Source organism: Hyla sarda, chromosome 2 (genome assembly GCF_029499605.1).
Source record: "Hyla sarda isolate aHylSar1 chromosome 2, aHylSar1.hap1, whole genome shotgun sequence".
NCBI lineage: Eukaryota > Metazoa > Chordata > Amphibia > Anura > Hylidae > Hyla > Hyla sarda.
The window spans coordinates 173,361,527-173,505,705 of NC_079190.1; the positions used below are offsets into that span (position 1 = coordinate 173,361,527).

The following is a 144,179-nucleotide window of genomic DNA, read 5'->3' on the forward strand; positions in this document are numbered from 1 at the left end:
CCTCCACGCTGTGTCCTTCAGGCCCTATATGGCCTCCACATGCTGCCGCCACCTCCATTCTGGGTCATTCAGCCACTATAAGGTCTCCTCATGCTGCCGCCAACTCCAGGTTGTGTCATTCAGCCACTATATGGTCTCCTAATGCTGCCGCCAACTCCAAACTGGGTCATTCAGCCACTTTATGGTCTCCTCATGCTGCCGCCAACTCCAGGCTATGTCATTCAGCCACTATATGGTCTCCTCATCCTGCCACCAACTCCAGGTTGTGTCATTCAGCCACTATATGGTCTCCTCATGCTGCCGCCACCTCCACGCTGTGTCAGCCACTATATGGTCTTCTCATGCTGCCGCCACCTCCATGCTGTGTCATTCAGCCACTATATGGTCTCCTCATGGTGCCGCCACCTCAAGGCTGTGTCATTCAGCCACTATATGGTCTCCTCATGCTGCCGCCACCTCCAGGCTGTGTCATTCAGCCTCTTTATGGTCTCCTCATGCTGCCGCCAACTCCACGCTGTGTCATTCAGCCACTATATGGTCTCCTCATGCTGCCGCCAACTCCAGGCTTTGTCATTCAGCCACTATATGGTCTCCTCATGCTGCTGCCATCTCCAGGCTGTGTCATTCATCCTCTATATGGTCTCCTTATGCTGCCGCCACCTCCACGCTGTGTCATTCAGCCACTATATGGTCTCCTCATGCTGCCGCCACCTCCACGCTGTGTCATTCAGCCACTATATGGTCTCCTTATGCTGCCGCCAACTCCAGGCTGTGTCATTCAGCCACTATATGGTCTCCTCATGCTGCCACCACCTCCACGCTGTGTCATTCAGCCACTATATGGTCTCATGCTGCCGCCACCTCTACGCTGGGCCATTCAGCCACTATATGGTCTCCTCATGCTGCCGCCAACTCCAGGATATGTCATTCAGCCACTATATGGTCTCCTCATGCTGCCACCACCTCCACGCTGTGTCATTCAGCCACTATATGGTCTCATGCTGCCGCCACCTCCATGCTGTGTTATTCAGCCACTATATCGTCTCCTCATGCTGCCACCACCTCCACGCTAGGTCATTCAGTCACTATATGGTCTCCTCATGCTGCTGCCAACTCCAGGATGTGTCATTCAGCCACTATATGGTCTCCTCATGCTGCCGCCACCTCCATGCTGGGTCTTTCAGCCACTATATGGTCTCCTCATGCTACTGCCACCTCCATGCTGTATCCTTCAGGCACTATATTGTCTCCTCATGCTGCTGCTACCTCCACGCTGGGTCATTCAGCCCCTACATGGTCTCCTCGTGCTGCCGCCAACTCCAGGCTGTGTCATACAGCCACTACATGGTCTCCTCATGCTGCCGCCACCTCCACGCTGTGTCATTCAGCCACTATGTATTCTACTCATGCGGCCGCCACCTCCATGCTGTGTCATTCAGCCATTATATGGTCTCCTCATGCTGCCGCCACCTCCAAGTTGTGTCATTTAGCCACTATATTGTCTCTTCATGCTGCCGCCACCTTCACACTGGGTCATTCAACCACTATATGGTCTCCTCATGCTGCTGCCAAATCCAGGCTGTGTCATTCAGCCACTATATGGTCTCCTCATGCTGCCGCCAACTCCAGGCTGTGTCATTCAGCCACTATATGGTCTCCTCATGCTGCCGCCAACTCCAGGCTGTGTCATTCAGCCACTATATGGTCTCCTCATGCTGCCGCCACCTCCACGCTGTGTCCTTCAGGCACTATATGGTCTGCTCATGCTGCTGCCACCTCCACTATGGGTCATTCAGCCACTATATGGTCTCCTCATGCTGCCGCCAACTCCAGGCTGTGTCATTCAGCAACTATTTGGTCTCCTCATGCTGCCGCCAACTCCAGGCTGTGTCATTCAGCCACTATATGGTCTCCTCATGCTACTGCCACCTCCATGCTGTGTCATTCAGGCACTATATTGTCTCCTCATGCTGCCATTACCTCTACTCTGGGCCATTCAGCTACTACATGGTCTCCTTTTGCTGCCGCCAACTCCAGGCTGTGTCATTCAGCCACTATATGGTCTCCTCATGCTGCTGCCACATCCACGCTGTGTCATTCAGGCACTATATTGTCTCCTCATGCTGCCATTACCTCTAAGCTGGGCCATTCAGCCACTATATGGTCTCCTCATGCTGCCATAGGCTGTGTCATTCAGCCACTGTATGGTCTCCTCATGCTGCTGCCACCACTACACTGTGTCATTCAGCCACTATGTGGTCTCCTCATGCTGCCTCCACCTCCACGATGTGTCCTTCAGCCACTATACGGTCTCCTCATGCTGCCACCACCTCCACGCTGTGTCATTTAGCCACTATATGGTCTCGTCATAACGATACCACTTACAGGCTCTGTTATTGTGCTGCTCTGTGACAGTGATTTTAATAGTGACGCCTCTGATCTGCATGTCATACTGAATAACAGTATTATTTCACTGTAACGTTTACCCTTTTTTGCCAGACACGATGGCCGTGAGTGCTCTCTTGTCATGTCCACACTGCAGGCAGGCCCTGGGATTTTCATTGCGGGACAGGCCCACATGCGATTCCCAGCCCATCACTCACCTCCTTGATCTTTCTGTTCCCGAGCCATGGCGAGAGCCAGAGCTCTTACATTTAATGGGCCAGTACTAATTTAATTAAGTGTCTACACCTGCACCTTGTCTTTAACCCCTTAAGGACTGAGCCCTTTTTCACCTTAAGGACTCGGCCATTTTTTGCAATTCTGACCACTGTCACTTTAAACATTAATAACTCTGGAATGCTTTTAGTTATCATTCTGATTCCGAGATTGTTTTTTCGTGACATATTCTACTTTAACTTAGTGGTAAAATTTTGTGGTAACTTGCATCCTTTCTTGGTGAAAAATCCCAAAATTTGATGAAAAATTTGAAAATTTTGCATTTTTCTAACTTTGAAGCTCTCTGCTTGTAAGGAAAATGAATATTCAAAATAAATTTTTTTTTATTCACATATACAATATGTCTACTTTATGTTTGCATCATAAAATTGATGAGTTTTTACTTTTGGAAGACACCAGAGGGCTTCAAAGTTCTGCAGCAATTTTCCAATTTTTCACAAAATTTTGAAACTCGCTTTTTTTCAGGGACCAGTTCAGGTTTGAAGTGGATTTGAAGGGTCTTCATATTAGAAATACCCCACAAATGACCCCATTATAAAAACTGCACCCCCCAAAGTATTCAAAATGACATTCAGTAAGCGTTTTAACCCTTTAGGTGTTTCACAGGAATAGCAGCAAAGTGAAGGAGAAAATACACAATCTTCATTTTTTACACTCGCTTGTTCTTGTAGACCCAATTTTTGAATTTTTGCAAGGGGTAAAAAGGAGAAAATTTTTACTTGTATTTGAAACCCAATTTCTCTCGAGTAAGCACATACCTCATATGTCTATGTTAATTGTTCAGCGGGCGCAGTAGAGGGCTCAGAAGGGAAGGAGCGTCAAATGGTTTTTGGGGGGCATGTCACCTTTAGGAAGCCCCTATGGTGCCAGAACTGCAAAAAACCCCACATGGCATACCATTTTGGAAACTAGACCCCTTGGGGAACGTAACAAGGGGTAATGTGAACCTTAATACCCCACAGGTGATTCACGACTTTTGCATATGTAAAAAAAAAAAAAAAATTTTTACCTAAAATGCTTGGTTTCCCTAAAGTTTTACATTTTTAAAAAGGGTAATAGCAGAAAATACACCCCAAAATTTGAAGCCCAATTTCTCCCGATTCAGAAAACACCCCATATGGGGGTGAAAAGTGCTCTGCTGGCGCACTACAGGTCTCAGAAGAGTAGGAGTCACATTTGGCTTTTTTGAAGGAAATTTTGCTCTGGGGGCATGCCGCATTCAGGAAGCCCCTATGGTGCCAGGACAGCAAAAAAAAAAACACATGGCATACCATTTTGGAAACTAGACCCCTCGGGGAACGTAACAAGGGGTAAAGTGAACCTTAATACCCTACAGGTGTTTCACGACTTTTGCATATGTAAAAAAAAATAAAAAAATTTACCTAAAATGCTTGGTTTCCCAAAAAATTTACATTTATACAAAGGGTTAAAGCAGAAAATACCCCCCAAAATTTGAAGCCCAATTTCTCCCGATTCAGAAAACACCCCATATGGGGGTGAAAAGTGCTCTGCTGGCGCACTACAGGTCTCAGAAGAGAAGGAGTCACATTTGGCTCTTTGAAAGCAAATTTTGCTCTGGGGGCATGTCGCATTTAGGAAGCCCCTATGGTGCCAGGACAGCAAAAAATACCCACATGGCATACTATTTTGGAAACTAGACCCCTCGGGGAACGTAACAAGGCGTTAAGTGAACCTTAATACCCCACAGGCGTTTCACGACTATTGCATATGTAAAAAAAATAAAAAAATTTTTACCTAAAATGCTTCTTTTTCCAAAAACTTTACATTTTTAAAAAGGGTAAAAGCAGAAAATACCCCCCAAAATTTGAAGCCCAATTTCTCCCGAGTACGGCGATACCCCATATGTGACCCTTAACTGTTGCCTTGAAATACGACAGGGCTCCAAAGTGAGAGCGCCATGCGCATTTGAGGCCTAAATTAGGGATTGCATAGGGGTGGACATAGGGGTATTCTACGCCAGTGATTCCCAAACAGGGGGCCTCCAGCTGTTGCAAAACTCCCAGCATGCCTGGACAGTCAACGGCTGTCCGACAATACTGGGAGTTGTTGTTTTGCAACAGCTGGAGGCTCCGTTTTGGAAACCATGGCGTACCAGATGTTTTTCATTTTTATTGGGGAGGGGAGGGGGGTTGTATAGGGGTATGTGTATATGTAGTGTTTTTTACTTTTTATTTTATTTTTTGTGTTAGTGTAGTGTAGTGTTTTTAGGGTACAGTCGCACGGGCGGGGGTTCACAGTAGTTTCTCGCTGGCAGTTTGAGCTGTTGCAGAAAATTTGCTGCAGCTCAAACTTGCAGCCCGATACCTACTGTAAGCCTCCGCCCATGTGAGTGTACCCTGTACATTCACATTGGGGGGGACCTCCAGCTGTTGCAAAACTAAAACTCCCAGCATGCACTGACAGACTGTACATGCTGAGAGTTTTAGTTTTGCAACAGCTGTAGGCACACTGGTTATGTATCACGGAGTTTGTGACCTTACTCAGTGTTTCAAAACCAGTGTGCCTCCAGCTGTTGCAAAACTGCAACTCCCAGCATGTCCGGTGCATGGTGTAAGGTGACTGCTGGGAGTTGTAGTTTGCAACTGCTGGAGGCACACCGGTCGTGAAACACTGAGTTAGGTAACAAAAAAAAAACTCTAAGTTTCACAACCAGTGTGCCTTCAGCTGTTGCAAAACTACAACTCTCAGCAGTCACCGACAGCAAACGGGCATGCTGGGAGTTGTAGTTATGCAACCAGCAGATGCACCACTACAACTCCCAGCATGCACTTTAGCTGTTTGTGCAAGCTGGGAGTTGTAGTTATACAACAGCTGAAGGTACACTTTTCCATAGAAATAATGTGCCTCCAGCTGTTGCAAAACCATAAGTCCCAGCATGCCCATAAGGGAATGCTGGGAGTTGTGGTGGTCTGCCTCCTGCTGTTGCATAACTACAGCTCCCAGCATGCCCTTTTTGCATGCTGGGAGCTGTTGCTAAGCAACAGCAGGAGGCTGTAACTCACCTCCTGCTGCTGCTCCATCGCAGGCTGTCCCTCGCCGCCGCCGTCGCTCCTGGGGCCCTGATCCCAACATGGACGCCGGGGATCGGGGTCCCCAGCACCCGGGGTCGTCTTCCCGCACCCGCTCACGCCCTCCGGAAGAGGGGCGGAGCGGGTGCGGGAGTGACGCCCGCAGCAGGCGCCCTGATTGGTCGGCCGGTAATCCGGCCGACGAATCAGGGCGATCGTGAGGTGGCACCAGTGCCACCTCACCCCTGCAGGTTCTGGCTGTTCGGGGCCGTCAGAGACGGCCCCGAACAGCCAGTAATTCCGGGTCATCGGGTCACTGGAGACCCGATTGACCCGGAATCGCCGCAGATCGCTGGACTGAATTGTCCAGCGATCTGCGGCGATCGCCGACATGGGGGGGCATAATGACCCCCCTGGGCGATATGCCGGGATGCCTGCTGAACGATTTCAGCAGGCATCCGGCTCCGGTCCCCAACCGGCTAGCGGTGGGGGCCGGAATTCCCACGGGCGTATGGATACGCCCTGCGTCCTTAAGGACTCGGGGTGCAGGGCGTATCCATACGCCCTGCGTCCTTAAGAGGTTAAGTATCAGCTCCTCCCTTTGTTCCTGGACAGATCTTTGTTGTCTTTTACCCTAGTGATAGCATACTGTGTTCCTGTTTTCCTGATATCTGTGTTCCTGATCCTTGTTCAGTTATCCGACCCTGCACCTGTGCTGCCTGCTCTGACCTACTGCTACCTTGACCTCATCTTGCCAGTTTCCTTTTGTGCCACACCACATTCCAGCAACCTGTGTGGACGAGTCATGCCAGGGGTAGCGACCTGGGTGCACCTTAGACTCCGCTCCCTGGCACGGCTCACGTAATCATTCACACGGGCCCAGAGGATCCACCACCTGTCGTGACCCTAACAGTAAGATTCAGTCATGGATCCCGCTGGGGTGCCTTTGCTTGATGTCTCAGATCTTTCCACCGTCATGGCTCAACAGTTGCAGCAGTTAGCTCATCAGGCGCAACACCTGAATCAACTCTCAGCCATGGTGCAACAGCTTCTTGCCGTTCAGCAGCAACAACAGCAACAACAGCAGCCACCTGTTCCTGGGCCTCCTCCTGTGTCTGAAGCTTCTCTTGGGACCAAGTTTCGTTTGTCCTTGCCATCTAAGCAGATCCCAAGCTGTGTAGAGGCTTTGTGACACAGTGTTCTCGCTGCACGGGATTCTCTGACTAACCTGAGCAAACTTATCCATTTAGCCACTCAAATTGATGTGCTTTTTGCCAAGAGGCAGGAGGAACTTCCTTTGGGAAAAGAACCTGCCTGAACATGGCGATTTCCTCGTCTGGCACCCGTGTTCCATCATCCACCCCTACTGTCTTCTTTGCCTCCTGCAGTAGAGGCTAAGGTGGTGGACTGTTTTCGCTTAACGCAGCAGGAAAGATCCCATCGACGAAATTAGAATTTGTGGCCTATATTGTGCCAGTCCGGAGCACTTTCTCAAAGACTGTTCTATAAGTCCTCCGCATATGGGAGAATGCTCTCATGTTGGACAAATAGGAGTGGCATCCCTAGATGTGAATATTACCTCTCCTCGCTTGAGCACACCGATTCAATTTTTTTCCTCTGCCAAGACATCTTTCATCATTTCTCCTTTTTCGCATTCAGGTTCCGCTGGCAACTTCATTTGTGCCTCCCAGGTCCATAAACACTGTCTTCCAGTTACGCATATTGTCAAGCCTTTCTACATTTCTTCTGTTAATGGACAAAATCTGAACTGTAAGGTGCAGTTCTGCACTGAACCTCTCGTCATGCAAGTAGGGGATTTGCTTAAGAAAAATTTTTGTTTTATATGCTACCACATTGTAATTTAGAGCTTCTTCTTGCTCTTCCTTGTCTTCAACGTCATTCTCCACAACTTCACTGGAAATCTGGTGAAATCACATGCTGGGGACAATATTGCCAAGATCACTGTCTTGTCTCTTAGGCCTGCTAATACAGTAACCCCCCGACATGCGATGGCCCCGACATATGATAAAATCGACATACGATGGCCTCTCAGAGGCCATCGCATGTCGATGTCAGCATCGACATACGATGCTTTTATATGTCGGGGCCATCGCATTAACTGCTATCCGACAGCGCAAAATAAAGCTGCTGTCGTATAGCAGTTTAAGCATGCCTGGTAGGTTCGCTTACCTATTCCCGCTGCTCCGGTGTCTTGCGCATCTTCTCCTTGGTCCGGGCCTCGCTTTCCGGCGTCATTATTACGTCACTACGCACGCTGCGCCGGCGCAGCAGCGTAATTACGTCACCAGAAAGCGAGGCCCGGACCCTGCAGAAGATGCGGAAGAAGCCGGAGGATCGCGAAGAAGACACCAGAGCAGCGGGACAGCATTGGAAGGAGTGAGGACCTGGTCCGGAGCGGCGTGGACAGGGGAGTACAGCTTCCTATACTTTACATTGCACGGATGCCTCAACATACGATGGATTCTACAAACGATGGGTCGTTTGGAACGAATTACCATCGTATGTTGAGGGACCACTGTAAAAGCTTCAGAGCCGACGCTCGTTCCAGATCCTCCGATGTCGCAGGATTGGACTCCATGCCAAGGCATAATGTTCCTCCTGTGATATCTTCGGTGCCTGTTAAACTCGGAAGTAAAGTCTTGAATTGGGGACATTCTTCTTTGCCAGATGGTCACCTTAGAAGACGGAAGACTCCACAACAGAAACCTGCAAGTCCCTTACAGCCTTTGCCCATTCCAGAAACCCCTTGGTCTCATGTAGTGGGGAACTTTCTGAGTTCCAAAGAAGAGGGGGAGACCAAGGGGGGGGGGGGGGTACTGTAACATCTGCGCTCCGGGCAGTCACGCTGGCCGTGAGCGCTCTCTTGTCATGTCCCTGCTGCCGGCGGGGCTGGGATTCGCATCACTGGACACGCCCGCAAGCAAATCCCAGCCGGTCACTCACCTCCCTGGTCTTTCTGTTCCTTTTGCCCTGGCGTGTGTGCCCCTGCCTCCTAGGGCATGCAAGCGCCAGAACTCTTACATTTAATGGGCCAGTACTTATGTAATTAAGTGTCTCCACCTGCATCTTGTCTTTAAGTATCAGCTCCTCCCTTTGTTCCCGGCCAGATCTTTATTGCCTTGTGCCCTAGTGATAGCACACTGTGTTCCTGATTACCGTGTTCCTGATCCTTGTTCCGTTACCTGACCCTGCACCTGTGCTGCCTGCTCTGACCTACTGCTATCTTAACCTCATCTTGCCAGTTCCTTTTGTGCCACACCACATCCCAGCAACTTGTGTGGACGAGTCGTGCAAGGGGTAGCGACCTGGGTGCTGCCTGCTGCAGCAAAACCATTGCAGCAGGCTCTGGTGAAAACCAGAGGCACCCTAGACTCTGCTCCCTGGCACGGCTCACGTCATCATCCACACAGTCCCAGAGGATTCACCACCTGCTGTGACTCTAACATTCATTAACCCAGCACACACCCTATGCGTGTTACAGCAAGGCAAAGTGTTCTACACCCCTATTGCTGCTCTCTGTAGGCCAGAAATAGACGTTTTTAATAGCAATTCACCGTGAATAAATTTGAACCGAAACTAATTTTGGGGGAAAATTCGGCAAATCGTCCGAATCGAATTTTTCAAAAATTCGCTCATCTATAGATGTGAGCATCCATGACTCCTCCATACAGAAATGTCACAGTATCTACGTCCAATCGTTAATTTAACTGATCACACTTATTAACAGAACTTGAGACTGCTTCTTTCCTCACCCTTCTAGGCAGTATATACCACAGAAGATCCCTAACACATCCCACAGCATGACTTCCAGAGGAGACAGATGAAGTATTTTTTGGTGAGGGACCTTTTGTGCATTGCAAGTGACTTTGTGGCTGTAGACTGTTTCAAGGGTTTTTATGTATGTCAAAAGCATATTAATCCAGCATTTGATGTGGGCTAAAAACAAAAGTTTATTTATAGTTGACTAACAGCATAAAAATAGATTAAAACAGCAGTGAGCTCTGCTATGAATGGTGGTAGATCCAGTGTTATCTCTCTACTGGTGTCACCTTTCACTGTACTCCTCTGTGCTCTAAGAAAGGCATTACTGGAAAATGATCTGTTCAGAAAAGGAAGTCTCAGCTTTGTTTTAGACTTCCAGGTATTATAATATATAGATAGCAAAATGGAAATTACATTATATATAGGCAAGATATATATATATATATATATATATATATATATATAGATATATATATAGATATATATATATATATATATATTATGTTTTTTTTAACAGGGTTAACATAAAAACCTGATTTCACAGAGGAAGTTGAGTAGTTAATTTCAGTCTGACCACAGTGTTCTCTGCTGACACCTCTGTCCATGTCAGGAACTGTCCAGAGCAGGAGAGGTTTGCTATGGGCATTTGCTTCTCCTCTTGACAGTTCCTGATATGGACAGAGGTGTCAGCAGTGAGCGCTGTGGTCAGACAGAAAAGAACAACTCAACTTCCTCTGTATTAAGTACTGGAAGGATTAAGATTTTTCATCAGAAGTAATTTACAAATCTGTTTTCCACCGGTGTACCTCTTTAACCCCTTAACGACCCGTTATGTGAAGCCCGGCATGTCCTGTTTGCTATCAACAGCCAGGACCCGCTGCTAATACCAGAAATCGCCGATCGGGCTGATGTCTGGTATTAAACCTTTAGACGCTGCAATCAAAGTTGACTGTGGTGTCTAAAACGCGAGAAAATCGTTGCTGGTTAGCTCAGTGGGCGGTTCGGGACCACCACGGGAGGGAGGCTTCTTACCTTATCTCCCGCCGTCCGATCGTCACTCTGCTGCTCCGTGCCTGAGATCCAGGCTGGAGCAGCAGAGAACCAATAACACTGATCAATGCAATGCTATGGCTTTGCATAGATCAGTGTCTGCAATCAAGGTATTGCATATTATAGTCCCCTAAAAGTGTAAAAAAATTGTTAATAAATTTTACCTTTTCCCTAATAAGAGTTTGAATCACCCCCCTTTTCCCATTTAAAAAAAATGTAAATAAAAACAAACATATGTGGTATGGCCGCGTGGGTAAATGTTAAAACTATGAAAATATAATGTTAATTAAACTGCGCGGTTAATGGTGTACACGTAAAAAAATTCCAAGGTCCAAAATTGCGTATTTTTGGTCGCTTTGTATACCAAATTTTTTCTATAAAAGGCAATCAAAAAGTCCCATCAAAACAAAAATGATACCAATAAAAACTTCAGATCATGTTGCAAAAAATTAGCCCTCATACGGCCCCGTATGTGGAAAAATATAAAAGTTATAGGGGTCAGAATATGACAATTAGTTAGACAATGTAGTTAGAATTTTTTTAAAGTAGTAAAATAAAATAAAACCTATATAAAGTACCGTATGTATCCTTGTAACCGTATGGACATACAGAATAAAGATATGGTGTCATTTTTACCAAAAAGTATACTGAATAGAAATCGGAAGCCCCCAAAATTTATGGCGTTTTTTATTTTATTTTGCCCCATAAATATTTTTTTTCTGGTTTTGCCGTAAAATTTTGGGTGAAATGATTGATGTCATTATAAAGTACATTGGTGGCGCAAAAAATTAACCCTCATATGGGTCTGTAGGTGCAAAATTGAAAGTGTTATGATTTTTAGAAGGTGATGAGGAAAAAACAAAAATGCAAAAATGAAAAATCCTGCATCCTTAAGGGGTTAATGCACTGTGAAGGAAAAAAGGACATGGCCCGCCTGTAGTGCGAATTAGACTGCTGGGTTTGACAGGTGAGTATCTGGTGTTTATTTTTGTTTTGTTTTTAACCTTGGGGGTTGAGTGGTAGGTGGGGTCTACCTAAGTACCTAACTACCTAGATAGCTACCTGCCACCTAACTACCTACCTACAAACCTAACTACCTAGCTAGCTAACTGGCTACCAAACTACCTACCACCATACCTTGCTATCTAGGTAGCTACCAACATACTTGGCTACTTAGCTAGCTAACTAACTACCTACATGCCTGGCTACCTAACTACCTGCCATTTTACTGTGCTGGACTCCAAAGTGGGTACTATAACAGTTTGGGGCCTAGAAATGGAAAGATTGTGTAAAGGGGGGGGGGGGGGTCTACCATGTTTGTCCTGCAGATGCTGAAGAAAAGAGTTTTGTATTGAAAAAGTAGATGTTATGCTCTGCGCTCCAGACGCAAGTTACGGCCGTGATCGCAGTGTCACGGTGTCTCCGTCTGCCGGAGGGGCTGGGAGCTCCGGGACGCGCCCGCATGCAAATCCCAGCCCATCACTCGCTCCGCTGCCTCTGTGTCTCAGCTCTGGCGCGTGCCGGAGCTCTGAAATTTAAAGGGCCAGTGTGCCCGTAATTAGTGTTTGGACCTGACGCCACATTATAAGTCCCTGCACCTCCCACACTTCCCTGCCAGATCTTCAGTGCCCCTAGCCTGAGATTAAGCGACCCTTATAGCCTGTTAGCCTTACCCGTGTTTCCAGACCTTACGCTACTTTATTAGACTCCGCACCTTTGCTGCCTGCCTTGACCTTCTGCTACATTTGACTACGCTACTACCTGTGTGGTCGAACCGTGTTGGGGGTAGCGACCTTGGTGTCGCCTGCTGCAGCAAGCCCATCCTGCCTTACTGCGGGCTCTGGTGAAGACCAGCGGCACCTTAGACTCCGCTCCCCCATACGCCGATACGGTCCGAGTCATCAGCCACACAGGTTAGAGGATCCACATCCAGCTTCGTTACAGTAGACATGGTGGTCTGATCCAGACAGAGAAGAAAAGGAAAGAGGACAATGCTGATCAGAAAATATGTCAATTGTGAGTCCCTGGATGTAACTGTTATCACTTATATGGTATACAGATCCTATACACAGCTGGTATCTACTGCTATATGGTCCTGTATATATTCACTTATATGGTATACAGATCTAGGCACAGCTGGTGATCTATCTCTATATGGTCTGTTATATAATCACTTATATGGAATACAGATCATGTGTACAGCTGTTATGTACGTCTATATGGTCCTTTCTATAATAACTTATCTGGTATACAGATCCTGTGCACAGCTGTTATCTACCTCTATATAATTATTGTAAGTTGGAACATTGGTCCATTGTATAGTGGATTTTATTCAGTAACAATATTAGTCAGTGTTAATAGTAGTGGTGGTCATGGTGTGATGGTGGTATTAGTCAGTGATAATGGTAGTGGTGATTATGGTGTGGTGGTATTATTTGTCCCTTACTGGTAACACACAATACTAGCCGTGTGTACCCATGAACATATATTATTTTATTTGGAGGTGATTACCATTTAGTGTTTTTTTATGTATGTATGGTAATAGTATATGCGCTGTATCCGCTCACCCCCGCTGCCAATCTCCAGCACACCTGTGCTGCGGACTCGCCCTCGGCTGCTCAAGATAAATAAGAAAAGATGTGTCCGGCACTTCAGGTATGCAGATAAAACAAGGCTTGCTTTATTATAGTCTTGAGACACATAGTCACATACAGCGAAGCATTTAGTCTCAGTATACAGAATTTGGTCAGTATGATGGTAACTTATAAAGTGATAATATTTCCTCCTTGTATACTGGTATTGTTGATAATATTGGTCAGTATAGGGGATTAGGTCAGTAAAAGTCTGACATTTATATGTTTAGTGATAATATTTCTCCTTGCACCCTAGTATTATTGGTAATATTGGTCAGTATACAGGATTTGGTCAGTAACAGTATAATGATGATATGTATGGTGATAATATTTCCTCCTATACTGGTATTCTTGCTCATTTTGGTATCAATATACAGGATTTGGTCAGTAACAGTATGATGGTAATATTATATGGTGATAATATTCTTGTATAATGTGTTATTTTGTAACTGTAGGAGTATCTTTTAGGGTGCTATGTGAACATTGCATATCTTTCCTTACTTTCTTTTTACTTAGCATGTAAGAATTTTTTTTTTCTATCTATGTAAAGACTATTTGTAGTATGTACAGATTGTGGAAGGTGATAATGTTGTTGCAGCGATAACACTACTATTGCTCTCAGGCAGTGTAAATGCCAATATCTGAGGGTAATAGGAGTGTGATTGCTTAAACCTCTTTGTTTGTACCCCATAATTGTAAGCGCTGCGGAATCTGTAGGCGCTATATAAATAAAATAAAAATAAACCACACAGTACAGTTGCCCCCTGGTAATAGTGAGTATATTGAAGCAGGAGGCTGTGTATGACTGGGTACTAATGAGATTTTGGTTAGGGGCGTGACTGAAGAGTGGATAAGGGCGTGGCTTGGGCTACGGGCTCTAGCCCCTGGTCTTTTGAAAACCTAGCAACGCCCCTGCTTGTATCACATTTATTATGTGTTTGAGATGCTTTTTATCACCAAAAAACAGCTGCCACTGGAAACAAGATACACTCCACTAATTTTACAACAATATCTTTATTAGTACAAAAACACGGATCAAGTTAACAGACATATTAAAACCATTTAAAAGGCTCCTGAAGAGCCACAACTCAGCCTCAGAGCAGGGCCATGACCCCCTGCTCCGGGTAAATAACCCCGTCCTACTGAAGATATAATATGATAAATAGTGTCCACCCAATGTGGCTACTTAAGACAAATAAGGGCACAGTAAAACCACAATAATGTAGCATAAAGAATGTTTCTAACTAGAATACAATGGTAACCTATAATACTGCCCTATTGCCAATATACAATACCACACGTAAATGTACTCCACATGGGCCAACGACACAGATGCTGTGACAGAGCGCAAAGCGACTTCCTCAGGGGTGTTGTCGCTTTCTCCTGGGATGCTTTTTAGACACACTTGCTACATTTAACAAGGAGCGTCACTTCATAGGTAGGGCTAAAAGACTAAAAAAGTTACACCTATCTGCATTGCGTGATGTTTAACAATATGGTGTTGGTAGAGGTGGCCACTTCTCCTCATTCCTTTTTAGAGAGTGGTCTAAAGATTGTGCTTTAATGGGTGCCAGTGGGTCTTTCAAATGTTTCAACAGTAACTTTTTATCAGCTAGTAAGAACCCCTTTTGAATGGTTAAGCTGGGTTCACACTACAGAATTTCTGCACTGGAAGCTGCACCAGATTCCTGTGCCGGTGTAATGAAGAAAAATGGCTTGGTTAAGGTACTGTACCCTTTCCACCCCACTGTTACCCCTTCTTAACCCCCCCCCCTCCTGTCACCCATGTCCACCCCCCCACCTCTCACCCATGTCATCCATGTTCACTCCTGTCATCCATGTCCATCTTGTCCACCCCCTGTCCATCCCTGTCACCCATATTCACGCCCTCCAGTCTACCCCCTGTGACACATTTCTACCCCCCAGTCTACCCCGTCACCCATGTCCACCCCCCTATTCCCCCCACTGTCCCTTTGTCACCCCTGTCACCCCTCTTTAATCCCGCTTGTCATCCTTGTCCACCCTCCTGTCATCCTTGTTCACCCCCATATCTCCCGTGTCCACCCTCCTGTCATCCATGTCCACCTTGGCCACCCCTCTGTCACCCCTGCCCATTCCCCTGTAACACATGTTCACCCCCCCTCTGACCATCCCCCAGTCTACACCTGTCACCCATGTCCACCCCCCCCTATTCACCCCTCTGTCCCTTTGTCACTCCTGTCCACCCTTCTTTTAAGCGCTTGTCCACCGTCCTGTCATCCATGTCCACCTTGGCCATCCCCCTATCCACCCCTCTGTCACCCATGTTCACCCCCATTGTCCACCCCTCTGACCACATCCTTGTCACCCATGTTCACCCCTCTGTCCCTTTGTCACCCATTACCACCTTGTCACTCCTGTCCACCCGTCACCCCCGATGCCCCCCTGTAACCCATGTACACTCTTCTACACCCCTCTGTCACCCATGTACACCCCCCTATGCCCCCTGTCACTCATGTACACTCCTCTACACCCGTCACCCATGAACACCCCTCTGCCACCCATGTACACTCCTCTACACCCTTCTGCCACCCATGTAAACTCCTTTAGACCCCTCTGTCTCCCATGTACACCCCTCTGTCTCTCATGTACACCCCTGTAACCCATGATCACCCCTCTACACCACTCTGCCACAGGGCCGGATCATCACTGGCGCTCATGGAGTGCCTGCTCAGGGCCCCGTGCACTGATTAAATAGAAGGGGCTGCCCACCCCAGTGGCGGATCCGGGGGGGCCCCGAGATTGTTGCCGCTCCCGTACTATAGTCTATAGCAGGGGTACTCAACAATTTTTAGTGAGGGTCCGCTCATCCAGGTCTGTCACTGGTAAAGGTCCGAGCTAAGCGCTAAAGCCTGGTTTAAACCTAGTGGCCGTAGGGCCGTGAAGGATATAGGTAAAATGACTGAACTCTGGAAGATGTAAATGTACTGTTTCCTGTATTTTTTGAATACTGATACATACTGTACCCCTAAAAATAATACCGCTGCCTACTGTACCCCTGAAAATACTGCTGTATACTGTACCCTTGAAAATACTGCTGAACACTGTACCCCTTTAACCCCTTAAGGACCAAGGACGTACCGGTACGTCCTTGGTCCTGCTCTCCTGATATAACGCAGGGTTACACAGTAACCCCGCGTCATATCATGGCGGGCCCGGCGTCATAGTGAAGCCGGGACCCGCCTCTAATAGTGCGCAGCGCCGATCACTATTAACCCTTTAGCCGCGCGCTCAGAGCTGAGCCGCACGGCTAAAAGCGAAAGTGAAAGTTGCCGGCTAGCTCAGTCGGGCTGTTCAGGATAGCCGCGGCTAATCGCGGCATCCCGAACAGCTTACAGGACAGCGGGAGGACCCCTACCTGCCTCCTCGCTGTCCGATTGCCGAATGACTGCTCAGTGCCTGAGATCCAGGCATGAGCAGTCATTCGGCAGAATCGTCGATCACTGGTTTCCTATGAGAAACCAGTGATCAATGATGAAGATCAGTGTGTGCAGTGTTATAGGTCCCTATGGGACCTATAATACTGCAAAAAAATGTGAAAAAAAAAAGTGAATAAAGATCATTTAACTCCTCCCCTATTAAAAGTTTGAATCGGCCCCCTTTTCCAATAAAAAAAACACAGTGTAAATAAAAATAAACATATGTGATATCGCCGCGTGCGGAAATGTCCAAATTATAAAAATATATCGTTAATTAAACTGCACGGTCAATGGTGTACGCGCAAAAAAAATCCAAAGTCCAAAATAGTGCATTTTTGGTCACTTTTTATATAATGAAAAAATGAATAAAAAGCGATCAATAAGTCCTATCAATGCAAAATTGGTACCGATAAAAACTTCAGATCACGGTGCAAAAAAATTATACGGAATACACGGAAAAATAAAAAAGTTATAGGGGTCAGAAGATGACAATTTTAAACGTATTAATTTTCCTGCATGTAGTTATGATTTTTTCCAGAAGTGCGACAAAATCAAACCTATATAAGTAGGGTATCATTTTAATCGTATGGACCTACAGAATAAAGATAAGGTGTCATTTTTACCGAAAAATGCACTACGTAGAAACGGAAGCCCCCAAAATTTACAAAACAGCGTTTTTTTAAATTCAATTTTGTCTCACAATGATTTTTTTTTCCGTTTCGCCGTATATTTTTGGGCAAAATGACTGACGTCATTACAAAGTAGAATTGGTGGCGCAAAAAATAAGCCATCATATGGATTTCTAGGTGCAAAATTGAAAGAGTTATGATTTTTTAAAGGCAAGGAGGAAAAAATGAAAATGCAAAAACGGAAAAACCCTCGGTCCTTAACCCTTTAAGGACCCAGCCATTTTACACCTCAGGACCCGGCCATTTTTTGCAATTCTGACCACTGTCACTTTAAACATTAATAACTCTGGAATGCTTTTAGTTATCATTCTGATTCCGAGATTGTTTTTTCGTGACATATTCTACTTTAACATAGTGGTAAAATTTTGTGGTATCTTGCATCCTTTCTTGGTGAAAAATCCCAACATTTTATGAAAAATTTGAAAATTTTGCATTTTTTTTACTTTGAAGCTCTCTGCTTGTAAGGAAAATGGATATTCCAAATAATTTTTTTTTTATTCACATATACAATATGTCTATTTTATGTTTGCATCATAAAATTTACGTGTTTTTACTTTTGGAAGTCACCAGAGGGCTTCAAAGTTCAGCAGCAATTTTCCAATTTTTCACAAAATTTCCAAACTCACAATTTTTCATGGACCAGTTCAGGTTTGAAGTGGATTTGAAGGGTCTTCATATTAGAAATACCCCACAAATGACCCCATTATAAAAACTGCACCCCCCAGAGTATTCAAAATGACATTCAGTCCGCGTTTTAACCCTTTAGGTGTTTCACAGGAATAACAGCAAAGTGAAGGAGAAAATTCACAATCTCCATTTTTTACACTCGCATGTTCTTGTAGACCCAATTTTTGAATTTTTACAAGGGGAAAAAGGAAAAAATGTATACTTATATTTGTAGCCCAATATGTAAAGTGTTCGGTGGGCGCAGTAGAGGGCTCAGAAGCGAAGGAGCGACAAGGGGATTTTGGAGAGTACGTTTTTTTTAAATGGTTTTTGGGAGGCATGTTGCATTTAGGAAGCCCCTATGGTGCCAGAACAGCAAAAATCCCCCACATGGCATACCATTTTGGAAACTAGACCCCTTGAGGTACGTAACAAGGAATAAAGTGAGCCTTAATACCCCACAGGGGTTTCACGACTTTTGCATATGTAAAAAAATAAAAATAAAATTTCACTAAAATGTGTGTTTCCCCCCAAATTTCACATTTTTGCAAGGGTTAATAGCAGAAAATACCCCCCAAACATTGTAACCCCATCTCTTCTGAGTATGAAGGTACCCCATAAGTTGACCTGAGGTGTACTATGGGTGAACTACAATGCTCAGAAGAGAAGGAGTCATATTTGGCTTTTTGAGAGCAAATTTTGCTCGGGGGCATGTCGCATTTAGGAAGCCCCTATGGTGCCAGGACAGCAAAAAAAAAACCACATGGCATACCATTTTGGAAACTAGACCCCTTGTGGAACGTAACAAGAAATAAAGTGAGCCTTAATACCCCACAGGGGTTTCACGACTTTTGCATATGTAAAAAATAAATAAAAAAAAATCACTAAAATGTGTGTTTCCCCCCAAATTTCACATTTTTGTAAGGGTTAATAGCAGAAAATACCCCCCAAAATTTGAAACCCCATCTCTTCTGAGTATGGAGGTACCCCATAAGTTGACCTGAAGTGCACTACGGGCGAACTACAATGCTCAGAAGAGAAGGAGTCATATTTGGCTTTTTGAGAGCAAATTTTGCTCGGGGGGCATATCGCATTTAGGAAGCCCCTATGGTGCCAGGACAGCAAAATAACCCCCACATGGCATACCATTTTGGAAACTAGACCCCTTGAGGAACGTAACAAGGCATAAAATGAGCATTTACCCCCCACTGGTGTCTGTCATATCTGTGGAACAGTGGGCTGTACAACATTTTTAATTTGCACAGCCCACTGTTCCAAAGATCTGTCAGACACCTGTGGGGTGTAAATTCTCACTGCACCCCTCATTACATTCCGTGAGGGGTGTAGTTTCCGAAATGGGGTCACATGTGGGGTTTTGTTTTTTTTGCGTTTGTCAAAACCGCTGTAACAATCAGCCACCCCTGTGCAAATCACCTCAAATGTACATGGTGCACTCTCCCTTCTGGGCCTTGTTGTGCGCCCCCAGAGAACTTTACGCCTACATATGGGGTATCTCCGTACTCGGGAGAAATTGTGTTACAAATTTTGTGGGGCTTTTTTCCCTTTTACCTCTTGTCAAAATGAAAAGTATAGGGCAACACCAGCATGTTAGTGTAAAAAGTTTATTTTTTTACACTAACATGCTGGTGTAGACCCCAACTTCACCTTTTCATAAGGGGTGAAAAGAGAAAAAGACCCCCAAGATTTGTTAGTCAATTTCTCCCGAGTACGGCGATACCCCATATGTGGCCCTAAACTGTTGCCTTGAAACACGACAGGGCTCCGAAGTGAGAGAACGCCATGCGCATTTGAGGCCTGAATTAGGGACTTGCATAGGGGTGGACATAGGGGTATTCTACGCCAGCGATTCCCAAACAGGGTGCCTCCAGCTGTTGCAAAACTCCCAGCATGCCTGGACAGTCAACGGCTGTCTGGCAATACTGGGAGTTGTTGTTTTGCAACAGCTGGAGGCTCCATTTTGGAAACCGTGGCTTACCAGGCGTTTTTCATTTTTATTGGGGAGGGAGGGGGGCTGTGTAGGGGTATGTGTATATGTAGTGTTTTTTACTTTTTATTTTATTTTGTGTTAGTGTAGTGTAGTGTTTTTAGGGTACAGTCACACGGGCGGGGGATTACAGCGAGTTTGAGCTGCCGCGCAAAATTTGCTGCATCGCAAACTTGCAGCCTGATACTCACTGTAAGCCCCCTGCCCATGTGAGTGTACCCTGTACATTCACAGGGGGGGGGGGGGGGGGGGGGGCCTCCAGCTGTTGCAAAACTACTACTCCCAGCATGCCTGAGAATGTTTGGGAGTTGTGGTTTTGCAACAGCTGGAGGCACACGGGTTGGGAAACACTGAGTTAGGAAACAATGTTTCCCAACCAGTGTGCCTCCAGCTGTTGCAAAACCACAACTCCCAAACATTCTCAGGCATGCTGGGAGTAGTAGTTCGGCAACATCTTTAGAGCCAGATGTTGCCGAACTACAACTCCCAGCATGCTTGGAGTTGTAGTTTTGCAACATCTGGAGGACTACAGTTTGCAGACCACTGATACAGTGGTTCCCAATCTGTGCCCTTCCAGATGTTGCAAAACTACAACTCCCAGTATGCCAAAACTGTCCAGGCATGCTGGGAGTTGTAGTTCTGCAACATCTGAAGGGCCAGATGTTACAGAACTACAACTCCCAGCATGCCTGGACAGTAAGGGCATGCTGAGGATGTGTAGTTTTGCAACATCTGGAAGGGCACAGTGGTCTCCAAACTGTGGACCTCCAGATGTTGCAAAACTGCAACTCCCAGCATGCCCAGACGCCAAGGGCTGTCTGGGCATGCTGGGAGTTGTAGTTTACAGGGTCCTATTACAGCAATGCATGTCGCTTTACGGCGACGTGCATTGCTGTAAAGGGCCCGACCGCGGCTGAAGATCTACTCACCTGTCGCCGCTGCCGCCGTCTTCATCGTCTGGATCCTGGTCTTCAGGGACGAGGTAAGTACCGGGGCCGGTCCCCAGCACTCCCCCGTCCCCCGCCGCATCCTCTGGTCTTCCTCCCGTCCTCTCCGGACTTTTAGGGGCCGGGCAGGACGGGAGGAAGTAACCGCCCCCCCTCCTGCGATTGGTCGGTTAACTAACCGACAGATCGCAGGGGATCGGAGGAGGTGGCCGGCTTGCCACCTCGCTCCGATACTCCAGCATGGTCCTGGCTGTCTGTGACAGCCGGGATCATGCGAAATTACCGGGCGGTCGGGTCCCAGAGACCCGATCAGCCCGGTATCGCCGCAGATCGCAAGGGCGATTTCCCTTGCGATTTGCGGCGATCGCCGACATGGGGGGCCTACATGGCCCCCCTCGGCGTTTGCCCTGGATGCCTGCTGAAGGATTTCAGCAGGCATCCAGTTCCGATCTCTGCCCGGCGAGCGGCAGAGACCGGAAAACGCCATGACGTATGCATACGTCATGGGTCCTTAAGACCCAGGGTGTGAAGACGTATGCATACGTCATGGGTCCTGAACAGGTTAAGGGGTTAAACAGATCTTTACAATATTAAATGCAGCTTTAGAGTACAATTCACAATGTAATTCAGGATCAGAGTAAGATGTTAGCATGATTTGTGTATTAAATTATGTTTTACATAAATAGAGAGAAAGCATCTTATACTTTTCACTTTGCAGGATGTCATCATGCAAAGGAGGTATGAAAGTGGAGCTGTAAAAAGGCGCAAACAAAAGGAAAAACAAGAGAAACTGAGCGAATTTTTAGGAAAGGTCCCTAAACTTTCTGAAATGTTTTCTATGTCATATTCAAAATGTGACTCTGACTCTCTCCACCCCGAGGGCTCTGGCCTACTCCACCCCGAGGGCTCTGGCCTACTCCACCCTGAGGGCTCTGACCCTATGACACCACAATGGTCAACAGATCCAGCATTGTGGCCACCAAACAGAAAAGAAGTACAAAATTACTGGACTAGCAAAGGCATTGCTCCAGATCAAAATATATCCAATTGTGATTTCTGTTACGCCGAGCGCTCCGGGTCCCCGCTCCTCCCCAGAGCGCTCGCAGCGTTTTCCTGTTCGCAGCGCCCCGGTCAGACCCGCTGACCGGGAGCGCTGCGATAATGTCCCTAGCCGGGATGGGATCCGCGATGCGGGACGCGCTTGCTCGCGATTCGCATCCCGGTCCGCTTACCAGACTCGCTCCCCATCTGTTCTGTCCCGGCACACGCGGCCCCGCTTCCTAGAGCGCGCACGCGCTGGCTCTCTGCGATTTAAAGGGCCGGTGCGCCACTGATTGGTGCCTGGTTCTAATTAGTGTGTTCACCTGTGCACTTCCCTATATAACCTCACTTCCCCTTCCCTTCCTTGCCGGATCTTGTTGCCATTGTGCCAGTGAAAGCGTTCCTTGTGTGTCCCAAGCCAGTGTTCCAGACCTCTTGCTGTTGCCCCTGACTACGATCCTTGCTGCCTGCCCTGACCTTCTGCTACGTCCGACCTTGCTCTTGCCTAATCCCTTGTACCGCGCCTATCTCGGCAGTCAGAGGTTGAGCCGTTGCCGGTGGATACGACCTGGTTGCTACCGTTGCTGCAAGACCATCCCGCTTTGCGGCGGGCTCTGGTGAATACCAGTAGCAACTTAGAACCGGTCCGCCGGCACAGTCCACGCCAATCCCTCTCTGACACAGAGAATCCACCTCCAGCCTGCCGAATCCTGACAGTAGATCCGGCCATGGATCCCGCTGAGGTCCCACTGCCAGTTGTCGCTGACCTTACCACGGTGGTCGCCCAGCAGTAGCAACAGATAGCGCAACAAGGTCATCAGCTGTCTCAACTGGCTGTTATGCTACAGCAGCTTCTACCACAGCTTCAGCAACCATCTCCTCCGCCAGCTCCTGCACCTCCTCCGCAGCGAGTGGCCGCATCCAGCCTCCGTTTATCTTTACCGGACAAGTTCGATGGGGACTCTGCCGTGGTTTTCTCTCGCAATGTTCCCTGCATGTGGAGATGATGTCGAACCAATTTCCAACTGAACGGTCGAAGGTGGCTTTCTTGGTTAGTCTCCTGTCTGGGAAGGCCCTGTCATGGGCCACACCACTCTGGGACCGTAATGATACTGTCACTGCCTCCATACAGTCCTTCTTCGCTGAGATTCGAAGTGTCTTCGAGGAACCAGCCCGAGCTTCTTCTGCCGAGACTGCCCTGCTGAACCTGGTCCAGGGTAATTCTTCAGTAGGCGAGTACGCCATCCAATTTCGTACCCTCGCCTCCGAATTATCTTGGAATAACGAGGCCCTCTACGCGACCTTCAAAAAAGGCCTATCCAGTAACATCAAAGATGTGCTGGCCGCACGAGAAATTCCTGCCAACCTGCATAAACTTATTCATTTGGCCACCCGCATTGACATGCGCTTTTCCGAAAGACGCCAGGAGCTCTGTCAGGATATGGACTTTGTTCGCACTAGGCGGTTTCTCTCCCCGGCTCCTCTCTGGTCCGCTGCAATCTGTTCCTGTGCCTTCCGCCGTGGAGGCTATGCAAGTAGACCGGTCTCGCCTGACACCTCAAGAAAGGACACGCCACCGCAATGAGAACCTATGCCTGTACTGTGCCAGTACCGAACACTTCTTGAAGGATTGTCCTATCCAACCTCCACGTCAGGAAAGACGCACTCCGATTCCGCACAAAGGTGAGACAGCTCTAGCTGTGAACTCTGCTTCTCCACGTCTTACTGTGCCTGTGCGGATTTCTTCCTCTAACTTCTCCTTCTCAGCTGTGGCCTTCTTGGATTCCGGATCTGCAGGAAATTTTATTTTGGCCTCTTTCGTTAACAGGTTCAACATCCCAGTGACCAGTCTCGCCAGACCCCTCTACATCGCCTCTGTTAATGGTGAAAGATTGGACTGTACTGTGCGTTACCGCACAGAACCCCTCTTAATGTGCATTGGACCCCATCACGAAAAGATTGAATTTCTGGTACTTTCTAACTGCACCTCTGAAATTCTTCTTGGACTACCTTGGCTGCAACGCCATTCCCCTACCCTTGACTGGACCACCGGGGAAATCAAGAACTGGGGTACTTCTTGCCACAAAAAATGCCTTATGTCTGCTCCCAGTCCTGCCAGTCAAAACCCTATGGCTCCTCCGATACCAGGTCTCCCCAAGGCCTATCTGGACTATGCTGATGTTTTTTGCAAAAAACAAGCAGAGACTTTGCCTCCTCACAGGCCTTATGACTGTCCTATTGATCTCCTCCCTGGTACTACTCCACCCCGGGGCAGAATCTATCCTCTGTCTGCTCCGGAAACACAAGCCATGACGGAGTACATCCAAGAAAATTTAAAAAGGGGATTTATCCGCAAGTCTTCCTTCCCTGCCGGAGCAGGGTTCTTCTTTGTCTCCAAAAAAGACGGTTCCTTACGACCATGCATTGATTACCGCAGTCTTAATAAAATCACTATAAAAAAACGCTATCCCCTGCCTCTTATCTCGGAACTCTTTGACCGCCTACGTGGCGCCAACATCTTTACCAAATTGGATTTAAGAGGTGCATATAATCTCATCCGCATCAGGGAAGGGGACGAGTGGAAGACCGCGTTTAACACCAGAGATGGACACTTTGAATATCTGGTTATGCCCTTTGGGCTTTGCAACGCCCCTGCCGTCTTCCAGGACTTTGTAAATGAAATTTTTCGTGATTTATTATATACCTGTGTTGTGGTCTACCTGGACGATATTTTGATTTTTTCTTCTAACCTAGAAGAACACCGCCGGCATGTCCGCATGGTTCTTCAGAGTGTTACGCCGAGCGTTCCGGGTCCCTGCTCCTCCCCGGAGCGCTCGCGGCATTCCTCTCTCTGCAGCGCCCCGGTCAGACCCGCTGACCGGGAGCGCTGCACTGACACTGCCGGCGGGGATGGGATTCGCTTAGCGGGACGCGCCCGCTCGCGAGTTGCATCCCAAGTCACTCACCTGTCCCGGCCCCCGGCTGTCATGTCCTTGCACGCGCGGCTCCGCTCCTTAGGGCGCGCGCGCGCCAGCTCTCTAAGATTTAATTGGTCAGTGCACCAATGATTGGTGCCTGGCCCAATCAGCCTAATTAGCTTCCACCTGCTCCCTGTGTATATTACCTCACTTCCCCTGCACTTCCTTGCCGGATCTTGTTGCCTTGTGCCAGTGAAAGCGTTTAGTGTTGTCCAAAGCCTGTGTTCCAGATCTTCTGCTATCCACATTGACTACGAACCTTACCGGCTGCCCCGACCTTCTGCTACGTCTGACCTTGCCTCTATCTAGTCCTTCTGTCCCACGTCTTCTCAGCAGTCAGCGAGGTTGAGCCGTTGCCGGTGGATACGACCTGGTTGCTACCGCCGCAGCAAGACCAAGGGATGCTCTGGCAAAAACCAGTAGCATCCCTAGAACCGGTCCACCGACACGGTCCACGCCAATCCCTCGCTTACACAGTGGATCCACATCCAGCTAGCCGAATCATAACACAGAGACTCGGGGACAATCAGTTATATGCCAAGATGGAGAAATGTCTCTTTGAATGCCAATCTCTTCCCTACCTAGGATATTTAGTCTCTGGCCAGGGACTCCAAATGGACCTGGACAAACTGTCAGCCGTGTTAGATTGGCCACGCCCCTCCGGACTCCAAGCTATCCAACGTTTCTTGGGGTTTGCCAATTATTACAGACAATTTATTCCACATTTTTCCACCATTGTGGCCCCAATTGTGGCCCTAACCAAGAAAAACGCCAACCCTAAGTCCTGGCCTCCTCAAGCGGAAGAGGCGTTCAACCGTCTCAAAACTGCCTTTTCTTCTGCTCCCGTACTCTCCAGACCTGATCCATCTAAACCCTTCTCACTGGAGGTAGACGCCTCCTCGGTGGGAGCTGGAGCTGTACTCCTACAGAAAAATTATTCCGGACATGGTGTTACTTGTGGTTTCTTTTCTAGGACCTTCTCTCCGGCGGAGAAAAACTACTCCATTGGTGATCGAGAACTACTGGCCATAAAACTGGCCCTCGAGGAATGGAGGCACCTGCTGGAGGGGTCCAAATACCCAGTTATTATATACACTGATCACAAGAATCTCTCTTATCTTCAGTCTGCCCAACGGCTGAACCCTCGCCAGGCTAGGTGGTCGTTGTTCTCTGCCCATTTTAACTTTGAGATACATTTTCGCCCCGCTGACAAGAACATTAGGGCTGACGCCCTCTCTCGTTCCTCGGATGCCTCTGAAATGGAAGCCTCCCTGCAACACATTATTCCTCCTGAGTGTCTGATCTCCGCTTCCCCAGCTTACATCAGACAAACTCCTCCTGGAAAGACCTCCGTTCCTTCACGCCAGCGCCTCAGGATTCTCAGGTGGGGACACTCCTCACACCTCGCCGGCCATGCTGGCGTCAGAAAATCCGTCCAGCTCATCTCTGGTTTTTATTGGTGGCCTACCCTGGAAGCAGATGTTGCTGATTTTGTTCGGGCTTGTACAGTCTGTGCCCGGGACAAGACTCCTCGCCAGAAGCCTGCCGGTCTCCTTCATCCTCTGCCTGTTCCTGAGCTACCATGGTCTCAGATTGCTATGGACTTTATTACAGACTTACCTTTATCCCATGGCAACACAGTTATTTGGGTGGTCGTTGATTGTTTCTCCCACATTTTATTCCTCTTCCAGGTCTTCCTTCTGCGCCACAGTTGGCGAAACAATTTTTTGTGCACATTTTTCGCCTTCACGGGCTTCCTACGCATATCGTCTCGGATAGAGGCGTTCAATTTGTGTCGAAATTCTGGAGGGCCCTCTGTAATCAGCTTAAAATCAAATTAAACTTCTCGTCTTCCTATTATCCCCAATCCAATGGGCAAGTGGAAAGAGTTAATCAGGTTCTTGGTGACTATTTGCGACATTTTGTTTCCTCCCGCCAGGATGATTGGGCCGATCTCCTACCATGGGCCGAATTCTCGTACAATTTAAAAGTCTCTGAGTCCTCCGCTAAATCCCCATTATTTGTGGTGTATGGCCGTCACCCTCTCCCCCCCTCCCTCCCCACTCCCACGCCTTCTGGTTTGCCAGCTGTTGATGAGGTGACTCGGGACTTCTCCACCATTTGGAAAGAGACTCAAAAATCTCTCATACAGGCTTCATCCCGGATGAAGAAACATGCCGACAAAAAAAGAAGAACTCCTCCTGTCTTTTCTCCTGGAGACAAAGTGTGGCTCTCCGCCAAGTATATCCGCTTCCGTGTCCCCAGTTATATACTGGGACCATGTTATCTTGGACCTTTTAAAATCAAATGCCAAATCAACCCTGTCTCCTACAAACTCCTTCTTCCTCCTTCTCTCCGTATTCCCAATGCTTTTCATGTCTCTCTTCTTAACCCACTTATCCTTAACTGCTTCTCTCCTAAGGTTGTTGCTCCTACTCCTGTCTCCGGGTCCTCAGACATCTTCTCGGTTAAAGAAACTCTTGCATCCAAGACGGTCAGAGGTAAAAAAAAAAATTCTCGTAGATTGGAAGAATTGCGGCCCGGAGGAGAGGTCATAGGAACCCGAAGATAACATCCTTGACAAGGACCTTATCTACAAATTTTCAGGTTCTAAAAAGAGGGGGAGACCCAAGGGGGGGGGGGTACTGTTATGCCGAGCGCTCCGGGTCCCCGCTCCTCCCTGGAGCACTCACAGCGTTCTCCTGTTCGCAGCGCCCCGGTCAGACCCGCTGACCGGGTGCGCTGCGATAATGTCCCTAGCCGGGATGGGATTCGCGATGCGGGACGCGCCCGCTCGCGGTGCGCATCCCGACCCGCTTACCAGACTCGCTCCCCGTCTGTGCTGTCCCGGCGCACGCGCGCCGCTTTTTTGCGATTTAAAGGCCCGGTGCGCCACTGATTAGCGCATGGTTTTTAATTAGTGTGTTCACCTGTGCACTTCCCTATATTACCTCACTTCCCCTGCACTTCCTTGCCGGATCTTGTTGCCATTGTGCCAGTGAAAGCGTTCATTGTGTATCCCTAGCCAGTGTTCCAGACCTCTTGCCGTTGCATCTGACTACGATCCTTGCTGCCTGCCCTGACCTTCTGCTACGTCCGACCTTGCTCTTGTCTAATCCCTTGTACCGCGCCTATCTCAGCAGTCAGAGAGGTTGAGCCGTTGCTGGTGGATACGACCTGGTTGCTACCGCCGCTGCAAAACCATCCCGCTTTGCGGTGGGCTCTGATGAAAAACACTAGCAACTTAGAACCGGTCCACCAACACGGTCCACGCCAATCCCTCTCTGACACAGAGGATCCACCTCCAGCCTGCCAAATCCTGACACCAGTTGATATATAAAAAAAAGTTTTTTCCTGGATAACCCCTTTAAGTTTTGGGAATCGGTTCATAAAAGGGACATTATGGAGCTGCAAAAAAGTACAGAGATGCACAACTAAACTAATAAGGGGCATGGAACATCTTAGCTATGAAGAAATATTAGAAGAATTACATTTGTTTAGTCTTGAGAAGAGACATTTAACCCCTTCCTGCTCCCGATCAATCCTGATCATGCATCTAAGGTGTTGACAGGGGTAGCGCGCTCCCCCTGTTCACCAATGGCAACACTGCGATAAGTGTAAAAAATAAAATAAAAAGTTCTTCAATAAAAGTACAAAGTGTAAAAATAAAATAAAAAAATGCCCCTTTCCCAATAAAAGCCTTGTATTATCACCAAAAAAGATCAAAAACACAAATCATATACATAATAGGTATTTCCATGTCCGTAATGAAGTGTGCTATAAAACTATAATGTAAATGATCCCGCACGGATCTAAAGTTATTACCATTTAAAGAGACACATGTCAAATGAAAAAAAAAAAAAAAAAAAAGAGCCTGGTCATTAGCGTAAAAAATGGGTCCGTCCTTAAGGGGTTAAGGGTGGGACACAATCAGCTTATTTCTATAAAAAAAAAAAGTGGCCCATACAAAAAATATGAAGAAAAACTGTTCCAGGTAAAACCCTCTCAAAAGACAAAGGGGCACTCCCTTCTCCTTTACCATACGAACTGTGAATTTATGGAATAGTCTGCCTCAGGAACAAGTCACAGCAAGATCAGTTGTGGGCTTAAAAAAAGGTTTTATACATTCCCAGAACAAAATAACATTAATGCTTATGCAGAAATATAGCATTCCCTCCCCTTCATTCACCCATAGCCCTTTTCTTCCTCTCCTTGGTTGAATTTGATGGACATGTGTCTTTTTTCAACCATACTAACTATCAGGGCCGTTTAAAGGAATTTGGGGGCCCCAAGAAAAATAGACATGGAGGCCCCCCCTCCCCACAGGGGGCATTATATGTGAGGGGCACAGGACAGGGGTTATTATAAGTGAGGGGCACATGTCAGGGGGGCATTATATGTAAGGGGCACATGCCAGGGGGGCATTATATGGGTACATATAATGCCCCCCTATCATGTGCCCCTCATATATAATACCCCCTGTCCTGTGCCCCCCACATATCTTGCCCCCTTGACATGTGCCCCTCACATATAATGCCCCCCTGTGCTGTATCCCTCATATATAATACCCCCTGTAGTGCCCCCCACATATAATGCCCTATGTCATGTTCCCCTCACATATAATGCCCCCTGTCCTTCCCCCTCAGGGGGCATTATACGTGAGGGGCACAGGACATGGGGCATTATATGTGAGGGGCACAGGAGAGGGGTTATTATAAGTGAGGGGCACATGTCAGGGGGGCATTATATGGTCACATGACAGGGGGGGCTGTCCATCTTCACCGGGTGGGCCTCTTCTCTGCGCTTCGCACCCGGCCCCGGAATGATGACGTTGCTTTGACGACGATGCACAGGGACGTTGAACGCCCCTGTGCGTCGTCGTCAAGGCAACATCATTATTCCGAGGCCGGGCGCAAAGCGCGGTGAAGAGGCACACCCGGTGAAGATGGACAGCCCGGAACGACTATCCCTCCCCACCGGACGGTCCTGCAGCACAGATGACCCGGACCAGCTCACCCGAATGTCCCGCCGAGCGGAGGTGAGTACAAAACTAAAGGGGGGAGGGGGGGCTGGATGATGACGAAGGCCCGGGCAGTGGTCTTCAACCTGCGGACTTCCAGATGTTTCAAAACTACAAATCCCAGCATGCCCGGACAGCCGATGGCTGTCCGGGCATGCTGGGAGTTGTAGTTTTGGAACATCTGGAGGTCCGCAGGTTGAAGACCACTGTTAAATCAGACATTGACAAGCGGTAATGATGAAGGGGGTGGTGTGGGATGATGACAGGGTAATGATGAAGGGGGAATGATGAAGGGGGGATGATGAAGGGGGGATGATGAAGGGGGGATGATGAAGGGGGGATGATGAAGGGGGGATGATGAAGGGGGGATGATGACAGGGTAATGATGAAGGGGGGGATGATGAAGGGGGGATGATGACAGGGTAATGATGAAGGGGGGATGATGAAGGGGGATGATGAAGGGGGATGATGAAGGGGGGATGATAAAGGGGGGGATGATGACAGGGTAATGATGAAGGGGGATGATGAAGGGGGGATGATGACAGGGTAATGATGAAGGGGGGGATGACGAAGGGGGGATGATGATAGGGTAATGATGAAGGGGGGGATGATAAAGGGGGGGATGATGACAGGGTAATGATGAAGGGGGGATGATTAAGGGGGGATGATGACAGGGTAATGATGAAGGGGGGATGATGAAGGGGGGATGATGACAGGGTAATGATGAAGGGGGGATGATGACAGGTGATGATGATGAAGGGAGGATGATGACAGGGTGATGATGATGAGGTTGTTAATGACGGAGATCTGGATGATGACATGGGGGGATGATGTATTTCCCACCCTAGGCTTATTTTGGGGTGAAATTAGGGGCCCCGGCTTATATTCGGGTCGGCTTATACTCGAGTATATACGGTAGTGATAAAAATGGTGAAGTGTTTAATACATAATTTACCCACTGTGAATATCTACTGTAAATGCGGTGTAAATATTTTATTATATATTTTCCTGTGAAAAAACTGAAAACTTGACACTCTGCTAGACTGTAAAATAGTAAGTGCACAACCTGTATAACAGTGTTTAATGTTGTGTACCCTCAAAATAACTCAACACGGCCATTAAAGTCTTGTTATTTTTAGGTCTCAGGTATGAATGGGGAGCAGGTGTCTTAAATTTGGTGTCATTGATCTCACACTCTACTAGTCATTGGAAATGCAACATCTTTTCAACATAATTTCATGACAAATAACACACTAATGGTCTGGAAATAAGAATAATACCTTTACATAAGGATGGCCTAGACTATAGGAAGATTGCCAAGACCCTAAAATTGAGCTGCAGCATGGTGGGCAAGACCATACAGCAGTTTCACAGGAAAGGTTCCACACAGAACAGGCTTTGCCATGGCCAACCAAAGAAGTTGAGTACACATGCACAGCGTCATATCCAAAGGTTACATATTAATTCCTGATAATTTTAACCAGATACAGGGGGCTCATTGGTGTATCAAATTGGACCTTAGAGGTGCTTATAATCTTTTCTGGATATGTGAGGGGGATGAATGGAAGACAGCTGTTAATACTCCTGAGGGGCCCCTGAGGGGCTAGTGGTGCCCTTTGGGTTATGTAACGCTCCAGCCATTTTCCTGTTTGGTTCATAACATTTTCTGTGAGTTTTTGGGTACATTTTTGATGGTCTAAAACTCTCATATATTTATTTGACAGTGTTTTTCAGATTTTACACCAAACCCAGCTATCTGTCAAACTTGAAAAACGCCAAAGTTCCGGAAGTACTATTTCTTGAGTATATTTTGTCTCCAAACTCTTTTAAGATGGACCCTGCTAAGGTATAAGCTATTACTAACTGGGTAAACCCTTCTTCTCTAAAGCCAACAATTTTGGGATTTAGTTATTACTATCAATATTTTATTCAAAATTGAAAATCCATTAAGCCCTTAAGGATTTCAGATTTTTATTTATTTTTGTACTTCTGTTTTTTCCTCCTTGCCTTGCCTTGCCTTGGGGGGCATCTGTTTCTGCGCAGTGTACTTTTCGGTAAAAATTACACATTATCTTTATTCTGTGGTTCCATACGATTAAAATGATACCCAATTTATATAGGTTTTATCTTACTACTTTTTGTTCGAAAATTTGTATGTTTAAAATTGTCCTCCTCTGACCCCTATAACTCTATTATAATTCTGCATATAGGGATGTATGAGGGCTAAATGCACTATGATCTTAATTTCTTTTGTCATTTTGAAGGGAATTTTTGATTGCCTTTTATTTTTTTTTTGTGGTATATGAAGTGACAAATACGCAATTCAAGGTATTTTTTTATGTTTACACCATTGACTGTGCAGTTTACCGTATATACTCGAGTATAAGCCAACCCGAATATAAGCCGAGGCCCCTAATTTCACCCCAAAAGTTATTGACTTGACTATAAGCCTAGGGTGGGAAATACATCATCCCCCCTGTCATCATCCAGACCCCCGTCATTAACACCCTCATCATCATCACCCTGTCATCATCCTCCCTTCATCATCACCGCCTGTCATCATCCCCCCTTCATCATCACCGCCTGTCATCATCCCCTCTTCATCATCACCGCCTGTCATCATCCCCCTGTCATCATCCCACACCCCCCCTTCATCATCACCGCCTGTCATCATTACCCTGTCATCATACCACACCCCCCTTCATCATCACCGCCTGTCATCATCCCACACCCCCCTTCATCATCCCCTGTCATCATCCCACACCCCCCCTTCATCATCACCGCCTGTCATCATCCCCCTGTCATCATCCCACACCCCCCTTCATCATCACCGCCTGTCATCATCCCACCCCCCCTTCATCATCACCACCTGTCATCATCCCACACCCCCCTTCATCATCACCACCTGTCATCATCCCCTTGTCATCATCCCACCCCCCTTCATCATCACCACCTGTCATCAGCCCCCCCCCTTCATCATCACCACTTGTCAATGTCTGATTACAGTGGTCTTCAACCTGCGGACCTCCAGATGTTCCGAAACTACAACTCCCAGCATGCCTGGACAGCCATGGGCTGTCCGGGCATGCTGGGAGTTGTAGTGTTGAAACACCTGGAGGTCCGCAGGTTGAAGACCACTGCGGCCTTCAACATCATCCAGACCCCCCCCCCCTCACCCCCTTTAGTTTTGTACTCACCTTCGCTTGGCGAGACGTTAGGGTGAGCTGGTCCGGCCCATCTGTGCTGCAGGGACCATCTGGTGGGGAGGGATAGTCGTTCCGGGCTGTCCATCTTCACCGGAGGGGCCTCTTCTCCGCGCTTCGGGCCCAGAATAGAGATGTTGCCTTGACAACGACGCACAGGGACATGCGCATGAACGTCCCTGTGCGTCGTCGTCAAAGCAACGTCACTTTTCTGGGGCCGTGCCCAAAGAGCAGAGAAGAGGCCCCCCCGGTGAAGATGGAAAGTGCGGAACGACTATCCCTCCCTACCGGACGGTCCCTGCAGCACAGATGGCCCGGACCAGCTCACCCTAACGTCCCGCCGAGCGGAGGTGAGTACAAAACAAAAGGGGGGGGGATCTGGATGATGACGGAGGCCGCAGTGGTCTTCAACCTGCGGACCTCCAGAAGTTTCAAAACTACAACTCCCAGCATGTGGCACATGTGTGAGATCCACAGTAATTGGATCCTACCCATGTGGCAATTATTCCATTTGTCAAATGGTTCCTAGAACTAAAGAATATGTGAATCAGATTGATGGGCGCAAAATATATAATGAGGGCATTTATCAACTGCCAAACCACAGGAATTGTCATGGTGGTCAGGATGTACGTTTATTGAGAGGGTTATAGGGCACTTGTGTATTTTAATCCTTATATGTGTGAATACAAGAAAATAAAGATTGCACTTTTAATATTACTATTTGGGAATATGGGAAAATAGGGTCTTTTTGGGTAGTCTGTTGGCAGTCTATAAGTGATTTATCTTGAATTACCCTCCATATATTGGTAACCTCTGTGTGTGTACCAAAAAGTATACTCAATGTCAGTTTTCCCAAAATTCCAGAAAAAAAACCTGTGTGGAAACCTAGCCGTAAACTCATATGCCTAAAACCCAGCCACACACACCTTTTTCCATTGCACCATGGCTTTCCCAGTGTTATGCACATCTTCCTGCTGCTTGTTGTTGCCTCAGATGGTTTTAACCTCTAGAGGACTCAGGGCGTACAGATATGCCCTCGGAGCCTGGGACTTGGCACGCCAGGACATACATGTATGTCCTGAGACCCATCACGGCTCTGATGTGAGTGCAGGAGCTGCGCTCGCATCTTAGACTGTGGATCCTGGCTGCTATTAGCAGCCAGTGGACCCACCAGTAATGGCAAACATGAGTGTTTGCGCTGATGTCCGCCATCAACCCCTCAGATGCCGTGATTTATATTGATCGCAGCGGTTCCGATGGCTGATCTGATCGCCTGCAGCACGACTGCAGGTCTCCTCACCTGTCTCCTGCTGTCATCATTGGGTCTTCTCTGGTCTGCCTTTGTGCAGACTGAGAAGTGGATCGCAGATAACACTGATCAGTGCTTGCTATCTTGCCCTCTCCCAATAAAAAATAAAATTATCCTCTTTTCCCATTTTACAAAAAAGGAGTAAAAAATAAATCAACATTCTTGATATTGCTGCATATGGAAATTTCCGCTCTATTAAAATATAATGTTAATGATCCAGTATGGTTAACGGTGTAAACGTAAAAAAAAGATTACATTTGCTGACTTTTAGTCACATCACACCCCAGAAAAAAAAAAAAGTAATAAAAAAAGTCACATATATGCAAAAGTAGTATCAATAAAAATAACAGATCATAGCGCAAATAAAAAAAGAGCCCTCATACAGCCACATATAAGGAAAAAAAATAGGGGGTCAAAATAGGGCAATTGTAACTATACTCATTTTGTTAAAAAAAAGTTTGAGTTTTTCCTTTAAACAGTAAAATAATAGAAAAGCATATATAGATTGGTATTATTTTCTTCAAATTGACCCACAGAATAAAGAAAACTTATCAGTTTTACCAAAATGTGCACTGCAAAAAATATATATAGTTGCGAAATTGCAGGTTTCTTATTAATTTCCCACCATAAATAATCATTTTTTAGTTGGGCCATACATTTTATGGTAAAATAAAAGGTGTCATTACAAAGAACAGTTGATTGCACAAAAAACAAGCCTCATATGGTATGTGGATGGAAAAATAAAAGCGTTATGGCTCTTAGAAGGTGAGGAGGAAAAAACTAAAAACAGGTGGAAAAAAATGTCAAGGCCAAAATGGGCTGTGTCCTTAAGGGGTTAATGACCGTCCATTCATGAAAACCATTTCCTATACAAATTTTACTTGCTAGCCTCTGCCACAAGCCCCACCCATTTGACAAGTGTGGCGCTAGCTAGTAAAAAGTTGCATAACTTTTGCGCACAGCTGGAGCAGCGACTCTAGAGTGGTACTAGACAAATGTGCAGAACTTGTTCTACAGAACCATAAAAACACTGGTCTATAGTATAAGGATCCCCTATTGATTTTCATAAAAATGTGTATTAGTGGTAAACGGGAAGTAAATAATGTTTTGTTATTTTATTATGTAAACAACACATATACATATACAGTATCTACAATATTTTCCAAGCCTGCAAAACCTATTAAGTGCTTTGTACAGAAAGCATTTGCAATTACTATGAGATAGGCTGCAATGTTATTTTTCAACCAGGAGGTGGCAGCATTATACAAGTTAATTTTTTCCCATACTAGTATGACAATAAGCAATAAGAATGGTATTTATTACCTTCAAAACTGTTCAGGTTCATCATTAATAATGTATAACTACAAATAGATGACTTCATCTTTAATGGATAGTGACACCTTTGCATTTTAATTATCCAATGCATGTATTATATACATGTTTTTACGGTTAATAAATCACAATTTCCATGTAATAATTGTTCCATTGTGTTCCAAAGGAAAATTGTCCATAAATGCTTATGAGGTTAAATCTTGGTCGTTGTATTAACAGCCATTACATTTGTTTGCATGTTTTTTGACATTTTTGGACCATTCACACACACAAATTTTGTGACCATTTGCGGCTGGAAAAAATATTCATAATTTTCAGCCAAAACCAGAAGTAAACCAACACAGGGAAAACAATTATAATGGAAAGATTTGCACCTCCCCCTTGTGTTTTGGATCCTATTCTGGTTTTGGCTTAAATACTGACCAAAATACTGTGTGTTTCTAATCCAATGGGCCATGGCACATAAAAAGACAAACGTAGTGCTGTTTTTAGAAGAAAGCTACTATAATTTTTCTAATCATAAATAAAACTACAACCACTTTAAATTGACTTTTGTTTACTCGCACACTCGCAGGGGTATACTTAAGACTGGTATATGAAACACGGTTATAGTAAATTCCAATGCGTCCGTTTTTTCTTTTTGTTTATGTTGTTCAGGTTCTGGCTCACAACAGGTGGCCATTGGTGAGTGTTTTTGAGATCCTGTACATAATATTTAAAGGAGTATTCCAGTAAAAAACATTTTTATCTATCAACTGGCTCCAGAAAGTTAAACAGATTTGTTAATTACTTCTAATAAAAAATCTTAATCCTTCCAGTACTTATCAGCTGCTGAAGTTAAGTTTTTCTTTTCTGTCTGACAACAGTGCTCTCTGCTGACACCTCTGTCTGTCTCAGAAATTGTCCAGGGTTGGAGAGGTTTGCTATGAGGATTTGCTCCTACTCTGAACAGTTCCTGAAACAGACAGAGGTGTCAGCAAAGAGCACTGACAAAAAAGAACAACTCAACTTCAGCAGCTGATAAACAGATTTGTAAATTACTTCTATTAAAAAATCTTAATCATTCCAGTACTTAACTTTCTGGAGCCAGTTGATATGAAAAAAAAAAGTTTTTTTTAACTGGAATAACCCTTTAACCCCTTAAGGACCAAGCCCATTTTCACCTTAAGGACCAGAACGCTGTCCTTGCATCATTTCTTGGTGAAAAATTCCAATATTTGATGAAAAAATTTAAAATTTAGCATTTTTCTAACTTTGAAGCTCTCTGCTTGTAAGGAAAATAGACATTCCAAATAAATTATATATTGATTCACATATACAATATGTCTACTTTATATTTTCATCATAAAGTTGACATATTTTTACTTTTGGAAGACATCAGAGGGCTTCAAAGTATAGCAGCAATTTCCCACGAAATTTTCAAAATCGGAATTTTTCAGGGACCAGTTTAGTTTTGAAGTGGTTTTGAAGGGCCTTCTTATTTGAAATACCCCATAAATTACCCCATTATAAAAACTGTACCCCTCAAAGTATTCAAAATCACATTCAGAAAGTTTGTTAACCCTTTAGTGTTTCACAGGGATAGCAGCAAATTGAAGAGAAAATTCAAAATCTTCATTTTTTTACACTCACATGTTCTTTTAGACCCAGTTTTAGTAATAGGAGAAAAAGCCCCACAAAATTTGTAACCCAATTTCTCTCGAGTAAGGAAATACCTCATATGTGTATGTGAAGCGTTCGGCCAGCGCAGTAGAGGGCTCAGAGGGGAAGGAGTGACAATGGGATTTTGGAGAGTGAATTTTGCTGAAATGGTTTTTGGGGGGCATGTTGCATTTAGGAAGCCCCTATGGTGTAAGGAAATATCCCATGTGTGGATGTAAAGTGCTCTGCGGGCTCACTACAATGCCCAGAAGAGAAGGAATCACATTTGGCTTTTGGAAAGCAAATTTTGCTGAAATGGTTTTTGGGGGGCATGTTGCATTTAGGAAGCCCCTATGGTGCCAGAACAGCAAAAAAACACAACAACAAAAAAACACATGGCCTACTATTTTGGAAACTACACCCCTCAAGAAACCTAACAAGGGGTCCAGTGAGCTTTAACACCCCACAGGTGTTTGACGACTTGTTAAAGTCGGATGTGTAAATGAAAAAAAAATATTTCACTAAAATGCTGGTTTTTCTGCAAATTTTACATTTTTGTTAAATGCCCCCCAAAATTTGTAACCCCATTTCTTCTGAGTACGGAAATACCCCATGTGTGGACGTAAAGTGCACTGCGGGCAAACTATAATGCTCAGAAGAGAAGGAGCGCCATTGAGATTTTGGAGAGAGAATTTGTTTGGAATGGAAGTCAGGGCCATGTGCGTTTACAAAGCCCCCGTGGTTCCAGAACAGTGGCCCCCCACATGTGACCCTCACAGAATTTCATAAGGGGTGCAGTGAGCATTTACACCCCACTGGCATTTGACAGATCTTTGGAACAGTGGGCTGTGCAAATTAAAAATTATATTTTTATTTTTCACGGACCACTGTTCCAAAAATCTGTCAGACACCTGTGGGGGTAAATGCTCACTGTACCCCTTATTACATTCCGTGAGGGGTGTAGTTTGTAAAATGGGGTCACATGTGGGGGGGGGGGGTCATTGTTCTGGCACTATGGGGGCTTTGTAAACACACGTGTCCTTCAATTCCGGACAAATTTTCTCTCCAAAAGCCCAATGGCGCTCCTTCTCTTCTGAGCATTGTAGTTTGCCCGCAGAGCATTTTACGCCCACATAGGGGGTATTTCTGCACTCAGGAGAAACTTTGTTAAAATTTTTTTTCCTTTTACCTCTTGTGAAAATAAAAAGTATGGGGCAACATCAGCATGTTAGTGTAAAAAATTAAGTGTTTATGTTTAACATTTTTATTGGGGGGGGGGGGATGTGAAAGGGGGTGTATATGTAGTGTTTTACCCTTTATTATGTGTTAGTGTAGTGTTGTGTAGTGTTTTTAGGGTACATTCGCACTGGCGGGGGTTTACGGTGAGTTTCACGCTAGGAGTTTGCAATGTGGCGGAAAATTTGCCGAAGCTAAAACTTGAAGCAGGAAACTCACTGTAAACCCGCTCATGTGAATGTACCCTGTACATTCACATGGGGGGGGGGGGAAACACCTCCAGCTGTTGCAAAAGTACAACTCCCAGCATGCACTGACAGAACGTGCATGCTGGGAGTTGTACTTTTGCAACAGCTGGAGGCACACTGGTTGGAAAACCTAACTGTTACCTAACTCAGTATTTTCCAACCAGTGTGCTTCCAGCTGTTGCAAAACTACAACTTCCAGCATGTATTGATCGCCAAAGGGTATGCTGGGAGATGTAGTTATGCAACAGCTGGAGGTACGCAACTAGAACTCCCAACATGTCGAGACAGCTGTTTGGGTATGCTCTGAGTTGTAGTTTTGCAAGATCTAAAGGGCCACAGTTTAGAGACCACTGCACAGTGATCTCAAAAATGTAGCCCTCCAGTTGTTGCAAAACTACAAATCCCAGCATGCCCAAACAGCAAACAGCTGTCTGGGCATGCTGGGAGTTGTAGTTTTGCAACATCTGGAGGGCTACAGTTTAGAGACCACTGTATAGTGGTCTCAAACTGTAGCCCTCTAGATGTTGCTAGGCAACTCACCGGCTTCTGTAGTCTGCACCAGGGAGCCAGCCGCATGTCATCGCCACCCACAGCTGCTGATGGTAGCCCGGACTACAGTGGGTTGGCAGAGCGGGGAACAGAACTTTAACCCCCGCCCCCGATCTGCTATTGGTCGGTTGCTTAAATGTTGCACATAAAATTCCATATGATGGCTTATTTTTTTGCGCCACCAATTCTACTTTGCAGTGACAGTCATTTTACCAAAAAATCCATGGCGAAACAGAAAAAAATTCATTGTGCGACAAAATTGAAGAAAAAATGTCATTTTGTAAATTTTGGTGGCTTCCGTTTCTACGCAGTACATTTTTCAGTAAAAATGACAACTTATCTTTATTCTGTAGGCAACCACTAGAAGGGCAGCAGTAAATATCGCTTTACTGCCACCTTTCTTTACCCCCCCCACCGTCGCTTCCCTACCTGCTCCGCTGATCTCCGCTGTCTCAACGAATGATCGGCGGTCCCCACGGCATCTTTTCCCCTGTTCTGCCCGACATCCAGGGGTGGGCAGAGGGGGGCATTTCCATGGCAACCCCCTGTCGTGCGCTGCCATTGGTCAGAATTCATTTCTGACTAATGGCAGGGGATAGGATGAAATCGCACCACTGCAACCTCGCTCCTATCCCTCAGGATGATCGGGGCTGTCACTGACAGCTCCGATCATCCCTATTTTCTGGGCGATCGGGTCACCAGACCCAGGCCCCACAGCGGCATCAGTAACCCATATATTGCCTGAATGACACAGCCTGGTGTGATGCACGAGTACACACCAGGGCTTCACAATCCCCCCCAAAAATCACCACAATTTTAGAAATTTTTGAAAAAGATTTTGGATAGCGGGTGCTACCTATGACAAAATTTGAAATTACCAGACCCAGCAGCAGCGCCATCATTTTTTTATTTGAAAATTAAAACAAACTTTGAGTGTCCCGGACCTCATCGTGTGGGTACGAAGGACCAAATCCAACAAGCCCCCACAGCAACATCAGTAAAGCACATATTGCCTGAATGACACAGCCTGGAGTTGGCTGATTCACGAGTACACAGCAGGGCTTCACAATTCCCACCCAAAAACATCACAATTTTAGACATTTTTGAAAAAGATTTTGGATAGCGGGTGCTACCTATGACAAAATTTGAAATTACCAGACCCAGCAGCTAATATCGCATATTGGCGAATTTGTGAATATTCGCGAATATAGTACTATATATTTGCAATTACGAATATTGTTTTTTTTTTTTTCACAGTACAAATCACAGTGATCATCCCTCTCTGCTTCCAGCTTGTGTGGTGTAATGAAGGCTTTTCTTCTACTGTGTGAGACTGGTGTACGAATTTATGCATATGTGAACATTTGCATATGCTAATTTTCGTACATGCAAATTTTCGCGTTTTGCTAATTTTCGCATATGCTAATTTTCACATATGCAAATTTTTATTTGTTAATTTTGTGCATATACAAATTTTCGCATATGCGAAAATCTAACGCGAATATTACAAATATGCAAATTTAGCGGATATATGACGAATATTCGTCCATATATTCGTGAAATATCGCAAATTCGAATATGGCCTATGCCGCTCAACACTACTACCTATGAGAAAATTTGAAATGACCAGACCCAGGCCCCACAGCGGCATCAGTAACCCATATATTGCCGGAATGACACAGCCTGGAGTTGGCTGATGCACGAGTTCACACCAGGGCTTCACAATCCCCCCCCAAAAACACCACAATTTTTGAAATTTTTGAAAAAGATTTTGGATAGCAGGTGCTACCCCTGAGAAAATGTGAAATTCCCAGACCCAGGCCCAGCAGCGCCATCATTTTTTTTATTTGAAATTTAAAACAACCTTTGCGTGTCCCGGACCCTAGCTTGTGGGTACGAAAGACCAAATCCAACAAGCCCCCACAGGGCTCATGCGGCCGTGAGATTTAAGCGCAACGTCTCCATTGCCCTGACCGGCCATTGTTTCCAAGACTTCTCGCCAAGGCAAACCATGGGAAGAACAAAGTGACACCGCCGTGACCTGCACACATGGTATGCTGAAGGGCCACTGAGACTTGTCCGGGCAGTGGAGGCTTAAGACACAGTGGAGGATGTGGAGGCGGAGTAGCACACTGTCGCAGGACCAACGGGCTGACAGAGTGTAGCAGGAAGCAGCATTGAGTACACACCAGGGCTTCAGAATCCCGAAGAAAAAACAAACATTTTTAAAATAATTTAAGGAATATATAGGACAGCGGGTGCTACCTATATATTGCCTGAATGACACAGCCTGGAGTTGGCTGATGCATGAGTACACACTAGGGCTTCACAATCCCTCCAAAAAAATACAACAATTGTAGAAATTTATGAAAAAGACTTTTGGATAGCGGGTGCTACCTATGAGAAAATGTGAAATTCCCAGACCCAGGCCCAGCAGCGCCATCAGTAAACCATATATTCCCTGAATGACACAGGCTGGAGTTGGCTGATGCATGAGTACACACCAAAGCTTCACAATCCCTAATAAAAAAGACAAACATTTTTGACAAAAAATGTTAACGAAAATTTAGGACAGCGAGTGCTCTCTTTATATTACCAGAATGACGCAGCCTGGAGTTGGCTGCAGCAAGAGGAGACCATTAAAATGTGTGATTTTTTTATTTGAAATTTAATTCAAAATTTGTGTCCCGGACCCCGCCGTGTGGGTACAAAGGACCTAATCTCACAAGCACCCACAGGGCTCATGTGGCCGTAAGATGTAGGCGCAACGTCTCCATAGCCCTGACCAGCCATTTTTGGTTTTTGTACCTTTGTTTAAGAACAAGCGCATATCCAACAGTCTCGAAGACTCTGTAATGCAGGACGGTGGACCCCCAAAAGACATTCTTCTATAAAATAATTTTTTTTATGAAATAAAGAAGCAGACTTCATCCCTCTGCGTATTTTTTTTTTGAAAATTTTACTTAAAAAATCACATGCAACAATCGTTCAATGGTGTATTGGTTATTATTGTGGAAAATTCAAGTTTATTACTGTGATAATTATCAGAAAATTTGAAAAAAACACTACCCAAGAGTGTTTAATAACCCCATACATTGCACCATAAATGTGGAAATTTAAATTAAGCATGTATGTATGTATTTCAAAAATCCTAAAATTAAAGGCCCAAGCCCAGAAGCATCATGAAGTCAAGTAGTTCCTGAAAGACACAGGAGCAGTCAGAAGTAGGCATCAGCAGTACCCAAGAGGCTTTAATAACCCCTTACATTGCACGATCACTCGCGAGATCGAGCAATAACAGGTGTGTTATGCCCTCAGATGTCCGGGGCTGCACGCGCGCTACACTGAACGGACCAGCGTGTGTCTATCTTTCACCGACAGGTGCAGGTAACCCGCTGAACCCCGTTCGTGATAGGGATCAGGGATTGCAATTATTTGCCAGGAAAGAAGAATCACAACTAAGCGCGGGTCATAAGCTCGGGTTCATTAAGTCCCTGCCCTTTGTACACACCGCATGTCTCTACTACCGATTGGATGGTTTAGTGAGGTCCTCGGATCGGCCCCGGCGGTGTAGGAGAAGGCCCTAGAAGAGCGCCGAGAATTCAACTATGATCTTTAAAATTTGCATTAAACATGTATTAGCTACGCTACTGCTAAACTTCCAAAAATTGAAGGCCCAAGGCCTGAGGCATCAGGGAGGCAATTATTTCCTGAAAGACACAGAATCAGTCAGAAACAGTCAGGAGCATTACCCAAGAGGGTTTCATAACCAACCCCTTACATTTAAAGATCAATGTTGAAATTTTCATTAAACATATATTTAGCTACTGCTAAACATCCAAAAATTGAAGGCCCAAGGCTTGAGGGCAGGGAGGCAAGTAGTTCCTGAAAGACACAGAATGAGTATGGAGCAGGCATTCACAGTACCCAAGAGGGTTTCATAACCCCTTACATTTAAAGATCAATGTTGACATTTGCATTAAGCATATATTTAGCTACTGCTAAACATCCAAAAATTAAAGGCCCAAGGCCAGAAGCATCAGCGAGGCTAGTAGTTCCTAAAAGACACAGGATGAGCCAGGAGCAGGCAATCGCAGTACCAAAGAGGGTTTCATAACCCTAATTGAAAACCCAAGAGGGTTTCATAACCAACCATAATTGGGAAATGTTGGTGTAGCAGCATGGTCAATCTACTCTGAGGCATCTGGCATTGGTGGCTGGAAATCCTGGCTGATCCCTCCCTGATTCATCTTGACAAACGTCAGTCTCTCCCCATTTTTAGTGGACAGGCGAGTTCGCCTTGGGGTGACTATGGCCCCGGCCGCACTAAACACCAGCTCTGATGGCACGCTACTGGCCTGGCAGGACAGATTTTACAGGGCAAACTCTGCTAGTTGTGGCCATAAATCAAGTTTGGCTGCCCAGAAGTCCAGCGGATCTTCAATGGTTGTTGGCATGGCCATGTCAAGGTATGCCACCACCTGCTGGTTCAGGTCCTGCTCCATGTCTACCTGCTGCTGATGAGTTGCTTCACTATGCGGGTGAAGAAAGCTACTCATCAGCGACTGTAGACTCAGGCTGCTGCTGATTGAGCTGGTACTGCTCCTGCCACCCCTCCCCAGCAGCCATGGCAGTGGAAGGTGAGCGCAGAGGGCCCCCCGAGTCAGACCTGCGAGTGGATGGACCATGTGGCCGATAGGCATCAGCCAACTGACTACGTAGAATCTCTCTGTAGTAGGTCAGTTTGTACTCCCTCTCAGTGGGTGTAAAAAAGGCCCCCATTTTGGGACGGTAGCGAGGGTCTAATAAGGTGGAGATCCAGAAGTCATCCCGCTGACGAATTTTGACAATTCAGGGGTCACTACGCAAGCAACTGAGCATGCATCGTGCCATTTGCGCCAGTGACTCGGTGGGAGTACCTGCCTCCATCTCCACTGCATACTGCCACGGTGTGTCTGGGTCCTCTGTCTCAACTTCCTCATAACCCTCCAGCTCCTCTGGCTGCTCCTGCTCCTCCTCTCCTGTCCGAAGATTAGAAACACCAGCCATCTCATCCAACCTAAACTGTGCTCTGCTCTGCCCCTCATCATCCTCCTCCTCCAGTTCAGCCCCCACAGGGCTCATGTAGCCTTGAGATGTAGAAGCAATGTCTCCATTGCCGTGACCAGCCATGGTTTCAATCATTTGTTGTAGGAAATGTAGGAGTGGAATTACGTCGTTCATGGCGTAATCCAGGCGACTCACAAATAATGTGGCTTCCTCAAAGGGCCTCAGCAAACGGCAGGTGTCACGTATGAGCTGCCACTGGTTCACATTGAAGTTACACAGGGGAGTACTCCTATCTGCTTGGAGCATCAAGAAATCGGTGATGGCTTTCCTTTGTTCGTATAGTCTGTCCAACATATGGAGGGTAGAATTCCAACGTGTGGCAACTTCACAAATAAGACTATGTTGTGGGATACTGTTCTGATGCTGCAGCTCAAGGAAGGTGTGCTTGGCAGTGTACGAGTGGCTGAAGTGCATGCACAGTTTCCTTGCCATTTTCAGGATGTTTTGCAAATGGGGTGAAGACTTGAGGAAGTGCTTGACAACCAGATTCAACATGTGTGCCATGCAGGGCGCATGTTTCACACTTCCTTGGCGCAGCGCGGACACGATGTTCTTCCCGTTGTCGGTCACCATGGTTCCCATTTCCAGATTTCGTGGAGTGAGCCATACTCGGATTTCTTTACGAATGAACTTTAGCAGTTCCTCCCCTGTGTGACTCCGTTTGCCAAGGCAAACCATGTGAAGAACAGCTTGACACCGCCGTGCCCTACACACATGGTACGATGAAGGGCCACAGAGATTTGGACGTGCAGTGGAGGCTGAGGACACGGTGGAGGATGAGGAAGCGGCGTTGCACGCTGTAACAGGACCAACTGCCTGGGAGCGAGAGCGTGGAGGAGGAAGTTGTGTGACCTGTCCAAGTTGCTGTTGTGGCTGTGCAGGAACCACATTTACCCAGTGGGCCGTAAAAGACAGGTATTGTCCCTGCCCGTAGTTACAGCTCCACACGTCGGCGCTGCCGTGCACTTTTGAACACACCGACAGGCTCAAGGACTGGCCCACCTTCTCTTGTACAAACTTATGCAGGGCTGGTACTGCCTTCTTCGCAAAGAAATCCACCTCGGCTCGGCACAAACCATCAATTCTCTGAAAGGTGCAGAGTCCACCACTTGAAAAGGGAGGGACTGCAACACCAGCAACTTGGACAGGAGCACATTCAACTTCTGCGCCGTTGGATGTTGGAGTGGGCGCATACTGTTGTCTCTTGGACATGGCTTCGCCGATGGATTGTTGGCGGAATGGCTGACTAAAGGCGGGAGAAGCAGGAGCGACAGAAGGATGGTTTGACACACAGCTCCCTTCGGCTGAGGTGGTGGAGCCTTGGCTGGATGAAGGAGGGAGCGGATGGCCACTGGGTGATGTAGCAGGCTGGACCACTACATCGGAGCCACGGTTCTCCCAGGCCGCTTTATGGTGGCGAAGCATGTGTTGACGCAGGGCCGTGGTGCTGACATTGGGACCCTGGCCACGCTTCACCTTCTGCCGACAGAGCATGCATGTGGCTACGTGAACCTCCTCCGGATGCCTTATGAAAAACTTCCACACAGCCGAGTAGCTGATTTTCCCACCCGCAGTCCGCACTAATTGACTGTTACTGGCACCGTCTCAAGGAACCCCTGTTCCACTACCTCCCGCAAAGGTAGGCTGCCGCGAAGCAGGTGGTCTCCCCCCAGCACGTTTGGCTCCTGAATTTCCACTCCTGCCACCACGCTGACTGCCAACCATGCTACCGCCTTGCTGCCTCAAGGGCAACCTGCAACTCTCTTCTCCTGATGATGATGAAGCCCCTTCTGCACCCGGCTCCCAATTGCGATCGACTTCATCATCATCAACAGTTATGTACACGTCACTGATGACCTCCTCAGGTTCCCCAACAGTGTCTGCTTCAGGACCCTGAACACTTGCAATACCGCCTCCCACGTCACTCTCGGCATCACTACTTGGCCGCGTAGCGGAGCAAGCGGCGCATGTCTCCTCCCCTTCTTGGCTGTCCAGTAGCTGCTGACTGTCCTCTATTAGATCGTCCTCAGTAAATAGTGGAGCCGAACCCACAGCATAAAATACTTCTCTAGGAGAGGGAACAGCATAGGACAAAGGCAATGGAAGGACAGGGACTGCTCCCGGGCCATGCCAACTGAGGGTTGTGTCTGAGGAACCCACCAACTGGTGACTAGGGGTGTCAGATGTCACTTGTGATGATGTGGATGAGCGTGTTAACCAATTGACAACGGCAGATGGGTTGCTGGTGGAGACACGACCGCTGGCTGATAACGGGAGCTCAGGCCTCTCGCTGCGACTCCTGCTGCCAACTCTGCCTGAAGTATTTAGGCCACTGCCACTCCTCTGTGCACGTCCTGGCACTTCTCTGCCTGACATACTTAGTGCGTTTATGAGGGTATTACAATACGCTACACTACTCTTTAAACAGTCTTTGTCTAGAACAGCAGCAGGTGATTAATTATGGCTGTCCTTGAACAGTAAGTAGGCCCTTGACAGATTAACAGGTACTAGATGTACAATACTTGGATGTACCTATGCGGTCTGCACTGATGAGGGCAGTAATAAGCGTAACTATACGCAGAAAAAACTCTGTATTTTTGTAAAACACCAGCCGTTGGATACTATTGTTTGGACTTTGACGGTATGGAGCACCTTGACAGCTTAAATGGTACAATACTTGGATGTACCTATGCGGTATGCACTGATTAGGGCAGTTATATATGCGTAAATATACGCAGAAAAAACTATAAAAAAATAAATAAATAAAACAGCTGGTGAATACTATTGTTTGGACTTGCACAGTATGTAGCCCCTTGACAGATTAACAGGTACAAATGCACTACAGTCCACTGAACAATCACGTATTTCTGAACAGTAGCAGGACCCAACAGTGCAGCACCACAAAAAAAATCCAGGGATTAAACCCTAAATTGCACTCTGTCACACAATTCTGAGCAGCAGAAGATTTGTGGAGCAAAAAAAATAAACTCAATTGGGCTGAAAAATGAGGAGATAAGATGCTTCAGAAAGTTCAGGCAGCTTGGAGATCTGTATGAGGCAGCTGACAGCTATCTGCCCCTCTCTGCTGCAATGCTCAATAACGTGAATAGGAGGTTTAGCAATCAATGATCCTTCTCAGTGTAACAGCACAGCACTCTGCACTCCTGTCTTTCCCTAATGCTGATGTGAGTAGCAGTTGCAGTGTAACGCTGTGGTATGAGCTATTCACACACACACAGTACTGTCCTATCCATCTGAGTGCACAGATGAAATGAAGAGAGGCAAGATGGCCGCCGATTATATAGGGGCTGTGACATCACAGGGGTCAGAGAACACTGATAGGCTGCATCTCACATGTGATTCAGGGTCAGCCCACCTAAATTCATTCCCGCCGCTGTTTCCCACCCTCCCATAATCCCCTGCCCCATGTACTCACATGTGGATCCGCCATCTTAGGTCTCCAATAGCCTGGAATGCTGTAAAATGGAGTTTAATTAAGTGATTCACGCGATCGAATCACGGCGATATTTGCATTTGCTGCAAATCTAATTTTTCATAACGAATTCGGGTTCATCAACTTCGATTCGCTCATCTCTACTTAAGAGGTTAAGCAATTTAAAGGTTCTCTTTAGTGTCAATTTTTGACTGTCACCCTTTATTGTTAACCTTTCACTTCTGTTAAAAAAAAAACTTGTGAACAATCTTGAACAGCTGCATGTTAAATTAAAAGGAGTTAGGGTGGGTTCACACCACATTTTTCAAGTACGGTTCCCGTATATGCTTTCATTATAGAAAACGTATGGAACTGTATTGAAAACCGTATACATAGACAAACAATTGAAAACCATATGCACCCGGACGCATCCGGTTGCGTACGGTTTGCTTGCACTACGTTTTTTCCCCCGTACTCAAACAGTGGTTGACCACGGTTTTGTCTCGGGGTTAAAAACTGTATTGCAACCACATACTTTTTTTTTTTAACATTGACGTCAATAGGAAAAACACAGGTATACGGTTCCATAAAAATAAAAAAATGTTAAATGTATTTATTTTAAATCGAATTTTCCAAAATGTATGTTTTTATATGTATGTATTTTTTTGGGAATTAAAACGGACTGAACCGTATGCACTTTTAAAAACAGTATATGGTTTAAAAATGCATACGGTTAACTTTTTCCCATACGTTCCCATCCGTTTTTTTTTTTTTTTGCCATGCGGTTTTCTTTAGAAAAACGGATTGAAAACAGTATGGCAAGAATGTGGTGTGAACCCAGCCATACTATGGGGAACTTAATTTAAATGCAGAACATTGTAATCCAATTTTTGGGAATTGTACACTGTGGGTTTTTATTTAGGCAAAGAGGTGAGTGTAAAGGCTGGCAAATTCATCAAATTGGTACACCAGAGATCTACGGGCCGGACAAGGATAGCTGAGCAATGTACCCAGCTATCTTCACCTAGCCCATAGAATTAAATGGAGTGAGCACTGTTTCATTTAATTTGGGAAACATGTGACACCCCGCCCCCCAATTCTCATGATTATTAAGGTGGCAGCAGTTGGACCAGACAAAGGAGATGGTCTTGAATGCTTTATTAAATTTCCATTAAAAACTTTAGAACAAGGAAAAGTGCAAAAAGGTGCAATAAAACAGTTTGCGGTTTTATTGCACCTTTTTGCACTTTTCCGTTTTTGTTTTTGTGAATCACTCCATGCCTCCCACGCACTCCTCAACTTGGGATTATCTATTAACATTGTCCGAGTCATTTTCTACAGAGGATTATAGTGTTGCTCGGGAATATTCGCGAATATAGCACTATATATTCACAATTACGAATATTCACTTTTTTTTCACAGTACACATCACAGTGATCATCCCTCTCTGCTTCCAGCTTGTGTGGTGTATAGAAGGCTCTAATACTATTGTGTGAGACTGGCGCGCGAATATTCGCATATGAGAATATTCGCGAATATTGATCCCTCCTTTCTTTTAGCTTGTGGGCCAATGAGAATGATGCAAATACAGTTGTCAGAGATTAGCAACATACCCAGCAACCAATAGGAAAGTATCCCACCCCTTCGTTATGGGTGGGTTCACACCACGTTTTTACCCATACGATAGCGCATACGGCTGGGGGGAGCTAAAACCGTGCGCTCCAGTATCCCGGCCGTATGCGCCCATATGGTAATTCATTTCAATGAGCCGACCGGAGTGAAACGTTCGCTCCGGTCGGCTCATTTTTGCCCCGTATGCGCTTTTCCAACAGGACCTAAAACCGCGGTCGACTATATAGTCTCCAAACTGTAGCCCTCCAGATGTTTCAAAACGACAATTCCCAGCGTGCCCAGGCAGTCAGTGCATGCTGAAAGTTGTAGTTTTGCAACATCTGGAGGACCACAGTTTGGAGACCACTACTTAGCGGTCTCCAAACTGTTCTTCCCCAGTTGTTGCATAACTACAACTCCTAGCATGCCTTTCGGGTGTCAGTGCATGCTGCGAGTTGTAGTTTTGCAACAGCAATAGGCAAACTGGTTGGGAAACACTGAACTAGAGTGTTTCCTAACTCAGTGATTCCAACCCATGTGCCTCCAGCTGTTGCCTAACTACAACTCCCAGAATGCACTGACAGACTGTACATGCTGGGAGTTGTAGTTTTGCAACAGCTGGAGACACACGGGTTGGAATCACTGAGCTAGAGTCTGTTTCCTAACTCAGTGGTTCCCCACCAGTTTGCCTACAGCTGTTGCAAAACTACAACTCCCAGCATGTATGCTCTGTCAGTGCATTCTTGGAGTTGTAGTTTTACAACAGCTTAAGGTTTAGGCCCCCCAATGTGGATGTACAGGGTACATTCACACGAGCTGGTTTACAGTGGGTTTCCTTCTACCAGTGTGAGCTGCGGCAAATTTTCCGCCGCAGCTCAAACTCACTGTGAAACCTCGCCTATGTGAATGTACCCTAAAAACACTACACTACAACAAAATAAAAAGTAAAACACTACATACACATCCTTACACGCCCCCCCCAATAAAAATGAAAAACATCTCATGCGGCAGTGTTTCCTAAACGGAGCCTCCAGCTGTTGCTAAACAACAACTCCTAGTATTGCCGGACAGCCATTGAGTGCGCTGGCAGGCTGGGAGTTTTGCAACAGCTGTTTGGGAAACACTGTTGTAGGGTTTTGGTGGAGACAAGCGCCATCCTTGTATCCGGGCTCGCCCCTATTGTTAATTCCTAATTTAGGCCTCAAATGCACATGGCGCTCTCTCACTTCAGAGCCCTGTTGTATTTCAAGGCAACAGTTTAGTGCCACATATGGGGTCTCTCTGTACTCAGGAAAAATTGCGTTACAAATGTTAGGGGGATTTTTCTGCTTTTATCCCTTATGAAAAGGAAAAGTTGGGGTCTACACCAGCATCTTAGTGTAAAAAAATTAAAAAAACTTTACACCAACATGCTGGTGCTGCCCCATACCTTTCACAAGGGGTAATAGGAGAAAAAAACTCCCAAAATTTGTAACCCCATTTTATCCGAGTATGGAAATACCCCATATGTGGATGTAAAGTACTCTGCTGGCACACTGCAATGCTCAGAAGAGAAGGAGCGCCATTGAGCTTTTAAAGAGAGAATTTGTTTGGAATGGAAGTCGGGGGCCTTGTGCGTTTACAAAGCTCCCCGTGGTGCCAGAACAGTGGACCCCCCCCCCCATGTGACCCCATATTGGAAACTACACCCCTCACAGAATTTAATAAGGGGTGCAGTGAGCATTTACACCCCACTGGCGTTTGACAGATCTTTGGAACAGTGGGCTGTGCAAATGAAAAATTACATTTTTCATTTTTACGGACCACTGTTCTGAAAATCTGTCAGACACTTGTGGAGCGTAAATGCTCACTGCACCCCTTACTAAATTCTGTGAGGGGTGTAGTTTCCAAAATGGGGTCACATGTGGGGGGGGGGTCCATTGTTCTGGCACCACGGGGGGGGGCTTTGTAAACACACGTGGCCTTCAATTCCAGACACATTCTCTCTCCAAAATCTCTTCTGAGCATTGTAGTTTGCCAGCAGAGCAGTTTACATCCACATATGGGGTATTTGTATACTTAAAAGAAATGGTGTTACAAATTTTGGGGGGATTTTTTCCTATTTTACCTTGTGAAAAGGAAAAATTTTGGGTAACACCAGCATTTCAGGGGAAAAAAATTTTTGTTCTCATTTTCCCATCCAACTTTAACGAAAATGTGTCAAACACCTTTGGGGTGTTAAGGAGCACTATACCCCGTGTTACATTCAGTGAGGGGTGTAGTTTCCAAAATGGGGTCACACGTGGGTATTTTTTTTTTTTTTGCGTTCATGTCAGAACCGCTGTAAAATTAGCCACCCCTGTGCAAATCACCAATTTAGGCCTCAAATGTACATAGTGCACTCTCACTCCTGAGCATTGTTGTGCGCCCATAGAGCATATTACGCCTACATATGGGGTATTTCCGTACTCAGGAGAAATTGCGTTACAAATTTTGGGGGTCTTTTTTTCCTTTTACTGCTTGTGAAAATAAAAAGTATGGGGGCAACACCAGCATATTAGTGATTTTTTTTTACATTAACAGGTTGTTGTAGCCCCCAACTTTTCCTTTTTATAAGGGGTAAGAGGAGAAAAAGCCCCCCAAAATTTGTAACGCAATTTCTCCCGAGTATGGAAATACCCCATATGTGGCCCTAAACAAAGTGAGAGAGAACCATGCGCATTTGAGGCCTAAATTAGGGATTGCATAGGGGTGGACATAGGGGTATTCTACACCAGTGATTAAAAAAACAGGGTGCCTTCAGCTGTTGCTAAACTCCCAGCATGCCTGGACAGTCAGTGGCTGACCGGAGATGCTGGGAGTTGATGCTTTGCAACAGCTGGAGGCTCCGTTTTGAAAACACTGCCATATGATATGTTTTTCTTTTTTTTTTTGGGGGGGGGGGCAGTGTAAGGGGGTGTATATGTAGTGTTGTATCCTTTATTATGTGTAGTGTAGTGTTTTTAGGGTATATTCGCACAGGTGGGTTTACGGCGAGTTTCCTGCTAGGAGTTTGCGCTGCGGCGGAAAATTTGCCACAGCTCAAACTTGAAACCGGAAACTTACTGTAAAACCGCCCATGTGAATGTACACTGTACATTCACATATGGGGGGGGGGGGGGGGTGTAAACCTCAAGCTGTAGCAAAACTACAACTCCCAGCATGCACTAACAGACCATGCATGCTGGGAGTTGTAGTTTTGCAACAGCTGGAGGCACACTGGTTCTGTTACCTAACTCAGTATTTTCCAACCAGTGTGCCTCCAGCTTTTGCAAAACTACAACTCCCAGCATGTACTGGGAGATGTAGTTATACAACAGCTGGAGGTGCGCAACTACAACTCCCAGCATACTGAGACAGCTGTTTGCTGTTTGGGCATGCTGGGATTTGCAGTTTTGCAACAGCTGGAGGGCTACAGTTTAGAGACCACTGCACAGTGGTCTCCAAACTGTGGCCCTCCAGATGTTGCAAAACTACAACTCCCAGCATGCCCAGAGAGCCGTTTGCTGTCTGGGCATGCTGGGAGTTGTAGTTTTGCAAGTTTTTCTCATGCGAGAATATATGTTTAGACTATATAGAAAATATATTCGCGAATATATGAATAATATATTTTTGTATATGTGAATAATATTTTCACATACGCGAATTTTCGCATAAGTGAAAAAAAAAGTCTTGAATATAATGAATTTAGCGAATATATGACGAATATTCGCACATATATTCGTGAAATATCGCAAATTCGAATATGGCCTATGCCGCTCATCACTACAGAGGAAGAGTGGTGCAGTTGCCCATAGTGTTGGGCTATTTTGTACCGATAAAACTAATTTTGTTATATGAGAGATTCAAAATTGTGTTAAGCATCCATATTTGTATGGATTCTCAGAAGGCCTCAGTTCTACCTCTAAAAATATGTCTTCCTTTGAGAGAATGGAATGTCTGAAGTTCATAGAAGGTGGATAAGATAAGACAATACCCATGATGTCGCAAATGAAGGTCTTTGAGAGTGAAACTCATTGTCTATCATTTTATGACTCCAATGGGGGGGTCCACTCTGTACACACTGAGTGGTCTGCTCTGTACCCCTGGATACAGCTGTGTGTAACAATGAGTTGTCTTTTAATTTTATTTGTCTATATCTTTAGCCATCTATTTTAGATACCTGAGAAGTAACCTATGGCATTGTATTACAAATAGGTTTAATGATGGTACAGGATGAGATACAGTCATGGCCGTTGACGTTGGCACCCCTGAAATTTTTCTAGAAAATGGATTGCAGTAACACGTTTTGCTATACAGTAACCCCCCCGACATGCGATGGCCCCGACATATGATAAAATCGAAATACGATGGCCTCTCAGAGGCCATCGCATGTCGATGTCAGCATCGACATACGATGCTTTTATATGTCGGGGCCATCGTATTAACTGCTATCCGACAGCGCAAAATGCTTAAAGGAGTAGTCCGGTGCGCACTTTTCTCACTTTATCCCGTCCGGGCTGCAAAATAAAAAAAAAACTAACTTTCTCTTACCTGCCAACGAGCCCCCGGTGCTCCAGTACAGGTGTTCGGTCCCCGGGCTGTATTCTTATTACTTCCTGTTAGCCCGGCATGTCACACGGAGCTTCAGCCCATCACCGGCCGCAGCGATGTCCCGCCTCGGCTGTTGATAGGCTAAAGCTCCGTGTGACGTGCCGGGCTAACAGGAAGTAAGAAGAATACAGCCCGGGGACCGAACACCTGTACCGGAGCACCTGAGGCTCGTTGGCAGGTAAAAGAAAGTTAGTTTTCTTTTATTTTGCAGTCCGGACGGGATAAAGTGAGAAAAGTGCGTGTCAGACTACTCCTTTAAGCTGCTGTCGGATAGCAGTTTAAGCATCCCGGACAGGTTCACTTACCTATCCCCGCTGCTCCGGGTCCACTTCGCGATCCTCCGGCATCTTCTGCATCTTCTCCGGGGTCCGGGCCTCGTTTTCCGGCGTCGTTATTACAACGCTGCTCACGCCACAACGTCACCAGAAAGTGAGGCCCGGACACCGGAGAAGATGCGGAAGAAGCCCGAGGATCCCGAAGAAGATGCCGGAGCAGCGGGACAGCATCGGGAGCGGTGAGGACGCGGTCCGGAGCGACGGGACAGGTGAGTATTAAATGCACTTTTTACATTGCACGAATCCCTCAACATATGATGGATTCGACAAACGATGGGTCGTTTGGAATGAATTACCATCGTATCTTGAGGGACCACTGTACACATGTTCATTTCCTTTGTGTGTATTTGAACTAAACCAAAAAAGAGGAGGAAAAAAAGCAAATTGGACATAATGTTACTCCAAACTTAAAAAAATGGGCTGGACAAAATTATTGCCAGCCTTTCAAAATTGTGGAAAAATAAGATTGTTTCAAGAAGCATGTGATGCTCCTTTAACCCCTTAAGGACACAGGGTTTTTCCGTTTTTTGCATTTTCGTTTTTTCCTCCTTACCTTTAAAAAAAAAAATAAAATCATAACTGTCAATTTTGCACCTAAAAATCCATATGATGGCTTATTTTTTGTGCTACCAATTCTACTTTGTAATGATGTCAGTAATTTTACCCAAAAATTTACGGCGAAACAGAAAAAAACATAATTGTGAGACAAAATAGAAAAAAAATAAAGCTGTTTTGTAAATTCTGGGGGCTTCCGTTTCTACGCAGTAAATTTTTCGGTAAAAATGACAACTTCTCTTTATTCTGTAGGGCCTTACGATTAAAATGATACCCTACTTATATAGGCTTGGTTTTGTCGTACTTATGGAAAAAAATCATAACTACATGCAGGAAAATGTATACGATTAAAAATGTCATCTTTTGACCCCTATAACTATTTTTCCGCATGTGATGCAATATGAGGGCTCACGTTTTTAGCAGTACCATTTTTGTATTGATAGGACTTATTGATCTCTTTATTCATTTTTTCATTATATAAAAAGTGACCAAAAATACACCATTTTGGAATTTTTTTGCGCATACGCCATTGACCGTGCGGTTTCATTAATTATATATTTTTATAATTCGAACATTTCCGCACGTGGCGATACCACATGTTTATTTTTATTGACACAGTTTTTTTTTTTAACCACTTAAGGACCTAGGGCGTATGGATACGCCTTGACGTCCTGGTACTTAAGGACCCAGTGCGTATCCATACGCCCGTGGGAATTTCGGTCCCCGCCGTGCGCCGGGCGGGGGTGACTGCTGATATCAATCAACAGGCTCCCTGCGCAAATACCCAGGGGGGTCATCAAATTTTTCATTTGCACAGCCCACTGTTCCAAAGATCTGTGGGGTGTAAATACTCACTGCACCCCTTATTAAATTTTGTGAGGGGTGTAGTTTCCAAAATGGGGTCACATGTGGGGGGGGGTCCACTGTTCTGGCACCATGGGGGGCTTTGTAAACGCACATGGCCCCTGACTACCATGCCAAACGAATTCTCTTTCCAAAAGCTCAATGGCGCTCCTCCTCTTCTGAGCATTGTAGTTCGCCAGCATAGCATTTTCCATACTCGAAGAAATGGGGTTACAAATTTTGGGGGTCATTTTCTCCTATTACCCCTTGTAAAAATGTAAAATTTAGGGGAAAAACTGCATTTTAGTAAAAAATTTTTTATTTTTTTCATTCACACATCCAACTTTAACGAAAAGTCGTCAAACACCTGTGGGGTGTTAAGGCTCAGCGGACCCCTTGTTACGTTCCTTGAGGAACACTTTCAATTTTGCACCTAAAAATCCATATGATGGCTTATTTTTTGCGCCACCAATTCTACTTTGTAATGACATCAGTCATTTTACCAAAAAATCTACGGTGAAACGGAAAAAAATCATTGTGAGACAATTGAAAAAAAACAAAAAAAATAACACCATTTTGTAACTTTTGGGGGCCTCTGTTTCTACGCCGTACATTTTTCGGTAAAAATGACACACTCTTTATTGTAGGTCCATACGATTAAAACGATACCCTACTTTTGTATAGGTTTGATTTTGCCGTACTTCTGAAAAAAATCATAACTACATGCAGGAAAATGTATATGATTAAAATTGTCATCTTCTGACCCCCTATAACTTTATTTTTCCACATATGGGGCAGTATGAGGGCTCATTTTTTGCGTGATCTGAAGTTTTTAGCGGTACCATTTTTGTATTGATGGGACTTGATCACTTTTTATTCATTTTTTCATGATATAAATGTGACCAAAAATACACTATTTTGGACTTTGGAATTTTTTTTGTGTGTACGCCATTGACTGTGCGGTTTAATTAATGATATATTTTTATAATTCGGACATTTACACACGCGGTGATACCACATGTTTATTTTTATTTACAGTTTTTTTTTTAAATGTGAAAAGGGGGGAGATTCAAACTTTTATTAGGGGAGGGGTTAAATGATCTTTGTTTTTTTTTTCACTTATTTTTTTGCAATGTTATAGCTCCCATAGGGGGCTATAACACTGCACACACTGCACATCTTTTACATTGATCCCTAGTTTCTCATAGGAAACCAGTGATCAATGATTTTGCCGCTTGACTGCTCATGCCTGGATCTCAGTCATTCGGCGATCAGACACCAGGAGGCAAGGTAGGAGACCTCCTCGTGTCCCACAGCTGTTCGGGATGCGGCGATTTCACAGCGGACATCCCGAACAGCCCCGAGCTAGCCGGCAGCGATTTACTTTCACTTTAGACGCGGCATTCAACTTTGAACACCGCGTCTAAAGGGTTAATAGCACACGGTACCGCGATCATTGAGGCACGCTATTAGCCACGGGCCCGACCCGCTATGACGCGGGGCCACGCGTTATTGAAAGGGAAAGGACTCAGGACGTACCGGTACATCCTTGGTCCTTAAAGGACATCTGCAGTGCTGGGCAAAAAAACTTTTTTTTACCTCATTTAATAGGTCTTTGAAAGACCTTTCCAACGATGTCTCCCCCATCAAAATTGGCCCAGTCTTTCTCCCGTTATCAGCACACGAATTACGGAGGAGAAGTGAAAATAAAACTACATCTCCCATCATGCCTTGTGCTTACTTCCTGTAAGCTGCTGCCCTCCCCCTGTTCTATCCCCCCCCCCGAGCAAATTATTATATTGTAACGCCCACATCTCCCTTCCCTATGCATACACCCTCCTTCTGCTCATCTCCCCCTCCCCATGCTGGCTCCTGTCCAGTGATGAAGCAGCTGCCTCCGTGCTCACTGTAGTGTGGGCACTGGAGGGTGGATAGTGAAAGTAAAAATGGTAAAAAAAAAAAAACATAATTGTTTGTCTATAAAACTGTCCTGATATTGGTCCCTCCATCTTTTTCACAACTACAACTCCAAGCATGCCCAGTTATTTTATATGCTGTTCGGGCATGCTGGGAATTCCAGTGGTGCCTCCAGCTGTTGCAAGACTACAAATCCCAGCATGCCCTGTCAGCTTTCTGCTGTATGTGCATGCTTGGAGTTGCAGAGGTGACTCCAGCTGTTGTAAGACTATACATCCAAGCATGCCGTGTCAGCTTTCTGCTGTTTGAGTGTATAAAGGAGTTGTAGTTCACCAACACCTCTACTGTATCAGGAGACTCCTGGGAGTTGTAGTTCACCAACACCTCTACTGTATCAGGAGACTCCTGGGAGTTGTAGTTCACCAACACCTCTATTGTATCTCTGTAGTCTCCTGGGAGTTGTAGTTCACCAACACCTCTATTGTACCTCTGTAGTCTCCTGGGTGTTGTAGTTCACCAACACCTCTATTGTATCAGGAGTCTCCTGGGAGTTGTAGTTCACCAACACCTCTATTGTATCTCTGTAGTCTCCTGGGTGTTGTAGTTCACCAACACCTATATTGTATCTCTGTAGTCTCCTGGGGGTTGTAGTTCATCAACACCTATATTGTATCTCTGTAGTCTCCTGGGAGTTGTAGTTCACCAACACCTATATTGTATCTCTGTAGTCTCCTGGGAGTTGTAGTTCACCAACACCTCTATTGTATCTCTGTAGTCTCCTGGGGGTTGTAGTTCACCAACACCTATATTGTATCTCAGTAGTCTCCTGGGGGTTGTAGTTCACCAACACCTATATTGTATCTCTGTTGTCTCCTGGGAGTTGTAGTTCACCAACACCTATATTGTATCTCTGTAGTCTCCTGGCTGGGAGTTGTAGTTCACCAACACCTGTATTGTATCTCTGTAGTCTCCTGGGAGTTGTATGTCACCAACACCTCTATTGTATCTCTGTAGTTTCCTGGGGGTTGTAGTTCACCAACACCTCTATTGTATCTCTGTAATCTCCTGGGAGTTGTAGTTCATACACCAGTGTTTCCCAACCAGGGTGCCTCCAGATTTTGCAAAACTACTACTCCCAGCATTCCCTGGTTGGGAAACACTGGCATACACACACACATAACAGGGACTACAACTCCCAGCATGTGTCATCTCCAGTATGATATTTATTCCCTGTAGTCTATACACCACCAGCCCGTGCAGTGTAATATGTCTCCTTCACACACACGTCCTCCCCTCCCCCCTCCCTGCTCTGTGGTTTGCTCTGTGTTTCCCCCATGAAAACTTGAAACCTCCCTGTGATAAGTGAGGTCCTATGTAGACAGAGCAGGGGAGGGGGGAGGAGCTGTGGACATCCTCATTCTCCCCCTGCTTGAATCTTATAGATAGGGGCGTTTCTGAGGCTGAGCCTATGGCTGCCTCAGAAAGCACCCGCTCATGCATATGCATAAGCAGGGAGTACCTGACAGAGGCTAGGGGGAGCACAAACACTGCTGGGAGGAAGAGATCTCCGTCCCCAAGATGGCAGCTGCAATGTAATGAATAGGGGACGGACGCAGGACTACTGGGCTATGCTGGCAACTCTAATATCTCAGAAACGGCTGCATATAGGTAAATAGAACTAATTGACTGAATTGTATAACTTTTGTTTGGGGAACATTTGGGCAGGGATTTTTGACCACTACAGTTGTCCTTTAAGAGGTTAAAGGGGTACTCCGCTGCCCTGCTTCCGCGCTTTCCGCTCGCCAGTGTCAGGAAGTTTATTGTTCCGAACGGCTGTGTGCGGGCTTCCGTGTTCAGGGCCGCCGCTTGTGACGTCACGCCCGCCCCCTCAACGAAAGTCTATGGGAAAGGGACGTGACGGCTGTCGCACCCCCTTCCCATAGACTTTCGTTGAGGGGGCAGGCGTGACGTCACGAGGGGGAGGGCGTGAGGTCACAAGGGGTGGCCCTGAACACTGAAGTCCGCACACAGCCGTTCAGAACAATAAACTTCCGGACACTGACGAGTGGAGCTCCGGAAGCAGATGAAGGACCGGGCCTTGACTGAGAAGGTCCTTGGTTTCCGGAAGAACCCAAGGATCTGCAAGAGACATAGTCCTTAGACAGGAGAACCACGCTCTTCGTGGCCAGAATGGGGCGCTTAGAATGACTGACGCCCTATCTTCCTTGATTTTCCTTATGACTCTGGGGATTAGGGCCAGGGGAGAAAAGGCGTAGGCCAAGTCCCAAACCCAAGTCCACCGCTAAGGGACTGTCCGCTGGATTTAGGGAAAGAAAGTCTCTGACCTGCTTGCTGAGTCTGGTGGCAAAAAGATCCACTTGAGGGGTTCCCCAAAGAACTTAGATCTTGCGGAATATCTTTGGATTCAACTGCCATTCTCCTTGCAAAATTGAATGACTGCTTAAAAAGTCTGCCCTGAAATCTAGGTCCCCTTTGATATGTACTGCAGAGATTGTCTTTAGATGGGATTCTGCAAAGGACAGGACCTGAAAAGATAAATTCATAAGGTTTGGACTTTGCGTAGTTCCCTGTCTGTCTATTTATGACAGACACTGTGGTGGTATTATCTGAGAAGATCTTTGTACCTCTAATGATCTTGTCAGGGATGGCTTGAGGTGAGGCTTTCAAGTGTGATTGACTGTGCTGCTATATACTGCTAAGTGTCGACATCATCCCTATCAATCTCATTGGCAGATTCAAGAGCTCTAGATACTGCTAAAAGCTCCCTAAAATTTAGAGGATTTTGCCACCACCTCATCCTCCCAAAGGCCTTGAAAGTTTAGGCTATTTATATGAGCCCCCCCATCCCCAAGAACTGGCATCAGTAGTGAGGACAACAGGATCTTGACAAACCCAATCTACCCCTTTAGAAAGGTTATGACACTAACCACCATTCTAGAGAGGTAAGTGCCTGAGGGGTTAACACAATGCGTCTATCCAGATCCCGCTGGGAACCATCCCAAGACCCAAGGAGTTCTAATTGTAGGGCCCGAGCATGCAAATAAGCCCAGGGGACTGCTGGAATGGCTGATGTGAATAAACCTAAACCTGACATACCCTTCCTTATTGATATACAGGGTGAACTAAGGACCTCTTTAACTGAAGACATAATCTTCTCTATTTTAGCTAGAGGGAGAAAGGATTTTTGTATAGAAGAGTCAAGTAAAATGCCCCAAAAAACTTTTTGGTTAGAGGGAATAAAGGAGGACTTCTCCAAATTTATTAGCCATCCCAACTTATGAAGAATATCAACAGTACGAGACAAAAACATTTTTACCTTGACTTCTGACGCAGCTACCAGCAGAAAGTCACCTAGGTAGGGAGAAAAAAATTCCATCCCCCTCTCCAATATGGGCTGCCATCTCAGAAATTACCTTTGTAAAAACCCTAGGGGCAACGGCTATACCAAAGGGAAAGGCACAAAACTGTAAATGAAGGAGTTCAGAATTAATAAAAACTGCAATTCTCAAATATTTTTGGAAACCTGAGTAGATAGGAATCTTTTAAATCTAAAGACGACATAAAACAATCCTGAAAGGACAACTGTTGTGCAAGACTTTTATATATTGCTGTGCCCGGGCTGCAAAAACAAATATTCACATACCTTCCTACGTGCCCCCATCGGTCCGGTCCCGGCCTCACGGTCCAGCGTTGCGAACCTCATTCAACTTCCTGGGGATGGAGATGTCACAGAGCCGTCAGCTTATCACTGGCCGCAATGATGTCCCGCCCCAGCCGGTGATAGGCTGAGCGCACTGTCATGTAAGAATCCGGCCAGAGCTCCTTACATGATAGTGCGCTCAGCCTATCACCGGCCGGGGAGGGACATCGCTGCGGCCAGTGCTACGCCGACGGCTCAGTCCCCAGGAAGTTGAATGAGGTTCGCACTGCTGGACCGTGAGGTGGGTACCGGACCGACTGTGGCATGTAGGAAGGTATGTTAAAGTTTATTTTTGCAGCCCGGGCACAGCAATATATAAAAGTCTTGCACTACAGTTGTCCTTTAAAACAAAAGGTTAACTGTGGATTTTATTGTCTCCATCTTAAAATGATTATAAATCAAATAAGGTTTCAAATTAATAATCACCCTGAATTTGGTTTCCCCACAAGAAGAGTGGAATAAAACCCCAGGCCCTGCTCTTGTGGGGGGACAGGAACCAAAACACCTTTTTCAATAACGGATAAAACTTCTCCCTGTAATGATGAAGGACCTGAAGGTCCTGAGAGGGTTTAGTAACCAAGAACAGAGTAGGTGGCAACCTAATAAAAATCCAAACTGAGACAGTCACGAATAGTCTGGATTAACCAAGAACTATTGGAAATCTTTTCTCACTCTGGAAAAAACATTTTAAGTCTGCCACCTACTTGGAGATCCCATCATTGGGAGTCAGGCTTTTTTGGTGGAAGTACTAAGTGTATTGAACATAAAACCACTCCCTTTACGGGAAAACTTCCACTTATTAGAAGAATCTTATTTTTAATTTCCACCTCTTTTCCCCTTAAAACGAAAAAGTCTATTTTGTCGAGGTGGCTGGGAGGATGGGAACCCGTTTTTCCTATCACCCACCTTATCTAGTACATCAGAGAGGACTATCTGAGGATGAATCCGCCAGAAAGGCAGAGGCTTTTTTAATTGATGCCATTAAAGAGTCTGCTCTTTGGCCAATCCACATCACCAAGGACCTTGCCACAGTGGTACCAGCTACCGAGGGTTTAGGGCAGCCCCTGCAGTCTCCCAAGCCTTTTTAAGAAAAATGTCTGCTTTCCTGTCCATAGGGTCTTTTAAAGGTACCCAGGTCTTCAAAAGGCAAGGACTCTTACCTAGAGAGAGATGTTGGCTATTGCGACATCAATTTTAGGAGGGTGATCCCAATGTTTGGTGTCAGCCTCCGAAAAAGGATATTTCCTTTTAATAGCTCTAGGAATAAAAGTCTTATCTGGGGACTCCCACTCTTAATCAGTTGAGAGATTGATCTATGAACTGGAAAAACCCTCGGTTTTATTTCTCTTCGAGGCCTTCGAACATAATGTCCTGAATAGACTTTTGTTCTTTAGCATCCTCAAGCCCCAAGGTGGATCTCGAAGCTTTAACCTGTTGCTCAGAATCCTCCATCAGAAAAAGAGGCTTCCCAGATAAGTCATGCTCCGATGAACGGGAGTCATCCCCTGTAGGGAATATATAACTATGACTACCTCATAGTAAAGTAACTAACAACCCACTATCAGATAAAATTAAATACCTGAAACAGAATGGATAGAAATCAAACCTTCTTCCTCCTCAACCTTAATAGGGACAGAAGGGACCATTTTTCGGCTGCAGAGGGGAAACAATTGGTAGAAACCCTTTCAGGGTGGACTCTATCTGGCTCCTAACCATGTTTTGCATTTGCATAATCAAAGTTAGAGATTCTTAAAAAAATAAAAATAAAATTTGCGTAACAATTTTTTTATGCTAACGTAACTTTGCACATAAGGCATGCCCTATGAATATCCAGAAACAGAATGACAATAAGAAAGCTATACTATAAAGAGCCATGACACCCACCCCTGCCAGAAACAGTACCTTGGTAGAAGATCTGGAATCCTCATCTTCTCCCTCCCTCCCTCCTGGAGGCCAACCGCATACACTTCCTTGCAACTTTAGACAGGTGTCCTCTGTGCAGTGGAGGTAGGGCGGCAGAAAAGACTTCCTTTTTAAACCACCCGGACTTAGGCGTCTGATGTCACGTCCGCCTGTCACGTGCGCTCCTCCCCAGCAGTCATGCATACAGGCACCTTCAGATGCCGCTGTCGACTGGAATCAGCTGGGGGCTGGCCGGTTAGGATGCGGGCTCGAGTTGGGAGCCTGCGTCATACCCAGTTAACGGCCACTGGACGAGCATAGACTTCCATGGTCCTTATCGGGTTAAGCAAAAACCCTGTCCCTGGCAAATGGGGGGGGGGGGGGGGGGGAGTAAGGGTTAAATCACCTATCCTATGTTTGTTGTTGACATAAGTAACACTTGTGCCACGTTTCATGTTAACACCTTTAGCCGTTTGGATGTGATGCTGGAACATACTCATTGAGATATATATATTTATATATATATATATATATATATATATATTAAATTTGAGTAGCCGTATTAGTCCAATGATGCAACATTTTTTGATTTGCATCTGCAGTATCTTGTAATACCTTTTTTTATTAAACAGAATTTTGTAGAGACAAGCTTTCGGGATTCCTCCCTTTATCAAGTCTAAAGCAAATCTAAGCTCACAAAGTCGAAAAACAGGGGACTCAATGTAGATTTGAGCTTATCTCATTAATAAAATTTCTTAGAACCTGTACTGTCTTCTCTTTTGCATCTCACTTTGTCCTGCTTAATTACATTCTCTCCCCTGCTCCTCCCTTTTTCTTATCTATGTAGTCTTTGTTCCCATAACAGGACAATTTATGGCCCATCTTAGTGTGATTTCTCCACATCTATTGTCTTAACCCCTGCATATTTGTGAGATGTAACCTGTGTCTTCTGCTTGTGAGCTTAGATTTGCTTTAGACTTGATAAAGGGAGTAATCCCAAAAGCTTGTCTCTACAAAATTCTGTTAGTCCAATAAAAAAGGTATTACAAGATACTGCAACATTTTTATAGATATAGAGATATAGATATCTCGATATATATTTTATATGTTCCTCTCCCAAGATTATGGATCACCCATCTACAATAATATTTTATTAAAGGGATTCTACAGGTTAGAAAAAAAAATTATGCAGTAGCTTAACTATTTTTTATTTAACACAAATCTTAGGGCACATGCTTTCCCTTTGCAATGTTCAGCTGTATATAAATGGAAAACAAAAATGAGAAAATCAGTTTTTACTTAGAGAAAATGTCTATGCCACTGACTCAGAGAGGATAAGATGTGTTTTGTTAAGAGAACCATTGAAAATAGGATAAGAAAATCGATTGTCAAAGTCTTAACCAATGCAACACATGGCTAGATATTTATTTCCATTAAGAAATAATCAGACATAAATCACTCATATTAAAAGAAAAAAAAGCTTTCCAAGCATAAGCAATATATACAATTCAGTACACTGTAACCATCCAATCCAAGCATTGAGTAAGTGGCAGAATTAGGAGTAATAAAGCACTTGCAACAAATGTTGATACACTGAGGGTTTACACAAATGCAAAATGTAAAAAGGACTTCATGCTTGTTTAAAAAAAAAAAAAAAACACACAGAAGCAATGACAAAGATCTAGATACAATGTAACTTTTTTCATGCTTAATGCTTTACATAGTACAATGATCAATACTAAACTGAAACAGTACATAGACCCAAATAAAATGCTGACTGCTCTTGCTGGAATTTGTGCACACTTATTTAGTCTATACATCTTTCAGCCACGCTCAGGTTTATTTTCACAAAGTACAAATCATATTCCCTTGTTTAACTATTTACAGTACAAAAGGCCTTTAGAAGAAACATCTACTACAAAACATAAGAAAAGCCCTCTTTACAATAAAAAAATCCTATGAAATGAAATGTGTCAAATTTACTTTCCGAAGAAAGTATCTAAACATTGAAAAATGGGAAAAGCTTCTTAAAAGTTTGAGAAGCAAGGTTTCCTATAATATAAAAAAATTATTTAAATTCAACTTGAATTGTTTTATCTTTTCCTGTTCAAAGAAAGATTCAAAATAGGTATGCCATTACCATTTTTAATTAAAACAGGTAATAAAAAAAAAACATCACCACCACAATATGGAATGAGTTATATGCACCCAAAGGTAAGGGCAAATGAAGCAAATGCAAGTTTTCCCATATTATAAAGCCAATTAAAAAAAATGTAACCTCAAAGTCTTAACCAATGTAACAAGTTGCTAGATATAGTATTTCCTTTACCATTTTCTTGTTAAAAAAAAAATAAATAATAACTCATTTGACACAAAGTGAACAAAAACATTGCTTTCATAGCCAAAAGGTGACACAGCATTACTTATGTCCTTGCCATGTACACCAACATCTAGATGCCCATCCTATCATGCAGTCTCCATAGTTTGCCTCACATTATTGGAAACAGCTTTGACCTACACATATGTCCTGTCTCTGAACGTTTGTTTTCACAAGTAACTTCTGTGTGCAATTGTATTGATTGACTTCAAAAAGGGAACTAAAACTCTACTACAGATAGGCAATGATGCCTAATTTTAAATTTAGTTTTAGAAATAAAAATAGAAATAAAAAAATGATAGGTATATAAATGGGCAATAAAGATGCCATGTTTTAGGAACAGTTTACAACCTCAGAATCCCTGATACTGATGAAGTGTACTTATGAATGTATTTTTATACCTACTTTCAACATTAACTGAATCAGAATGTTCAGTAAGACTACTGTACTCAAGTAAGCTTTCAGCAGAGTCTCCAAATCCATGGTAGTAGCCATACTGTAAGACATCAGTAACCCCATCACCCAAAGAAGGCCTAGGGGCTACCCAACTACTGGGACTCCCATTGACATGCAAAGAGCCACAGGCTTGAGAATTCATAGCATCAACGTTATTTTCAGCAAAAGTCCCGTTTTCATCAGGGCTCTCTTTCTTGCCATTTGTGACTGTAACATTGTTAAATCCTTGGGACAATAGAAGGCACTTCATAGGACTTGTTTCCATGTCTCCAAGTGGTGTATTAAATCCATGACTTGCTTGTCCATTTGTTAACGTAGTGTAGCTACCATTCACATCTGTATCAAGAAACAAATCTGTCACAAGCCTTGAACACTCACTAAATATTTCCATTTAAAGTATATATTGAGGCTGGTTATGTTAAGTGTATGAGTATATTTGTACATATGGAACCAGGGGAACATATCATGCAGTGTTTCATATATTATACACCTCTAAGTGGCTCATATAGGTAAACTGTTAAGTTACAAAAAGGTATAATGCTGTCATGTGTGCACATTAAAAACTCATGCTCCTAACTAAAAACATGGCCCCAGAAGTGTCATGTACTGCTCGATTTAAATATTCATAAGCGCTAGAATCGTGAGCGCTCACGTCACCGGCGCTTATGAATATTAAAATCTAGCCGGCGAGCCCATCTCAAAGCACAAGTCAACGCTGGAAGAGGGGGACCTTCGGGGGATCGGACTGCAGGTAGGTATAGCAGTCCGAGACCCCGCATCTGTCGTCTATTCACCCGCACTATAACCCGGTGTATTGGGTTATAGTGCGGGTGAATGGGTGACCATTTTCTTTTAACATGCTTACTAATATGAGAAATAGTAATTGAGCATTAGAGGGGATTTATGGCCAACACGTTGTTGATTGGCCTGTTATGTGTCAGATAAGAATCCCATATATAAAAGGAGTTTGTGAGGAGCTATAATTGGTAGTGCAAGGTATAAGTTTCTAGTTTTTTTTATTTTTTTATGTAGACCATATATACACTATAAACTCTAGTACTAAACAAGTTCCAAACAAGTCACCTGCTGATGATCTTTACTAGAGATGAGCGAACTTACAGTAAATTCGATTCGTCACGAACTTCTCGACTCGGGAGTTGATGACTTATCCTGCATAAATTAGTTCAGCTTTCAGGTGCTCCGGTTGGCTGGAAAAGGTGGATACAGTCCTAGGAAAGAGTCTCCTAGGACTGTATCCACCTTTTCCAGCCCACGGGAGCACTTGAAAGCTGAACCAATTTATGCAGGATAAGTCATCAACTGCAAAGCTGAGAAGTTCGTGACGAATCGAATTTACTGTAAGTTCGCTCATCTCTAATCTTTACAATAGCCTTGAATCGTCGCACATAGGGAGATTTATCAAAACCTGTGCAGAGGAAAATTTGAGCAGTTGCCTTTAGTAACCAATCAGAACGCTGATTTAATTTTAAGACTTATAAAAAAATAAAAAGCGATCTGATTGGTTGCTATGGGCAATTTGTCAGCTTTTCCTCTGCACAGCTTTTGATAAATCTCCCCCATACAATTTGGTTTAAAAAGAAAGCCAGTATGTGTAGATCAGATAATGTATAGCAGAACTAAGGCTACTTTCACACTGCCGTTGTGCTCCATCAATAAATGGCCTTTAGGCTCTATTTTTTTTTTCTTCCCTTTCTCAGCAGTTATTGGGACTGGGCACATCAGGTCCCGATGGATACAATTTACTATAATGTGGTCTGTTGGGTGCCATTACTTTGTAGCGGGAGAAAAAGACGGCGCAAGCAGTTTTTTTTTTTCCTTCTTCCGCTATTCTCCCCGGCTCCCCCGACAGCCGTCACACGACAGTGTGAGATAAGCCTAAGATAGGCTAAGATAAGCCTATTATTATTATTTTTTTTTTTTAAACAGGTAAAGTTATCTTGTTGCACAACGGGAACTGTTCAGAAAAAAAATTCAGCTTTGCTACAACATACATTACAATAAGTAAAATGGGTTTAAACAACCTTTTAGAATGGATGGCCTACCCTACAGATAGGCCATCGATAACTGGTTAGAGTTGAACAAAAACAAGCTGTACTCACATAGTCCCACTTTGTGGTCCCTGTTTTGCACAAGTAAATGGCTACTCATTCAAATCACTGGTCGCAGTAGGGGCCCTCCTTAGCCAGTAATTGGCTGAGAAGCCACTTCCTTGTGTCATGACGGAAACTAGGAATTTGTGAGCACAGGAAAATTCAGTGTCAGAATAGGACTTTGATTACTAAGAGAAAAACCAGAAAACCCTTTCTAAAAAGTAATCCGTCTTGGATAGATCATAAAAATGATATCCTAACATGGAGGGAGTATCAAACTATTAAGATTGAGCAAATGGTTCTACAGCGAAAGTCATTATACTGCACCATATATGTAATGCAGAGAGACTGAGAATCTTGGCAATGGCTCTTAACTCTGGTTGATGGATAGTGATTAAAAGACTGTCATATTGGATCAACATACTGCTCTCTGCATGTTCAGCTTGTCTGAAACGCCACTCGCCTGTTCTTGGCTCCTCTTACTGCCAGTCAATTGTTTACCGGTATTTGTGTAATCCTTAGTTGGGTGGGAGACAGAGCTGCTGGTGGGAGCATTAATAGCGATGAGACGCACACAACTTCAGACAACAGTGGATTATTTGGGCAGTAACAGTGCCGGAGGGCCACAGGCTTTGCAGAGAAGGTGGATGTTAAAGGGGTTATCCAGGAAAAACTTTTTTTTATACATCAACTGGCTCCAGAAAGCTAAACAGATTTGTAAATTACTTCTATTAAAAAAATATTAATCCTTTCAGTACTTATGAGCTACTGAAGTTGAGTTATTTTCTATCTAAGTGCTCTCTGATGACACCTGTCTCAGGAACCGCCCAGTTTAGAAGCAAATCCCCATAGCAAACCTTTTCTACTCTGTGCAGTTCCCGAGACAAGCAGAGATGTCAGCAGAGAGCACCGTTGCCAGACAAAAAACAACAACTCAACTTCAGCAGCTGATAATTATTGAAAGGATTAAGATTTTTTAATAGAAGTAATTTACAAATCCGTTTAACTTTCTGGAGCCAGTTGATATATAAAAAAAAAAAGTTTTCCTGGAATACCCCTTTAACCCCTTAAGGACCCAGGACGTATGGGTACGTCCTGGGTCCCGGTCCTGCGATATAATGCGGGGTCACACTGTGACCCCGCATCATATCGCGGCGCGCCCGGCGTCATAGTGAAACCGGGACCTGCCTCTAATAGCGCGTGGCACTGATCGCTGTGCCGCGCGCTATTAACCCTTTAGCCGCGTGCTCAAAGCTGAGCCACGCGGCTAAAAACGAAAGTGAAAGTTGCCGGTTAGTTCAGGGAGCTGTTCGGGATCGCCGCGGTATAATCGCGGCATCCCGAACAGCTGTAGCACAGGAGGAAGGTCTCTTACCTTCCTTCCTGCAGTCCAATCGCCGATTGAATGCTTCAAGCCTGAGATCCAGGCTTGAGCATTCAATCGCCGAAAACACTGATTGATCCATTCCTATGGATCAATCAGTGTAAAAAATCAGTTAATGCCATGTTATAGCCCCCTATAGGAGCTATAATATTGCATAAAAAAAAAAGTGTAAAAAAAATCATTAACCCTTTCAATTATCCCTTCCCCTAATAAAAGTTTGAATCACCCGGCATTTTCAAGAATAAAAAAAACAGTGTAAATAAAAATAAACATATGTGGTATCGCCGTGTGCGGAAATGTCCGAATTATAAAAATATACCACTTTTAAAACCGCACGTTCAATGGCGTATGCGCAAAAAAATTCCAAAGTTCAAAATAGTGCATTTTTGATCACTTTTTATACCACAAAAAAAGTGAATAAAAAGTGATCAAAAAAAAGTCTGATCAGAACAAAAATGGTACCGCTAAAAACTTCAGATCATGGCGCAAAAAATTAGCACTCATAGCGCCCTGAACAGAGAAAAATAAAAAAGTTATAGGGGTCAGAAGATGACCATTTTAAACGTATAAATTTTCCTGCATGTATTCATGATTTTTTTCTGAAGTGATACAAAATCAAACCTATATAAGTAGGGTATCATTTTAACCGTATGGACCTACAGAATAAAGATAATGTATCATTTTTGCCAAAAAATGTACTGCGTAAAAACGGAAGCCCCCAAAACTTACAAAAGTGTTTTTTCATCAATTTTGTCGCACATTGATTTTTTTCTCGTTTCACCGTAGATTTTTTGGGTAAAATGACTGTCATTACAAAGTAGAATTAGTGACGCAAAAAATAAGCCATCAAATAGAATTTTAGTTGAAAATTTTAAAGAGTTATGATCTTTTTAAGTTAAGGAGGAAAAATTGAAAATGAAAAAAACGGAAAAAGCCCGGGTCCTTAAGGGAAAGAGCAAGAGACAGCGTGAAACATAGGGAGGAGCATAGCGATGCAATTTCCATTAGATGAACCCCCCACCCACTTTACTTCTCAGGATTTTAAATGTGCAAGGGCAGGATCACGTTACTGTCTGTATCCAGTGGTTAACAGCACTGCGAACGATGAAAAGGCACTTTAGACAAGCCCAGCACATGGATCCACAGGATAGGAAAACGCAAGCTGATCAATGGTGGTCAGATTGCTGGAAGCACCGCTGATCTGAAGATCTGAGGAGGATTGTCCACTGAATGGAGCATGCGTCCAGTGCTCCGATCATTCTCTATGGGGCTCAGCAATGTTTGAAAGCCTCCATAGAAAATGAACAGAGCACTGGCTTCAAATACCATATCAGTGCAACATCTTTTCTCTGCTCTTTAAATAAAGGGGTCCCAGTGGTATCAGCTTGTTGGTCCCTATCCTGTGGATAGGGAATTACTTTTGGTGTTTGAATACCCTTCAATGTCCAGCCAAACTGAAAGCTGCCTTTTTTAAGCACATTCTTCAGCAGTATCTGCTTTCGCTATTCCATGTATGCATTTTTTTCAAACCACAACAAGTGCACACCAATTTTGTACCAATTTTAATAACTACAACATTCATGCTGATAAAATGTTCAACGCATATACTCAAAATATATACAGTAAACAAAAAAAAAAATCACTTTCTCAAAAGAAATAGAATAAAAAGAAACTGACATGGAGGTTAATGCCTGAAAGTCGTAGAACAGATCTATATAATACTTTATACAAGTATTGTAGGGGTTAATGCTCCTTAGTTATCAGGCTATGTAGATCCCTCCTAAAAGTCTTTATTATGTCTTGTTACATATGAAGTTATGATACAAATTAGAGAAGGATGATAGGGATACCATTACTTCATATATGAAAATACTTAAAAATAAGCATACTGGCTGATGCAACGAAATGGTGTTTGCATTGGAGACACTGTGCATATATTATTTGCTGGCCTAACAGATGTACTCGCTTGTGGTTTCAGATCTTCAACCAGCTGTAAGTTGCAGCATCTGTCAGAAAATTGCCCAACCCCACCTGATATCTGTGAGTGATTTTCTACATGCATGCTCTCGTCTTCTACCCCTCCAGTCAAATCAGACCGTAAATGAATGCTGCCTCCTGAAAGACAAAAATCAAGGGCAAAACTGATCGCAAGGAAGAAAGCAACAAACATGAAAGAACACAAGATGCTAAAAAGTAAAACCAGAGCATCTACTTAGGTCATTAACATTGCTAGCAGTGTCGAAATGCACAAGTTTAACCAAGTAGGATATAATAGCTGGCAGTTAACCCCTTAAGGACTCAGCCCATTTTGGCCTTAAGGACTCAGACAATTACATTTTTACGTTTTCGTTTTTTCCTCCTCGCCTTCTAAAAATCATAACTCTTATATTTTCATCGCCAGACTAGTATGAGGGCTTATTTTTTGCACGACCAGTTGTCCTTTGTAATGACATCACTCATATCATAAAATGTATGGCGCAACCAAAAAACACTATTTTTGTGGGGAAATTAAAAAGAAAAACGCAATTTTGCTAATTTTGGAAGCTTTCGTTTTCACGCCGTACAATTTACGGTAAAAATGACGTGTTCTTTATTCTGAGGGTCAATACGATTAAAATGATACCCATTATTACATACTTTTCTATTATTGTTGTGCTTAACCCCTTAAGGACCGGGTTTTTTTTCGTTTTTGCATTTTCGTTTTTTGCTCCTTGCCTTTAAAAAATCATAACTCTTTCAATTTTGCACCTAAAAATCCATATGATGGCTTATTTTTTGCGCCACCAATTCTACTTTGTAATGACGTCAGTCATTTTGCCCAAAAATTTACGGTGAAACGGGAAAACAAAAATCATTGTGCGACAAAATTGAAAAAAAAAAAAAAAAAACGCTGTTTTGTAACTTTTGGGGGCTTCCGTTTCTACTTAGTACATTTTTCGGTAAAAATGACACCTGATATTTATTCTGTAGGTCCATACGATTAAAATGATACCCTACTTATATAGGTTTGATTTTGTCGGACTTCTGGAAAAAATCATAACTACATGCAGGAAAATTAATAAGTTTAAAATTGTTATCTTCTGACCCCTATAACTTTATTTTTCCGTGTATGGGGCGGTATGAGGGCTAATTTTTTGCGCTGTGATCTGAAGTTTTTAACGGTACCAATTTTGCATTGATAGGATTTATTGATCACTTTTCATTTTTAAATGATATAAAAAGTGACCAAAAATACACTATTTTGGACTTTGGAATTTTTTTGCACGCACGCCATTGACCGAGCGGTTTAATTAAGGATATATTTTTATAATTCGGACATTTCCACACGCGGTGATACCATATATGTTTATTTGTATTTACACTTTTTTTTTTATTGGAAAAGGGGGGCGATTCAAACTTTTAATAGGGGGGGGGAGTCAAATGATCTTTATTAACTTTTTTCTTTCACTTTTTTTTTGCAGTGTTATAGGTCCCATAGGGACCTATAACACTGCACACACTAATCTTTCACATTGATCACTGGTTTCTCATAAGAAACCAGTGATCAACGATTCTGCCGCATGACTGCTCATGCCTGGATCTCAGGCACTGAGCAGTCATTCGGCGATCGGACAGTGAGGAGGCAGGAAGGGGTCCTCCCGCTGTCCTGTCAGCTGTTCGGGATGCCGCGATTAGCCGCGGCTATCCCGAACAGCCCGACTGAGCTAGCCGGCAACTTTCACTTTTAGCCGCGCGGCTCAGCTCTGAGCGCGCGGCTAAAGGGTTAAGAGCGCGCGGCGCCACGATCGGCGCTGCGCGCTATTAGAGGCGGGTCCCGGCTTCACTATGACGCCGAGCCCGCCGTGATATGACGCGGGGTTACTGTGTAACCCCGCGTTATATCAGAAGAGCAGGACCAAGGACGTACCGGTACGTCCTTGGTCCTTAAGGGGTTAGAAAAAAAAATCATAAACTTTTTAACCAAATTAGTATGTCTATAATCCCTTTATTTTGATGACCTATAACTTATTTTTCCGTATAAGCGGCTGTATGAGGGCTCATTTTTTTGCGCCATGATCTGTACTTTTTTTGATACCACATTTGCATATAAAAAACTTAATACATTTTTTTTTAAATAAAATGTATTAAAAAAGTAGCAATTTTGGACTTTTTTTTACGTTCACTGTACGGAATAATTAACATTTTATTTTAATAGTTCGGACATTTACGCACGCGGCGATACCAAATAGGTCTATTAAATTTATTTTTTACGCTTTTTGGGGGGTAAAATAGGAAAAAAACGGACGTTTTACTTTTTATTGGGGGAGGGGATTTTTCACTTTTACATTTTTTTTTTTTTACACTTGAATAGTCCCCATAGGGGACTATTCATAGCAATACCATGATTGCTAATACTGATCTGTTCTATGTATAGGACATAGAACAGATCAGTGTTATCAGTCATCTTCTGCTCTGGTCTGCTCGATCTCAGACCAGAGCAGAAGACGCCGGGAGCGGGACAGAGGCAGGTGAGGGGACCTCTGTGCGGCATTCTGAATGATCGGAACCCCGCAGCAGCGCTGCGGGCGATCCGATCATTCATTGAAATCGCGTACTGCCACAGATGCCAGGATCTGTATTGATCCCAGCATCTGAGGGGTTAATGGCGGACGTCCACGAGATCGCGGGCGTCGGCCATTGCCGGCGGGTCCCTGGCTGCGATCAGGAGCCGGGATCAGCCGCACATGACACGGGCATCGCTCAGATGCCCGCGGTTATGCACAGGACGTAAATGTACGTCCTGGTGTGTTAAGTACCACCGCAACAGGACATTCTTAAGGGGTTAAAGGGGTATTCCAGAAAATGTTATTTATTTTATTTTTTAGATCAACTGGCTCCAGAAAGTTAAACAGATTTGTAAATGACTTCTATTACAAAATCTTAATCTTTCCAATAGTCATCAGCTGCTGAAGTTGAGTTGTTCTTTTCTGTCTGACAACAGTGCTCTCTGCTTACACCTGTCTGTCTGTCTCAGGAACTGTCATGAGCATAAGAGGTTTCCTATAGGGATTCGCTCCTACTCTGGACAGCTCCCGACAGGTGTCAGAGAGCATTTAGACAGAAAAGACTTCAGCAGCTGATATGTACTGGAAGGATTAAGATTTTTTAATAGAAGTAATGCTTTTAAGTCAAACTTTTGGGCCATTAAAGTCAAAAGGGGTCCATGCCTATCTAGGCATGTCATTTTCCCATCCCATGTATGCCAGTGATTTACAATGTCAACACAGCGTAACATTTAAAAGGCAACCTGCCAGACAACATGCAGCTTTAATGGCAGCACAAGTAATTTCTCACCTTCGGTTCTAAGCTTCTTGATAGCATAAGCTTCTAAGTCATTGAAGGATCGCTTACGATTTATTGTGCCTCCATTAAAAGAATTAGAGGAGTTTCCTTGGAGGACTCCGTTTAAGGAGTTGCAGTAATAAAAACCGTTCAGTTGACTGTTCTGGAGGTTAAGGAGAAACTGAGCACACTCTTGAAAGCCTTGGGAGTGCGCAAGGTCAGCCGCTGTCAAGCCATTGGCATTCCTAAAGCTGCATAACAAAGAATTGAATTAGATACAACATTTTGCATAGCGTGAGCCCTCAGTGGCTAACTATCTGAAGGCTAAACAATCTTACAACCATACTGCAAAACTTAAAAAAGTTTATTTAATTTCATCTAATGAGGCCTTTCATTTTCCAGAAGATTTCAACTATTTCTAAATAAAAGTAGAATCTTTTAAAAACATAAACATTACTAATTCTTCATGAAAATAAAATATTAAATGCTTTGTAAAAATTTCAAAACTCAAAACAAAAACAAAACCTGAAAATGTCAGTGCCTAGAATGACTAACACTAACACAAAAGTATGCTTACCGTAAAATCTCTCTCTCAAAAGGATCCATTGGGGGACACAGACCATGGGTGTATGCTGCTGTCTCTAGGAGGCTTGACACTATGGCAACAAGAAAAGTCGGCTCCTCCCAGCAGGGTATACCCACCCACAGGCACCTGAGGTAATCAGTTTTAGTCCCAGAGCAATAGGAGAAGACCGACAGGTCAAGAGAAAACCACCAAATGTCCGAGCAATCAGAAGAAAAGGCAACTGAACACACCTTCGGACAGATAACTGAAATAGGAACACCAGAAAAAAAAGGGTGGGAGCTGTGTCCCCCAATGGATCCTTCAAGAGAGATTTTACGGTAAGCATAATAAATCTCCTTTTCTCCATCAGCTCCATTGGGGGACACAGACCATGGGACATACCAAAGCCGTCCCTTGGGTGGGTAAGGAATCAGACAGGTGGACGATGGAACCACCGCCGTCTGCAACATCTTACAGCCCAGAGTAGCATCAACTGATGCGAAGGTATGAATCTGGTAGCACCTTGAGAAAGAGTGCAAAGACGACCACACGGACGCCTTACAGAACTACAAGGCCGAAGCCACGTAGCGGAGGGCCCAGGATGCCCCGAAAAACAGGTGGAATGAGCCAAAACCCCGAAGGGTGGGATCTTCCCCTTGCAGCGGTAAGCTCCCAAATGGTTGTCTTGTTCAACGACCACAACAGGTTGTGGAACAAACGCTTCCAGGGATGAGAAGGGGTCAGACAAAAGGACGATGTTCTCATTGAGATGAAAAAGCCAAAACCATATCAGGTACCAAGGACGGACCTGGACGGAAAACAAAAACAAATTGTCCTGGTATACAACCAGGAAGGGAGAACGGCAGGAGAGAGCTGCCAACTCTGACACCCTCCTAACAGAGGGAAGAGCAATAAGGAACGCCACCTTCCGGGGAAGGAGGCGAAGAGAAATGTCCCTGAGAGGTTCAAAAGGGGGGCCTTGCAGGGCATCAAAGACCAAGTGCAAGTCCCAAGGGGAAAAAGGGGACTGATAAGGAGGGGCAGCTTGTGCCACTCCCTGAACTAGGTTCAGACTTGTTAATTGAACGCAAGAGAACGTTGAAAAAGAATGGAAACGGCCGAACCTTTGACCCCTAAGGGAGCTGAAAGCGAACCACGACCAGAGAAAAAGGCTGAGCTTCACACCAACAGAAATAAGACCGCCAGGTATGGTGGTAAATCTATGCAGAGGAAGGCTTGTGAGCCCTCAGCATGGTGCGTACCACTTGGGAAGAGAAACCGCGGGTCCTCAGAACCGCTGTCTCAACCGCCACGCCGTCAAAAGGAGAGACGGCAAATAGGGGGTGGCACAGGAGACCAGATATAGGAGGTCTGGACGATAGGGAAGGTGCAGAGGTAAGTAGTTCAGGAGCCTGACCACAACGACGTACCATGCCCGCCGGGGCCAGTCTGGGCCACGAGAATGGCGGGAATGCCCTCTGCTGTGAGTTTCCTCAGGACCCCGAAAAGAGAGGAAGGGGAGGAAACAGATAAGGTAGGGCAAAGCCCAACCAAAAGAGAGGAACGCTTGGTTGTGGCGGGACGTGCAGAGGTCCCCGCCCAGAGCGCCCCAGAGGTAGAAGATCACTGCAAACACCTCCAGATGTAGGGACCACTCGCCTTAGACGGCTAAGGACAGGCTGAGAAAGACCACATCCCAGAGACGCCCGGAATGAAGAGCGCCAAGATGGCCAGAAACCTGAGTTCTGCCCAGAAGGGATTTTCCCAAGAAGCAAGCAAAGAAAAGGAATGCCCTAGGCCCCAACATGTTGAAGGGGTAAAGGGCTTCTCGAGGGACCAAGGCCCCAGACCGGCCGGTCCTTGAAAACACCTCCCCAGCCCGACAGACTGGCAGGGAGGAGCAGGAAGGAGCGCCCCGAAAAAGCATGGGGGAAACAAAGCCACCATAGAAGGGATCGACAAGACTGTCGAGAGAGAACGATCTTGCGGTCGAGAGACAATGGAGACCTGTCCCACCAGAAGAAAATCACCAGTTGAAGAGGTCGGTGATGAAACTGGGCAAATGGCACGGCCTCCATGGCTAACAGACCCAGGACATCCATGCAAAAGCGAATGGAAACTGGAGCAGGGTGTCGAAGTCAGACTCTTGATAAGAGAGTCAGCCGATTGGTCGGCGGAGTCGAAGCGGGAAGAGGCCGCATCAAACTGGAGCCCAAGGAGAGCGGTTGGACTTGTCCCGATTGACCATCCAACCGAAGTGAGACAAGGTCTGGAGGTTGAGACTAAGACTCTCCAGAATCTCTGCCCTGGCTGGAGCTCTGATCAGGAGGTCGTCCAAGTAAGGAATTACGGAAACAACTGTTGTCCGTAAAAGGGCTATCACAGGCGCAAGGACATTGGTAAAGGTCTGCGGAGAAGTGGTCAGACCGAAATGGAGAGCCACAATAGAAAATGACAGTCCAGAACTGCAAAGCGGAGGTACCGGTGATGACCGGAACAATGAGATGTGGAGGCAGGCATCCTTGATGTCCACCGAGGAACAAAAATTCCCCATGAACCAGGGATGCCAACACCGAATGGAGAGACTCCATTCGGGATGGGAAAGCAGAAAATGCTGGCTGAGATACTCGAGAGCCAAGATTGGGTGAACAGAAACGCCTTTCTTGGAGACCACAAGAGGTTGGAATAAACCTCGAAAACATTCCCCTGAAGGAACCAGAACAATTACCTGGATAAAAAAGGAGCTGGATCCTGAATGTGCATGGTCCAGGCATCCCAGAAGAGTAAGAGGCGACCAACCACCCGAGAAAGGTTGGCAGGTGGGGGGTGACCCTTCAGACCAAGGAAGGCCTACGGGTGTCTGATGGGGCCGCAAAACTGCCGGAACGGATAGCCGACCTCCGGGAGGGACAGGTCCGGAAGGAGGGAGCCCTCTTCCCGTGAAGGCGCCCGGCTGGACCCTTTGGTGGCACCAAAGGTCCGCAGAACCCGAAGGAGGACTTACGACAGAAAGCGGTTCTGTGAGCCTTATCCAGGAGGTAATGAACTATTTTCCGCCCGTCGCCTCACTTCCTGAAGGCGACGTCCACATTCCAGGCTTTAAGCCACATGGAGGGACGGCGGCTACCAGGTAGCTTGTGGCAAAGGCAGCTCAGTGGCTGCGCATGGAAGCAGAACACATTAAATCTACAGCTGTGGAGCATCGGAGAGCTAGATGAAATAAATCCTCCAGAGGGATCTTGAAGACTACCCTGGCGGAGATGGGAGACCATACTGAAAGGGCCCTTGACACCCAGGCCGAAGCAAAAGCAGGAAGATCCTGCTGTCTCAAAGGCAAAGTTTGCCTAAGTCTCCACCTTCATGTCAGCTGGATCCTTGAAGGCAGGCGCATCAGCCAACGGCCAGGTAGTCGCCTTAGAGAGGCGGGAGACCGGCAGATCCACAGTTGGAGAGGAGGTCCACTGAGTAATGAGGTCCTTGGCGAAGGCATACCGTGCTTGAACCTTCTTAGTTTCCCTAAACTTCTTGTCAGGGTGCCTCCAGGCGGACACCAGCAGGGCGTAAAATTCAGCGAGAGCTGAAGGTCTTGGGTGCCGGTCGGGCACGAAAGGAGGAGACTTCTGGAGCCACGTCCGAAGTTCCTGGGTCCTCTAGATGGAAGGTGTCTCTTATGGTCGAGACCAATGAGTGCACCATGTCCGACATATCCGTGCGGTCCTCTGAATCAGAGGCCGAATCGGAAACTTCATCCACAAGATCTCCAGGTGAATGGGAACGTGTGAGGTGGCCCTGGAAGAGAGGGAGACTGACCTGGTACGGGGGTCTGGAGAGCCAGAGCGGCGACCATGGGTGCGTCCTCTAGGGGAGCAACGCTTGCTACAAGGCGGAGTGACGGGGCGATGCCTGTGAGGGGAGCGCCCGTGCCTGCCAGAAAACTCTGGAGGATGAGTCAGATGAAAAACACCCCTATGACACTGCGAGAGCGTCAGTATAGGGGGAGAGTGGGACCCTCTGGAGGACCAGGAGGGCCACTCCAATGCAGTCACCACATAACGGGAGACCTGAGCCAAGTCGGATATAGACTGGGGGAGGGAGAAAACCCAGGCTGGAGGGGCGGCCGAACCCACCGGGTCTGGAAGACAACCGGGGTAGAATAGCAGGGGGGGTCTTGGGGAGCAGTGGAGCAGGCAGAGCAAGTGGGTTCAGCAGAACTGGGCATTTTGGATTTACAGTATTTACAGACAAAATGGGAAACTAACGTTCCAGTTGTCTGTTTAGAGGGAGTTACAGTTCTGGGCACGGAAATAGTGAAAAAAGAACTCTCACACCCAAGTCTGTGTCCCCAGGGCAGCTGCTGTGAGAACTCCGCTCTAGTGTAGATAGAGAAGGGAGAAATGCCAGCCAATAGCAAGAGAGGTGTGTGCCAGAAGCAGGGGCATTGCTGATTGGCCCCTGCCACCATAATCGCGCACACAGCGCTGATTGGTGGTCACAGGGAACTGAGCGGCCGGGACGCCACCGGCAGCAGCCTGCTGCTGAAAGTGAAAGTAAGCTGACGCTCCGTGCGCCCGCATAGAAGAACGCCGCGGCTGTCAGACGCTTAAAGTAAAACACCCACATCTGTTTGAATGCAATGTGAAGTAAGCTGTGCCCCATCCAAAATGCCACTGCTCACCCCAGTAATAAAGAGACCCCCCTGTCCAGGCCAGCCCCATTAGACCCTGAGAAAGGTGGGCCAAAACTGAGGGTCTCCAGAGGTTGCAAATCTGCACCTAAGGGAGAAAGGGAAAAATACTCACCTCAGTCAGAAGAACTTACCTAATGAAGTCTTCAGTGAAGTCTTCAGTCAGCTTTAGTTACCTGCATCACGCCGGGCTACCATGTGCGAGCGAGGCGAGCAGGGAGATAGGGGGACCTGTACCCATGAGGTACAACCCCAGGCGCTGACCGTTGGCGAGAGGGGGTTAACAGCACATATATGCTATGTCTGTGCCCCCTCAATCACAATGGGGAAACAATGAGCCGCAGTTCCTGAGTCCCCACCTGAAAACAGGAAAGAAAAAGGAATAAAAAAACTAACACATCCCTAATCTAGGAAAATAAAACATAAGACCTGGTCTGGAGAACGCCAGACCATGTCCACCTCCTAAAGACACTAAACTAAAACTGATTACCTCAGGTGCCTGTGGGAGGGTATACCCTGCTGGGAGGAGCCGACTTTTCTTGTTGCCATAGTCTCAAGCCTCCTAGAGACAGCAGCATACACCCATGGTCTGTGTCCCCCAATGGAGCCGATAGAGAAATATGTATTATTCCTACACTACAAAAGAGTATGACACAGAAAAACTATACTAAATGCTACCAAATAAAAATTGTCTGAGGCATTTCCAATGTCGGTTTATTGAATATCAAATGCTGGGGTATTTGTCAAGGATGTTACACAACCTGTAACTCCTACTGGTTGAAAGCTTTATGGCATAGACATGAAAGCAAGCAGATTAGGTACAAGATCACAAATTTCTAGAAATCACATTTGTAATCTTAATATATTTGCAAAGCAAGTGCTTAATGCAAGATCGATATTCTGGCATATTTAGATGTAGGAAGGCTTTAAATCTGTGATAAAATGCAGTAACCCCACAAAAACTGATTAGCCAGAATAAAACACAGAAAGCAAGTTATTGTCGGTCATTAATTAACCAATTAAGAGGGGTACTCCGACCCTAATACATTTTATCCCCTATCCCGCCGCTGGAGATCCCCCGCAATCTGTCATTCAGCACCCACCTTTGCAAGCTCTCTGCAGCGCTGGAGGCTCCGAGGGTGCAGAGTGACGTCACGACTCTGCTCCCGTGTGAAGTCACGCCCCACCCCGAATGCAAGTCTACAGGAGGGGTGTGATGGCCATGACGTCACACGGGGCGGAGTCGTGACATTGCGCTGCACACAGCCTCTAGCGCTGCAGAGAGCTCGCAAAGGTGGGTGGACTTTTGAATTTTTTGCGCGTACGCCATTGACAGTGTGAATTAACTATATAATTTTATAGTTCGGACATTCATGCACGCTGAGATACCACACGTATATTTTTATGTACAGTTTTTTTTTTAAATGGGAAAAGGGGGAAGATTCAGACTTAAGGAAAGAGTTAAATCATCTTTATTACCTTTTTTTTGCAATGTTATAACCTCCATAGGGGACTACAACATGCAGTACATTGATTCAATACACTGATCAATGCCATAGCATTGCACTGATCAGTGTTATCGGCGGTCAATTGCTCAAGCCTGGATTTCAGGCTTGGAGAAATAAATCGCTGATTGGACGCCCAGGAGGCAGGTAAGGCACCCTCCTGATGCCTCCTAGCTGATCGGGACATAGCGTTTTCACCGCAATGGTCCCGATCAGCCCGACTGAACTGCTTTCACTTTCAGATGCGGCAATCAACTTTGATCGCCTTGTCTAAAGAGTTAATGCCAGACATCTGCCTGAACTGCGATGTCCGGCATTAGCAGCCAGGACCGTGCGGGTATGATGCAAGCTCAGCTCCTGAGCTTGCTTCATAACCCTGCCATGCCGCAGCGCTGTTTATAAACTGCGTTTTGCGGCAAGGGGTTAAGACCGTTTCCACATTCTGCACCGCTAGCAAACCCTGCACTGGTAAAGTGGGCTTGTCAAAAAAAATCATGATTTTACAAAATGGCACATAGGACCTGTCACCATTTCAACATTTAATTCTAGGAAACATTAAATCTATGGTATTGTAATGAAATTGTGCCCAAAATACCTGGGTAATCTAAGGGTTGATGTATATTACAAGAAGTTGATCTGTTATGAGTGTTTTTCAAGAATGAACTTAAATTCTGAAATATAGAGGGAATTGCATTCAATGGGGCTGTGAACTTTCACAATGAATAAACCAATGACATTTCTACATTTAATACTGCTATTTGGCAAACCATAAGACCATTTAGAAGGTCATGTTTGGCACTCAAAATAGAGCATCTAAGTAATGACACTGTAGTCAATCACATGCCACTTTTAGATTTTTAAGCAAAGCATTATCCATAATCATAAAATGTAATTATAACATCAAAGTGATCGGCAAATATAAAAGGAAAATGACATATTTATATTCTTTGAAACTAAAGCTAGATGAAGAAATTTAATTAAATGAAAATAAAAATGCCAAGCAGCTTCTGAAAAGCCATAAATTAGAAGCATTTACCATGAACGACCATAAGTGTCATTTCTAATGTAAATGGGGAACTGAAGTTGTAAGTAGAGATGAGCGAACGTACAGTAAATTCGATTCGTCACAAACTTCTCGGCTCGGCAGTTGATTACTTTTCCTGCATAAATTAGTTCAGCTTTCAGGTGCTCCCGTGGGCTGGAAAAGGTGGATACAGTCCTAGGAGACTCTTTCCTAGGACTGTATCCACCTTTTCCAGCCCACCGGAGCACCTGAAAGCTGAACTAATTTATGCAGGATAAGTTATCAACTGCCGAGCCAAGAAGTTCGTGACGAATCGAATTTACTGTAAGTTCGCTCATCTCTAGTCGTAAGCTTACCCAAGGTTTAGGCTGTGGATAAATCCTTGGTTACTGACTACATTGAAATATACAGCCTCTATTTCTCACTTTCTTGTGTTAGTCTCAGGCACGGTCAGACAACTACACAGATTAGGAAAAAACAATTCCACACCGAGTTATAGATCACTTAATCTGTACAGGAAAGTAGGGGGAAGGGAAGCATGATTGAACCCTTCAAATACGTTAAAGGATTAAATAAGGTTCAGTTCATGAAGCAAGTGTTTTTAATATGAAACTAAAACAATGGGCACAATCTGAGGTGAGATGATTTAGGGGAGGGGGATGGAATCAGAACCATTTATTATACTGTAAGTGGATTCTTCAGGCAAACTTCCAACAGATATGGCTGGTAAGTGAATGTAAACATGCCTATGATAGACATATCTATCCGAAAGATGAAAGGAATTAATATCCGGAAATAACAGAAAAGGGATGGCAAAAAAAGATCAAATATTTACACTTTATTCTTTTAGTAGAATTTTATGTATTGCCTATCCATTATAAAGTCAAGCATTATGCAAGGCTAAAGCTGTAAAATGTAATACTACATGAAATGGTAAAAGCGAAAGAAATACAAGCAGTTGTGTAAAGGGAATAGCAAAATGAGAGCAAAATAAAAACAGCAAAAATATATATAATATGAATTAGACACTGTATGTAAGCCAAGGTACTCAGAGATCCTCAAGTATTTTTTTTACTTTGCTTATCTCCTATTGCATTTCTGACACCTTTATGATTTTTATAAATGTGAGGAGTCTGGAGAATTTGTTAGAGGGGAGTTCAAAAAAATTCATGTAACACAAACAAAAAGTATGGGGATGTAACTTATTTAAGCACGTTGGGTGACTGCAAAGCAAATATTACATATCCATAAACAACATTTAGCAGTCACCTTTAAGAAAATATTTGCTATAAAATGGTTACTTTACAAGTAAATGTGAAAGTTCCATACATTATTCAGCATGCACATAATTATTGAAAGCTCTTTTCAGTTTAAAGGGACAGTTGCAAATTATCACATTGCTGCTCCATTATGAAACTAAAAGTGGTCTGTAGAAATCTGACAACTACTGCTGCTGTATAAGAGCTAACAAAGTTTCTAAAAGTGGTTGTGTGTATCTCTTTCAAATTCTGACAATATAGATAGAATAAGGAGCTTATCAAAATAGATTATCTGAGCAGTTAAATGTCTAATATGGGGACAGTTGAAGTTACTGTAAAAAAAAATAAAAATAATTATATAATTATATATATATAGCAAGTAGAGCAGCACACAAGATAGTCCAGAAGTAAAGGTTGCACGCTGTGGTTGGACCTGAGCCCCAAAGTCCCTCTAGATACAGCGGTGTCAAACACAGGCAGTACTCCAGATTAAGGTGCAAAATAGAAGTGGCTTTATTCACATCAAATAGTGCAAGGCGACGTTTCGACCACCTCTCGTGGTCTGCATCAGGCCTGATGCAGACCATGAGAGGTGGTTGAAACGTCGCCTTGCACTATTTGGTGTGAATAAAGCCACTTCTATTTTGCACCTTAATCTGGAGTACTGCCTGTGTTTGACATCGATAGATTATATTATATATATATATTATAATCTCTATCTATCCCTCATTGGAGATAATGAAAATTTAAGCGAGAAGGTATTTACTATAAGATATGGGTGAAGTTGAAACACAAGTCACTAAATACATGTGAAAGGCAAAATGGTTGGCTTGTAACTATATTGAAAGTGTAGGCATAGAGAATACAGCAATGTGAATTATTATTATTATATTATGAGGTTCTATTGTAGTAGACAAAGTAGCTCACAAAAGTCCACTTGAGTTTAACTCAGGTGTCCTAAGGCGAGCTGGGAGGACAGAAGCCTCTCGTGGAGCAGAATAGAGATTGCAGTGAAGCCATTCGTAGATCTGTGGTTACATCACTTGTAACTAGTACTAGAGAAACAAGAATGTATGTATTCATACATGTAGGTTTTTGTTGATTCTCAGTGAGGTATTTTCTTATAAAAATATAACACTCAGCAGTTTTTGTTCATATCTTCATGCTTTTTAAGGACTGGTTATTTAAAAAAAACAAAAAACAAAAAACCTTTGACACACCATTAAAATGTCTAACATTGTAATTAAAATTTAAAGGTGTTAAATTCTACCCACTAAGAGGAAGAAGGACATTGACCACCAGTGTGGAAGTACATTTATATAATAGATATTTTGGTGGTAAATGTTTGTGTCAGCAATGAAGTATAATATTCTGATGCCTTTTACAGTTAGACTACTGACCAGTGAAGTGGAAGGACATCACAACTTTGTGCCTCTTACAAGACACACGGTGACTGGAGATTAAGGTGCATTAAAGTGGTCATGGAAGGTGAAGTATTGATGACATGTTGCTCAATGTTAAGTTATCAAAACCATGAAAATCAACTTGACCACTAAATAGCCTATGGAAAGCATTTTTTAGATCAATCTTGAAAGGGGAGATGGGAAAAACACGAGAAGGAATTTGTCATTTTATTTACACAGCTTTTATGTGTACATTATCTAGAGCACACTTGGCAAAAAAACGGTTAAAGTAAAATGTGTTTTTGCAGTAGTCCCTTAGTTATCATAGGAGACAGTTATAGAGTTGCAAAACCGCAACTGCAAGCATTTTTGCGCTAACTCCCTCCAGCCCTGACCAAACTTTGAAACTAAAATTTATGCTATTTATGAAGAATATGCATCTTTTTTCATAGCTATAAGTGTGTGTGTGTGTGTGTGTGTGTGTGTGTGTGTGGGGGGGGGGGGGGGGTTGGGGGGAGTACATATTCAAAAAAGGAATGAATTGGAGAAATGTTAATGTTGTATATATGCAGATATTTCTTATAGTATGGGAACAAAGTTCTTTACCCTCAAAGTCTTTGCCAATTCAGAGTCAGCAATAAAAATGCATAAAAGATGGTGGACAAGGTTTTTTTTTTTTTTTTTAAGTCATAGAAAGAAGGCAATATTCACAATTCAGAACACAGAATAAGTAGTTAATTTAAACTAGTCTATTAACATAGTAATAGTAATAGTATGAATGAGCCTAGAAAATGTGGGTGCATCTGCAAAATACATTTCTAAGAGGACAAGGCCAGTGATCCACATTTAACTTAATTCTCGATTGATTTACAAAAAGTATCAAAATAAATAAAATAAAAACACAAGATGTACATGCTATAAACAAAGGGAATTTGCAGATTTTCAGCAGATATTAGGATGACAAACCAGTAGGATTACAGCATTGTGTAGACCTTGACTATTAAACGTTTTCATACTGACCTTCTAGCCTGGATGAAGAATCCAGAAACAGTTAAAGACATCAGTACATTCTTATATATAAGATCATATCAAGTTAAGACATGGATACATTATTTATGTAATTTAAAGGATAAATTAGCACCATTATGTAAATGCCACCAGACAATTGAAATCACCTGATATCATACTCCCTTTACAACAGTAAAATAACTAACCTCCATGTGGCTATTGTTAGTTAATAGGTAAGGCTTACATTGTATATTAGGGTAATATATGCATGCAAGTCTAAAATTTCTATAACTGAATTCCTAAATTAGCATTAAAACCAATCACCGCAACAAATACCTCAACAGTATGCCTTGTGTGCAGAAAGGAAGCGATACTGAACACTCATTGCCACAACTGTAAGGTTTTCGGAGAAGCACCTGTGGCAGTTTCAGCAGTTTCTATTTGGGATGCTCCCCTTTCTAGGATTACTTGAAAAAATCAAGTCAATTCGAATTACGTAGCTGTAAAACATTGACATGTGTAGTTTTTACAGTTTTTTTTTTCTTTTAAAAAAACGTCTAATTTAAAATAGGGAAATGGCAAATTACAGAAAAATAAACAGAAAACTGATCCTGTAAGTGATCACATATCTGTATCCAACATTTAAATGACATTGACATCAACCCCCCCCCCCCCCCAAAAAAAAAAATAAAGAGCGCTAGAGCCCAAAGAATAATCATGGCTTGTAAACCATGGACCACCTTAGAAATAGATCACTACAATTTGATATTTTGATATTAGGGCTTCTATCAAAGGATAAAAAGTTTATTAACTATGTTGATAAATTCATTTGAAAGGGCATTTAATGTTTTAAAATGACAATTTAGGAGTAACTGCTGCTTAAATAAGAAAGGATTAATTAATTGTAGAAAGACCGATACGTTGGTGCAGTTTACCCAAATTTTTTTTATTTTCATCAAAATGCTGCAAGAAATGTCAATTGATTTCCAAAAGGCAATTTGTTTTGTTTAAACAACTCTGGTACAATCTTAGATAACATGCTATTTAGATAAAAGAAGGAGAGAAGAAACTAATAGCAAAAAGTACAAATGGGCTCTTTATTGAGTTCACAAGAGAAGGTGCAACTCCTCAGAGGAAGAGAGTCTTAGGAAGTGACCATAATGGAAGGGGCGGGGGGGTTAACTCACTTTGGATGAAAAGAAAAAAAAAATTTCTAGTGATGAAACTTTCTAAACATTGGAACAGTGTAAAAAAGCTTAAAGTGTACCCGTCCTCAACAAAAACCTTTTAGATATAATGTAGATAATACCATTATATGTATATTTGTAATATACATTGGTTAAAAAAATGTGTATAATTTTTGTCCCTGCAGCTTTTGTTTGTGTGTCTCTATGAAGAGTCTAAATATAAGAAGTGAGGGTGGACAAGCAGGGCTCTGTGCAATAAGGAAAAGCAGGACAGTGTGCACGGAGGCTCTATAACATTCTCCCGGCTCACACAGCAGGATGATTGACAAGCCAGGAGCCTGCACAGAGCCCTGATGGTTCTGTCCTCACTTCCAGTTATTGTACTCCTCATAGACACACATGCAATAGCTACAGAGACCGCTTTTTTTCACCCAAAAACACACATTTTTAATCAATGTATATTACAAATATACATATAATGGTATTAACATTATATAAAAAGTTTTTGTTGGCGACAGGTACACTTTAAAGAAACAGGCCAGTAAGACTCAGAAAAACCACAACAGCCCATAAATAGATAGAAATGTGGCATCTCCACACCTTCTGTGCCCTCTTAATTGACCCTCATTCCTCTCTTCCACCTGCTGCACGTTCTATTTCTGCCCCCTCAATACCAGTGTGTTCTTTCTGTACGGTATGAATTTTTCCCTATACCGGTCAGGCCCCTCCCCCCTCGAATGAATGATCAGCTGCAGTGTGTTTGGGAACTACCCGCAGGCACTGTCCTGCTTTTCCTCCACCCCCCGAATTAACTATCAGCCGCAGCGCTGTCCCCACGACGGGGGACTAATCATGTTACCCGCAGTCACTGATCTCCTTTTCCTCCTGTGAGTCGCAGCGTTGGAAATTAATGAGTTGTGAGCCGCGGGCGCAGGACGGAGACTGTCACCTCCCCCTGCAAGCGTTGAAAGCCAGTGGGGCGCGGGCGCTGCAGAAGCCCTGCATCACCCACTGCCTTTCAGTGCTTGCAGGAGGAGGTGACCGCATCCGTTCTCCATCCTGCACTTCACAACTCATTCATTTCCAGCGCCGCGGCTCACTGGAGGAAAAGGAGATCAGCGCCTGTGGGTAACATGATTAGTCCTCCGATGTGGGGACAGCACTGCAGCTGATCGTTCATTGGGGGTGGGGGGGGGGGGGGGAAGGAGGACAGCCCCCACGGGTCATATATGATTAGTTTGCCAGCGCACTGCATTCGAAAGGGGGGGGGGGGGGTTGAAGAGTATGCTGGTAAGGGGGAAATGAGTGGGGAAAAAAAAAAATACCATCAAATACCGTGGAACCGCCATAAGTTTGAAAAATACCATGATACACATTTTGGTCACACCACCCAGCACTAGATTAGAAGAAATAACTTTCACCTTTTTGGCGCAAAATAACCAGCAGGGGAAAATATTATTAAAGGCTATAGACATGCACCACTCATCTTCAGGGGAAACGCAAGATCAGACAGATAAAAGTCCAAGTTACTTTATAGTCAAAGGAAAAAAAATAAATAAATAAAAAAATAAAACTATAAAAAAAAATAAAAAATCCAGGGTTAAAATGATCGTTTAGATGAAGGCTGGATAGAAGTGGGCTAGTTTTTAAAGCACTACTAAATGTATACGGCCACCTTCAGACTCCACTTTAAAATAAAAATTCACAATATAAAAAAAAGTTACTTTGCACAATTTAACAAATGTTACTTTGCACAATAAGATAAAAAGGGTATTCATGTGCCTTCCCGGAGTATTTGCATGCGCGCGCACACACACACTTCTATAGTTTGACAGAAGTGTCTCATTACCCTTCTAAAGTTATTAGAATACGTTTCAAATATATTTTTTTTAAAAAATGGATGGTCCATAACAAGTATACATATTTAGGAAGTGTTCCAAAAGAACACATTTCATTCTGTACAATAAAAAAAAAAAAAAAAAAAAAAAAATGAAAATAAAATAATGAACGATTTCGGAGGATTCCAAGTTTTGTCTGATCAATTGCGATATATTCTGAGGGTAAAACAGTAAAAAAAAAATGGTTATTTACACATAAAAGTGATGAATTAAGGCTTTACTAAACAGTCTCCACAAGTAAGAAGAAAGGCAAAAAAAATGCAAAATATACATTATGGAGAGCTTTTGTAATTGCTCAAAAGCAATATTTTTGTGTGTTTTGAGTGGTGGTTTATGGCTTTTGCACCATTTTTTCTTCACTTCATTTTTGCACTGTGTGTAGAAAAAATATTCCACTCCATGGGGGGACATGTATCAAAGATTTTACCCCTGTTTTGTGTGTACTTTTTTGAGTAAGCCTTTTTTTTGCGCACGTTTTGGTAGAGCATGTCCTCCAGATGTGGCCGAATCAGGGTACCTTGGAGTGACATCTATAGTACACATGGATTTATTAACTGCATACTTTTCCTTTACACCAAAAATTTTGCCGCAAGAGCAGTTTTTTTTTGCGCAAATAGAAGCCATCTTGGACTTAACGTAGCAAGATGCTCTAAATCATCGATTCTATTTTCCAAAGAGTGGATTGAGGAGATTACTATATTTACCCGCAATTTATTAAGCTCATTGCGCTTGATTGATAAATTTAGCTCTTCTGCGCATAATTTAGAATTCGGGAGAAGGGGTAAACTGCTTCTACCATACACAAATAATGATACATGTTCCCCCCATACGTAGCTAGGATGAGAGAAATTCAATGTTGCATCTCTTTCCCATCATTAAGCATCCTTTAAGAAAAAAAAATAAAAAAAATCACACAATTTATTATGTTTCGTGCACATTAAATTTTACACAAAAATCCCACCAGAAAAACTGTGAAAATTTTAAGAAAAATGTAACAAATTTTCACACAAATGATAAAATTCCCCCAACTTTTTCTTCAACTCTATGCAGAACCAAAAGTAGCTCAGAACAGAAGGGGGACTTGAGAAGGGAATAGAAGTGTTCAGTATTTAATCCAGTGTCTCAGAGCCAATAGATCTGGGGGAAAATAAAAAATATAAAAATTGAACAAAGGAAGAAAGAAAGAAATGACAAGTTGAGTGAAGCTGCTTTTTAAGCACATTTGTGCACCAAAAGACTATTGATCAAACACTTTCTAACCTTTCTTGAAGAAAACTTGTCCTTATAAAGGTTTGACTTTGAAAACGAAGCAGTAGTAAAAAACAAAAATCACGTAAATTATTGATCAGTCAGGATGTAAGTAGCAAAAAGCTGGGGCATGGAATTACTCATACATATCAATCAAGATCGTACAGTTTTGTTTAAAACTAAAAAAAACATTCCAATGAAAGGGTAAACTTTTGGATTTCAATTCCAAATGGTTTCTACACTAGTTTTGTAGCCTTAAAACATGCTCAGACACTAGAGCTAAAAGTTATCTGGTTCTATATAACATGGGAGTGTGCACTACGTGTGATAACAGCATATAGCTCTGTTTAAGTCACTGTACTGAACATACACTGCATAGTCTTTGGTTTATTCTGGCTTGGCTAGATGTGCTCTAGAAGTTAAATATGCCAACATGAATGTCTGTAAAAATGTTCAGGACTCTTCTAACTGAACAATCACTATAAAAGATCTGGGTAAATGGCCTTCAGCCCCATAAAAGGACTAAACAGGGGTCATAGTTCTGTGGAGTCACTGGGTGCCCTATATGATCCCTCTAAGCAGTGGTAAGAAAACCACGTAACATTTGTTTCATGACACTATGCTTTTCAGGAACAAGCGATACATTATGGAACTGAGAAAAGTTTTTTCTGCAGTCCCTATTAAGCACTTTTAGGGTGGGAGGTGGGCTATTTAACAGAGAATTTACCCATTAATATTACTTAAGGAATCACACTGATGTTTTTATAGGTCTTAACATTTTTTTAATGAGTTCTTCCCTTGCCATTAATATCAGATTAGTCAGATGTCGACATCTGGAAACCCCGCATTTTGCCAGAGCCACAGCGTATGTATGCATAGAACAGAACGGGAATCAGCCAGCTTTGTCTTCTGTGTAGTGGTTCACTTCAACGAGAGCTGATCTGAAGTTACTCAGCACAGCCATTAAACAGAGCTGCAGGCTTCTGGCTCTGTACATGCTGCCGAAACTCAGGCTTTGGAAAACAGAATGATGAGATTGCCAGGTGTTGACATCTTACTGATCTGATCTTTATGACCTATCCTGAGTCATCAATAACTTTGGTCCAGAAAACCTAGCCACTGAAATTCTTTAAAGGAATTTTTCCATGAATCATTGTCATTCAAAGTCCCAAAAGCCTGTTAGTAATCATTTTGAAGTAATTTAGCATAAAAAAAATAAATTAAATATTATTTAAATTTAGTCTATGTGATTTGTTTTGCATGCTCATGTAACAAACTGTTGCAAAGAACACAAGTACATTTTCTGTTGATCTATTTCCTTTATGCTGGTGGCAAGGGAGCAGAGGCTTAAAGTTCCTCATCTCCTATTGCAAAAACATCCTTCAGCAACAGTTATCTTCCAGTCACACACTGGACTGTAAGCAGAGATAGGGGAATATATCTGCTAGTATGATGCATTTTTTATTTATTTTACCTATTTTTTATTTTTAACATGTTTCTGACACGTCATACATTTTGAACACTGGGGTACAGTTGCCTCCCATTGGTCACTAAAACAAACAGGCAGAGCAACCCAGCTGAGCTTCTCCTTCACTTCCTCATGGCACCCCTAGACTCATCAGAATGCGGACAAACATTTTTTTATAAACTACACCATGGTAAAATGGTACACCATGGTAAGCGGAGAAAAAAAAAAAACGAAACGAGTACAGTGCCCAGCAGTGCTTCAGCACCTTTGTCAGGCCCAAGGCCTGATTATGGAATCATACAGGTGTATTATAATTGTATTTGTGTATAATGTATAATTCAAGACATGGGTGAGGGTTCATTCAGACTGTTTGTGCATTCCATTTTTATTGGGGGGGGGGGGGGGGGGGCTGTTGTTGGTATACTTCTGAAGCCAGGCACTCTGGCCATCATAAATCAAACTAAGATAAGGGACCAGGAAAGAGGGATGGCAGCCCCCCCCCCCTCCTCCCAAGCAGTCCAAGCCTGCACTGGAGCTAATGTGCCAAGAAGAGGAGATCCCTACTGCAGGAAAGAACAAGGAAGAACGTATTGCTGATCTTGTGGAGTTTGATGCCCGTGCAGCAGAGTTGAGTGACATGAGACAAAGTCCTACAGCTGGAACTGTCATCCAAGGACTGATATCTCCTGAGGAACACAGCAACATTTCTCCCTATCAGGACAGTCCTCCACATGAGGCCTTGGACTCTTATATGTGGACTACCTTACAACACATTGGGAATGTGGATGCCAATATGACACTCCAACTGCTTCTCCAGTAGCAGACTGCAGAGAGGCCCAGCGTAGGCATGAACTGGAGGTTCTGAGGCTGAGAGGGGATGCTTTATCTGCACACAGTGATATGCAGGAGATCAAGGAGACCACAAACCTTACTTGGAACATTTCCCCATGTTGGAGAAAGATTGTGATCTGGATATGCTCCTGAGGGGATTTGAAAAGGTTTGCCGGCAGTTCCACCGACCTAAGGAACAGTGGGAATGATACCTATCCCCACAGTTGGAAGGGAAAGCTTTGGATGCGTTTGCTTCTCTTCCCTCAGAGTGACCAGGACTATGATGCAATAAAATATGCCCTGCTAAAAAGTTTTAATCTGACTCCAGAGGCTTATCGGAAAAAGTTTGGGACTTAGCAAAAAAACGTCACAGAAAGCTGCACTTAACATGCAGATCAGCTAAGGACTGCATTCAGGTAATAGTCTGGGGGCCTACTTATGAGGTCCTGGAGGACTTTACGGTCCTGGATCAGTTTTTTTAAACTCGGAGCTTTGAAGCCAGAGAGTGGATTCTGGACCGCAAGTCCAAGAAAGCAGCAAAAGCAGCAGAACTAGATGACTTTGCCAATAACCGGGCACCAACAGCAAAGCGTGGATCTTCACAAGCTGGAGCAAGAACCGGGCGGGGAACCACACAACCACAAAGCACCACCAGGCCAGACGGGAAATTCTTGCAATCATCACCAAAAGCATCAGAAGCCACAATGGGTCAAGGAAACACCCACCGATGTTACAGATGCAATAAGATTGGGCACCTGAGTGCCACTTGCCCCAACAAGAATTCTCTACCGGCAGCTGGAGGACAGACATCCGTTCTTCTGGTGTCTGGAGTGGTGGAGAAAAGAGGAGATAACCTACAGAGTAACTGTGGTTGACCGGGTGACAGTGGGTTTACGAGATTCTGGAGCCTCATTTACCTTGGTGCGGCCTGAAGTGGTGGCTACAGACGACATCATCCCTGGAAGAATCATGGCTTTAAATGGAATTGGAGGTGTGCGACCTGCTGTGCCCATGGCCCGTGTGTACCTTGATTGGGGTACAGGCAAAGGTTTGCGGGAGGTGGGGGTCTCTGAGGACATTCCCGTTAATGTTCTGCTGGGGAATGATTTGGGTCGGATGTCATTATGCCCCAGAGGACACTACCTGCATGCCAGATGTGCTAAAGAGAGCCCGGTTCGTTCTGAGGTACTGTGCGAGACACTGAAATGTGATAACTGGGAGGGAGTGCAGGGGATTGATAAATGTTTACCTGTGACTGAGCAAGTGATGATCTCCAAAAGTGAAATGGGGTGTATTGTAAAATGTGATTACAATGAATTACCAATGTTAAAACCTAGTGGAGATGGGCTAGGGTTTGGTGTGTCCCTGGTGACATGTAAGGATGAGGGACCAGCAGTGAGTGATATCCTGTGAGCCTAAGATGGCTGAGGAGGAGGGAAGGAGTGATGGGCCTGTGTATGATGCCTGTAACATTGTTATGTCTGGGACTGAGGGGGAGGAAGGTAAACCCCAGGGAGGCATACAATGGTGGTAACACGTCAGCAGCATACCAGGGCTGCAGCTGTAAAAAGAATGGAGGATGGTGATGCAAGGGGCAAGCTGGGTGACTTGCAAGCCAAAGCAGAGGAAGGTGGAGATGCTAGTTCACATGAGGGAATAGTGCTTCCTGATGCCACGAGATGGGGGAGGGCAATGAGCATTTCTGGAAAGCTCTGCACAGTGACCCTTCCCTTGAAGAGCTGAGACAACGTGCTGAACAGCCAGGTGCAGACACAGATGGGCATCAGGTATATTGGGAAAACAATATCTTGTACTGGGAGTCTCTTTCCAAAGGCATGCCCCAGGAGAGAGACAGGCAGTTAGTAGTTCCTAGGCAGTACAGGCAGGAGCTGTTGAGGTTAGCCCATGAGACCCCCCTGGCAGGACATTTGGGAGTGGCCAAGACAAAGACAAGGTTGGCACACAATTTCTACTGGCCAGGTATGGGCACTGCTGTTGCAAATTACTGTAGATCCTGTCGTGTTTGCCAGAAGTTGGGTAAGTCTGGGGACGTTAGGGTTGTTCCCCTAGTGCCCCTACCAGTCATATCTGTACCTTTTTAACAAGTGGCAGTGACCCTGAAGCTGTTGCCTTATCCTCCGTCTGGGCAGATAAGGTGGCAGATGCACTGATCAGTATATTCTGCAGGGTGGAGTTCCACAGAGAAACGCTCACTGATCAGGGCACACAGTTCATGTCCAATCTAATGCAAAGTCTCTGCAAGAAGGCAAGTGTACTCCACTTGGTAGCTTCTGTGGTGGAGTATGTTCTGAGATTCAGGGATAGGATGGAGGCATTGACTGGGCTGGTACATGACAACCTCACAGCAAACAGTCCAGGCAAATGTACTGGTATGATCGCAATGAAAGGGAACGAGTCTATGAAGTGGGACAGAAGGTAATGGTTCTGAGCCCCATCAGGCAGAGTAAGTTGCAGGCTGACTGGGAGGGTCCCTTCCCCATTTTTGCAGCACCTAGAACCCACATCATATGTAGCTGCCCTTGATGAGAAAGGTCAAAGGCAGAGATTGTACCACATTAATATGGCATACTATGACCCTGAGGAGGTAGTATTCAGTGCATGCAGTGCACCAGAGGAAGGGCTGCATAGTGATCCTCTACTGGACCTAGTGGAGTAAGCTAAGAGCCAGAGATCCCTGGATGTGGAGATCAATTCACAGCTCTCAGCTGCAAAGAAAAGGCAGCTAAATGAGGAAATAGGCCCCTTAAGTGCAATCTTTGCCCGGGAATGCAGGGCCTGTGGTGTCAAGAAAAGAAAAATGGCTAATGAAGACAGATCTATCAGCCTGGAGAGGTAAGATCTCTCTGTCCCCATCTTAAGGGGGAGGTGTAAGGCCCAAGGCCTAATTATGGAATCATACATGTGTATCATAGTTGTATTTGTGCATGATGTATAATCTAAGGCATCGGTGAGGGTTCATTCAGACTGTTTTGAGTATTCCAGTTTTGTTTTTTTTTGGGGGGGGGGGGGGGGGGGCAGTTTGTGGTCTTCTGAAGTCAGGCACTCTGGTCCTATCAAAACAAATATAAAAGGGACGGCAGTCACATGAATTCCCTTTTCCCTCCTAAACAAGACACTAAAACTGAGAGATACTGGACAAACCTTTGTTCAGGCCTGTGGCAAAAGCTGACAAGATATCCTAAGATACAGCTGGACTCTCAAGGATTGCTATACCAATATGCTGTAAAGGACTTATTTTCTGAACTTGTCTTAGCGAACTCTTATTATTTTTCTGTACCTCTATGTAATTTGTTTATTTTATACGTAGCACTGTGATACCTTTTTTAAGATTAAATGTTTAATCAGCTCTGGCCGTTGATCTCTAAATATAGGAGCTCACCTTTCTGAAGTAAAAGTGTTAATTTGGGGACTTGCTGGGACTAGTAGTGGATACCCAGATGTCTGGTGGCTTTAACCCTTGCACCAGACTATCTCTAGTGTCTTGGCTGGACCGATGGGTGTCATGATCACATCCTTCATTTTAGCACTTGGACCAACACCAAAGCATCTGTGTTACTATGACTTTTTTAAAACTTTTAAAAAAGGGAAGGTATCCTTTAACATTTGGAAACCACATATACATCATAACTTGTGAGTGTAATTTTAATATTGCTTATGAATAGGATGAACTAACTTTCCAATAATTTAAAGATAGAAAGATATTTGTAAAGCAGAAAGATCATTCAGAAATCATAGTCAAATGAAACAAAAAACACTAATAAATGTGGATTTTAAGGAAAGACAAGATGCTTCATATTATGCTTAAACTTCTTTTTACTGACTCAGCAGCAAATAGATACTGTATGAATTAAAGAAAAAATGTTAACAAATAAAGTGTATAACCGTGCAACCTAGTATGATTACCTATTACGATAACCAATCAGGTAGCATCACAGGTGATACAAGTCCTTGACACTCAGGTAACTTCCTTCTTTGCTGCTCAGCAGAGTATGAAGATAAGTGTTGCTTATTCTCCTCATTTCAAATATTTCCTTGTACATTTAATATCTTAAAATATTTTTCCTTTATTTCATTTATGTCAATCCCATTCATTTTTCATTATTTTGTTCTTATCAGAATCTTTTCCATTCCCTTTTACCTTAACAACAAAAAATGTACTCTTATTTTATATATATTCATATATTGCATAATTCTTTCATTGCTACTTCATTTTATCCCTTATTTTATTCCTTATTCCATACCAGTTCTCTTTTCATCCTATATTCTCCTAATATATATTTTGCATAAATATTCTTCCATTGTGGTCCTTTATATCTCATTCCTGATATTGAATATCCTCCTCGTGTTACGTTCATTCCAACGTCCCTCTTATATCACTCATTATTATTTAACTAAACATCCTCCGTTAGTGCTACTTTCATCTCTCTTCTGGGTCACCGCCGCCATGGTTGTTCCCCAGCACGCGACCATCTCTCTGCTCGAGCACTCGCTCTAAATCTCGTGAGACTTGATGACAGCGAAGTCCGCTCCTGTCAAACTTTGTGCGCTCTGTCATTCTCCTCAGACTATCAGAGCTCGTCAGATGCGTCTCTCGGCTCCGGTCATAATATCCTCTCATTGTATCTAATAATTGTATCACTTTGTGTCAATTCCGGTCAGTATATCCATTTCTCAACGTCTGCTGCCACCCGGTGGTTAATATTCAGACTTACTGTGAAAATTCATTGTTTTACATTGACTATACAGGGTTTGTTTTCATTTAATAATATATACACATTAATTCATTTCCTAACACTCTTCTATTAATTCATATATTAATAATTGACATATTTCATATATTTACATATCTTTATTATAATTTATTTACCTTAACTATATACATTTCTCTCCCTCCAATTGTTTTTTCTTGTTTATAACATGTCTGATGAAAATAAAACCAATGCTGCAGAAAATGCTGCCCAATCCAATTTACAATCTTTGGTGGATGCTTCTGTATCCAAGTCTCTTCATACCGTAGTTAAATCTACACTCAGCTTTACAAGACTATAGAGAAATCCGTTTCTATGGCAATAGCTCGCTCCAATGCAGCGACTACAGGAGCTTTCCCTCCCCACACGTCATCTGACCAATATTGGTCTCCAAAAGAATCGGCTTCTCAACTTGCTAAAGGGTTCAAAGCCCCTGGAAAGGCGAAAAGCAAAAAACGCCATACCTATGACGGCCATACTCCTCAAAAAAATCTAAACAATATTTCAGGAGTGCGCCAAGACAATTTACAAACTCATAATCCTGATTCTAGACTAGACATCACTAGCAGTGGATCTAGTAAAACACGTATTTCACCCTCAGCCCGCGAGGAAACACAACCAATTAGCTTCAGCTTTCAGAGCTAAACCAAACTCTTTCCGAGTAGCCTCTTCTGAAACATTAAAGATGTAGATGAAATCCTGTGTGTCTCGGGAGAAAGTGACTCGGATCATGATGACCCTGGTACCCAGGAAGATGCTATGCTAACCGAAACAGGGGAATCTTATTTTGACCCCTCTTTGATATGTCACTCAAGATCTGGGGAATGGTTGCCAAAATTCAAAAAGTAGCCGAATTCCTTTCCACATGGGCTAATAAGCCATTAGATTGCCCATCACGGAATAAATTGAAGGCTGAATGCCCTTGCCCCACTTTACCTAAAAATGCCTCCTGCACCCCAGAATTAGAACCACTCCTTTCCAAATTTCTATTTAAGACTGGGAAAAACCCAAAAAAGGGTGTGGATAGAAGCTTTAAGTCCTGCCAGGACAAACTAATGGATTTGCTTGGCTCGTTCACCAAAATTCTTGATTTAGTAGAGGAAGCTGCCACTTCTAACACGACTGTGGATACAGAGACCCTCAAAGGCTGGGCTCAAAGAGCCATCTGTATTTTTCGTAATGCCAATGCTTACTTATCCACTGAACGTAAAAAGGTCTATATTAATTAAAATATTCCCTCAGTTAACCAATTTGGCTACAACTGAACCTTCCAACCCCACTGAGGGGATGCTATTTGGTGAGGACTTCATTAGAGTTAAGCAAATATGTGGGTCTCTTCATCTCTAAATAAGGCCCAAGTTTAAGTGAAGAAAATTTTTTCCCAAATAATTTTTGGCAGAGGCCGGAAGAGGATGGAGCCGCTTTTCCAGCCAAGGCTCCCAAAAAAATAAATATCATAAAGGCTCCTATCCCCAACCAACCACTCAAGTTGCAGTACCCTCCTATGCTCCTCCCCCCTTTTTCCCCATACTGGGGCAGACCATGGAGAGCACGAGGTCAGAGGTTTTCCCTATCCAGATGCCTCACAGGTAAGTCTCTCTCTACCTCTGTCTTCTTCCCCAGATATCCCATTGGGGGAAAGACTCCTGTATTTTTCCCACAATTAGACTATGATTACGTCCGACTCTTGGATACTAAACACTGTCAACGTTTACCAAATAGAATTTGTAGCCCCTCCTATCCAAACATATCTTCCCCATCCGATTCAAATTTTCCCTATCAGACAAATCTCTTATAGACCAAGTCAAGGAACTTGTTTCCAAGCAGGCAATAATTCCAGTTCCTTCCCATTCTCCGGGTTTCCTAAGCAACTTATCTCTAGTAAAAAAGAAAGATGAAGGTCAAAGCCAAGTGATCAATTTGAGACTCCTAAACAATCTAGTAGTCTATGGCTACTTCAAAATGGAGGGCATTCATTTACCAAGAGACATTCTATTAAAACACGATTGGTTAGTGAAGATAGATCTAAAGAATGCATATCTAAAAGTTCCAATCCATCCTTCATCTCAAATGTTCCTACAATTCCTTTGAAAAAAAACAAAAATGGCAATTCACTTGCCTTCCCTTCGGCCTATCCTCAGCCCCCTGGTGTTTTACAAAACTGTTGAAACCAGTGGCGGCCTCTCAGAAGTCAAGGGGTTCGTCTGATCATTTATCTCAACGATCTACTTCTCATGGCCCAATCAAAAGAGTTACTTTTGCTTCATATGAATTGGACAGTGACTCTTGACCCAATTAGGTTTTCTCAGAAATTTAAAGAAGTCGGTTCTAATTCCATCTCAGGAACTAGAGTTTTTGGGGTTCATGCTCAATACCCAATTGACCACTCTAAGTCTTCCCCCAAGAAGACTAAAAACTATTCGGAAGGAGATCCGTCAGGTTCTCCGTAGGGACTCAATTTCTTTGAGGACGATAGCTCGAATCGTGGGTCTCCTTTCAGCCTCCATTCAAGCCATTTTTCCAGCTCCTCTTCATTACAGAGCTCTCCAATGCCTGAAGATACGGCATCTAAAGGAAAGTCTCTGTTATTCCGACAAAATTCCCCTCTCTTCAGAAGCTAAAGAACTACTCCTTTGGTGGCTCGCTCACAGAGTCCTGGAACGGGAAAGCGATTTTTCATCCAAATCCAGACATCATCCTAGAATCAGATGCGAGTATTTCCGGATGGGGAGCTCGCCACGCTTCCCTTTTTTACTGGAGGAAAATGGTCTCCATCGGAATCTCACCTACACATCAACTGTATAGAATTGCTAGCGGGATTTTTTGCTTTAAAGTTTTCCAAAACATTTATCCCAATATTGTATCCTCCTTCGCATGGACAATATTTCCGCTGTCCTATATATCAATCATTTAGGAGGTACGAATTCCAAAATTCTTGCAGATTTTGCCAAAGATTTTTGGCATTTCTGTCTGGACAGGGACATCATCCTGAAGGCGGAATATCTTCCGGGAATTTTCAGTTCGGTAGCGGATTGGTATTCCCGTTATCTGACAGATTCCAGCAATACGACACTTCATCCTCTAGTCTTCAAATCAATCAATTCTTTATGGGGTCCTCTTCATCTGGATCTTTTCACTTCCCGTCTCAACACTCAATTACCCCTATTTTTCAGCTGGTGCTCAGATCCAGAGGCTTTAGGTGTAGATGCCTTCCTTCAATTTTGGCCTCAAGACTCTGTATGCGTTTGCCCCATTCAATCTTATTCCTGGGTTTTATTTCAAACATCCATTCAGAAGACCACATTGGTCCTCATCACTCCACTGTGGCCAACTCAACCGTGGTTTCCTCAGATCTTACATCTCATCGATTTTCCTCGTCTCCTCCCTTCTTTTCAGGATCCTCAAGGAAATTACCATCCTCTGATTCTTTCAGACCAACTAACTCTGGTTGCTTGGTTGATTTCAGGTAAACAAGACCCGACTTCCAATTTTCAAAATCTGCTCAAGATATCCTCTCAGACTCTTGGGCCCCAGGTACCAAATCAGCTTACAGATCTGCCTGGGGACTTTGGTCTCATTGGTGCGATCAACGACATCTGGATCCCTTACAAGCACCTATACATCACATCTTAAATTTCTTACAGAACCATCTCTACCGGTCGGCTATTTCTTCCAAACACCTCCCTATTGACTTTCCCTGTTGGTAAACATCCTCTTGTTTGCCAACTTCTTAAGGGCATCTGCTTCTGTAGACCACCTTTACCTAAATGCACTTCCACATGTGAATTTGATCCTGTATATGTTAATTTCCTGGGAGGACAATGATTCCTTATCTCTAAAATTTATTTCCTTCAAACTTACTACTCTTAGGTCTAATCTCTGTCAAACGAGTTTCTGACGTCAGATCTTTGGATATTTCTTGCAGACACTTAACACCTCAAGGTGTAGTGTTTTCTATTCATCGACGTACAAAAAACATTCAATCCGTTTTCTACCCTTTTCCTCATCATGAAAAACTCTGTCTTTCGCTGCCTTCGTTCTTACGAATCCAGAACAGAATCTCTCAGATTTCCTTCTTCTCAATTATTAATTTCCCTTTGCAAACCACATGCTCCTGTCTCTTCACCCACTCTCGCCAGATGGGTCAAACAATGCATCTAGCTGGCATTGATATCTCAAAATTTACTGCCCATTCTACTAGGAGTGCAGTTTCCACTAAACTGTCAATCTGGTGCTTCTCTTTCAGACTTCTTCAAAGCAGCCAACTGGGCTTCTGTTTCTACTTTCAAGACTTTTTATTTTAGACCTGAATCCCACATGTATGTTATTATAGTGTAATATAAATATATATAAATAAAGACAAGACGCGAGTATTATCCCTCCCTGAGCCCATCCCTATAATTCTATTTTGTCTCTATTTTGCTTCAACAGCTCCACAGTGAACTTCAACCACCCTTCCGTTCCAACATAGATGGGTCTTCATGGTTTCGTCATTTCCTTAATCTTCCACCGGTGTTCCATTTCCAGCTTTGTTCCTGTTAATCTTCTCATCTGATAATACTTTGCAAAGAAGAAGGAAGTTACCTGAGTGTCAAGGACTTATATCACCTGTGATGCTACCTGATTGGTTATCATAATAGGTCATCATACTGGGTTGCACGGTTATACACTATTTGTTAAAATGTTTTCTTTAATTCATACAGTATCTATTTGCTGCTGAGTCAGTAAAAAGAGGTTTAAGCATAATACTCACGTTTTGTCTTTATTAAAATACAAATTTTCCGATAGGAAAATTTCCAATTTTTTACAAGTCTGCAGCATTAAGATGAAAAGTAAAAAACAAAACCTGCTTTAAAGTCACATGACTGCAAATATATACCGGTCACTGTTGTGATTTGTATGAGCAAATACGTCTACTTGAGTTGGTAGGAAGCAGTTTAGAAGGAAGTCTATAAAAACCTTCAAGACAAAAATGGTTAAACAATGTACATAAAACAGCACAATAATGTATTTAGTATGTTACTAATACAGAAGACTTATCAATGGAATATGTGTATAAATGTGGTATGTGAGCGTTAATATAAAGCACCATGCATTTTAATTTTTTCAGCAATGTGCAAGAAATAATAGATGGCTTGGCCCAAACAGGACTCCACAAATGAGTCTACTCATTTGTTATGTAGAATGCCTGTCTATGTGTCGTACTTGATTTCTCTTAAAACGTGTTATAGCATAAGAAATAAAACAAAAAAGTCACATACTCTATTTGAGCTCCATTGGATACAAGGGCTTTAAGGCAGTCCATGCTACCTGCCCTTGCTGCTTTGTGGACAGGGGTCTCACCCACATAGTCCTAGAAAAAAATAAAAAAGGAAAAAAAGTAAGAGGAACTAAATTAAAGTAAACATCATAAAAGTAAAATAAAGGCACAAGCAATTGTTTGACAATTAAAAAAATATATTTTTCCACATCTTGGAACAAACATTAAAAGTGTTATGGAATCTGTTTAGTATTATTCCCTTTTCTCTCTCAAGATTAAAAGGAAATCTGTCAGCAGTATCACCCGCACTAAAGCTGTCACACAGGCTTGTAGTGCGCGTGATGCTGATCAAAACGATATTCCTGGCTTCCAGATTCGCCCAGCGGTTCGAGGCAATTTGCCTTTTTCTTTTTTATGCAAATGAGGGCCTTGGGGCATGGGCAGAGCTCCCTGAGCTAGGGGCACACCGATATCATCCTTGCCAGGTGGGCGCTCCGCCCGGCTCATCAATATTCATAATCATTTTAGGCCCTCATATGCATAAAAAGAAAAAAGCGAATTGTGGCAGAACGGCTGGTTAGTGCGGGTGATACGGTACTGCTGACAGATTTCCTTTAACCCCTTAAGGACTCAGCCCATTTATTTAATGTTTTCGTTTTTGGTGAGGGGACCTCCGTCTGCCGTTCTGGATGATCGGATCGCCGCGGCAGCGCTGCGGGAGATCCAATCATCCATTTTAGTGACCGCAATGCTGCAGATGGTGTGATCTGTATTGATCACTGCATCTTAGGGGTTAATGGGGGACATCCGCGCGATCGCGGATGTCGGCCAATACCGGCGGGTCCCTGGCTGCTATCAGCAGCCGGGACTTGCGGCGCATGACCCGAACTTTGCTCCGATGCTCGCAGTTATGTATAAGACGTAAATGCATGTCCTGGTGTGTTAAGTACCAGCTCACATTTGCTTCCTGCGTCGTTAAGGGGTTAATACTGACCTAAAAGGTAACTGGCTTTGTGTGTGTCAGTGGAAAGCCTAATTTAGAGTTCACCCAAGGTAGATATAAACCGTAAACCGAAAAAGTTTGTACCAAAATCTACAGAAAACGTGCAACAAGTTGTTTGTATATTGCTCTTGATTATATGAAATGCTATAAAAATAAAGAAGAAAAACTGTTTATTTGAAATCAAAAGTTGAGGATATTGCTGCATTGATGATTTGGCACTTTTCTAGCCTCCCTGAAAAAAGGCTCTACTAGTAAGCCTAGCATTGATCAGTATAACCAATTTAATGAAAGCCCCCTAGAAGGACTTAAAGAAAATGTCAAGCTGTAAGAAAATGTATCCCGTCTGATCGCTGGGGTCTGACCACTCGGACCCCACGCAATATCCCGTACAGGGCACTGCTCTGCTAGAGGGAGTTTCGGACCCAGCACGTCAGCTGGTCGAAACACGCCCCCTCCGTTCATCTCTATGGGAGAGGCAGACATGCGAATGCTGCGCCTCTGCCTCTCCCATAGAGATAAATAAAGGGGGCGTGTTTTGACCAGCTCATGTGCCAGGAGTAGAGTAGGGGCCTAGTCAGGGCCCCATACGGGAGATCGTGGGTGTCCCAGTGATCGAGTCGCCCGAGATCAGACATTCACCCCCTATCCTGATGCTAGGGGATAAGTTTCTTACCGCAGGACATCTTGAAAGTGCAATAAAAAATATGTTTTTAAAAAATATAAAAATATCCCAACCTTAGAAAAAAAAAAATTTATTCACCCACCTTTTATCTTTAAAGGGGTAATGCGCTGAAAAACATCTTCTCCCCTATTCAATGGATAGGGGATAAGATGTCTGACTGCAGGGGTCCCTCCACTGGGGACCCCCGCGGTCTCCGATGCGGCACCCCAGACATCCATGCACGGAGCGAACTCCATGCCGGATGACTGGCGACTACAGCCGCCATGTCCCCTCCATTCAGGTCTATGGGAAGAGAAGTAATGGCTACGCACTAGCTGTTAAGGCCACTACAATATACATGAATGGAGGGGGAGTGGTATTACATCACGAACACGGAAGCTCCAAGCCTCAGTGTTCTGGACACCGCTGCCGGCCCGGAGATCCTTTGGATAGGGGGATAAGATGTTTTTTGTCAGAGTACCCCTTTAAAACAAAAACAAGGGGTTTATAAAAATGCTAAAGAAAAGCATTTTCGCATAAATATCCAGCATTAGTTGAATTATTGCCGATTAATTACCTGTTTGTTTACATGGGCACCTGCTTGAATTAGCCATACCAGGCAGTGTGGATGTCCCCCAAATGCGGCAATGTGAGCTGGAGTTTGAGCAAACCGAGTTGTGCTGGCATTAACAGAGCATCCTGCTCCTACCAACTGTACCAGGCACTCCAACTGTGAAAACAAAAGCAGAAATGCCATCAATTAATAGATAATAAAATTGCAACTCAATAAGTAACAGGGGTGTGAAAAAAAAAAAAAAAAAAAAAAACTACTTGTCCCTCATGAAAATGCCCTTGTCCTGGCACACAAAATAATTTCAACTTAAATAGTACATAAATAAGTTCTTTATTAGTTTATTTAGTTATTGCACTTTTGTTTATCCTCCTCATCCTATAATAGCCATAACTTTTTTTCTCATCTACAGACCCATAAGGGTTCCATAATGTATGCTCAGACACAAAAAAATAATAATTGGGGGGTTCTCTTATTCATGCCATTCACCTTCTGGTAAAACTCACGTGTTATTTTGATACTTTAGGTCAGCCTGATTACAGCAATACCAAATGTGTTTAGTTTCAGTCATGTTTTACTATAGTTTCACTCATGTTTTTCTAATTAAAAAAACATTTCTGGGATATGAAGGTTTAACAAAAAAATAAGAAAAATCCACCCCACTAGACCACCAGGGATTTTGCAGCTTTGACAGCAGTGATCTAAAGTGTTAATAGCCGGCCACGACTGCTCCCAGTTACCAGAATCAACTGGGGGTCGCCAGGTATGTCGCGGGCTCGAGTCAGGAGCCCGCTCCATTCACCCGAGCGCTGGCATAATAAAATCAAAGGGGAAAGTTTATCCCACCCTGCTTGTCCAAAGCTGAGTTAAATGCATGAAAAAGTCACCTGCCTGGAGCCCGGAACTGCATGTCCCGGGCAACAAGATTTCCACATACCTGGGAAGAATTACAAGTCAAATCTAATCTAGTGGAAAGAAATTAAAGCATATCAATACAACAGAACCTAAATAGTGGCACTTTAGTCTTATCCCAAGTATATTTTATGAGGATTCTGTATCCAAAATCTGCATCATACTGATTTCAATAAGAAATGTAAAACCCACATTGAAAATTGACAGTTTTTGTAGCCATAAAACAAACAAACCTTTACTGTACAGCAATGGTCCCCAAACTGTGGCCCTCCAGATGTTGCAAAACTACAATTCCCAGCATGCCTGGACAGCTGTACAGGAAGGTATGCAGTCCAAAGGGGTACTGCAAAACACTAGCAGTCCCCCCCCCCCCCCCTACACTTCTAATAATGGGAGCAGCAAATAAATAACAGCCGAAGATTAGGGGGACCAGGTGAGGTAAGTATGCAGGCTTTTTGTCACTGGCAGTGTCAGAATCAAAAACTGTGTGTTGTATATCTTGGCAAGACATTAACCTTTTTAACCTCTTAAGGACCCAGGACGTGTGAGTACCTCCTGGGTCCCGGTCCTGCGATATAATGCGGGGTCACACAGTGACCCCGCATCATATCGCGGTGTGCCCGGCGTCATAGTGAAGCCGGGACCCACCTCTAATAGCGCGCAGCACTGATCGCGGTGCCGCGCGCTATTAACCCTTTAGCCGCGTGCTCAAAGCTGAGCCACGCGGCTAAAAGTGAAAGTAAAAAGGGCCGGTTAGCTCAGGGAGCTGTTCGGGATCGCCGCGGTATAATCGCGGCATCCCGAACAGCTGTAGCACAGGAGGAGGTCTTCTTACCTTCCTTCCTGCAGTCCGATCGCTGATTAAATGCTTCAAGCCTGAGATCCAGGCTTGAGCATTCAATCGCCGAAAACACTGATTGATCCATTCCTATGGAGATGAATCAATCAGTGTTAAAGATCAGTTAATGCCATGTTATAGCCCCCCTGGGGGCTATAATATGGCATAAGAAAAGTTTAAAAAAAATCATTAACCCTTTCAATTATCCCTTCCCCTAATAAAAGTTTGAATCACCCGGCATTTCCAAGAATAAAAAAAACAGTGTAAATAAAAATAAACATATGTGGTATCGCCACGTGCGGAAATGTCCGAATTATAAAAAATATACCGCTTTTTAAACCGCACGTTCAATGGCATACGCGCAAAAAAAATTCCAAAGTCCAAAATAGCGCATTTTTGATCACTTTTTATACCACAAAAAAAGTTAATAAAAAGTGATCAAAAAGTCTGATCAGAACAAAAATGGTACCGCTAAAAACTTCACGGCGCAAAAAATGAGCCCTCATAGCGCCCTGAACACAGAAAAAAAGTTATAGGGGTACGAAGATGACCATTTTAAACGTATAAATTTTCCTGGATGTATTCATGATTTTTTTCTGAAGGGATACAAAATCAAACCTATACAAGTAGGTATCATTTTAACCGTATGGACCTACAGAATAAAGATAAGGTACCATTTTTGTCGAAAAATTTACTGCGTAAAAACGGAAGCCCCCCAAAACTTGTGTTTTTTCATCAATTTTGTCGCACATTGATTTTTTTCCCGTTTCACCCTAGATTTTTGGGTAAAATGACTAATGTCATTACAAAGAAGAATTAGTGATGCAAAAAATAAGCCATCATATAGAATTTTAGGTGAAAATTTTAAAGAGTTATGATTTTTTAAAGTTAAGGAGGAAAAATTGAAAATGAAAAAAATGGAAAAAGCCCGGGTCCTTAAGGGGTTAATATACTTCGTTGAAAAATTGTATCTCCTATATAAAAAATTATACATAACCACTAGGAGTCCCCATACTATCCAGAAGATGGGTGGACATTTATCATTGTCTTTTTTTTTTGCTTACAATTGGCACGTGACATTGTGCACATGCGTCTATGAACTTTTTTTTAATGGGACTTTTTGAAGTATGCATAAACCTGAAAACCAACCTTTTGAAAGTCAATTTTAGTTCATACTTTGCAGTGGTAATGAATTTATCAAGCGCTAATGTTGCACAACAAGTCGAATACCCCTCAAAAACACCACAAATCTACATCAAGTAGACGTTTTACAAAGGAATGTACTAAATAAAATAAAAATTTTAAAATGTGTTCCAGCACCATATTTATCACATGACCTGCACCATTTAATAAATGAGGCACATGTACACATTCCCAACACCACAAATTAAAGGTGTAAGAAAACGTTCAACTACACCACATGGTCCTATTTGGCTGCAGCATCATTTTTGTTCCAAAAATTCACTGAGGGGTACACACTTTAAAATATAAAACTTTTAATCAGACACGTCTAAAACCTATCAATAGCACAGGCCCCACAACAACTAGCCAGTAATTGGAGTTGACACCAGATCTAAAATATACAAAAACAGACCACAATGGATGGAAGTATGTCTGTAATGGGGGATAATGAGGAGAGCAGGGTCCCAAAATAGTGCATAAATCACCCTAGAATTCCCTATCGGGGAGATGTAGTGAAGACTACCCCTGCTCCCACAGGGACCGTCGGGGCACTCGCCCTAAAAAGAGTGACCCCTGCCCCGAAATATCCCTTAGACTACGCCCTATAAATCCCTGGCAATATTGCACATGCCCTTGCTCTGGTATACCCGATGCGTTTCTACCACATCGGTGGCTTCCTCAGGGGTTAACCAGGCAAAATACAAAAACATTTGGAATCAATATTACCAATATATAGTTACAATAATATCAAAAAATAGCAAAGTAAGGGCTATCACCAGATAGAAATTACAAAAATATTTACAGTTTTAGAAATACCACGAGTCTACCTACAGTTAAGCACCTATCCAGTTCAGGCAGTACTGGTGCGAATAGTGTCTGTTATCTACTGGCAGATAATACCAGCAGGTGGCTACTCACGGTTACCACGGGTTGCCGCAGTGGCGGTATCCCCAGGTGCACTCCCACAATGGTGGGCAGCGCACTAAGCCGATCGGTGTCCTAGCTAACTTGCCGCGGACACCCACGCTGTACTTATGCGTGTCTGAAAAGAAATCGCGCGCGCATCACAGGCCGCCGTGTGTCACTTCCGGTGGTGAAGTCTCACCTCCGGTGACGCATATCTCAGCGCCGAGCGTCACTCGTTGCTAGGCAGCGCTAAGTGAATACAAACAGCGCTGTCAGCAACTGACAACATAATTTTTGGCCCAGCTGTAGGAACAGGTTGGGACAAAGACCAGAAGGTGAGGGCTGGACTAGTAGGTAAAGGAGGTTACAGAGCAGCCTGCACTGATTGGATGAAAAGACCCAGCAAAGCAGACTCAGGGCACAAGTGAATACAGGGCGAGTTGGGGGAGGCTCAGTGCTCGTCTCGGACAGGCTCCTTCCTGAGTAGAGTATGTCAAAAAATAATTTACTGGTGGCCACAGGCCTATTTTTTATTTCTTAAACAGTGGCAACAGCTGGAAGCACAAAATGGGTAGGGTAACCGGCAAATATGCATTACGTGTGACTCCTACCCTTAAGTATCCTGTGCATATTTGCAGGGTTTAACCCCTTAAGGACAATGGACGTACTCCTACGCCCCCGTTTCCGAGTCCTTAAGGACCGAGGACGTAGGAGTACGTCCTGTCCTTTCCCGGCCCCCTGCCGCTAGCCGGAGGGGAGCCGGTGCCCGATGCCTGCTGAAATCGTTCAGCAGGCATCGCGGCATATCGCCCAGGGGGGTCATTATGCCCCCCCACGTCGGCGATGGCCGCAGATCGCTGGACAATTCAGTCCAGCGATCTGCGGCGATTCCGGGTCAATCGGGTCTCCAGTGACCCGGTGACCCGGAATTACTGGCTGATCGGGGCCGTCAGAGACGGCCCCGAACAGCCAGAGCCTGCAGGGGTGAGGTGGCACTGGTGCCACCTCACGATCGCCCTGATTCGTCGGCCGGATTACCGGCCGACGAATCAGGGCGCCTGCTGCGGGTGTCACTCCCGCACCCGCTCCGCCCCTCTTCCGGAGGACGTGAGCGGGTGCGGGACATGCACCCCTGGTGCTGGGGACCCCGATCCCCGGCGTTAATGTTGGGATCGGGGCCCCAGGAGCGACGACGGCGGCGGGACTGACCTGTGCGGCGATCAGCAGCAGCAGGAGGTGAGTGACAGCCTCCTGCTGTTGCTTAGCAACAGCTCCCAGCATGCAAAAAGGGCATGCTGGGAGCTGTAGTTATGCAACAGGAGGAGGCAGACCACCACAACTCCCAGCATGCACTTATGGGCATGCTGGGACTTATGGTTTTGCAACAGCTGGAGGCACATTCTCTCTATGGAAAAATGTACCTTCAGCTGTTGTGTAACTACAACTCCCAGCTTGCACAAACAGCTTAAGTGCATGCTGGGAGTTGTAGTGGTGCATCTGGTGGTTGCATAACTACAACTCCCAGCATGCCCGTTGGCTGTCGGTGACTGCTGAGAGTTGTAGTTTTGCAACAGCTGAAGGCACACTGAGTTAAGTAGCAAACCAGTGTGTCTCCAGCTGTTGCATAACTACAATCCCCAGCATCCCCAGCCAAAGTAGTATGCCTCCCGCTGTTGCATAACTACAACACCCAGCATGCCCTTCCGCTGTCCGTACATGCTGGGGGTTGTAGCTTTTGCAACAGCTGAAGGCACACTGGTTGCAAAAGACTGAGTTTGTTGCCAAACTCGGTGTTTCACAACCTGTGTGTCTCCAGCTGTTGCAAAACTACAACTCCCAGCATGCACTGATAGACCGTACATGCTGGGAGTTGTAGTTCTGCAACAGCTGGATGTTCCCCCCCCCCCCCCAATGTGAATGTACAGGGTACACTCACATGGGCGGAGGATTACAGTAAGTATCCGGCTGCAAGTTTGAGCTGCAGCTAATTTTCCGCTGCAGCTCAAGCTGCCAGCGAGAAACTACTGTGAACCCCCCGCCCGTGCGACTGTACCCTAAAAACACTACACTACACTAACACACAATAAAATAAAAAGTAAAAAAACACTACATATACACATACCCCTACAATAAAAATGAAAAACGTCTGGTACGCCACCGTTTCCAAAACGGAGCCTTCAGCTGTTGCAAAACTACAACTCCCAACATGCACTGATAGACCGTACATGCTGGGAGTTGTAGTTTTGCAACAGCTGGATGTTCCCCCCCCCCCCCAATGTGAATGTACAGGGTACACTCACATGGGCGGAGGATTACAGTAAGTATCCGGCTGCAAGTTTGAGCTGAGGCAAATTTTCTGCCGCTGCTCAAACTGCCAGCGAGAAACTACTGTGAACCCCCCGCCCGTGCGACTGTACCCTAAAAACACTACACTACACTAACACAAAAAATAAAATAAAAAGTAAAAAACACTACGTATACACATACCCCTACACAGCCCCCCTCCCCTCCCCAATAAAAATGAAAAACGTCTGGTACGCCACTGTTTCCAAAACGGAGCCTCCAGCTGTTGCAAAACAACTACTCCCGGTATTACCAGATAGCCACTGACTGTCCAGGCATGCTGGGACTTTTACAACAGCTGGAGGCACCCTATTTGGGAATCACTGGCGTAGAATACCCCTATGTCCACCCCTATGCAATCCCTAATTCAGGCCTCAAATGCGCATGGCGCTCTCACTTTGGAGCCCTGTCGTATTTCAAGGCAACAGTTTAGGGTCACATATGGGGTATCGCCGTACTCGGGAGAAATTGTGTTACAAATTATGGGGGGTATTTTCTGCTATTACCCTTTTTAAAAATCTAAAATTTTGGGGAAACCAACATTTTAGGTAAAAATTTTATTTTATTTTTTTACATATGCAAAAGTTGTGAATCACCTGTGGGGTATTAAGGTTCACATTACCCCTTGTTACGTTCCCCGAGGGGTCTAGTTTCCAAAATGGTATGCCATGTGTTTTTTTTTGCTGTCCTGGCACCATAGGGGCTTCCTAAATGCGGCATGCCCCCAGAGCAAAATTTGCTTTCAAAAAGCCAAATGTGACTCCTTCTCTTCTGAGACCTGTAGTGCGCCAGCAGAGCACTTTTCACCCCCATATGGGGTGTTTTCTGAATCGGGAGAAAATGGGCTTCAAATTTTGGGGGGTATTTTCTGCTATTACCCTTTTTAAAAATGTAAAAATTTTGGGAAACCAAGCATTTTAGGTAAAAAAAAAAATTTTTTTTTTAACATATGCAAAAGTCGTGAAACACCTGTAGGGTATTAAGGTTCACTTTACCCCTTTTTACGTTCCCCGAGGGGTCTGGTTTCCAAAATGGTATGCCATGTGGGTTTTTTTTGCGGTTCTGGCACCATAGGGGCTTCCTAAATGCGGCATGCCCCCAGAGCAAAATTTGCTTTCAAAAAGCCAAATGTGACTCCTTCTCTTCTGAGACCTGTAGTGCGCCAGCAGAGCACTTTTCACCCCCATATGGGGTGTTTTCTGAATCGGGAGAAATTGGGCTTCAAATTTTGGGGGGTATTTTCTGCTATTATCCTTTTTAAAAATGTAACATTTTTGGGAAACCAAGCATTTTAGGTAAAACATTTATTTTTATTTTTTACATATGCAAAAGTCGTGAATCACCTGTGTGGTATTAAGGTTCACTTTACCCCTTGTTACGTTCCCTGAGGGGTCTAGTTTCCAAAATGGTATGCCATGTGGTTTTTTTTTTGCTGTCCTGGCACCATAGGGGCTTCCTAAAGGTGACATGCCCCCCAAAAACCATTTGTCGCTCCTTCCCTTCTGAGCCCTCTACTGCGCCCGCTGAACAATTAACATAGACATATGAGGTATGTGCTTACTCGAGAGAAATTGGGCTACAAATACAAGTAAAAATTTTCTCCTTTTTACCCCTTGCAAAAATTCAAAAATTGGGTTTACAAGAACACGCGAGTGTAAAAAATGAAGATTGTGAATTTTCTCCTTCACTTTTCTGCTATTCCTGTGAAACACCTAAAGGGTTAATACACTTATTGAATGTCATTTTGAATACTTTGGGGGGTGTAGTTTTTATAATGGGGTCATTTATGGGGTATTTCTAATATGAAGACCCTTCAAATCCACTTCAAACCTGAACTGGTCCATGAAAAATAGCGAGTTTGAAAATTTTGTGAAAAATTTCCAAATTGCTGCTGAACTTTGAAGCCCTCTGGTGTCTTCCAAAAGTAAAAACTCATAAATTTTATGATGCAAACATAAAGTAGACATATTGTATATGTGAACCCAAAAATGTTTTATTTTGAATATCCATTTTCCTTACAATCAGAGAGCTTCAAAGTTAGAAAAATGCACAACTTTCATTTTTTTCATAAAATTTTGGGATTTTTCACCAAGAAAGGATGCAAGTTACCATAAAATTTTACCACTAAGTTAAAGTAGAATATGTCACGAAAAAACAATCTCGGAATCAGAATGATAACTAAAAGCATTCCAGAGTTATTAATGTTTAAAGTAACAGTGGTCAGAATTGCAAAAAACGCTCTGGTCCTTAAGGTGTAAAATGGCCTGGTCCTTAAGGGGTTAAAGCTGTGCCAAATCATTGGGGGAGATTTATCAAAGTTGTCTATGTCCCGCATCAATATAGACCAAACTAGAGGGTTAGACTGGTCTATTGTGCGCACGGCTCTTGATAAATTCTGCCCACAGACTTTGGGATCTATGCTTTAGACTGTATTTACACCTGATTCAGTATGGTCTGACATTTCAGCGTACTTTCAGCCGATGTGACTTGTCGCTGAAAAGTCGCTTTTGATCAATTCAGCACCAATGCAGTTTTCCGTCTAAACTAGACTAGAATGAATCATGTTCTAAAAATCCTCTAAAGCAAAAGTCGCACATATTTAGACTGCGACTTTCTGTATGACAAGTTTATATGGGAAAAACCAGTCTAAATCCTTTGATAAATCTCCCCCATTTCCTTTACATTGAACTTTACATAACTCTGCAGTTTCAAATCCTGTGCATCAAGTATGTGCAGAACACCATACATGTGAATAGATCCTTAAAAAGGTAATGTCATCAGTGTCAGCAGCACTAACCTGTTGGTACAGACTTGTAGTGTGGATTACACTGAAAAAGATACTTATCATGGGCCAACACATGACCAAGTTTGCCCTTTCTCCTTATTTGGTTGATAACATTTAGCAGGCTTGGTGCACAGATGGCACTTCAGGAGCACAGTGACATCATGGCTGCTGCTATACGTCATCAACTAAATAATGAGAATAACAGGCAAATTGGGTCACGGATCGGCCCATGGTAAGTATTTTTATCAGCGTCAACCGCACTTCAAGTCTGTACCAACAGTTTAGTGCAGGTGACACTTGACAAATTCCCTTTAAAAACCCTGCTTCCACTTTGGGGGGGGGGACAAAACATAAGACAAAACGTATCCCCTATCCAAAGGGTGACACCCACAATCTCATGTATGGGCCGCTGCTCTCCCCGGGAACAGCACATCACGACCCCCACAAAAAGCATCAGCCAACACACCCCTTTCATATATCTCTATTGAAGAGACGTTCAGCTATCTTCAGCTCTCCCATAGAGATATAAGGAGGGGACGTGTCAGCCACCGCTTTGTGCAGGGATCGTGACACGCTGCTTCTGAGGAGTGTGGGGGCTCATACATGAGATTGTGGGGGGTACCAGCAGTCTGATTCTCTCCCCCCCTCCGATCTAACACCCATCCCCTATCCTTTGGATAGGTGATAAGTTTTTCCCCCATGATCTATCTCCTTTAAAACTGTGCAGCATGCTCAGTGCACTTTCACCAGCCCTACATCAGGGCCTAGCAGAGAAGAGTGTGCTGTCCTGTGACTGACTAGGTGGCTATGGGAGGAAGTCCATATATTAGTATATATGGACTTAGAGGCGTAATAACAGCAGCGACAATGCTAATATCACCTTGTCACCATTCTAAAGGTTTAAATGGGCACTGTCACCAACTTTTTTTATTTGATATGTTGTAGTACTTATGTACTACAACTTCTCTAATATACTTTATTTTTTTATTAACATACTTTTACATTTGAAAACCGGCCACTAGGGGGTCATTGGTCCAAATTCATTCAGCCTCCGCTCGCTCCCGGCCCGTCAATCAGACAGGCGGGAGCGAGCGCTGAGAACAGTGCTCCCTGGCCTCGCCAGTTTGGTAAGAGGGGGGAGTGTGTGTATTATAGAGTTGATTGTTGCAGCAAAATCGCTGACAAGGGGGAGGGGGGGGGGGGGGGGGGGGGGAGTTGCGCCGCAGCCACAACTCCCAGCATGCCCTGACAGCCAATAGATGGCAAGCTGGGAGGTGAAACAGCTGGAGGCACCCTATGAAGTGATGTTGTGCCTGCTGGGGCATCAGTGATGTTGTGCCTGCTGGGGAAGGAGGATGGTGGGAGCTACTCTTTAATCTAAAACCCAGTCAGGTTTATAAACATCTAGAGTACAGGTACACAATATTGGTGGGAGTTTACTGTACTTACACCGGTTTTCTGGCAAATATAGGTAACATATTGTGGTGTTCACCAGAAATTTGTAGATTTTTACTCTTGCCAATGCACTACACTTTGTGGGCCTTACAGCCAGACAGATTTAGTATATTTATGCCAAAAACTGGCGTAAGTCACAGAAATCTACACAAGGTCATAACAGTAGTAAGTTTCTGTATGGCACACAGACGGACCAGACAGAGCACATTAGCCCACATTTATCAAACTGATTTTTTTCCATAACAACCAATCACAGCTCAGCTTTCACTTTACCTTAGCTAGTTAGCTGAGCTGTGATTGGTTGTTGTGTGAAAACCACTTCATTTTTTTCTCTCTCAGTTTGATACATCTGGGCCATTGGGTGGATCTAACTCCAGAACATTTCATATTAAGATCCCAATCTGACAGTATTTTTCAGGACTCCATGGGGGAGATTTATCAAAACCTTTCCAGAGGAAAAGTTGCCCAGTTGTCCATAGCAACCAATCAGATCACTTCTTTCATTTTGCAGAGGCCTTGTTAAAAATGAAAGCAGCGATCTGATTGGTTGCTACAGGAAACTTTTCCTCTGGACAGGTTTTGATAAATCTCCCCCATATATCTACAACAGAAGTGTGTAACCAAAGCCCGGCATGTACGGCCAGATTTAGGAGTCTATACAGGTAGGCGTATGGCAGCTGCAGACAATCGATCGTAGACTGATGAGAGCACCATGTGAACACAGCCTTATATTTCCCCATCAGTGTACAGGCAGTGAGTGACAGGAGCCAAGTACATATCACGTGTCCCTCTCTGGGCAGCAGACATACAGCTGCGCCAACTCTACAGACAACTCAATCAGGCGAGAGCCGCGCCAGACAAGGGGACGGCCGCGCTTCCCTCCAGTGTGTACAGGGCGCACACCTCCCACCTTTGTTCTTTAGCAGCAGCCGCTGCCTCAGCAGACAAGCATTCCCCGCCCATAAAATATGCATACCACGCCCCCTTTCTTTGTCTCTGGTCCTCAGTCAGCCCGCCTCTACTAAACGGGAAGGAACCGAAGAAAATGGCGCTATCCCCTCCCACTTTCCATCTCGTCAGTGATGTTCCCGCTCTACCCCAGGAAAAGGCCGCCGCCGTTCCCCACAACGTCACCTTCCCGAAGTGAGCGGCCCAGTGTATGGGCGTCCAGCCGTAGCACGAGTCTTCCTTCCCGAGCTGCTGCGCGGTGTTCCCGGGCGGGCCTTGGAGCAGAGACTGAAGGCACCCGAGGTCTCCGTCCCTGCACGCTCGGTGTAGAGGGAAGCGGAGGTTGAGCACCTCCTCACTGGAGAAGCCGGGCTCCGAACACACCGACATCATCATCCGAGGAGCTGCAGCACACGCACCCAAACACTCACACACCGGGGCTGGGGGGAGGAGTAACGCGGAACCCCGCCTCCTGCTAACTCACTGCCGGGGAGGCGTCACAGCGGCATGGCTCTGTATACATAGCGCCATCACGTGACTAGGCCGGCTGGCAGCCATTGGCGGAGGGGCGCGCGGATCTCTGGACTCTGTGTTTGAGAGTGTCACATTTATCAAAACGGTTTCAAATTGTCTATGTTGCCCATAGCAACCTATCATTGTACAGCTTTCATTTCTGGAACTGCTCTAGTGAAGTAAACGCTGCATTATGATTGCTCGCTAGGGCAACAGACTCATCTGTACTCTTCATATTGTGACCCTTCAGCTGTTGCAAAAGTGAAATTCCCATCATGCTGTCAGGACTAGAGATGAGCGAACTTACAGTACATTCGATTCGTCACGAACTTCTCGGCTCGGCAGATGATGACTTATCCTGCATAAATTAGTTCAGCTTTCAGGTGCTCCCGTGGGCTGGAAAAGGTGGATACAGTCCTAGGAGACTCTTTCCTAGGACTGTATCCACCTTTTCCAGCCCACCGGAGCACCGGAAAGCTGAACTCATTTATGCAGGATAAGTCATCAACTGCCGAGCCGAGAAGTTCGTGACGAATCGAATTTACTGCAAGTTTGCTCATCTCTAGTCAGGACATGGAAGCTGTCGTTTTATAAGGGTCGGAACACATTACAATTTGGCCCCCCCCCCCCTTAATAAAAACGGGAGTGCCAACGTATACAGTGGTCTCTCAAGTTACGATATTTATTGGTTCCAAGACGACCATTGTATGATGAAACCATTGTATATTGAGACCAGAACTCTATGGAAACCTGGTTATTGGTTCTAAAGGCACCAAAATGTCATCCAAAAAATAGGAAATGGTGAGGATTAAAGAAAAATAAGTAGATAACTAATATAGATAAAGCAAAATCCTTCCATATAAAAGTAAGAAAGATCTGCTGGGAGCTGTAAATCACTGTCTATGTCAGTGTTTCCAAGGCAGGGAGCCTCCAGCTGTTGCAAAACTTCAACTCCCAGCATGCCCGGACAGCCTTAGCATGCTGGGAGTTGTAGTTTTGCAACAGCTGGAGGCTCCCTGCCTTGGGAAACACTGGTCTATGTAGAGGACAGGAGCTTCTTCGGGGTCCTGTACAGTACACACAATGGGGGAGATTTATCAAAATCTGTGGAAAGGAAAGTTGCCCAGAGCAACCATTCAGATCACTTCTTTCATTTTGCAGAGGCCTTGTTAAAAATGAAAGAAGTGATCTGATTGGTTGCTATGGGCAACTCAGCAACTTTTCCTCTGGACAGGTTTTGATAAATCTCCCCCAATGTCCTAAAAAAGTAACATGGAGCCGCCCTTACCTGGTGTCCAAAGGAGCAGCCCTGATACAGGTAAAGTGTACAGAACATGTAATACCTCCCTGTACTGTAGGGAGCGCTACCAGACATCAGTCAGTGCATATGTTTCAGTAATACAGGTATTTTACCAGTAAATTGCCTATTGTGATTGGTCGGTTCTTACGGCCATTGACACGTTGCACAGATCTGGATTGTCCGAAGCATTGTATGTTGAGTCTGGTTTCAACTTAAATTGGTCCAGAAAAGAATATTGTATGTTGAAACTATTGTATGTTGATGCCATTGTAGGTTGAGGGATCACTGTACTGTCAAATGGGAGCAGCGCGCCCCATTGACTTCTGCTGCCGAATTGAGTCACCCCTAGTGACTCCGTTCGGGGCATAGGGGTTATTTTAAGTGCACTCATGACAGGGACTGTTGCGCTTTTGAAATAGGGCACACATCCTGAAAGGAGTGACAATGTGACTACTTCATGCAATAGAATTGAATGGGGTCTTCTGCGCAAGTTAACAGTATACGTCAGCGGGAATACGATTAACGGGGACCAAAACGTAGTGTTCTGCCCCTAACAGGTAGAGAGAGGGCCATGGCTTCTGCAGCATTAGAAGATGGTCTCTATGATCTGACATGTGGTTAGGTAGCTTTTTTTTACACTCTTAGTGTTCTTAGTCCTATATGGGAACTAAAAAATAATAAAAATTGTAAAACAGAAATAAATCCCACATGATACAAATTTGAATCACCTGCTTTACCTATATTCTTATAAACAAAAAAAAGGTCTATACTATGTGCACACACACTGAAATAGTCTTAAAAGAACAAAACAAATGGCTTTAATCACACTGTCCTAATTACATCCGTCAGTATCCCACTGAAAACGGGATGCCGATATATCCCATAGAAGTGAATGGGGTCCGCTGCTCCTATTAATAGTATACTTTGGCATCCTGTTGTCGGCGGGATGTCGAAGAATATGATTAATGGGGGCAGGAACCCTGTATGATTTTTCCCTAAAATAGGTATTAAAAGCAGCCATACTTTTTATCTAATATTGTATTATATTAAAGAGGACCTGTGGCCACCCCCCAAAAAATCATTAAAGGAATTGTCCAGTAGTGAACAACTTATCCCCTATCCTAAGGATAGGGGATAAGTTTGAGATCACTGGGGCCCCCTGCGATCTCCTGTACGGAGCCCCGACAGCCCGCGGGAAGGGGGCGTGTCGACCTCCGCACGAAGCGGCGGCCGACACGCCCCCTCAATACAACTCTATGGCAGAGCCGAAGCACTGCCTTTGGCAATCTCCGGCTCTGCCATAGAGATGTATTGAGGGGGCGTGTCGGCCACCGCTTCGTGCGGTGGTCGACACCCGCTATTTGGCCGGAGAGCCTGGCCCCCGTACAGAGATCGCAGGGGGCCCAGCGGTCGGACCCCCTGCGAACTCAAACTTATCCCCTATCCTAAGTTTTTCACCACTGGACTACCCCTTTAAATAGCTGATCCAGTTTCCTGCTCCTATTCTCCCGCTATCTTCTGTTCCGAAGCCGACCTGGTGTATAGGCGGAGCTTTTTGACATCACCACTGCGGTTTGCTAGCAGCGGAACCTAGCAGAGAAGCAGCAGTGGTGACATCAGGAAGCTCTGCCCATGCACCAAGACAGCCCCGGATTGGAACATATGGAGGAAGATAGTGAGAGAATGGGAGCACGGAACGGGATCAGGTAAGTATGATTGTCATCAGTGTCTGTACCGACAGGTTAGTACAGGTGACACTCATGACAGGTTTCCTTCAATTTAAAAAATGGGAGTGATTGGGTGATTAGTAGGATTATACAGTCAGGCAGCGTGTATTAGGCATACATGTCCCTCAATGTACATTCACACCCCCTGACTGTATAATTGTCTGTGCCCTGTCACAGACAATTTTCATTTAGCCTTTTAAGAGACATAACTATTTTGTTTTTCCATCCTCAGACCCATATGAGAGCTTGTTTTTTTGTACTAATTGTACTTTGTAATGACACCTTTAAAAACAAACAAAAAAATACTATTTGTAGTGGAAAGTTGAAAAGAAAATTTAAATTTTGGGGTGTTTAGATTTTATGCAGTGCACTTTATAGTAAAACTGACACGTAATCTTTATTCTGTGGGTCAATACAATTAAAATTATACCCATGTTTACATGTTTTTCTATTAGGCTAGGTTCACACTGAGGAAGCTCTGGACAGAAAATTCTGTCTGGAGAGTCAGACGGCTATAGGAACGCGTGGACACTGCCGTCTCCATACATGGCAATGTCTTTGGCGTGAATTCCGCCAAAATAATTATTCTTTTGGTGGTGGAATTTCAGTGGTGAAATATCCACCAACTGAAATGATGTGGTGTGCAGCAGAATCCTATAGCCAACCACAGGATTCTGCTGCACTGGAATTTCCGACGGAAATTCTGTAGTATGAACCTAGCCTTCTTTTAACTGCTTGAAAAAAATATAAAAACGGACGGAGTCTCATAGGAGTCTCATTCACCCCCCGTGTTCTAGAGGAATTAAAGGGGTTATCCACCATAAGTTGATTTTAGTACATACCTGGCAGACACAAATGGACATGCTTAGGAAGGATCTGCGCTTGTCTTGGGGCTAAATGGCTATGTTGTGAGATTACCATAATACTGTGGCTATCTTTTTGTGAACTGGTATTTCCTGTTTGAGTTTTCTTCTTTTGCCTACAAATCCCATAATTCCATTTTCCTCCCTCCCACACATCAGCCACCCCACCCATTGAAACATAAATGAGCTGCATCCATTCAATAGACCTGTGGTTTTCAATCAGGGTGCCTACAGCTGTTGCATTAGCAGATTGATCTCTCTCCCACCAAGCGATCGCTCAACCCATTGAAGCAGACAGGCTCCCTGTCATCAGCTGACTAGTGAGTCAGGTCTCGGCCGCATTGCAACCTGGGAAAAATCTGAGACAACAGTCATTTTGTATGCTGTTAAAAATAAATATTGGGGTGAAAATCACATAATTGTGAGAAAACCGTCACACACAGGCACTATATTATGAACTACACTAACTTTACAGCCCCTGTAGCATAGTCAAATAAAAAAAAATCCCGGAATACCCCTTTAAGCTTGCAGCCTAAGTCCCTGAAATAATTTTTAAGGACACTCCACCTACCTCTTACTTTGTCATTGGTGCCAATATGTACCATGACTGCTGGGTCCTCTCCAGCCCCACCCAGCAACCTGTCAACTCGATCCGCGATGTGTTAAACTCGAGCGCCAGGAAGACAACACACTGTTCGGCGATCCCGGTCTTTGTGACAGATAGCCCTGTCTGTCCCCCTAATAATTGAGTCCCCCAGTACCTATCTGGCCTGCCCTGCACTCCTCCTTCCCTCATTATTGGAGCAGACATGCCCCCTGGTGGTCAGAGGCAGAGTCCTGCTGAAGTACTGCTAGCTCTGAAATGGCATCCCCCTCATCTGGAAGCCTGTGCTAGCATTTCTCCTGCGGTGTTGCTATCAGTGTGTGAAGAGTGGGAGAAGAGGGTTGCATTGACATTCCGCTGACAAATGATGTTAAAAGAGCAATAAACAACAAAAAAAATAGCCTTCAAAAAATTCAAATCTGATTGGTCAGCTATAACATTTAAACAGTACAAGGAGCTTAATAAAATCTGTAAAAATGTAATAAAAACAGCAAAAATTCAAAATGAGAGACAGGTGGCCAAAGAAAGCAAAACTAATCCTAAATATTTTTTTAGATATATAAATACAAAAAAACTAAGGACAGAGCATGTAGGACCCCTTAATAATAATGGGGAGGTTGTCACGGGCGATCAAGAGAAGGCGAAGCTACTGAATGGGTTCTTTAGTTCTGTATACACTATGGAAAAAGGAGCTGACATTGGACAGGTCAGTGCTGGTAACACATCATGTAATGTACTGAACTGGCTTAATGTAGAGATGGTACAAGGTAAGTTAAGTAAAGTAAATGTAAGCAAATCTCCAGGGCCGGATGGACTACACCCAAGAGTTCTTAGAGAGGTAAGTTCAGTAATATCTGTACCCTTGTTCATGATATTTAGAGATTCTCTGGTGTCTGGTATTGTGCCAAGGGACTGGCGCAAGGCTAATGTTGTACCAATCTTCAAGAAGGGCTCTAGGTTTTCGCCAGGCAATTATAGACCGGTAAGTCTAACATGCATTGTGGGTAAATTGTTTGAAGGACTTATAAGGGATTACATACAGGAATACATAGGGGATAATTGTATTATAAGTGATAGCCAGCATGGGTTTACTAAGGATAGAAGTTGTCAAACCAATCTAATTTGCTTTTATGAAGAGGTGAGTAGAAGCCTTGACAGAGGAATGGCTGTGGATATAGTGTTTCTGGATTTTGCTAAAGCGTTTGATACTGTCCCTCATAGACGTCTGACAGGTAAGTTAAGGTCTTTGGGTTTGGACATTTTAGTTTGTAACTGGATTGAACACTGGCTCATGGATTCTACCCAGAGAGTGGTGGTCAATGATTCGTACTCTGATTGGTCCCCGGTAATTAGTGGTGTACCCCAAGGTTCTGTACTGGGACCGCTGTTGTTTAATTTATTTATCAATGATATAGAGGATGGCATTAACAGCTCTGTTTCTATCTTTGCAGATGACACCAAGCTTTGTAGCACGGTACAATCTATAGAGGAGGTGTATAGGTTACAAGATGGCCTGGATAGACTAAGTGTCTGGGCATCCACTTGGCAAATGAGGTTCAATGTGGATAAATGTAAAGTTATGCATCTGGGTACTAATAACATGCGTGCGTCATATGTCTTAGGGGGGATTAAACTGGCAGAGTCACTGGTAGAGAAGGATCTGGGTGTACTTGTAGATCACAGAGTACCAAATAGCATGCAATGTCAGGCTGCTGCTTCCAAACCCGGCAAGATATTGTCATGTATAAAAAGAGGCATGGACTCGAGGGACAGGGACATAATACTCCCCCTTTATAAAGCATTGGTACGGCCTCACCTGGAATATGCTGTTCAGTTTTGGTCGTCTGTTCATAAAAAGGGACACTGCGGAGTTGGAAAGGGTGCAGAGACGCGCGACTAAACTAATATGGGGCATGGAACATCTTAGCTATGAGGAGCAATTAAAGGAGTTACAATTGTTTAGTCTTGAGAAGAGACGTTTAAGGGGGGATATGATAAACGTATATAAGTATATAAATGGCCCATACAAAAAATATGGAGAAAAACTGTTCCAGGTTAAACCCCCCCAAAGGACGAGGGGGCACTCCCTCCGTCTGGAGATGAATGTTACGCCTAGCGCTCCGGGTCCCCGCTCCTCCCCGGAGCGCTCACGGCGTCTTTCTCCCTGCAGCGCCCCGGTCAGTCCCGCTGACCGGGAGCGCTGCGCTGTCATGGCCGTCGGGGATGCGATTCGCACAGCGGGACGCGCCCGCTCGCGAATCGCATCCCAGGTCACTTACCCGTCCCGGTCCCCTGCTGTCTTGTGCTGGCGCGCGCGGCTCCACTCTCTAGGGCGCGCGCGCGCCAGCTCTCTGAGACTTAAAGGGCCAGTGCACCAATGATTGGTGCCTGGCCCAATTAGCTTAATTGGCTTCCATCTGCTCCCTGGCTATATCTGATCTCCTCCCTTGCACTCCCTTGCCGGATCTTGTTGCCTTGTGCCAGTGAAAGCGTTTAGTGTGTCCAAAGCCTGTGTACCTGAACTTCTGCTATCCATCCTGACTACGAACCTTGCCGCCTGCCCCCGACCTTCTGCTACGTCTGACCTTGCCTCTGCCTAGTCCTTCTGTCCCACGCCTTCTCAGCAGTCAACGAGGTTGAGCCGTTGCTAGTGGATACGACCTGGTTGCTACTGCCGCAGCAAGACCATCCCGCTTTGCGGCGGGCTCTGGTGAAAACCAGTAGCCTCTTAGAACCGGTCCACTAGCACGGTCCACGCCAATCCCTCGCTGACACAGCGGATCCACAACCCTTAAGCCGAATCGTGACAATGAAAAGGTTTAGTCTAAAGGGGCGACACGCCTTCTTTACCGTGAGGACTGTGAATTTATTGAACGGTCTACCTCAGGAACTGGTCACAGCAGGAACAATTAACAGCTTTAAAACAGGGTTAGATACATTCCTGGAACAAAATAACATTCATGCTTATGAAGAATTATAAAACGACATCCCTTCCCCTTATCCCCTTACACCCTTCACTTCAATTCCCTGGTTGGACTTGATGGACGTATGTCTTTTTTCAACCATACTAACTATGTAACACAATGGGCAGCACATTGAACACATTTTATAAGTGGTCAGAAACTTGTAAATAGCTCATGAAATAATAAAGTTACATTAAAACCAAGCACATCATTGTTTGTTTTTCTTGTGAAATTCCCAATAAGTTTGATGTGTCACATAACCCTCTTCCTATTGAAAAAAACAAAAAATGGATTCAAAATGTCCGACTTTAAAATGTCCGCCATGGTCACCACCCATCTTAAAAATCCCCCCCCCCCCCTCACATATACTAATGTGCCACAAACAGGAAGTTAATATCACCAACCATTCCCATTTCATTAAGGTGCATCCATATAAATGGCCCACCCTGTAGAACATAGAATTGCACCCTGTGATGTTTGTATTATGGCTATTGATGTATTTCTCTTTATTGGTATATTAGGCTGTATTCCCATGTCCAAGGTGCAGTCAGAGGTCTATAACTGAATTAGTAAGAAAAACGAATTATGAGAAAAATTTATCAAATTTGTACTGTCTCTATCGTAATGACCCATAGAATAAAATAATATGGTACTTATACTGTATTACATGGCGTACAAAAAATTAACTTTTTTCTAATTCTTTCTCCCTAATGGTAAATTCACACTGTGTAATTCCCGCAGAATTCTGTGAGTGGAATTACACACAGTGAACATCACCATTAGTGTAAATAGGTCTCCTGCGAGACTTGCTCACACTGAGGAATTTCAGTGGTGGACATTTATGTGACATGTTCATTCTTTGCACGGAAGTCCATGAGCACTGCATAGTAATGGCACAGTGCTGCGCGGTCCTACTGCTGAAGTGTTTTCAGCGGTGGCCACTAGATTGAACTTCCGCTAACGGAATTCTGCTAGCGGAGATTCCGAAGTGTGAACATACCCTAAAAATGTAATAGGATGTAACAATAGGAGATTTAGGCTAAGTTTCCACTTAGGTAAGTGGAAAGTGGAAACTTGGCCTTACAGAAATCCCTTGATAGCAGTCACTGCCACTAAAGTTAAATGGGCACTGTCACATACTTTTTTTTTTGATATGTTGTAGTACATGTGTACTACAACTTATCTCTAATATAGTTTCATTATTTTTTATTTTATTAACATGGTGTAATTTACATTTGAAAACCGGCCACTAGGGGTCTCCCTCCTAGTGGCCGGCTGCAGCCTGGCGTGACGTGACACGCCTGAAAAAGGACTGATTTTGGCCTGGCAATCAGTCCTTTTTAATTTAGGCTGCTCTCGCTCCCTGCCTGTCAATCAGACAGGCGGGAGCGAGCGCATTGGCTCCCCGGCCACTGGCTGGGAGGCCACTCCTCCCGCACTTGTCGTCGCCGCCGCTGCCCCTGCACGCCCGCTACCGTACTCTGCAGTATCTGTAAGAACGGGGTATGTGGGCGGGGGGTTTGTGATGGAGGAAACGGGGTATGCGGGCGGGGGGGTGTTGTGATGGAGGGAACGGGGTATGGGGGGGGGCTTTGACGGAGGGAACGGGCTAGCGCCGTAAGGGCGGCGCATGGCACTAACTTATAGTTTATCTACACAGGTGCCTCCAGCTGTTTCACTACTACAACTCCCAGCATGCCCTGACAGCCTATAGATGTCAGGGAAAGCTGGGAGTTGTAGTGGTGAAACAGCTGGAGGCACCCTGTGTAGATAAACTAAGGGCGGAAGTGTTGTCCCCAGCAGGCGTCAGTGACGTGGTGCCTGCTGGGGAAGTCTGCCTGGTAGTGAGCACACTACCAGGCAGACATAAAGTTATTTTTAATATAGTAAAAAGAAAAATTAAAAGCAGGGAGGGGGTTAGGGATAGATTGGCAATAGGCAGGGACAGAAAAAAAAAATAGGATGGTGAGAGCTACCCTTTAAGTTTCCACTTGTTTTTCTGGCAGTTTTTGGAAAGCCGCCACTGCAGTTTTTGAGCCAAAGCCAGAAATGTATTCAAAAGGAATAGGACATATAAAGGAAGGACTTACACTTCTCCTCCCTTATGGATTCACTTCTGACTTTGGCTCAAAAACTGCAATGGCAGTATTCCAAAAACTGCCAGAAAAAAAACAAGTGGAAACTTAGCCTTACTATAGTTTTTCCATTTCTATCCCTATAATTTATTAAAGTAAATCAATAAATAAATGTTTTACCAAATAGTGCTATTTAAAAAAAGCCCTAATATGTCAACCTAAAAATAAAAAGGTATGCTTTTCTGGAATGCTGAATGCATAAAATAGAAGAGATAATATTTTGTATGTAGGTTTATGGTGGATGGGCCCACAGAGTCAGTTCTAATGGTGGAATTTGGGCACCCCAGTCTGATACTGCTAGTGACAGATTCCCTTTATTTTACTTTTGGGCAGCAATAGCTTTGTATTTCCCTGTATAAAATAAGTAACTATGTGAGAATTAAATTATAGTTAAGGAAGTGCTCAATAAAACTTAACATTTATTAATGAAAGATAAAGGAAAGGTCATAAAATCACTAAATGGTGATTTATTATGAATCAGGCAATACAGTGTCTCCAATGCGACACTGATTTATATAGAGTAGAATCACTGTTAATAAATCTCTTGAAGTGTCAAGGAGAGAGAAGGTACCCCTTTTAGCACAAAAGAATTAAGCCCAACGCGTTTCTAGCGCCACTGTCTTTACGGCGCCGTCCTCAGGGGATTTTTTAGGGGATATATATAGCCCAACGGCAACATATAGAAGTCAATAGTGAATACACTTAATTATACATGTATCCCAAACACTGATATGCCGTCTAGTGGGCTTAGATGATGGAATCAGCAAATACAGGATTCTGGTCGGTACTCAGGTTACTCATCCTGTTAGTTTACCGCTGATTCATTCCTGTGTCTGTCTGGGAGCGCTACACTCCCTGGTGCGCGCTCGGCAGAAACAAGCCGGCATCTCTGCCAATGCAGATTGTAGCGCTCCCGGACAGAAACAGGAATGAATCAGCGGTAAACGAACAGGAGGAGTAACCTGAGTACCAACCAGAATCCTGTATTTGCTGATTCCATCATCTAAGCCCACTAGACGGCATATCAGTGTTTGGGATACATGTATAATTAAGTGTATTCACTATTGACTTCTATATGTTGCCGTTGGGCTATATATATCCCCTAAAAAATCCCCTGAGGACGGCGCCGTAAAGACAGTGGCGCTAGAAACGCGTTGGGCTTAATTCTTTTGTGCTAAAAGGGGTACCTTCTCTCTCCTTGACACTTCAGGAGATTTATTAACAGTGATTCTACTCTATATAAATCCGTGTCGCATTGGAGACACTGTATTGCCTGATTCATAATACATCACTATTTAGTGATTTTATGACCTTTCCTTTATCTTGCATTAATAAATGTTAAGTTTTATTGAGCACTTCCTTAACTATAATTTAATTCTCACATAGTTACTTATTTTGTTTTGACTGCGGGGAGTACACCACTTAGTGGGCTGGTACCTGGCAACTGATATCAATAGGTACAATATCTTTTATTTCCCTGTATAACCAACGTAACATTGCACACTCCCACTGGCAGTTATTCAAGGGAGTTTTCTCACTGTATCTTGTGTTCACTTGGGATAGGCTTGGGTGTGGATTTGTAGATTTCAGGTTATTGTGAAGAATTCCCCAGATGCCATCTTTGCTGTGACTGCTTTGATTAATGTAATGTATTATGCTTTATTTCTGTTTAGAGGTATGTATTTTTTTCTCTGCATATGAACATTATTTTATATCTTGCGTATAATGGTGCCTAAACTATATATAATAATGGTATTTTACTTGTCTTATTTGAGAGTTTTACCTTTTCAAATCCCCTCCTGCTTTTGTGGTCGATGATGTGGCGTACATTCTGTGTCAGCCAATAGTTTGGATGTATTGCGTATCATATTTCCAGGAATATAACCGGAAGCACCAGAGCAATGGTGCTGGGGCAGCAGGGTGTTTAACATGGGAGTAACCTTTGATTCTTTATTTTACATTTAAGACCTTAAAGATAACCATAGACATTATGGAAAACAATCTGACTAATTTTATAGTTGAGATGATCTTTCAGGCTTCCCCTTATAAAAAGGGTTGTCCAGTAGAAATAAACTTTCACCTATGGGCAGAGGTTTGCGATTAAAATAATAACACCTCCTGGCTGTTAACAGGTCTCTAGTGTCAGGGCCCATACACCCCTCCCCCCCCCCCCCCCCCCCCACACACACACACACGCCGTTTTTCTCCCGTAGAAGTCTATGGAAGTGAAAAAACACCAAGAAAAATGTCATGTGAGTTTTAACTATGGTGTTTTTACAGGCAGTTTTTATTCTGTTTTTCGACTGGAGGTACATTTTTTAATAAAATGGGGTACCATTAAAAAGAAATTATAAAAGAAACAGTAGGGATGGCAAAAAATTTATGCAATGAAATTTATATTTTTTATAATGAAATTTTAATACATTTTTAAACAGGGATCCATTTATGTGAGTGGGCAGAGAGCTAAAAAATGTAGCCGGCAATAATAAAAATGCCATTTAAATGTAACAATATACATTTTTTTAATAATGTATTTTGTTAAACTTTTTATTAGTAATGTATTTTAATGTGTTTAATAGTGTGTGTGTGTGTTTTAAAAAAAGTTCACTTTTATTTCTTAATTTTTTACATTTTTAGGTAGTACTACTACTCCCAGCATGGAACAGACTGTTTCATGATGGGAGTAGTAGTACCTGTACTAATAGACAGATCCTCCTATATAGTGTATAGAAGAGGGCGGAACTGCCGCTCTTCTCTGGTCCCCTGCACTGTATTCTGCGATGTGAAGTTATTCACATCACAGATTCATATTTCCCGCAGAGAGCTGCGGCTGGAACCATACATTTCATTAAATACACTTTTTTCCATCCCTACTGCATCCTTTTTTTTGGCACCCAACAAATTTTGATAAAAACGCGAAAGGAGCCAAAAATGCAATTTCCACTCATAGGCTAAATTTTTCTGGCATTTTTTGTAAAAAAAAATTAAATAAAAAAAAACACCAGAAAAAAAACTTTGTGAAAACCTAGCCTTACGTTGGTTAATAAATAAATAAATAAATAAAAATGTTATAAAAAAAACTGTGTGGAAAATCTAGCCTAAGGATCATTTACCTTAGTATATGGGTAGTTCCAGTCATGTCTGTTTTAAAAAAAAAAAACACACATGAAAAAAAAGAATTAGGTCAGATGTTAGTTGGATATCAGTAGATAATATGTTAGTTGAAAGTAAGTAAATAATAAATATAAAAATGTGTGCATAAATTTCCAAACACAAAAATAAGTAATAGGCACACCTGTCAGGTGCTCTGGTCTCCACGAGCTGATGCAAGATCTAAAACTCAATAAAGCAATCCAAAGATTAGAGGTGGCATATATAAAGTATTGTAAGGGTACGTTCACACATACATGATCTGCTGCATATTTTTTCTGCAGCTGATTTTGATACCCATTGAAGTTAATGGGTAACAAAATATGCTGCAAAAATATGCAGCAGATCTTGTACATGGGAACGTACCCAAAGCTGTGGTTTATTCAACCCCTTTTTTTAACCCTTGATCATAACATTGCACCATACGTATGGGTGAGTAAACCACAGCTTTACATTACTTTACCTTTGTGAAGTGCCGCCTCTTATTTTTGGATTGCTAAATATTTACTGTACATAGGTGTTGTGTCCAACCAGCACTTTATGCCTTTAGGGTCTATTCACACGCAGGGCCGGACTGGGGATAAAAACCAGCCCTGGAAATTTATGCATACCAGCCCCACAACACATTGTGCCAGCCATCGGCCAACGTGTGCGCAGGCGTATTACTTTACATCAGGGGTCCTCAAACTACAGCCCGCGGAGCGCATTTACCCGGTCCGCCGGGTGTTTTTGCCTTAGGACATCCCTGTGTTCCGAAAGATGCTTTCGGAACACAAGGATACGTCTGTGAAGTCCCTGCGGCCCGCGTTTACTTTAAAAACGCGGGGACCGCCAGGAGCAGGCGCACACAGCGACGTCACTGACGTCCCATGCGTGCGCCCATAGCAACCGAGCACGGAGCAGCGGAGAACAAGCGAAGACGCAAGGACTGGTAGTAGTTAAGTGTTTACCAGCGGCGCGTCCCTTCGGTGTTCTGACCACCGATCCTCCGGTCCTGCTATGGCCGGAGCGGTGGTCAGAACACTGAAATGGGGCAGTACACAGGCATCCAGCCTCCAGCCATACTGTATCGCTGGAGGCTGTATGCCTGTGGGGGCATACTGCCAGCCTAATGTGGGGGAACTATACTGCCAACGTAATTTGGGGGACTATACTGACAGCCTAATGTGGGGGAACATACTGCACCTAATATGGGGGAACATACAGCACCTAATGTGGGGGGACATACTGCCAGCCTAATGTGGGGGACTATACTGCACCTAATGTGGGGGAACATACTGCACCTAATGTGGGGGACCTATACTGCCAACGTAATTTGGGGGACTATACTGCCAGCCTAATGTGGGGGAACTATACTGCCAACCTAATGTGGGGGGAACTATACTGCTAGCCTAATGTGGGGGACTATATTGCACTTAATGTGGGGGGACTATACTGCCAACGTAATGTGGGGGACTATATTGCACCTAATGTGGGGAAACTTTTTATTCTGGACACAGGGATGTCCCTAATCTGACGGGGCCCCCTGGGGGCACGGGGCCCATATCAGGCACTCCATGAGCGCCAATGATCCGGCCCTGGCGGCGGCTGAAGGGGAAAAAAATGCGCAGCCACATCTTAAAGCGGCCCCAGGGCCGCGGCCCATCGCGAATTTTCCCGGTAGGCCAGTCCGGGCCTATTCACACATACAGCATCCTGTGCAGATTTGATGCACAGGATTTGAAGCTGTATTCTGTCATTTAGTTTATATTAAAATATGCAGCAGAAAAACCTGCGCATCAAATCTGCACAGGATTCTCTACGTGTGAACGCACCCTTAGGGCTCGTTCACACAAGGGGATTTTTGTGCGGATTTTCCGCAGCTGATCTGCTGCTATTATTGTCTTACCAGCAAAAAATAAGCAGCAGAAAAAAGCAGTTAAAAATAAGCAGCTGAACATCTGCAGCAAAATCCGCACTAAAATATTCAGCAAAATCCGCTCCTGTGAACGAGCCCTTATACAGCATTCGGCAGGTATAGGAGCTGAATCCAAAAGTTAAATGCCACAGTTTTACATGGTGCCATAATGGTTCAGTTTGTCTTTCCAAAGTACTATGGCCTCTTTGTTTTATTCAGGATTTCTACCCTTAGTCATCTTCCTATTTTCCCTTAAGTTCTTTGAAGCCATATTTATGAAATTAATATGAACTAATGTATTGAGAAAAATAGGCGGCCTCCACATTTGCTTTGACCACCATTCCTTTATAAATGTCTTTTACTAGTGTTCTACTTGTAACAGAGTAAAACAATTCCAGGCTTATCCTATGCCAGATTCATCATCAGCATGAAAATCCATAACATGACTTACAGATTTTACTTTGCTGTGCGAAGAGTACAATCTGTAGCAAAATCCACGTTGAATTCCTCATATAACACATAGCCGTCTCTACAACCCTAATTTTCTGTAATTATATGTTTACCTTGGCCTTATAGTACATTACCCGGTTGTCAACACTCTTCTCTTTATGACCCATTGGTCAATAATTTGCTGACAATGCAGTTCTGCATGGTCTGCCACTAAGGTACCTACACTATTGCCTATTTTGTAGCATGACTCTTAGCTATATCTTAAATCTACTATTATTCAGATGAATACAAGATCAATTTACAAATCTATCTTTCTATATTTGGCACAAAACATTGAACCCTGATATAACTGTAACTTCCCAAAATGTGCAGCTGGTCATAGAAGCTGGCATCCTTCCCAGACTGACCTTTTTATCTTTACTGCTGCTAGCTTGGGCTAAATTTAGAAATTAGGATATGATGTCATTTCTGCAGAATAACAAGCAGACAGTGTTCTATTAAGTCACCAGCAGATGGCTGTTGTGTTGCTATCTTCCCTTTACAGAAGAGGGATTGCCCAGATATACAATCACTAGCACACAGCAGAACATCCCTAGAGAAAGTGCTATATAGCAGTTCTCTCATATCATAAGCATTGAGGATAGGATTTGATTTACAAATACTGTATTGCAGCAGTAAAGTAAATAATATTCCAGAAATCCTAGTCTGCTATGCAAAAAAATTATGATATAATATTCTACTGTGATCTGTGGTGGCAGCATGTCCCATCTCAATGATGGCATAGGCCCCGGAGACATGCTCATGCCACAGTCAGATAGCTCCATTAGGCCTGCACAGCTTTCCCAACAGCTTCTAAGCAAATAAGCATATTTTATATATGCCAGGCTATTTCATTCATTTACATAGCGCCAACAAATTCTGCAGTGTTGTACAGAGATTGTCATCTGTCCCCTTTATCTAAACTCTAAAGTAACATAGTGTGAGGGAGTGTGTGCATATATAGGCACGGACTCATTAGCTGGCCTAATTCATTAGCTGCACATTCAAAGTGCTGCTATTCTAAGTGCATTGGACAGATATTGCAGGAGACTAACTTAGAATTTTCAACTGCAACATCTGTGATTTTGCTGACCACTGCTTAAGAACAGGTAAGGAATTTGTTCAGGTGTTTGCTAATAAGCCTAGTTTATTAAGGTGTTACATTTGTTGTTGGGGGAGGAGCTTGTGAGGGAGTGTGTGTGTGTATATATATATATATAGGCACTGACTCAGTAGCTGGCCTAATTCATTAGCTGCATATTCAAAGTGCTGCTATTCTAAGTGCATTGGAGAGATATTGCCGGAGACTGACTTAGAATTTTTATCTGCAACATCTGTGTTTTTGCTGACCGCTGTTTGAGAACAGGTAAGGAATTTGTTCAGGTGTTTGCTATTTTGTGTTTGCTAATGAGCCCTGCTCATTAAGGGGTTACATTTGTTGTTGAGGGAGGAACATGTGAGGGAGTGTGTGTATATATGGGCACTGACTCATTAGCTGGCCTAATTCATTAGCTGCATATTCAAAGTGCATTGAAGAGATATTGCGGGCGATAGTCAGGAGGTAGGCTAGAGGTGAATACAATCTAAAAAGTAAGATTCGTTTGTTTAAAAATTTCTCCTCTTTAACACCTTAAGGACTGAGCCCTTTTTCACCTTAAGGACTAAGCCCTTTTTTACAATTCTGACCACTGTCACTTTAAGCATTGATAACTCTGGGATGCTTTTATTGATTGTTTTGATGCCGAGATAGTTTTTTCGTGACATATTATACTTTAACACAGTGGTAAATTTTCGTTGTTACTTGCATCCTTTCTTGGTGAAAAATCCCCAAATTTCATGAAAATTTTGAAAATTTTGCATTTTTCTAACTTTGAAACTCTCTGTTTGTAAAGAAAATGAATATTCCAAATAAATTATCTATTTTTTTTTTTAATTCAAACATTTTTTATTTTAAAGAAACATAAAAACACCAGGTACAATGGATTACACATAATCAAAAGTACAGTACATACAAAAACGTACAGAAAATGATATATAAGTAAGGACACTCAAGTTGTCGTCAGAAAGCATAGTCATATGACTAAAATACAAACAGGTAGCAAAGTTGTATTCAGGGATCTTCCCCAAGTTGACAGCGAACGGGGCCAAACAACATCTTGGGTAGGGCAGTTCGCATCCTGTTTATATTGTATAGAAATCTGGCAATAGGCACAGGTAATAGAGGGTATTAACAGAACCTAGAATCTATATTAGCGTACAGAAGGGCAGTGGGGGCTCGAGTACCACGAGTTCCATTTCTATTGAAAGGCCCTATAGTGGTGGTAAGCTAGGGAATATGCTCTCTCATAACTACACGATAGGTTGACAGAATTGATTACTTCTAGTAGGGAGGGTACGTCAGTAGTGCGCCAGCGTCTCGTGATCAGAAGTTTAGTGGTTATCAGGATGTGGGCTATGGGAATACGGACTTGTGACGGTAATTTGTCTATATCAAGCAGCAGTAAGGCTAAGCTAGGTTTCAGGACAAATTCTCCCCCTAAAAATCTCCTCAAAAGCAACTGCACTCCCTCCCACAAGATACGTAAGTTCGGACAATCCCACAAAGTATGCAGTAGGGTTCCCCTTAGGCCGCAATTGCGCCAGCAAGTGTTAGTGCACTCTGAGTTCATTACATGCAGTCTGGCGGGAGTAAAGTACCAGCGGAGCACAGTTTTCATGAATGCCTCTCTATGATTAGTAGAGCGGAACAGTTTATTTGCATTATGTAGGGCTTGGGTCCATTGTTCTATCGTGTATGATTCCCCGAGATCCGATTCCCATTTAGCCATATAGGGCAGTTTCACCGTGTCAGTCCTTCCCCCTAAAAGGTTGTAAAAAAGGTTGATCCCTTTCTTGGTGGGTACCGGGCTCTGGAAAAAATGAAGGATGCGTGTGGGCATCATCAGAGTACGGCAAAAATCTTTAGTCAATAAGCTCCTGATTTGGAGACATTTATAAAAGTCTGAGTGTGGGACATTATACTTTTGCCGTATGTGGGGGAAATGTATAGTGTCAGAAGAGTCAAGAAGGTCGCCCACCCACTGGATGTCACCCCTCTGCCAGTTCCGCAAGTCAATGTCTGGAATGTAATGAGTTAAGAAGTCGATTGGGACATCCCTTAGGAGGCAAAGTCTGCGATGTACTGGTTGCGTAATGAAATATTTCCAGATCTTGTCTGAAACGTTGATTGCAGACAGGCAAGTCGGGGAAGGGGCAGAGGACGGGTGTAGAGCTACTAACAGCCGAGAGCGCAGGGACAGTGGGTTCGAGCACACTGTCTCTATATCAACCCACCGCTTAGACCTATTCCCAGACCACCAATATTGTAGTTGGTCGAGACTACACGATCTGTAATAATCCTCAAGGTGGGGGAAACCAAGGCCACCGGAGTCAACATGGGCGGTCAGGATCTTCCGTGCTACTCTGGGTTTTTTGCCCGCCCAAACGTACGTATATATGATCTTATTTAGAGATTGAAAATACGATCTAGGTATAGCAATCGGCAGAGTACGGAACAGATAGAGCAGTTTGGGCAATTGCATCATTTTAAATGCCGCCAGACGACCCAGCCATGATGGGATAAGTTTGGAGTAGGATGACAGAGAGTCAGAGAGGGCTGAAGCAAGAGGAGGAAAATTGTTGTGGAAGGTGCGAGAGGATGGGTAAGAGACTTGGATACCTAAGTATGCCACTGATTCCGTTTGCCAATCTAGCTCAAATTGCAGTTTAAGGGCACTAATCGTGGGGGCCGGAAGGTTAACAGGTAGAATTTGAGACTTAGAGGAGTTCAGCTTGTAAAAGGATATGTCGCTAAAGTCATGAAGAAGAGAGAAGAGAGCGGGTAATGAAGAGGGAACGTCGGACATGGTGAGAATGACATCGTCCGCGAAAAGTGCTAACTTGTGCTCTTGGCTGCCCACCTTGATACCTCTGATGTCAGGATGGGCTTGAATGGCTCTAGCAAGGGGTTCGATGGTAAGAACAAACAGGAGGGGTGAAAATGGACATCCTTGTCGTGTTCCGTTCGACAGGGTGAATTGGTCTGACAGTGCTCCGTTCACGAAGACCTGAGCAACAGGGTTGGAGTAGAGAGCTCTTATTGCTTCCAGGATCGGGCCTGAAAAGCCAAATTTCTGCAATACAGAAAATGCGTACAGCCAATTCACCCTGTCGAAGGCTTTCTCTGCGTCTAGTGTCAGGAATGCAGCAGGGGTGTTATGATGTTCACAATGTTGAAGTAGGGAGAAGATCCATCTGGTATTATCTGGGGCCTGTCTTCCGGGGATAAAACCTACTTGGTCGGGGCCTACTAGTGTCGGTAGGAGCGGTAAGAGTCTATTAGCGAGCATTTTTGCATATATTTTCACGTCGCTATTCAGTAGGGAAATCGGTCTGTAATTGGAGGTTTGATCTGGAGGTTTACCGGGTTTATGGATAGTGGTAATCAAAGCATTCAGCATTTCCGCGGGGAGGGAGCCCGAGGATCTAGCAATGGAAAAAACTTCCAGCAAATAGGGGGACAATATCTCACCGTATCTTTTGTAATACTCGTTGGGAAGTCCGTCTGGGCCCGGTGTTTTGCGCGGAGGGAGGGATGTTATGGCTGATTTAACTTCCTGTAAGGAGAAGGGAGAGTTAAGGGAGGCAAGTGAAGATTCAGATAGTTGAGGAAGGTGCAGAGAGCGGAGAAAGGAGTCAATGTTCATCTGAGAAGGCTGAGTCGTCTGGGCGTCAGTCCGTAAATTATAGAGGCTATGGTAATAGTCCTGAAATGATTTAGCAATGCCTTGAGGAGACAAGTGAGTCTCTTTCGTGGTGGGATGTGTCATCGCTGCGATGCGACATTTAGCACGGGGAGGTTTTAACCTGTTCGCAAGTAGTGATGTAGGCTTATTATCATGTGTATAATATCTTACTCTGGACCTCTTAACGTCTTTTTCAAAAGAATATAGCAGCTGCTGACGTAGGAATGTACGGGCCTGAAGCAGTTGTGAGTAGAGATCGTCAGTAGGGGAAGATTTGTGGAGTGATTCTAAGACCTGCACTCTAGCAATAGCGTCTGTCAAGGTTTTGGTACGTTCTTTTTTGAGGTAGGATCCCATTTGTATGAAAGTGCCTCTGATCGCCGCCTTATGGGCGAGCCACAATGTGGTAGGGGTGACATCCGGGGTCTCATTAAGGCTAAAGTAGTCTAGGAGGAAGTTTTCTATTTTCTTGCTGTGTACCGTATGGGCAATAATATGGTCGTTAGCCCGCCATACAAAATCAGAGTGAGGCTTGCCTGTAGGGGACAGTGACAGGAATGTAGGAGCATGGTCTGTCCAGGTGATTTCTCCAATGCCTGTGTGGGTGACTTTCTGCAACAATCCTCTAGATATCACTATCAGGTCAATCCTAGAGTATGTGCGGAAACGTGGTGAGTGGTATGTGTAGTCACGCTCAGAGGCATGGAATATCCTCCACGAGTCAAATAGGTCATAGGAAGTGAGCAGGTCTCCAACTAATGCGGAGCGCCGTCTGGAGCTACCAGAAATGTCTAGTGAGGCATTGGGGATAGAGTTAAAGTCTCCGCAAATCACAATATCTCCCCTTTTAACTGAGGACACTAAATCAAAGACTTTCCTGAGAAACCTGTTTTGTCCGTGGTTAGGCGCATACAAGTTAACAATAGTATAAGTGCAATTGTCAATAGTGCAGACAAGAATAATGTAACGACTCTGGGGATCGACAATTTGGGTGTGAATGGAAACAGCTAAGTCGTCTCTAAAGGCCACAAGTACACCCCTTTTCTTTTTGTGGAAGGAGGAGGAAAGCACCGTGGGGAACCTCTTATTTTTAAGCGTCGGGGGATTGGCAGTGGATATATGTGTTTCTTGTATACAGAGCACTGAGGCCTGTCGTCTCTCCGCCTCCCGCCACATGAAATGCCTCTTCTGGGGGCTATTTAGGCCATTAACATTAAGGGACAGTATGTCAATACCCATCGTGCACAGGGGGTGGTAAGTGTTCGGAGATATGCTACTTAGAGAGAGGGTTAAAAACTCGACTACCTCCCCGGGGAGGCAGACGAGGATGTCACACTACAGATAATCAGGGGAAGTATTAACTAGAACGAGGATGTCACAGAGGGCCAGGAATAGAGCACAGGCTACCTAGCGCAGGAGGGGACGCCCCCTGCCGATACTCGAGGAGCTAAAAACCCGACTTGGTTCCGAGAACCACAGACGGGGATGTCACAAGATAGCAATAAGAGGGGTGTGGGGACACACTATCCCTATTATACAGTGAAAATAATAACAACACTGAGTGGTAGAGAAACAGTGAAAACTGAGCAAGTTAAAACACCAAGAAGTAACAGGAGAGGTGCAGTAACACCTTAAACTACGGTGTAGAGAGTTCCAGTCTAACACCGCTTCCGTGGGCGTGGAAGTCCAACAAGTCTTAAGTGGTCAGCACATAGGAAGCCTTATCGCCTCAGAAACTAAAAGCGATATAGGTTATAAATGAGATACATACTTGCAGAAAAGCAAAAACTAAAAAAAAAAAGATCACTCCGGGTCCTCGGCAGGCAGTGCTACCTCCGGATGTCCCGCGGGGTCGGGGCTATCTTCAATCATACCCCAGTTTCGCAGCGTCTGCAGACCGTCTTCAGCTGACAGCAGCGCGTGGACCCTGCCCTGTCTGTGGATGAGAATCTTAGCGGGGAAGCCCCATCTGTAGGGAATTCCAAGGTTGCGCAGTACTGCAGTTACCGGGCCAAAACTACGCCGTGCCTGGAGAGTTGCAGCAGATAAGTCGGCATACAGCTTGATCTCTCCATACGGATCAGGTAGGGTAGAATGGTGGCGTGAATACTGGAGCAGAAGATCCTTAGTCTGGAAGAAGGTAAATCTGGCAAGGACGTCACGCGGTAAGTCCTCAGGTATAGAGCGCGGTCTGGCCACTCTATGCGCTCTGTCTATGCTGTATTCATAATCTTCTAAATCCGGCAACAGTTTTTTAGTGAGGTGCTTAACGTATTTTGCCAGCTGCGAGCCGGGAACATCTTCTGGGATACCGCGAAATTTTACATTGTTACGTCTATTGCGGTCCTCATAATCAATCAGTTTAGCATGTAGAGAGTCCACCTTGCCATCCAAAGCATTATGTGCACCCTGTAGGTCATTGTGGGCTTGTGCAAAGGAGACCAGTTTAGATTCAGTATGGGACATCTTTTGTTCCAGGAGGGCAGTAGAGGAGCTAATAGGCTGCAGCAATCTAGTAAAGTCGTTTTGCAATGAGCTGCGCAGCATTAGCAGCATATCTTTCAGGAGGGTATCAGACACGGCCTGATCAGTTGTTTTATATGCAGAGAATAAATCAGGCTCAGTACGATCATCAGGCTCTCCATCGGCAGTGCTCTCCCCCACATGTGAAGACAGCCTGGGTTTCTGTTTAAGCGGACTAACCTGAGGAGAAGTTGGCAGGGTGAGAGAGTCACGCTGGTCTCCGGTCCATTCTGCACCCGGTCTCTGCTCGGCTCCGACACCCCCTTCAGCTGAGAAGACAACCTGAGCCTGGGAAGAAGCAGGCTCCCACTCCGGGGCATCATCAAAGGAGAGGGTTTGGGTAACCCTGGTGGAAGGTAGGTTCAGGTACGGGCTCTTCCTCATCTCCCCTCTGCCTCCATCCTGGGACATAGCCGGTTTGTTCCGGCTCGCCGGAGTCTGGTGCGCGCGGCCTTCAGCGCCATCTTGTAGAGCCCTGCGCGCCGAGTCTCCGGAGCGAAAGAAGTAAGTTAGTTGCTGGGAACCTCCAGATTTATGGTTCCTCTTCTTGCCGGTAGTCGCCATGGTCGTTGAGGCAGCTCAGGGTGAAGCCGCAGGTCGCTGGCAAGGAGGATAACGCTGTTTCTTAGGCTTTAAAGCAGGAGCACTTGTTCTATGCGGCCATTCAGTGCGGCGACCAAACCACGCCCCCCCAAATAAATTATCTATTGATTCACAAACACAATGGCCCACATTTATCATTGTAGTGTAAGTGAAGCATTTTTTTTACACCCTTTTTTTGTGTGCTGGTAATGTGTAGGAGCACCAAATGTATTAAATGTTCACAGACCATTTGATAAATTTTGTGCAGGTAGACATTTTCTGAAATTTCTCTCTTCACATACACCAAAAAGCAACGCCAGGTCTGGGATGGTGTAGTTTTAGACACTTTTTAGTGGCTTGACGCCTTTTTTGCACCTTTTTACAAAAAGGCGCAGTTCATAAATTTCAGTCCACGGCATACACTGAATTGAAAAACGTGTACTGCTACTTCAAAACATCTGGAATGACTAAAATATTCTACCACCAAAAGGCGCAAAATAACACACAGTGCGCCAAAATAGCGCCTTTTGTACAGAGAAAAAAATGTGTAAACTCATTGATTAATGTCAGCCAATATGTCTACTTTGTTGGCATCATAACGTTGACATGTTTTTACTTTTGAAAGACACCAGAGGGCTTCAAAGTTCAGCAGCAATTTTCAAATTTTTCACAACATTTTCAAAATCGGAATTTTTCAGGGACCAGTTCAGTTTCGAAGTGGATTTGAGGGGTCTTCATATTAGAAATACCCCACAAATAACCCCATTATAAAAACTGCACCCTCCAAGTATTTAAAATGACATTCAGAAAGTGTGTTAACCCTTTAGGTGTTTCACAGGAATAGCAGCAAGGTAAAGGAGAAAATTCTAAATCTTCATTTTTTACACTCGCATGTTCTTGTAGACCCAGTTTTTCACATTTTACAAGGGGTAAAAGGAGAAAAATCCCCCGAAAATTTGTAACCCAATTTCTCTCGAGTAAGGAAATACCTCATATGTGTATGTCAAGTGTTCGGTGGGCGCAGTAGAGGGCTCAGAAGGGAAGGAGCAACAATAGGATTTTGGAAAGTGAATTTTTCTGAAAAGGTTTTTGGGGGGCATGTCACATTTAGGAAGCCCCTATGGTGCCAGAACAGCAGAAAACCCCACATGGCATACCATTTTGGAAACTACACCCCTCAAGGCACGTAACAAGGGGTCCAGTGAGCCTCAACACCCCACAGGTGTTTGACGACTTTTCGTTAAAGTTGGATGTGTAAATTAATTTTTATTTTTTTTCACTAAAATGCTGGTGTCCCCCCAACTTAAACATTTTTACAAGGGATTATAGGAGAAAAAGCCCCCCAAAATTTGTAACCCAATTTCTCTCGAGTAAGGAAATACCTCATATGTGTATGTCAAGTGTTCGGCGGGCGCAGTAGAAGGCTCAGAAGGGAAGGAGCAACAATGGGATTTTGGAGAGTGAATTTTGCTGAAATGGTTTTTGGGGGGCATGTCACATTTAGGAAGCCCCTATGGTGCCAGAACAGCAAAAAAAAAACCACAAATGGCATACTATTTTGGAAACTACACCCCTCAAGGAACGTAATAAGGGGTACAGTGAGCCTTAACACCCCACAGGTGCTTGACAAATTTCCGCTAAATTTGGACGTGAAAATGAAAAATTCAATTTTTTCACAAAAATACTGGTTGTACCCCAAATTTTTCATTTTCACAAGGGGTAATTGGAGAAAAAGCCTCCCAAAATTTGTAACCCCATTTCTTCTGAGTATGCAAATACCCCATATATGGATGTAAAGTGTTTTGCGGGCGAACTACAATGCTCAGAAGGGAAGGTGTAAAACAAACTCAGGCTGGGACTTCTGCAATACCACTGCCACAAATGCCCCCTAGAAAAGGCAGATGGATCACTGTAGGCTCTGGAAGATTTAGAGTCTTGGATAGAAGACATGTTCCACAGTCTGTGGTTCTCCATAATTCGTTTGCAGCACTTTCAGAATGTAATGACTACCGTTGAACTACAGATCTACTACTCCTTGGGTACCTGCCATTTGCGGTGGGTCTTACAGTAAGATCAGGCCATGGATCCTCTGCCTGAGGATTCGGATCTCTCCTCCGAAGTGGTCCGTCAGTCGCAACAGTTGGCCCATCTGGCGCAGCAATTAAATCAACTGTCTGCCATGGCGCAGCTACTTCTGACTATGCAGCAGCAGTCACCATCAGTTCCTGCAGCTCCTTCAGTATCTAAGCTTCGTCTTCCCCTTCCCACGAAGTTTGACGGAGATCCTAAGCAGTGTAGGGGCTTTGTGACGCAGTGCTCCTTGAACCTGGCGCTCAAAGCGGATTTGTTTCCTACGGAGCGTGCTATGGTGGCCTTTGTGATCAGCCTCTTGTCTGGAAAGGCCCTGGCCTGGGCTACTCTGCTCTGGGATCGTAGCGATCCAATTACGTTCAACCTCACAGTTTTCCTGGCTGAATTCCGCAGCGTTTTTGAAGAACCCACACGTGTTTCCTCTGCCAAGTCTGCACTTCTTAACCTGAGTCAAGGGACTTCCTCTGTGGGAGGCTATGCAGTCCAGTTTCGTATCCTTGCTTCTGAATTGACATGGAATGACAAGGCCTTGTGTGCTTTATTTAAAAAAGTACTTTCTAGTAGCATAAAGGATGCTCTTGCTGCTTGAGATCTTCCGTCTAACCTGTGTGAGCTGATCCATTTGGCCGCATGAATTAATGTATATTTGTCCGAAAGACAGGAGGAGCTCCTAAAAGAAAGTGGATTTTCTGAAAAGGCTATGCCAGAGGATCATACTCGCCTCACCCAGGAGAAAAGATACCGACGTTGCAGCAAGAATTTGTGCCTATACTGTGCCAGTCCGGAACATTTCCTCAAAGACTGCCCTGCCCGTTCTCAGAATCCAGGCAAATGTCCGAACTCAGGATATGTAGGAGGGACTTCTCTGGGTGTGTGCACCGTCTCTTCTTGTTTGAATATTTCTGTTCAAGTCCACATTTCTGCTCAGATTTCTTTCTTCGCTACTGCATTTTTGGACTCTGGTTCTGCTGGCAATTTTATTGATGCCTCACTCATGCACGAACATCGCCTTCCAGTGAGTCGCTGTCACGATGCCGGCTGGCAGGAGGTGGATCCTCTGTGCCAGAGAGGGATTGGCGTGGACCGTGCTAGTGGACCGGTTCTAAGTCACTACTGGTGTTCACCAGAGCCCGCCGCAAAGCGGGATGGTCTTGCTGCGGCGGTAGTGACCAGGTCGTATCCACTAGCAACGGCTCAACCTCTCTGACTGCTGAAGATAGGCGCGGTACAAGGGAGTAGACAGAAGCAAGGTCGGACGTAGCAGAAGGTCGGGGCAGGCAGCAAGAATCGTAGTCAATAAGGCAAAAACAGGAGGTCAAGTACACAGTATGGACAAACACAGTAACGCTTTCACTAGGCTCTAAGGCAACAAGATCTGGCAGGGGAGTGCAAGGGCAGTGATCAGATATAGTCTGGGAGCAGGTGGAAGCCAATTAAGCTAATTGGGCCAGGCACCAATCATTGGTGCACTGGCCCTTTAAATCTCAGAGAGCTGGCGTGCGCGCGCCCTAGAGAGCGGAGCCGCGCGCGCCAGCACATGACAGCAGGGGACCGGGACGGGTAAGTGACCTGGGATGCGATTCGCGAACGGGCGCGTCCCGCTGTGCGAATCGCATCCCCGACGGCCATGACAGTGCAGCGCTCCCGGTCAGCGGGACTGAC

At 44.2% G+C, this 144,179-nt stretch overlaps 1 protein-coding gene across 2 annotated transcripts; it reads right to left on the reverse strand.

Annotated features, from left to right (window-relative positions):
* Positions 1 to 65,180: 65,180 nt before the first annotated feature.
* LOC130355528 (ankyrin repeat domain-containing protein 10-like) lies at positions 65,181 to 117,598 on the reverse strand. Of its 2 annotated transcripts, none has more exons than XM_056555769.1 (6): positions 117,381 to 117,598; positions 105,534 to 105,686; positions 103,294 to 103,385; positions 75,196 to 75,434; positions 71,893 to 71,976; positions 65,181 to 66,702 (listed from the first exon to the last, which is right to left on the reverse strand). In XM_056555769.1, the coding sequence occupies exons 1-6, from the start codon at positions 117,417 to 117,419 to the stop codon at positions 66,263 to 66,265; spliced, it is 1,047 nt and encodes a 348-aa protein (XP_056411744.1). In that variant the 5' UTR covers positions 117,420 to 117,598; the 3' UTR covers positions 65,181 to 66,262. The 2 variants fall into 2 exon arrangements, with proteins under 2 accessions (XP_056411744.1, XP_056411743.1); XM_056555768.1 differs by lacking the exon at positions 117,381 to 117,598 and adding an exon at positions 117,083 to 117,370.
* Between the last annotated feature and the right edge of the window lie 26,581 nt (positions 117,599 to 144,179).

Coding starts and splice junctions, on each gene's coding strand:
- LOC130355528 (XM_056555768.1), bottom strand. CDS start 117,292: ATGATGATGTCGGTGTGTTCGGAGCCCGGCTTCTCCAGTGAGGAGGTG. Junction 103,386..105,533: donor GTGCCCATGTAAACAAACAG/GTAATTAATCGG, acceptor ATTTTTTTCTAG/GACTATGTGGGTGAGACCCC. Junction 75,435..103,293: donor TCCAATGGAGCTCAAATAGA/GTATGTGACTTT, acceptor TTTGTTATGCAG/CTTTAGGAATGCCAATGGCT.